The following is a 100,980-nucleotide window of genomic DNA, read 5'->3' as shown; positions in this document are numbered from 1 at the left end:
CCCCTAGAGATACCATTTCTAGATTGCCAGACGTCTCCGAACGCCCTAGGACTGTGTGGAACTACACGTTCAGCATTACTTAATTTCCTCATAAATCTCTCGCCTTTTAATCAGCTAAGTGGCTATCTGCTGAAGTTCCCTGATTTATGGATATCTTTTGAGGGCTGAGGATGCGTCCAGATACTAAGTGATTAAATGTGGATGAAAATGGCACATCACCATAATAATGACAGAAAAGAGAGTCGTGACTAGGCAGACAGAAGACCTCAGAGCCAATGCAGACGGCGTCGTAAAAGGGCAGGCTCCAGGGCTGCAGGGAAAACAGCACGATCAGGCTGGTTTTTACATGAAAATCTTCCCAGCTCCTCTCACTAGACACGCACCTGCTGGCTCAGCAGCTCCAGGGGAACCGTACCCCTCAGAATTCAGTGTTTCAAGAGCCATGGGGGCTGCAAGCTGCCAAGCTGAAAGAAATCTTGGCTTCTCTGTTCCCCCAAGCCACCAAACTCTGTGCCCTGCAAGAGAGGTTTCCACTTCTCTGAGAATTCTATCCTTCACCTGCTCATCAAAGCCAATCCCTGCTGATGGCAGTCATCAGAACACCCTCTTTTAAAACAAAACACTTCGATTTAATAGGATATTACAGAGGTACTATAAAATGACAATGGTTTATGTCACAGGTCTCTGTAAGGAACACCTGTTAAAGTGCCACCTGCTGGGCACACGACAGATAACACATACAAATTCTCCACGAGCCACTGGTCCCAGAAGGGTGAGAAATGTTCACCGCCTGTCGGCAAGAGAACCTACTTTCAAAGCGCAGTGAGAATGGCACCAGCAAAGACTGCTCTCCTTCCAGTGTAACCACAGTCCAACTGCACAATTTATCACTTCTGTACGACACTAGAGAACAACCTAGCAGCCCTATTGTAACATTCAGGAGGGTTTTTTTTAACGATAGGAGTATCTACAAAAAAAAGATCGAAACATCAATACTGTTCTAATAGGCTGGAAAAGTATTTACAAGAGGTTCTCGACGTAAGAACGTGTTGTGTTTCAAAAGCTTGTGTGTGAGCCGGATATTTGAGGACACATTTTCCATGGAAGTGTTATTATGGAGACCGGGGAAGTGACAGTCTTCACGAACTGAATATTGAAGCCGGGATGCACAGCTTTGCGGTACCATTATTTAATTGCTGAATGTCATTCACAGCCTTGCTTCTCTGGAAGACCGAATTCTAAGTTTTAATTCGGGATGCTAACATGGGAACTCCTTTGCCCCTGCCTCTCCAGAGGGAGCAGGAGACGAGAAAAAACACCAGGTTTAGGGGGATGGGTGGAAAGGGCAGGGCAGGGTAAGAGAATACTGCCTAAAAGTATCTGCATAAAAACCCTTACTTTAGGTCAGTCTCCCCTTAAATTCTCTGAACTGGGACCAAAGACAAAGTTCACTTAATAAATGCCCAAGAGGTGAGATGACCAAGGTCTAGAAAGATGAATAAAGGCCACAGTGGACCTGAAAGAGCTCAGCCCGTGGTGAGGAAGGGCAGGTAAACAGCAAGCGCTCAGTAAGTGCTACAAGGAAGATATGAACAAGGGCCCCGGTAGCCTACAGGAGCAGAGGCCCGGCCTGGATGGCCTGAAAAAGGCTTCAGAGAAAGAGATGACAGTTGAGTTAAACCTTAACAGACACGTGGGATGCTGTCACCTGAGATTCTCCATTTCACTGTCCCTACGTACAGGTTTATGCCAAAGCAAGATATTTTAAAAGTTTTTTTTTTATGTTTATTTACTTATTTTTTTAAAAAGTTTATTTATTTTTGACAGAGAAAGAGCGACAGACAGAGCATGAGTGGGGAAGGGGCAGAGAGAGGGAGACACAGAATCTGAAGCAGGCTCCAGGCTCTGAGCTGTTAGCACAGAGCCCGACACGGGGCTTGAACTCACAAACTGCGAGATCATGACCTGAGCTGAAGTCGGACGCTCAACCGACTGAGCCATGCAGGTGCCCCTGTTTATTTACTTATTTTGAGAGATAGAGAGAGAGAGACAGAGAGAATCCAAGCAGGCTCCATGCTGTCAGCGCTGAGTCTGATGCAGGGCTCGAACCCACAACCCGCGATATCGTAACGTGAGCCGAAATCAAGAGTCAGATGCTTGACCGACTGAGCCACCCAGGCACCTCCCAAAGAAGGATATTTTAAGAAATAATGTACTAATCAAACTGAAAGTCTTCCCCAAAGGGCCAAACACTGTAACCTAAACTTGTCCACTCATTGGTAGCTGTGAATGGTACCGAGCAAAAACCAACCATTAGTTTTAATCAGCTGCAGAGAATAAAAGTTTATTTCACTCAAAAAAGTAAAAAAAAAAAAAAAATTAGAGGTGCCTGGGTGGCTCAGGTCATGATCTTGAGGTTCACAGGTTCAAGCCCCATGTCAGGCTCTATGGTAGTGCTAGAGCTGGCTTGGGATTCTCTCTCCCTTCTCCATTTGCACTCGCTCTCTCAAAATAAATAAATAAATTTTAAAAATATATATTAAAAAAATTTTAATTAAGATAATTCAATTTTAAAAAGATTATTCTGGCAAATGATCTGTGGGTTCATTCTGAACTTCCCTCCATCCCAACACAGCCCCACATAGGTCTGCCACCTTACAGAAGACATGATCCTAAAATGTTGGATATGGAGAAATCTGGAATATATAAAGTTATTAAAAAAAATTTTTTTAACATTTACTCATTTTGGAGAGACACAGAGAACAGAGCGTGAGTGGGGGAGTGGCAGAGAGAGAGGGAGACAGAATCCGAAGCAGGCTCCAGGCTCTGAGCTGTCAGCACAGAGACCGACGTGGGGCTCAAACCCACTGACAGTGAGATCATGACCCGAGCCGAAGTCGGACGCTCAACAGACTGAGCCACCCAGGCGCCCCTAATAAAGTCATTTAAAATCCAGAAGGGGAACTGGTTAATCAAAGAAACCACACAGTGAATGTATTTCCATGAAATCAAAATCTTTTAATAACATGAACATTTACCCTCAATTTCTTTATTACATTAGAAAAAAGTTTACATACACAGTTTTTGTAAAGTGGCATAGTGATAGTTGATGTCTCATGGCACGTTACAAACACTTGGTGAGAAGTAGTGTGGCACCCTCTTTGAACAACGGAGACAGGGTTCCTCAGTCTACTGTATGGACCCTTCTTTCCTACATCTACGATACTCACACTTGTATCTCGGGATTTCTCAAGGGCTACCGACCCATGCCGCCATATGCAATCACCAGACCTCACTGTGGTATGAAGGCCACAAGGCTTGTGGACAACGAGTGTCTCAAGCGAGACAAAACCCAGAAGCCTCTCACTGTGGAAACCTACCCCAAACCACACCGACTCCCCCAACTTCTGACTGCCCAGCCCAGCTGGACAGCCCACTTTCAGGCCCTGTCCTGAGGCTGGATCGTGCCTGGTTGTCTCCCCCCAATGCTCTCCCACCTGTGTCTCCGAGACCCCAGTACGGGGGCACAGCTTGTCTCCCTGACGCTAACAGATATTGGTTCTCAAACACAGACACGATCCCAGCCACCCTGTCTTCTGTTCCATTTTCATATTTCTACTTTTGATACATTATTTTGTATTCCTTTGTAAAATTTAACCACCGGATCCAGTCCAATGCTACGGGGCTCACTCCCCACCTACCAATTTTCCAAGTGTCCCCTCGGTGCTCAGCGGGCTCTGCTTGCCCCCAGCGACGGCTCCTGGCTTCCCAGGAAGCCTCAGGCGTGTGCACCCCTTCTTGTCCAGCTACAAGGCGGCCGAGGGGGTCTCCTGCAGGTTCTCCTCGAGCTTCAGTCCTAGGTTGTCGATTCCGATGCTGGTGACGGGCGGCACGCTGCTCTCTGCTGGCTCGGCTGTGCGCGTGGGGGTGGAGCAGTAGAGGACGAACCCCACCATGATGACGGTGAAGGACAGGAGGTAGAGCCCCGAAAACTAGGAGGAGAACAGGCTATGGGTCGTGGTCTCCGACAAACACACGATGGCTGCTGCCCTTTGCCAACTGTGCTTTCAGGGTGACCCTCTCACAATCTTTTTCTCCTGAAAGTTGCCTAAGGAGACACTCGCTCATGCCCAAAACCCTCCAGTACGGATGCCGATGATCGTACGCACTCTGGCCACAGCAGATGGCGCCTCAGCCAAGGGGACCCTTGGATCTCTAGAGAATGGAAATTTTGCCTCGCTCTGTGATAACCCAGCTGTACTCCCACCTTGCAACCAATCCCACTCAGTGGAAAGAATCGAAAGTCAGCCTGGACACCACAAGAGAGTCAATTTCAGACCATAAGCACAATTTATAATACTGATGTGAAACAGAGGAAGATGGGACCTAAGATACAATGCGGATGTACAGATGTGACAAGTTCTCAACAACCCTTCATGTGTGAGAATGTGGTGAAATCCATTTTGGGGGCACCTTAGTCTGACTCTTGATTTCGGCTCAGGTCACGACCTCATGGTTTATGGGTTCAGGCCCCACATCGGGCTTTGTATTAATAGCTCAGAGCCTGGAGCCACAGCTTCCGATTCTGTGTCTCCCTAGCTCTCTGCCCCTCCCCTGCTCATTCTTTATCTCTCTCTCTCGAAAATAAATAAAAATAAACTTTAAAAAATGAAATAAAATCCACTTTGCTAAAATATAATAAATTATCTTGTCCCTGCAGGCAAGTGTTACATAATCAAATTTATGGTGGACTGAGCAGATTCAGATTTTTAGAGCTCGAAAGACCATTTCTCAGCAACGCCTCCAACCCAAAGAAGTCACTGCTGTAAAGTGCAGGTGGACAAGCACAGGGAAGGGAGCCCCTACAGGAGGAATCCCATACCCTCTCTGCTCCCAAAAGGACTGATTACAGCAAGAACCCGTTCTGACAGACACACCACCGAGACATGGAGTTCCTGGTGGCTTTCTCCAACCTGCTCCTCTCTGTTTAGGAAAACAACTACCCAGAGCAAAATGCAGTGAAGACACAACACTAATTCACCGTGTATTCTTACCAAAAACGGCCTGACATACCCCCAAAGTTTAAATAAATATGCACTCTGTATATTCGCTCTTATTGGAGTTGAGGATCCATACAAAACGTCAAGTATTGAGGAAATTAACACTTGTTTTTAACAGCACCAAAGATAAAACACAGAAAGAGAAAAGCTAAAGACTGACCAAGGATGGTGCAGTAAAACTTAGGGAAACTAGGCAGCACGATTAATGTGTAATTAAGTGCCTAGGACCATTTTTTTCCCTGGCAACAAGCGAACTCAACTTATGAATGGTCCTGCTAACCTGATTTTAAAGTTAAGAATGGGGTGTGCTATTTGTTCAAGCCAATAAATATTTTTAAACTAGCTGAGATTTCATAGTGTACCCCAAAGAGTTCTAATGTCTAAAAAGAGTTCTGATAAGGGGGTGACAAAGAAAAACAATCAGAAAACACAACAGGTTGGGAAAGGAGATGAGGAGAAAGAAGAACCTAGATACACTCCCAAAGGGGGAAGGAGGAACTAACCAGGGGTGTGAAATGAGCGTTAAGAGCATTGCTGCTCACCTCCAGCAGTGGGCTTCTGCCAGTCACCACTGGTTTCCACACGTTAATTTTTTAAAGGCTCTCGATTACTTCTTCCCCTTGAGCCTTTAGAACTCTTTAAGGAATGGAACAGCCACAGCCCTCCGCAAAGTGCGGAAGCCTTCAAAGTCAATGACAATGATGCAAAGTCAGTGTTGATGTCAAGCTGAACAGCAGAACCTGGCTTTAGTTCTGGGATCCAATACTCAGCACGGTCCTCAACACACAGCTGGTATTTAATAAATATTTGTTGGGGAGAAAATATTCAGAGTATATTAGGGAAAGTTAAAGCTATTTAGAGCACGCTAAACGTTTAAAGTCAGTGTTATAAAGCCAGTACTTATGTTCGCCTATAAAATGTTCACTGTTACTTGTGGGTAAATCTACATAACTTGGTCAAAACACGTCCTCTTTGGTTTGGTGGTTTTAAATGTTTAGAAGAAAAAGTAACTTTTCCTTTTAAGAAGCAGGTGATCAAATGGAGACACTTCTCTTAGAGGGGAGAGACTCTGAAGAAATGGGGTAAGTTTCCTGAATTAGAGGCTCTTACCTTCACCTTTTTTCTTACTTTGAATTCTACGCTTTGTATCTGGATCTATGCAGGAAGTTTCTTGTAGCTCCTCTGGTCGGTAAGTATTTACTCAAGATCAATTCCAGAGGAGGCAAAATTTTTAAACTTTTTCAACTCTCTGATTTTTTTAAAAATCAGAGCCAAAGTGGGGCACCTGGGGCTCAGCTGGTTAAGCATACAACCTCAGCTCAGATCGTGATCTCATGGTTTGTGGGTCTGGGCCCCGTGTCGAGCTCTGTGCTGACAGCTGAGAGCCTGGAGCCTGCTTGCTATTTTGTGTCTCCCTCTCTCTCTGCCCCTCCCCCACTCATGTTCTGTGTCTCTCTGCTGCCCTCTCTCAAAAATAAACATTAAAAAAATTTTTTAATAAAAAATCAGAGCCAACATTATTTCAGATACTACAATTTTTAAAAAGTGGTAGTATATTTGGCTTATAATCCAGTCTTTAAAAACTGGTTCTACAACACTAGGTATCTTCTTTAAGCTCTGAATGGTTTTCCACCTCTGTAATTTAGTCTGAAGATCACAGCAGATCTGCTCTTTGCTCTACATGCCTCAAAACAGCCTTTGACCAAAACAACCAAGTCTGATCTAAGAGTGAGCTGCTAGACATGCAGGGACAAAGAAACATACAGCAAAAGAAATGGGAAGGAATTTTAAAGTCTGCATGCTCCAATTTTGAGAATAATAATTTAAAGGTATGTGGTCAAAAAAATGGCTTTTTCATATAAAGTTAAGAGCAGTGAAAGAGGAAATATCTGCATGAAGGGGGCTTATAATAAGTAGTGGCAGGTGAATTTTCACTTCAAAGCTTTTATTTCTTTAACCTTACTTCTTCCTTCCCACTTGGGTATTATTTTACTTAGAAAATTCTACTTACTAAAAAGAAAAAAGTACAGGTGAGTGAAGTTGTATGTGACACATAACCTGCCAACTGCTAAGTTTAACTGCAAAACAGAAACACCATCACCTCCTAGTGGTAGCTATGTGAAATGCAAACAGCATCAATCTTTCTTGCCCCCCTCCCCAACAACTGACTCACTTTGAAGGCCTACTTTATAGCCCTTAGCAATTGCTCTCATTAAAAAAAAAAAAAAAAAAAAAAAAAATCCTAGGCTTGTTAGATCACTTCTCTGATTCATTTTGACATGTTATTTTTTAATGATGCTACCAAGAAGCTATAAATACCCTTTCAGTTTTAGTTCAGGAATACCTTAACCAACAAGTTTGTAAAGATAACAGCTAGCTCCTGTTACATGTAACGTTGCAGGGCAAAAATGGTTTATGCTTCTTTAAGCAGAAATTTCTGAGAACCCACGGAACTAGGCTTTGTGAGTTCACGGCCAATTCCTGGGAATAGTGTAAATCCGTGCCAAGCAATTTCTGCCTGGATACAAAATTCTACAAGGACAAAGGACTGTAGCTGTTGTTCCCAAATGAAACTAAAATTATCAAGCAACAGCCAACATTCTAACTATTTGTTCAAATCGCTTGCTGTGATGGCAAGCTCGTCAACGGGCATCTACTGAAGGTACAACTAAAGAAAGACGGGTTTCTGATGCAGCAGTTCTGAAGCTCCCAAGACCTTCGAGGGGACCCAAGACCCTTTCAGAAGTCTGTAACATCAAAAGTCTTCTTATAATACTAATAAGATGCTACTTGCCTGGAGTGCAGGGGGACTTTCCAGTGAAATTCTTTTTTTTTTTATGTTGATTCACTTTTTGCGAGAGAAACAGACCGAGCACAAGCAGGAGAGGGACAGAGAGAGAGGGAGACACAGAATCGGAAGCAGGTTCCAGGCCCTGAGCTGTCAGCACAGAGCCGGACGTGGGGCTCCAACTCATGAACGGTGAGATCATGACCTGAGCCGAAGTCGGACGCTTAACTGACTGAGCCACCCAGGCGCCCCTGTCAGTGAATTCTTGCCCCAAAAATGAGGTTTAATTTTGGATCTAAAATATTAAAGAAACCCATTACTTCTTTTAGACCAAGCAAGTGTTCCTATTTGCTTACCTTATAGCCAAACAGAAAGAGTCCAAAGAAAAGACTGTAGAGGTCGGCTGTCAGGATGCCCAAGTTCACAGAAGTGGCACTAGTGACCTGAATCACCAGCGGCATAAAGCTGTACAGGCAAAACATACAGAGGGCAAACGCCACAAACAGCAGGGCTGTGGGGGGGACACAAAAGTGGAATGTCGAATATCACAGGAAGAAATCAGAAGGCAAAGACACTTTGAAGGCTTGGCTGCCGTATAAAATTCCCTGTTTAACATACTATCTACAAAGTCTCTTGTTAACACTCAGCATTGCCAATGAGGCATAGAAAGCTCTCAGGAAAAATATAATAATAAGACATGACATAGAGGAAGGATTTCAAAACTGCAACAGGGTGTTGAGGGGGAAGGGCACAGAAACTTGCTCACGGTGGGACTGGTTCAACAGCTCCAGCCACCCCACGCAGAGAGATCTTGTGATAAAAGGTCAATAAAAGCAGAATAACGATCAAGAAGTATAACCCATAATCTTTTGTTCATCTCATTAAATTCAGTGCTCCCAGAAAGCACAGTATAACCATCCTCTATCGGACAGACACAGTGTGGGTGCTCACTATTTAGCTTTGCAACCGCCTCTTCAATCTCACCCCCATACCTGACACACACCCACACACAGCCACTCACACCCCGGCAATCGAAGTTATTTAACTGAACTAAATTATCCAAGCCCGGCAAATGAACACAGCATTTTACGTACTGCTTATAACTTCTTTCCACTCATCATTAAATAAGGTTGGAGTCTTTCCTGTTTCACCACTGTTTTCTTCTACATTATTGATTAGTGCAGGTGCCCAGGAATACCAGAGAGAAGCAATGGAAGGTGGTGGGTGATTACGCGCCATCAGATGATTCGGGTTAATGTTTCACAAATTACATCAAGCAGACAACCTTCACAAGAGCTTTGAGGACTCATGATACAGATCTAATTGACAGGGAGTGTGACCGAAGGTCAGTCTTGCTCAGAATTCCTAGGACAGCAAAACTATTCCTGAAGGTTAAGGTTAAGAATTAACTCCTGTGGAAGGTTCATTTACAAGTTCTCACGGAGAGCTCCCTGTAGACCACTGGAGCCCTCTGTGTACTGAATTACTCTGTGATTTTACAAAAATGACTAAATATTATGTAAATGAAGGTATTTATTTCTTGATTCGTGTTTTTGTCACTTAGAGGAAAAGGATACTGACCAAAAAAAGGATGAACATTTATGAACATACCGATTTTCCAGTCCCACTGAATGCTGGCAATATCCTTACATTCAACGATCGATCTAAGATTAAAACAAGAGGTCACAGTGAGATCTTACTCATTTTCACTTGTTTATAAGCATTTTAGTTGCTATACATCAGCTAAGGTGAAGAATTATGTTGATTCTTTTTTGAGGATTACATTGATTTTTAAATTTTGGTAAGTATGTTTAATAAAAATGACATAGAATAAAATCAAAGGGGCCCATAAACACGTTTGATGCCTGTAGAAGCAGTTTTCAAATAGTGGTCAGCTATAGAAGGAAAACATGACAGTGTGTCTTCCATTTGAAATGGGAGATAATAGTTTCTGGAAATCATTGAAAAACAGTCTTTCTTGGTAATGCCCCAACCACACTATAAGCAGAAATCCCAAGCATCATGCACACGTAAGAAAATAAGGCATAGGGGCGCCTGGGTGGCTCAGTCGGTTAAGCGTCCGACTTCGGCTCAGGTCATGATCTCGCAGTGTGTGAGTTCGAGCCCCACGTCGGGCTCTGTGCTGACAGCTCAAGGCCTGGAGCCTGCTTTAGATACTGTGTCTCCCCCACTCTCTTCCCCTCCTCTGCTCATGCTCTGTCTCTGTCTCAAAAATAATTAAAAACATCTAAAAAAAAGAAAGAAAATGAGGCATATTTTTTGCCATTTCTAGAATCTTCTAGGGGTGCTGGGTGGCTCAGTTGGTTAAACATCCAGCTCTTGGTTTCGGCTCAGGTCATGATCTCACAGTCTTGAGTTCAAGCCCCACATCGGCCTCTGCGCTGACAGTGCAGAACCTGCTTGGGATTCTCTCTCTCTCTCCCCCCACTCTCTCTGTCCCTCCCTACCTGCTCTCTCTCTCTCTCAAAACACATAAAAATAAACAAAAAACAAAACAAAACAAAAGAGTCTCCTCATAGATAGTTAGCAAGTCACCGATTTCAAATCGGAATCTGGGCCAAATCAACAATGAACAGTAGTAGCTGGAAAGTGATCATGTATGATAAATGTGCTTCTTTGGGTTTTTTTGTTTTTTTGTGTTTTTTTTTAGTTTATATTTGACAGAGACAGAGGGGGAACATGAGCTGGGGAGGGACAGAGAGAGAGGGAGACACAGAATCCGAAGCAGGCTCCAGGCTCCAAGCTGTCAGCACAGAACCTGATGCGGGGCTCGAACTCACGAAGCGTGAGATCATGACCTGGGCCGAAGTCGGACACTCAACTGACTGAGCCACCCAGGTGCCCCTACTTCTTTGGTTTTTAAGGGAAATCTTAGACTCTTACAGCTGTATGCCGCTGATAATGGTTCCGAATAGGCCCACCATTCCTAAAAACTCCTGCCTGCTCAGCTTCTTCACGATATACTCTTCACACACGTTAGAAACAGCATAGAGAGAAGCTCCAAGAAGGACCAAGATGTCACCAATCAGCACGTCACTACCTGCAGGAAGGCAAGGCACAAAACACAACACAGTGTCAATATAGGGGACCCTAGCTCGCTCGCTTCCAGCAGTTTATCTGGTTCACATTCGTTTAAGTAAGCCTTTATGGAAGGACAAACCCTGATTTCTAAAAGTTTAAGGACCCTTCTTCTCCTCAATTTCTGGCACAATTCTGCCATGATTTTTCTCACAGTACAACCCCTCAGGAGACTATAAGATCAGAAAATGGAGCCATAATGTAAGGCCTCAGGAAATGATTCTATGACAGAGAAATTGATGGAATTTATGGCAGGGGATTAACTGAAAACTACAGGGAAGGAAGCTACCCAGTCAAGGTTATCTTCTCTCAAAGGGCACAATAAAGTCACTCGGAGGTTGGGTGAATTCGACACCGTATTTAGATTTTATACCATCAATTGCCTGAACTTTGGCCCAAAGCATGTCCACGTCCACATGTTCTCATCCATGGAGCCAGTGAAAAAGAGGTCAGTCATCCAGTGGACATGAAACTTCCTTTTGATAAAAAAAACCAACAATCTACAGTAGCTTTTCCAGTAAACTAATCTCAACATATGGGCCCAAAGATTAATTGTAAATATATCAACAATTGTCTCTCTCATGAGATGAAACAAAACTATTTATTGTGACAAAAAGGCACGAGCACCGTGCAGAGGTAAGAACATAAAAAACTGCTTTGCAGGGGCACCTGGGTGGCTCAGTCGGTTAAGTGTCTGACTTGGCTCAGGTCATGATCTCAAGTTTATGGGTTTGAGCCCCACATCAGCTGACAGCTCAGCGCCTGGAGCCTGCTTCAGATTCTGTGTCTCCCTCTCTCTCTCTGCCCCTCCCCTGCTCGTGCTCACTCAGTCTCTCTCTTTCTCAAAAACAAATAAATTGGGGCGCCTGGGTGGCTCAGTTGGTTAAGCGGCCGACTTCGGCTCAGGTCATGATCTCGCAGTCCGTGAGTTCGAGCCCCGCGTCGGGCTCTGTGCTGACAGCTCGGAGCCTGGAGCCTGCTTCAGATTCTGTGTCTCCCTCTCTCTCTGCCCCTCCCCTGCTCGTGCTCACTCGCTCTCTCTCTCTCTCAAAAATAAATAAACATTAAAAAAAAAAAGCTGCTTTGTGGAAGTGGTTACAACAGCAGAAGCAAATAGATCTCAAAATAAAAAACTTAAAAGACAGTTTATAAGCAAGACACGTTTTCTATCTTTTACCATATATCTTTGCAATATAAAAGCAAAAACACGAGGCGCCTGGGTGGCTCAGTCAGTTTAGAGTCCGGCTCTTGATTTTGGCTCAGGTCATGATCCCAGGGCTGTGGGATCGAGCCCCGCGTTGGGCTCCTCACGGAGCATGGGGCCTGCGTGGGATTCTCTCTCCTCTCCCTCTGCCCCTGCCCCCTGCTCCCATTCTGTCTCTCAAAATAAATAAATTAAAACATTTTTTTAAAAAAAAGCAAAAGTACAAGCAAAACATTTTTCTGGGACGGAACCAGAAACAAAGTAGCACAGCCTCACCTGAATTGTCTTCTCTCCCTGCGAGTATGTCGGCACCGACCATCGTCCCCACGCCCAGCAGACAGACAGCTACAGCAATCAAGTGGATCACTCTGTATCTTGCATAGAGAACAAACCACGAGAGCGCCATCAACACAGGAATCCCAAAGCAGTCCAAAAGCTGCATGGAAGGAGAAACAAACAACTTAAACCATCTCTCCTCAGCTAAACGATGGAGTCAGCACCTAACTACTACCAGCTGTGTACATTTCGTGTGCATTTCACGGATTTACCCCATTGCCTGGACTCCCCAGTACCCGGGTTAGCTCATCTAACCTTCACGATTCTAGGAGACTGAAAATGCATTTCCCATTTCACAGAGCAGGAAAACCAAGGCGCAGAGAGGTCACGTGAGCTGCCCCAAATCCCACAGTCAGAAGCGGGAGAACCGGTTGCTGCCCCCAGGAATTCCTCCCAGCAGCCGGTGCTACCTCGACACTCCCGCCTGTGTTTACCCCTGTAAGTCCAGGAGGCAGAGCTGCGGGCCCTCGTGCACCCTTGACCCGAGTCAACAAATACTTTCGCCCCTCCCAGGTGGGAGACGCTACAAGAGAAGCTGGAGACGGAGGTGTGTGTGAGACACGGCCCTCAGGGGCACAAAGAAAGCCAGACACAGGTGGAATAAGTCGTCACACAACCAGATACTTCAGTGCCTTTGGGCCAAGAGCTGCAGAGAAGTAGCAGGGGTTGTCAGAAGGCCCCGAGACACCAGCGCCCTGAGCAAGTGTGCGGCCCCACCTCGTGGGACAACACCTGCTCCCGGCAAATCCTCTCGCTCATCTCCGTCGTCTACTCCTAAACACTTGCCACACCTCTGATACTGCCGGGCGGAAAGGCAGGGGAGTGAACAGTGGCAAAATCCCAGCAAATCCAAAATCGGTGGCAAGATAGAGAAAAAATGGGGGATTTTATTCACTCAATTCTCGAGGTCACAGATTTTGCAGAGTGCATTCAAGGATAAAATACATGCCATACGCTAATAATACTCCTGGAACTGTTTTATTGCTCACTCTGTTTTTTGTTTTGTTTTGTTTTTAACCTTGTCGCTGATTCGCTCTGTAGCTCTCTGGTTTGGGACAAGGCAGGCCCCTAAATCTCCAGCAGCCTGTTTCATGCTGTCCACCGCTGTTTAGTGATTGCCTTTCACTGCAATGTCATTACTGGAGGCGGACGTGCCGACATGGGAATGGGCACTGTGCCTTGTTATTTATTCCAGCTGCAGAACGCTAATCCCCTAAGTGCTTTACTGAGCCCGCCGGAACAACAAATCATTAAGCGATGCACATGGTAATAGCCCGTCCCAGAAGACACCAGCAGAATCCAGCCATGATGACTTAACAAAGTCTACACTAGAATTCCTTCAACAAAAAAAGTACAAAAGGTCACTCTCAAAAACTCTCACAGCAAACTCCCTATCCTGAAATCGTGTCTTCAAATCAAACTTATATTGGCTCTATTTTTTAACAATTTTGGGGGGCCATATAAGGGAGCTGCGCATGGGGTGCAGCCACTGACCAGCCGCGTGCTCCCCAGCCGGTCCCCCTCTGCGTCAAAGTATGAGAGGAAGAGAGCAGACCCAGATGATCTCACGGGTCCCTTCTTACCATAATGTTCCATGACTTCTCATCTGATATCTAGCACGTATGGCCTTCTAACTACATTGATTCTCCTTTTCACAATGTACTCTTGGTGATGGAAATCTTCTCTTTGATACTTTCAGTCCCAAGAGCCTCCCTATTTAATTTAATCTTTAAAAATTATTGGACAGCCACAGTAGACAAGGCACTATAAGTAAGACGCTGGGGGAAGCAGAGGCACAAAAATGAGTTAGATTTTATTAGAAATACCTTATTAAAGACGGAGCACAGAGGAGAACATGAGATTGAATTAGACCTTAGAGAACGGAGGACAGGGGCTTCAAAAAGCACTGTGTTCTAGAAAGAATAGAGCTGCACAATGCAGGAGAAGCTGGCTGAGGGTGGGGAACCAGCAGAGGTGGCTGTAAAGTGAGAGGAAGCACGAGTACCAAACTAGCCCGTGGGGTGTCAATGGCCACGTCTGTGAGCACCATATTACATTACTGGTAGTTACTACATTACTGGCCATAATTACAGAATCTTTTTAAATTTTTTTTAATGTTTATTTTTGAGAGAGAGAGAGACAGAGCACAAGCAGGGGAGAGCAGAGAGAGAGGGAGACACAGAATCTGAAGCAGGCGCCAGGCTCCCAGCTGTCAGAGCTTGTGGTGGGGCTCGAGTTCACGAACTGGGAGATCATGACCTGAGCCAAAGTCAGACACTTAACTGACAGAGCCACCCAGGCACCCCTGTAATTACAGAACCTTTGAAGGAATCCTTAGGGAGAGACATGTGGCCCAAACTCCCTTTCACCCAGGCCACAGATTTACTCAAGCAGAGACTTGGCTGGAAGGATCCCAGCGACACGGACCCTCCGCGGAGCTGGGAGCTGTAGCGGTCACATGCCCTTCTGGTACTGTACTCCTTGCGAGCACCGAAAAGCAAACACCTTTTGACAACCAAATGCTTACGTTTTCCTAAGAGGCTAGAAGTGAAAGAAATTTTTTTCAGTGGTAAAGGACATGAACTTCAGTCAAAAAGACCCAACTGTAAGAGTTCCACTTAGCTGTGTTTAGACCTTGTACCATTTCAAAACTTGTCATCGTCAGTCGTCAAGAGATCAGTTTCTGGGAGCTCTAATCAAGTAATTAAATTGTGCCTGAGATTATAAGGATAAACGTGACTAGAAAAATGCCATCTTCCACACTCTCATACCCTCATTACCCATAGCTGAAAGCACACATAATCCTATTCATGATGAATTTCATTCTTTCAGTAACTCCTGGTCTTAATTGTTACGAAATCCTGGGTTTTTTACATGCCTCCTGTGGTATCCGTCTTAACCCATATTTCCCCAAGCCAGTCAAAAGCCAAAAAGTCTGCTGAAGACAATCCTTAGCACAATTAGTACAATGTTACAGAACAGAAAACGCTTAATAAGATGCATTCAGCATTTAATGTATATTCACATGGGAAAAATACCGAATTTTCACCAATCCTTTTGTCTTCCAAGTGAAATAAGTCCAATTTCACTTCAATTTTTCCATGGTCCTAAAATGTGAAGACGAAATAAACACATCTCTGTATTTTAGGGGCACCTGGGTGGTTCAGTCAGCTAAGCTTCCGACTTGGACCCAGGTCATTATCTCACAGTTGGTGGGTTCGAGCCCCACATCAGGCTCTGTGCTGACAGCTCAGAACTTGGAGGCTGCTTCACATTCTGTGTCTCCCTCTCTCTGCCACTCCCCCACTCACGCTCTGTGTCTCTCTCTCAAAAATAAACATTAAAAAAAAAAAGAACATCTCTGTATTTTAAATAGTGAGAAAACTGATGCATCAGAAAGTTATAAATCTAGGGGCACCTGGCTGACTAAGTCAGTTGAGCATCTGGCTCAGGTCGTGATTTCACAGTCATGGCACCAAGCCCCACATCAGGCTCTGCAATGGGCGTGGAAGCCACTTGGGACTTTCTCTCTCTCTCTCTCTCTCTCTCTCTCTCTCTCTCTCTCTCTCTCTCTATATATATATATATATATATATACCTCTGCCCTTCCCCCACTTGCATGCACTCTCTCTCTCTCTCTCACTCTCTCTCAAAAAAAAAAAGTTACAAACCTATTAAACTGTGAAGTGTAAACCTGGCCCCGGAGTCTCCCTTTATAAAGTGTGTTGTTGTTCCCACTAGTGAGTGGGTGCCATCACACAGCCCGTAAGTCTGCTAACATTAAGACAACTGAATCAGTCTTCCTCAACCCCACCCACCAAGTGAAAAAGTACTGCTCTGCAGGAACACATTTCTTTCAGTCCATCAAGAATCAACCTAAAAAAGGAATAAGGAGATCGCTTTTGCCTTTGGCCACGCAGGACGCTGAGTCTCTACCCCATGTGTCTACGAGGATCCTTCCAACAAGTCCAATGGCCCCTTTGTCTTGAATATCTACTTTACTAGCAAACCTCCCAGTTTTCTGTGGCACACAAAAGTATACTCACTTTACGGGCCGTGTTCAAACAAACTTAAAACAACTCTTGGCAACATCACAGCATCAATTGCCAACTAAATATTTCTGCTTCCTTCGGTATCAACTGTTCTACTGGGGAGCAGCACTGGCAGGTTGGGAACTGATTAACTTGTATACGTTTTCACTGATTCCAGGAGATCTTACTCATTAGCACATATGCTCCACTGAAAAACAGATAGCATCCACCTGTGTTTAGATTTCCTGCAAGGGAACAGGTTTTCGATAAAGTTGGCTTAGAAAACATGGCTTCAGCTTCTTTCCTTGAACTGAAAACTCCAAACCGGTCAGAGACTCCCCCTTACCTGGACACTGGTTAGAGTCGTATACTGGTATGCTCTGACAATCAGGTAATTGGCTTCCACATCCGCTAGTCCAAGCAGGATGTACTTCCACCATTTTCTCTTCAAGATGTGCAGAAGGTTATCACTACCTGGTGGAAAGAAATCTGGGTTGGCACATGTTGCTTGAAAGCAATACCATGGGGATGCCTGGGTGGCTCAGTCGGTCAAGCGTCCGGCTCTCGACTTCGGCTCAGGTCATGATCTCGTGGCTCACGAGTTCGAGCCCCACAGTGGGGTCTGCACTGACCCCTGCTAGGGGTCTCAGTCTCCCGTCTGCACTGACAGTGTGGAGCCTGCTTGGGAGTCTCAGTCTCCCTCTCTCTCTCTGCCCTTCCCCTGTTTGTGTGCTCTGTTTCTCTCTGTCTCTCAAAATAAATAAATAATACTTTTTTAAAGAAAGAAAAGAGGGCCGCCTGGGTGGCTCAGTCGATTAAGCTTCCAACTTCTGCTCAGATCATGATTTCATGGTTCGTGAGTTCGAGCCCCACGTTGGGCTCTGTGCTGACAGCTCAGAGCCCGGAGCCTGCTTCAGATTCTGTGTCTCCCTCTCTCTGTCTCTGCTCCTCCCCCACTTGTGCTCCCTCTCTTTCTCTCTCTCAGAAATGAATAAACATTAGAAAAAGAAAAGAAAATATTACTATGCATGTTCAATTTAGATATTAAAGAGTCGAAGCAAATGTTCATTATGTATTATGAATGTGGTGCTTCCTAATTTCCATTATTCATAACCTAAATGCCTACAGTAACTCAGCAGAGTCAGTTAGATTTTTTTCTGTTAGGAGACCCAGCATAAGGTGTCATCATAGACAAGTGTTCAAAGAAAACACCAGAGAGAAAGTAAGTAGGAGAAAAGTGGTTAAATTTCCTTTCCTACTGTCACATAAATATAACATCCAGATATGGGCTTGGATGCTGCCATTGCTGATAAGCTACACATTATCCTAGAAATGAAAAGTTTTCTTATAAATCCATTTGCTCATTTAATCTCTGCACTTGGTCATTCTTTTGGAAGAGATGTGCTTTCAAGAGAAAATTAAGTCAGTGATAAGTCTGGAAAAAAGACTTACATCATCAAAGAAACACCTTTTATTGCCCAAATTCTACTTATTTAAGTTAACTGCAATTCACTTCTTTGGAGAATCTGGCAGGCAGGAGATACACAGTTAGCACACACAGGAGAAGGCTTTACGATAAGATAATCTATAAGTCAGAATCATAACCAAAGAATTATCATCAAAGTCCAATTCGCAGGAACATCCTGAAATCAAACAGTCAGTCCCACTCAACATGACATGGCTTGGAAGGTCCCTGCCATCACCCCTTGGGGGACCTCACTGACATATTTATGAATCATGCTAACTTCCTTCAAGAGTTCAGAACAGCTCACAGAGGAGTGGAGTCTGGGGCTAGTAACCACGTGTCCAATTCTGTTTCCAACTCCTAACATTCTTGCCAAACCTGGTGCTCTCCCCTTGAAATGTTTCCCCCCCTCCCACACTGGCTTCCATTTTCTTTCAAAAATAAGTCACCTATCCCAACACAGAAATACCACTGACCTATTAAGGTTCATATTGCAAGAGGATTAGCAAACATCAGTGATTTCACGATGTGGCTGGAAATACCAAAGATGGAAGGACAGCCCCCTCCTGGTCAGTCTGGGTTACCCCTCGATTTCACATTCCTGGATTCAATCTCTTTTTGTTTTTTAGGTTTACTTATTTATCTTCAGAGAGACAGACACAGCACAAGTCGGGAAGGGCACAGAGAGAGGGAGAGAGAGAGAATCCCAAGCAGGCTCCACACTGTCAGCACGGAGCATGATGCAGGGCTCGAACCCACAAAACTGAGAGATCGGGACCCGAGCCGATCATGACTAAGATGCTTAACCAACTGAGCCACCCAGACACCCCTCACGCTCTCCTCTTACGGGAAGGACGTCTGTTATGACTAACAGCCCCTCGTGCACAGCATGGGCTCAGGGGCAGGCTGCCCGGCTTGGAATCCGGCTCCACCAGTCACTACCTGTATGACTCACAACCGGCTATGGTGGGCTGTGTGACTCTGTTTCCTCATCTGCAAAGTAGGGATAACGGTAATATTCACTTTGCTTCCTTGGGAGGACTTAGTGACATAACATGTAACAAAATGAGTTAAACAATTCAAATGATATCCGGCACAAGAGGTCAATCAGAACCTTTCCCAATTTTTGCATAGCAGCTAGAAATCATAAATCTGTAACAATTCTAAAACAACGTAACCAAGGGCACCTGGGTGGTTCAGCTGGTTAAGTATCTGACTTCAGCTCAGGTCATGATCTCGTGGTTCATGGATTCGAGCCCTGCATTGGGCTCTGTGCTGACAGCTCAGAGCCTGCTTTGGATTCTGTGTCTCCCTCTCTCTACTCCTCCCCCTTGCACTTTATCTCTCTCTCAAAAATAAACATTAAAAAAAAAATTAAAACAACTTAACCAGCCAGTAATAAGGATGTTACTTCCTTCTCTCCCTCTCCCTCTCTGTCTGCCCCTCCCCACTTGTGCTGTCTCTTTTTTAATATTATTAAAAAATAAATATTTTTTAAAAGGGGGGGGGCACCTGAGTGGCTCAGGAGGTTAAGTGTCTGACTCCTGATTTTGGCTCAGGTCATGATTTCATGGCTCATGAGATCAAGCCCTACATCAGGCTGTCTGTCAGCACGGGATTCTCTCTCTCTCCCTCTCTCTGCCCCTGCCCTGCTCTACTCTCTCTCTCTCTCAAAATAAACAAACATTAAAACAAAAAAAGATGTTAACTCCTTGCCAATTCCTTTGTCTTTCTCACAACATAGATTTGATCTACACACAACCCGTGCACCGTCTAACATTCTCCACTTGGCTGGAAATGTGTATTTTGGAGAGTGAGTCTCTTTTTAAGGGTTTTTAATATTGTCTCTTAACTGTATCAACCACAGGGGAAAAAATAAAACCTGACTCTTAATGGAGCTTCCGCTTTTTTAATTTTATTCATTTTTTTAAAGTAATCTCTACCTCCAACGTGGGGCTCGAACTCACAACCCCGAGATCAAGAGTCCCATGCTTTACCAACTGAGCCAGTCAGATGTCCCAGCACTTTTTCAAATTCCTTGACAACTTCTACTGGTACCGTCTGGTGCTCCCTGTTCTTAACAATTTCACAGAGTTATACATAAATCTCCAATTGCTATTTGCATACCATTCAGAGGTGCCTTCCTTTTCTAATAACTTGGATGAAAAATAGTTTCCTGTTCTTGGTTTGACCTCGCATTTTATTTTTTAAGTAATCAGAAGCCCAACATTTTTATAAAGATAACTGGCTGCAAAGGCCACTCTCACGTTGTACCGACCTGACTGGAATGCCAGCATCACCGTATAAAACAGAAGCAGCAGGCAATAGTTGATAAAGCTCTGAAGCATGGGCGTGTTCACTCTGTATCTTTCTGCCAGGTACTGGCTGGTAATGGCCGTCCCGCATATACACAAGGACAACATCTGACCCAATGCAACTGTCTTCAAGATGTTCCTGGAAAATAAAGGAGAAACTCAGAACGACTTGCAAGTAAATTGTACCTTATGTGCGCGTGCCCGCACACACACACACTAAACACAAAGAAAAATGTGAATTATTCCAGGCGGTTCTTTATTTCACTGTTTTGCTTACTTCATGAACACAAAAACCAAAGTGTTGTATTTTAGGGGCGCCTGGGTGGCTCAGTCAGTTGAGCGCCTGACTTCAGCTCAGGTCATGATCTCACAGTCCGTGGGTTCGAGCCCCGTATCAGGCTCTGTGCTGATAGCTCAGAGCCTGGAGCCTGTTTTGGATTCTGTGTCTCCCTCTCTCTCTCCACCCCTCTCCTGCTTGTGCTTTTTCTCTCTCTCTCAAAAATAAATAAACATTAAAAAAAATTTTTTTTAATAATAAAGCATTGTATTTTAACAAACTACATCTTTCACTCTTTGACATTTCTGATTTCCCACATTTCTCATTCCCACAAAGGTACATATTCCCAAACTTCACTGATCATTTTAATGTTTTTTGTTTGCTTGTTTTTTAGAGAGAAACAGAGCACAAACAGGAGAGGGGCAGAGACACACACACAGCATCCGACGCAGGCTCCAGGCTCCAAACTGTTAGCACAGAGCCTGACGTGGGGCTCGAACTTGTGAACTGTGAGATGATAACCTGAGCTGAAGTCGGATACTTAACCTGCTGAGCTGCCCAGGAACCCCTTCACTGATCATTTTAGAGATCATTTTGATCACTTTGCTGTGTCACATTCTATCTGAAGGGTGTGTGATTTTTTTAATGCAACTTTAACTGTAGTTTTAAAATCTTCCTATTCATTAAATGTTTACCATTTTTTCCTCCTTTCATTCTCCCAGAGACTTGATTTCTTCAACTAAGGCTTTCACTGTTGCCTGCACGCTTGAATCACAGAGATTTAAAAAAAATTTTTTTTCAATGTTTATTATTTTTGAGAGACAGAGAGCAAGCAGGGAAGGGGCTGAGAGAGAGGGAGGCACAGAATCCCCGAAGCAGGCTCCAGGCTCTGAGCCGTCAGTCAGCACGGAGCCCGACACGGGGCTCGAACTCACGAACCGCGAGATCATGACCTGAGCCGAAGTCAGTCGCCTAACCAACTGAGCCACTCAGGCACCCCCCACAGAGATTTTTTAAATGCCAACGTCCAGCTGCACCTGGGACCCACTTTGCCATCACGTCTGGCGGTGGGTCCCAGGCACCAGTGACATTCCAAGCTCCCTGAGTGATTCCAGGGTGCGGCCAAGACTCAGAATCACTGCTCTCAAGGCTGGCACTTTGGATCCACAGAATAAGACCAGGTCTCCGCCTTTTGGTATTTAAAAAAACAAGAGGCATCGTAACAACCAACTAAAGCCAGGTCAGTGTCGATGGAAAGTACAGAATGACATGAAAGGCGCCCCAGGGGGAGAACGTACAGAACCCAGTGGCCCATTAAACCTCCGGAGGAAGCACTGAAAATGATCTCGGGGTTTCCTTTCCAGAGTAGATGACTGGACACATACAAGGCGGCTGACCAGGTCAGGGAATACAGGATGAGAAGCAGGTGTGGGCAAGGGAAGGGGAGTGAGTTCACTGGAAAAGCAGGAGAGATGGAGATGGCTGTACCATCCGAGGGAAAAACAGTAAAAGGTTTGTGACAGGGGGACTCTTAAGAAGGCCCCTAGTGGGTCTCTGCTTCCTGGCAGTTTTGTCCCATGTAATCTCGTCTTGAGCGTGGGCAGGATCTGTGACTTGCTTCTAACCATTAGAACACAGTAAAAGTAATGGGATATCACTTCCACCAACATATTCCACGAGGTCACAACTCCCACCTTGCAAGTCAACTCTTTGGCCCCTCCTCCTCACTAGCTCCGATGAAACAAGGTGCCACATACACAGACCCACGTGGCAAGGAGCTGAGGGTGCTGGGGCACCGAGGCCATCCGTCCACCGGTCTGCCATGAAAGGAATCCCGCCAACATGAACATGAGCCTGGAAGCGGACCCCTCCCCGCTGGAGGCTGCAGGGGGGTCCCCGGCCCCGGCCGACGCCGTGACTGCAGGCTCGTGAGAGACCCCGGAACACAGGGCAGAGGTAAGCCACGCCCAGATGCCCGATCCACAAAAACTGTGACAGTAAGTGTATCTTATTTTAAGTCGCTAAGTTTGTGGTAATTTGTTAAACAGTAATAGATAACAAACACCAAGTTTAAACTCTGGACTTCAGAAAGTTAGACCATAATCTGTTTTGTTCTCCACCACACATCCAGTGCCTGGCACTTCATTGTCACCCGATAAATATTTGTTGAACACACGTCAGTGGATAAAGATAGAATCACATGTGCCCAAATAGATGAACTGCAAGATCAGAGACAGACTAGAAATTGTAAGAGTACCGTGAGGGGTCCCGAGGTGGCTCAGGGGGTTAAGCATCTGACTCTTGATTTGGGCTCAGGTCATCATCTCACAGTCGTGGGACCGAGCCCTGTGTCTGGACACTGCAGAGTCTGCTTGGATTCTCTCTCTCTCTCCCTCTCTGCCCCTCCCCTGCTCATGTGCCCTCTCTAAATAAAAAACAAACAAAATTTTTAAAAAAGAGTACCATGATACAGAAGTGAAGAGTGGAAAACATTTTTAAGAGGAAGAGATCATCAATACCATAGTATCAAAAACTACAGGGAGAAGAAGCGGCATCATAGTTAAAGAGACACAGCTGGATTGGCAAGCTGGAAGTCGCTTACACCTTTGAAAGAAAGCTTTTCCTCGTGGTAATGCCTAACGTCAGATTCCAGGGAGCAGAGTGAACAGAACATGAGCAAGTAAATGTACCAAGCATAAATAGCTGGTTTTTTTTTTTAGTGATAAAAAGAGAATAGGAATAAGAAAAGAGTTTGAAGAATAAGCAGCAATGTTGAAGAGATGGGTTTATCATCATCATCACCACCACCATCATCATCATCATCATCATCATCATCATCACCATCATCATCTTGCTAAAAGGACTGAGGAAGCTTAAATATGTCTGGCAGATGAGCAGAAGGCACTACGAGTAAAAACCTGAAGACTGACAAAAAAGAAACTGAAGACAGATCACGAAGATAGCTCCTGGAAAGGTCAGGAAGCAGGACGGAGAACACTGAAACTTTTGTTTAAAATGCACTCTATATACATACTTCCTCCCAGAGTTGCTCTAAGTGAGGTAGCAAATACCAAAACTGCAGAAGATAGAATATCTGTTCTAAGAGTTTACAGTTACAATGTATTTTTTTCCTGTGGAATGTTTGTTTCAGTAATTTGCAACTCATCTCCCACAATCCTAGTACAGGGCAGAAAGAGAAAGGGGACGTTTGCTGGGAGAGTTGACCCTAAACACACTAGCAGAGCCTTGGCAGTGTATCAGGACAAGAAGGTAAAAAGTGAGTGGGCTCTCTCTGTGCCTCAGAGGTTCAGAGTCTGCCGGGGATAAGCAGGCATGTAAACTAGGAATTAGGGCCCAGCAAGACCAGGGCTATCACGGGCTAGTTTTATAGACTTTAAGAATTCACCAGACAAGCATGGTCAGAAAACGCATTCCAATTCTAAGCAGAAAGAGTGGTATATGTACCAAGGCACCGAGCCCTAAAACAATATGGCACATTCAAGTGGGTTGATTGCAAAGAGTGTTGGGACAGAAAAATAGCAGCAAATGAGGATGAAAAGTCAATAGCAGCCAGATCCAGAAGGGCCTTAGATGTAATAATGCTCTGAAGTTGGCATCGTATCTTGCTGGTGGTGAGGTCACTGAAATCTTCTGACGAGGAGGGCAGTAAAGTGACTAGAAAGGCAGGAATTGAGCATTCTTGGGTCCCTAAACATGTCACAGCACAGAGCACCCAAGCCTTACCCTTAATCCCTAACATGAAACCCTGTTACAGAGGGAAGATGACAGAGAGAGGAGTCTGGAATCAGACCCGGTTTTCTAGATCAGACAACGGGATAGATCATAGTACGGTCAATCAAGACCCCAAACACAGCAGGAAAAGGCACATGTGGAAAGGAGAATAACTCCATTTCAAACATGCTGGATTCTGTTTCAACTATGAGACAGTCAAGGAAAAATATCCAGTAGGCAGTTTGGAGCTGGGAAAAAGGATGGGGTTGCAGAAATAAATGTGAGAACCAAGAGCATGGAGATGGTAACTGAAGGTGGGATATGAGTCATATTACTAAGACATGTCCCTAAAAAATGAAAACAGGGTGGAAAAAAAAAAAAACACTCTGGGAAACAACAACACTAAGGGGCCAGAGGAGGAAGAGGAATTAGAGATGGGGATAAAAGGGCATGGCCAGAGAAGAGGGAGAGAAAAAGGAAGAACATTCTGGAAGCAGAAGATGGCATTTCAAGGAGGAGGTTCTCTACCACTGGGGCCACGGCAAATTTCTCTTAACTGCTCCACTCTCCACAAATCCAGTCCCTACTGGGTAGCAGGAGTTAATGTTCCAGCTGCTAACCTGACGGGATCCCTCCCACGCTTCCTGACACCTTTCTGTGGGTCCCCTTTGCCCTTAGACGAAAGCCAAACTTGTAAATGGCCCACAGAGACACCCACCATCTGACCCCTGGCTTGCTTGCCTGTCTCATCTTGGACTCCTCTCTCACAGCTTTCATTCGCTCTATAGGGAAATCTCCATAGGAGAGTTAACATAGAACAAAGTATACTGTAGAGCCAACATGTATTTATGGATCTACCAGGGAGCTTAAAAACTAAAATACTGGCAACGTCAACATAGTCCCCTTGGGTTCTCCCCAGTGTCAGCTCTCTGGGGTAACTTCTTATTCCAGAACTTGGTATTTATCATTCCCTGCATTTACATATATTTTAATATTTCTGTAAATATCCCTAAGCAATAAAGTGTTGTTTTGCTTGTTTTTAAATTTTATAGAGACAGCATGATACGTATGTATACTTTTGCAACCCGCTATTTTGATCAACACTGTCTGAGCGTCATCCAAGTTGGTACGTTAGTTCTGGTTCAGTCCTTTCTACATGATCATATCACTTTATCCGTTCCCTTCCTGATATTTAGGTTGTATCCCTGTGTGTGTGTGTGTGTGTGTGCGCGCGCGCATGAATTTTTATTTAAAAAAAGCCTCCTCAAACATTCCTGTATATGCCTCCTGACGTACATATCTAAGGGTTTTCCTGGCATTCAGCAAATTGGTGCAAATGGCTTGTTGACGTGCCAAGACAGAATCTCCTCAGGATCGGGGTGCCTGGGGGGCTCAGTCGGTTATGCATCAGACTCTTGATCTCGGCTCAGGTCATGATTCCAGGGTCGTGGGAAGGAGCACTGCGTGCCGGGCTCTGTGCTGACAGTGTGGAGCCTGCTTGGGATTCAATCTCTCCCTCTCTCTGCTCCTCCCCCACTCTCGTTCATATGCTCTCACTCTCTCTCTCAAAATAAAGAAATAAACATTAAAAAAAAAAAGTCTCCTCAGGGACACCTGGGTGGCTCAGTCGGTTAAGCGTCCGACTTCGGTTCAGGTCATGACCTCACGGTCTGTGAGTTCGAGCCCCACGTCTGTGCTGACAGCTCAGAGCCTGGAGCCTGCTTGGGATTCTGTCTCTCCCCCTCTCTCTGCCCCTCCCCCACTCGCACTCTGCCTCCGTCTCAAAAATAAACAAACAAAAAAAAAATCTCCTCAGGATGGCCCGATAGGAACTACTCAGAGTACCCTACAAATAGAATGACCTCCTATGTTTCAGGAAGTTTAAAGGAATCATTTGCTCTGGAGAAATACCTAACAGTGGAATTGTTGCTCTTAGGGCAGAAGCATCTTCAGTTTTACTTGTTTTGCTTGAAGGTTCTTCAAAGGATTCTATTACTTCATGCAGAAATGTTGTTTACTCAGTTACTTTTCAGGTTAGGAACTGAAGGCACCCTCACCCTTTGAAGGGAAGAGTAAGATCAGTAACTGGCTAGAGGGAAAGGCATCTTTTTTTTTTTTTTAACGTTTTTATTTATTTTTGAGAGAGAGAGACAGAGCATGAGCAGGGGAGGGGCAGAGAGAGAGAGGGAAACACAGAATCTGAAGCAGGCTCCAGGCTCTGAGCTGTCGGCACAGAGCCCGACGTGGGGCTCGAACTCACGGACTGTGAGATCGTGACCTGAGCCGAAGTTGGACACTTAACCGATGGAGCCACCCAGGTGCCCCTGGAAAGGCATCTTTTTAAGGCTACTGAAGGACATTTTCATCCAGGTGAGTTCAGGACTTGCTCCCACAAGGGCAGCATTCTTTCTAGGAAGACTATTCCTATCACAGGCACATGAGGCGAAATGGGTCCAGGGGTTCTGACCTCTTCCTCTTGGGCTCACTTCTTTCTGAAGGAGACGCTGATTCTACATTTGAGGCCGCTCTATCCAAGACAAAAGAAATTTGCCACTTGGTCCGTATAGAACATTAGGAGTCTACAGAAGTTAAGGGGCCAAAGCCAAAATGAGGAAAAGTGTATGCATTTCGTGTCACTGTCCCCAGCCTCATACCTCCCCCTCTGGAATCATGAGAGGAAGGGTAGGTCAACAAAGAAATGGTTCCACTTTTCCTGCGTTTCAGTGTTCAACTGGTATCACTATAGCACACATTCTCAGCATAATCCTTACAACCCCGAGAAGAGGGACTACCCTCCTGTTCCAAACGAGGAAAATGACACGAATTCACCCACAGTCATACAGGGAGTAGAAGGCAGAGGAAGTCAGGGCTCTCAGCTTTTAAAAGATCAGGGGTGCAAATGTGCTTAAAGAAAAAGACCCAGGGAAACCTCTCCTCCCCTCCCCTCCCTGGGAGAAAGTCTCGGGAAGACAGGACTTTGGTGCTAATCCCTACTTTTTCTTACAGGGAAGAGACTGTGACCCAGAAGAAGGAAGTGTTTTGCCCCAGATGATACAGAAGCAGAATGGATGCCCAACTTTTCTGGTCATTAAATATCTGCTGTTCCCCCTGCAGCACACAGGTCTTGGGATAATACGTGAGATCATCCCTCATAGTTGGTATCTTCTTATTTTCTGTATCTCTCTCTCCTCACTCTCCTTCCCCCACATCCCTCTCTTCACCCTCCTTCACATCTCCATTATGATTTCAGAACAGAGCTTTTATTAGGAAACCCCGTCTCTGAAGGATCCCTGCACCCACCTTGCTGTCGGGAAAGGAGTCTAGCCCGATCTCTCTCCTACCAGTATGAACCTTCCTTCCCTGCACATCAGCGGGGAGCCGGGTGTCCAAAGTACAGGGCGCCAGAAAGCCAGTAAGTGGCCCATAACCTAACCAAAGCCAGAACATTTTTCACGTCCCACAATGGACTCAAAAGCAATTATAAATTTGAAATAAGTGAGAATAAGAAGTCTGGAAGCACTAAGCCCTGTTCACAAATTGACAGAATTCCTCCAGGAAGCTCACATCTGCAATCTAAAATAGCACAATTAAGCAAGCTGTCCTCCAACTAAAAAGTATCACCATTTTCTAAAAAAAAAAAAAAAAAAAGAAAGAAAAAGTCACAAATTGAGTACAGAGATTTAATGTTACAGGAATGCACTCCTCTTGGCTCCAAATCATAATGACCTCATCTATAATGGGAAAGCAAGAGAACAAGAGAGAGACAAGGAGGGAGAGGGAGAGAGATAGAGAGACAGGCTGAAATGGGTGGAGGTTGAACAAAGGGGGAAAGAAGAGAAAAATACTCTGACTTGCAGAGAGATACCAAAGGCCCCAAGACAAGTGCTGCTATGCCTTCACGCTGAATTGTCTGCGTTTCCCCACAAGGTCCTCGTTCATATGAATTCTGAACTGAGCACAGGGACTCTCCAACCCGTATCAAAACCTGTTCCATTCTGAGGGAAGCTGCCAGAAGCAACGTGCCTCTAACCATGGGATATGTCCTGTCACGAGTTTTCAAACGGAACCCCTCCTGTGGTGAACGTCAATGGCAGGATATGGTCCAACTCTAAGACATGTTTCCCGAGGTGGCTTCCGCGGTGGGAGCCAGGCTTCCAGAAAGTGGAGCAAACACGGGCTCTCGACCCTTGGGGCGCAGGCGCGGGAAAGTGGGTGGAAAATTGACTGAATATGGTCCCTGCTGACCACATTACCATTTGAATGCATTGTGTGAGTTTAAGAATATAAGGATTGAAAGAAAAGAAGAGTTTTAAAGTATTTTATTTCCCCTCTTCCTTCTTGCAGAAGACATAAGAATGCTTATCTTTATATTCCTCCCATTCCAAAATACAGACTCACGCACACACTGGTTACTGACACTGTACCTTCTGTCTCCTCTTATTCATTTATTCAGTCAGTAAGCTCGTCAGTCACGGATTCACCAAAGTCTGTTGGGTGCCTAACACCTGTCGAGCAAAAGGGATTTAGAATTGAAAGGGCCAAGTGTTTCCTGGTCCCAGACCCTATCCTATCTTGACCAGGTCAGGGGGCTCACGCTCTGTGCCCTGAACAGACACCACATCCCTCTATTGTAGCACCTGCCACACTGTTTCTGATTCTTCTCCAACCAACACTATACTCCGACAGAACACGGACAGCACATCCTCCATGGTTAACACAGTGCTTAATGGACATCCGCCATTTTTAAACATGCTAAGGAGCTTTTTGTCTGGTCTAGGAGCTAGACCTCCCAACACAACAACATGAGGAAGCGTCAGTGCCGAGCTGGGTGTGTGGCCAATGGGAAGAAAGGGTCCAGACTGCCCAGAGAAGGTTCACAGGGGATGAACCACTCGATTACGGACCAGAAAAGTGAGCAATTTCCAGGAAGATTCAGAAATGAAGAAAAAGCTATACGAGTTCTTGCCTACTTCAAACACCAGTTTTACATCAAATATACATGAGATGCAATGATTGGATTGATTCATTTCTTTAGCTTCTTGACTTGCAAAGTCAGACCAGTAGTCCTCCACTTGTGTGTATTAAAAAAAAAAAAAAAAAATCATTGGAGGATTAAAAACAAAACAAACAAAACAAGAAACACAACAAAACCCTGACCTCAAACCAGCTGAATCAGATTCTCAGGAGGTGGGGTCCAGATATCCTCCTTGCAGAGCCCCCTCGGTGAGTCTAACATGCAAGGAGGATTACAAACCGCTGAGTTAGTCTCTCCCTTTTATTTGAAGAAAAAGAAGAATCCTTGGGGCGCCTGGGTGGCTCAGTCGGTTGAGTATCCGACTTCGGCTCAGGTCATGCATGGTCTCACAGCTCGTGAGAGTGAGCCCTGGGTCGGGCTCTGTGCTGACAGCTCAGAGCCTGGAGCCTGCTTCAGATTCTGTGTCTCCTTCTCTCTCTGCCCCTCACCCACTCGCATTCTCTGTCTCTCTCAAAAATAAATAAACATTTAAAAACATTTTTTTAATAAAATAAAATTTAATTTAATTTAATTTAAAAAAAGAAGGGGCGCCTGGGTGGCGCAGTCGGTTAGCGTCCGACTTCAGCCAGGTCACGATCTCGCGGTCCGTGAGTTCGAGCCCCACGTCGGGCTCTGGGCTGATGGCTCAGAGCCTGGAGCCTGTTTCCGATTCTGTGTCTCCCTCTCTCTCTGCCCCTCCCCCGTTCATGCTCTGTCTCTCTCTGTCCCAAAAATAAATAAACATTGAAAAAAAAAATTAAAAAAAAAAAAGAAGAGTTCCAAACGACTCATAAAATGCATCGTTGGAATGCAAATGTCACGTTTTCCTTCACTTTATGTCTCAATCAATCTCTGCTGCTGCACTGCACATTGTCAGCTAAAGGCCAGATTCCATGAACAGGGCTAAAAGACTTGCACAGAGCACAGCTTCCTTGGGGAGATTTTAAAACCCACCCCTCTGTATTTACCTGCCACCTTGTACCATTTTTACCTGGTACAGAACAGTAACTTCCAGCCCTTCTATAAAAATCCTGTTACACATCTGAAAAGAAATACTCGTTCAGACCAAATCTTCTCATTTAGCATCTAGATTAGCCAGTGTCTATTACGAGAGCATTTTAAAGTATACTGCAGCAGGCTAGAAAATTAGTAAGTAGTCGTTATTACCCAGTGAGAAGCAGCCTCAATGACAGGTTATATTCTTCCTATGTCTACATTTCTATGATTCAAAAATTTAGCCATTTGTGTATCGTCTAATTCTAATTAAGGCACAAGGAGCCAGCGCTTTGGAAGAACCCCCGTTCTCGTGCGAAAAGGCATCACCAAGATCACAAAAGCCAAATTTCAAAGACTGGAAAGTGTACTAGTACACATCATTACCTCGAAGGCAAGCAAGGAACCACTAGATTACGTCCTATTTCAGGTAGCAGAGCTCTAGAATGGTGGATGCTTCCCATTCTGAGGTCTCTCAGCTCTAGGAATCCATGGAACGAATGGCAGTCGTCTGGTCGGAATCTGGTTTTGACACTTCAAAAGACTGAACGGTACTTCTGACCATTGCTGGCAAGAATGCAAAATGAATCGGTCGTTACTGGGGGCATGACAGGGAGGGCGTTTCTAGCAGTTTCACTTCTAGGGGTCTGTCGCAAAGATACTCTGGCAAAAACACAAAAGGCGTGCATACAGGCTCTTCACTGTGGCGCTATCTGTAACGGTAAAAGACTAACGAAAAACCCTAAATGTCTGACAACAGGGAGCCAGCCAATAAACACAAAGGAGTGGTGTATTGCTATAAAAAGTGAGGCAAGCATCTCTGTAAACTGTCATACAGTGACCACCAGGACCGCCTTTAAAAAGAAGCAAATGTGGACGACAAAGGGTATGGAGTGCTAACGTTTACCTCTATCTGTTATTTTTAAGTGTAAAGATAAAACACAAACTGTTTTCAAAGCTATCTATAGGTCAGGAAAGACAGCAAACTAAAATATAATGTCTAATACACCTTGCTTTATAGATTTGTCTTAGGAGCCTTGTAAATGTTTTAGATTATAATCACAGAGCAAAAATTGAAGTTTCAAAAAGCCATACCTAAAATAAAAACCAAAATGTTACATGACTTAAGGATGTTTTAAGTTGATAGCAAAACCAAGTAGAGAGGAATTATTTCAAGTGATTTAAAAAAAAAATTTTTTTTTTTTAAGTTTATATATTTTTGAGAGAGAAAGAGTGGGTGGAGGCAGAGAGAAAGAGGGAAAGAGAGAATCTCAGGCAGGCTCTGCACTTGTCAGCAAGGAGCCCGACGCGGGGCTCAAACCCAAAAACTGTGAGATCGCGACCTGAGCTGAAATCAAGAGTTGGACGCTTAACCTACTGAGGCACCCAGGTGCCCCTCAAGTGACTTTAAAACACACTGATTTGACAGTACATTCCTAATGGAATCTACCAAAGAAACAACAAGAACTGTAAAATCTCTCAAACTGTTTGGAGGTACTACTGACATTAATTTGAGGTTGCGTGTATATACTATGAAATAAAGCAGGAAAAAATTATGCTGGTGTTATCGATTTATAGTATAGGAAAAAGGAGATGAAGATATAAGACTAAATAGGGTACACTAAAAACCCTTATAGTTCTGAACTTTACTGAACGCCAGAATTAACTCATAAGGCATTTTATATGTTTTAAAAATGTGTAATGCTATCCCTATCCCCGGAAAAGCCAGTCAAAAACAATGACCGACCAGCAATCATGAAAACTCTTAGAGCCCGGATATGGCAACTAGATAACTATTTCCCAGAAAAAAGAACTAGGAATCCCTGGAGAATGGTTGATTTCTGACCTGGGGCTAGAAATGTACAAAATCAGTCTGGAATACCTTGTCACACCAGATGTCAAGGTGGTGATCAAAAGACTACTGGAGTCATGACAAAAAGACAATCTGTACATCAAGAAGAACAACTGCAAAGGATTGAGATGCCTCAAATATGTTTCAATCCATGAGTTAGTAAGCAATGATTAAAATTTTTAAAAACAAAACTCACTGGTCATCTTTGAAGGATGCTAGGGAATCAACAGCCCATTATTTTGAAAACTGATACAGACAGAGGAAGCAAACATTCACCCCGCCCTTTGTACACAAATGATGCCTCAGGGTAATGAGTGGATGACAGTTTGGTTTTTTTGAAATATGTGGATAATTAAAAACAGAATGACAGAAATACAATGGCTTACAACTCCTAATAAAATAATGAATCGAGGCAATAAACATCAATAGCTCCTCCCGATGGCAAGCTACAATACCTATGAAATATCCCTGCCAGAAAAAAACAGGACCACAAGGTGTTTAATGAGATCTGGGGACCAGGTCAATGAAAATATTATGGAGAATCTATGGATTTGGATGGGAAAAAAAATACATCCTGATTTTCAGTAACATTTAACTGAAGGTTAACATTCCCTCCAATTATAAACACAGGCAACAAACTATAGTAGTATCTAAGACTGGGCCACCAACGCATCATAAGCATTCACTGATCGTTTGACCACTGTTGCTGAAATTCAAAATATCACTTACATTCATCACTACTCCAAAATTATTATAGTTAGATACCCATTGTGAGATCTCTTATTTAATGTGTTCTTTTCATTTTTTTATTTTATTTTACTTTTTTAAAGAGAACCCGAGCAGGGGATGGTAAAGAGAGAGAGAAAGAAAGGATCCCAAACAGATTCTGCACTGAGCGTGGAGCTCGATCCCACGACCCTGGGATCATGACCTGAGCCAAAATCAAGACTCAGCCACTCAACCAATGAGCCACCCAGGAACCCCTAATGTGTTATTTAAAAGAAACATATAGAGGCACCTGGGTGGCTCAGTGGGTTAAGCGACCAACTTTGGTTCAGGTCATGATCTAACCATCTATGGGTTCGAGCCCCATGTTGGGCTCTGTGCTGACAGTTCAATGCCTGGAACCTGCTTCAGATTCTGTGTCTCCCTCTCTCTGCCCCTCCCCTGCTGGCGCGCGCTCTCTCTCTCTCTCTCCCAAAAATAAATAAACATTTAAAAAAGTCTTTAAAAGAAATATATTTTTTTAATATATGAAATTTATTGTCAAATTGGTTTCCATACAACACCCAGTGCTCATCCCAAAAGATGCCCTCTTCAATACCCATCAACTACCCTACCCTCCCTCCCACCCCCCCATCAACCCTCAGTTTGTTCTCAATTTTTAAGAGTCTCTTATGCTTTGGCTCTCTCCCACTCTAACCTCTTTTTTTTTTTTCCTTCCCTCCCCCATGGGTTTCTGTTAAGTTTCTCAGGATCCACATAAGAGTGAAAACATATAGTATCTGTCTTTCTCTCTATGACTTATTTCACTTAGCATAAAAAAAAATTTTTTAAAGAAACATTAACATATATCACAATGTTTTTATTTTTAATTTTTTAATGCTTTTATTTATTTTTGAGGAGAGAGCGAGCGAGAGAGAGCAAGCACAAGTGTAACAAGGGCAGAGAGAGGGGGAGACACAGAATCCAAAGCAGGCTCCAGGCTCTGAGCTGTCAGCACATAGCCTGATGTGGGGCTCGAACCCAAGAACTCTGAGATCATGACCTGAGCCAAAGTTGGATGCTCAACCGACTGAGCCACCCAGGTGCTCCTCATGACGTGTTTTTAATAGTTAATACCCAAATAGATGTAACTGGTTTCCATTATAATCCTACATATGTTATTTTATGCATTTAAAAACATTTTTGTTTATTTACTTTAAATTTTTTTAATATTTATTTATTTTTGAAAAAGAGAGAGAGCATACAAACGCACACAACAGGTGAGTAGGGGAGGGACAGAGAGAGGCAGGGGAACAGAAGATCCCAGGCAGGATCTGTGCTGACAGCAGAAAGCCCGACACAGGGCTCAAACTCACAAACTGTGAGATCATGACCCGGACCGAAGTGGGATGTTCAACCAACCAAGCCACTCAGGAGTCCCTAAAAACATATTGAGAAGGAAATATTGTAAACCCACCAGAAAGATACAGTCAGCAAAACCCAGGATGTGGTCACCTCTACATGACAAACTGTTTCTTCAGAAATAAAGTGCAAGAAAAAAAGAGCGAGACGAAGCCTACAGAAGAAAGAGATGTCAACAAAGCAACCTGTTGAAATGGATGGACTTGCACGCATTTTGATGTGAAGAAACTATTTTAAAAATTATGTGATAGTTGGGGAAACTTGAACATGGACTAGATATTGGATATTAAGGAGTTATTGCTAACTTTTAGGTGGAACAATATATGACTATGCTTTTTAAGCCCTTATCTTTTAGAGAGTAATACTGAAATATTTATGCATGAAGTTGTATGATGCCTGAGATTTACTTTCAGATAACCTAGAAGGGAGGAAGTGGAGAGGTATAAGTGAAAACAAGATGAGCTGATAAGTATCACAAATGGGTGACAGGCAAAAATAAACTCAAAATGGATAAAAGATCTAAATGGAAGACCTGAAACCATAAAAATCCTAGAGGAGGACATAGGCAATAAGCTCTCTGACACCAGCCTCAGCAACATTTTTCTAAATAGGCCTATATGTCTCTTCACGCAAAGGAAATAAAAGCAAAAATAAACTGTTGGTACTACAAAATAAAAGACTTCTACACAGCACAGGAAACAATCAACAAAACTAAAAGGTAACTTAATGAGAGAAAATATTTGCAAATGACATATCTGATAAAGGGTTAGTGTCCAAAACATATAAAGAACTTATACCATTCAACACCAAACAAACAAACAAAACAAATAATCTAATTTAAAAATGGGCAGAAGTGGGGTGCCTGGGTGGCTGAGTCAGTGGAGTGTCCGACTGGCTCAGGTCATGATCTCACAGTTCATGGGTTCGAGCCCCATGTTGGGCTCTGTGATGACAGCTCTGAGCCTGGAGCCTGCTTCAGATCTGTGTCTCCTTCTCTCTCTACCCCTCCCCGGCTCATGCTCTATCCCTCAAAAATAAATAAAACATTAAAGAAAAAATGGGCAGAAGACATGAACAGTTATTTCTCCAGAGAAGACATCCAGATGGCCAAGAGACACATGAAAAGATGCTCCACATCACTCATCACCAGGGAAATACAAATCAAAACCACAATGAGATACCACCTCACACCTGTCAGAATGGCTACAATCAAAAACACAAGAAATAACAAGTGTTATGGAGAGAAAGGAACCCTCTTGCACTGTTGCTGGGAATGCAAACTGGTGCAGCCACTCTGGAAAACAGTATGGATGGTCCTCAAAAAGTTAAAAGTAGAACTACCCTACGATCCAGTAATTGCACTACTGGGTTATTTGCCCAAGAAATAAAAAAACACAAATTCAAAGGGATACATGCACCCTTATGTTTATAGCAGCATTATTCATAATAGCCAGGTTATGGAAGCAGCCCAAGTGTCCATCAATTGCTGAATGGATAAAGAAATTATACATATATATATACACACACACACACACACACACATATATATATAATATTAGCCATAAAACAGAATGAAATCTTGCCATATGTAACAACACAGATGGAGCTAGAGAGTATAATACCAAGCGAAATAAAACACAGAAAAACAAATACTATACGATTTCACTCATATGTGGCATTTAAGACACAAAACAAATGAGCAAACGGGAAAAGAGAGAGAGAAAAACCAAAAAACAGACTCTCGACTATAGAGAACAAACTGATGGTTACCAGAAGGGCGGTAAGTCAGGGGATGGGTGAAGGAGGTGATAGGGATTAAGGAGAGCACTTGTCACGATGAGCACCAGGTGATACAACACTGTGTGTTAACCGTACTGGAATTAAAAAGTAATTTAAAAAGGGGTGGCTCAGTGGATTAAATATCTGACTTCGGCTCAGGTCATGATCTCGCGGTTCATGGGTTTGAGCCCCATGTCGGGCTCTTGGCTGACAGTTCAGAGCCTGGAGCCTGCTTTGGATTCTTGTCTCCCTCTCTCTCTCTCTGCCCCTCTCTGCTCCCACTCTCTCTCTCTCTCAAAAATAAACATTTAAAAAATTTTTAAGAAGTAATTACAAAAAAGAAAATAGGTAACAGGTACATCACAGCAGGCAACCATCTCTACTTCTATTTCAATGTTCCCATAATGAAGTTTTTTCTAAGCATAACAGAAACCCTACATTATCCATGATAAGGCTGTGCAGACTCACCAAAACATCACATGTATTTGCTTACAGCTATAATTACTCCAACCAAGGGTGCTAACACTCATTCTCTCTTGCTAACAGAAGCTTTGGTGTCTGATTAAAAGGGAAAGATAATAAATAAATTCATTATTACTTTTAAACGTGCAGAGTAAAGGAGTTTCAAAAATCTTTCAAAATATAGAATTCGGGAAAAATAATAAGTTTATAATGGAGAAAAACCCTGAAGATTGCTGACCTAATAAAAAATATCTTATACTATATTCTATTTAGTATATGTGTTTGGCTCCCCGGGTAGGTTGTAGGCTCCTAAAAGGCAGAAACGATGATGTTTTCATTTTTATCGAGTATGTGAATCACTATGGGCTGGCTGAACTGTTACAGAGGTGAAAAAGGCCACCAGAGGAAGAGTCCTTTCTGAAGCCTCTCTCAGGCTCTCTGCAGCAGGGGGTGGGTGGGGAGGTGGGGACTATAATGGATTACAAAAAAAAAAAAAGCAATCATTCTGCGATGTAACTTGGAAATGCATCAACCCAAGTGTGAGCGGAAAGCATTCAACTTTAAAACGAAAATGTAAAATGAGCTGCAATGCATGCTGAAACGGATGGAGTGATAGTGCTCGGTGCTGCTGGACGATATAAATTCTAGAAAAAGCAAACGTGGCAAGTTATCCATTTCTCCAGTCCTGCAGAGGAGCAAGAGTGCCCTGATCTTTTAACAAGTCACTCATGGGGTGCCTGAGTGGCTCAGTCAGTTAAGCATCCGACTTTGGCTCAGGTCATGATCTCACAGTTCATGGGTTTCAGCCCCGCATCGGGCTCTGTGCTGACAGCTCAGAGCCTGGAGCCTGCTTCGGATTCTGTGTCTCCCTCTCTCTCTCTGCCCCTCCCCTGGTCATGCTCTGTCTCCCTTTCTCTCAGAAATAAAAGAACATTAAAAAAATTATTAACAAGTTGTTCATAATTGGAAGGCAGATACCAAGAGTGTAAACAGAAGCATGGGTGTCACGAAGGTGGAGGGCGGTGGTTTGGCAGACAAGTAATTTCTTTTGTCGTTGTTCAAGATTCACCAAGCAACTTCAGACCTCCCATTTCCTAAGTAGACTTTTCTGTTGGGAGAGTCCTCCCGGCAGCAGCTATCCAAATGACAGCAACAATTCTCATGATAAATTTAATACATTTATTTTCAGGCATAAATGTGAGTTTGAACAGCAAGAATCATTTTAGGTAGAGCATGGTGACCACCCCTCCCCCCCAGTGATTTTCCAGACATAGAAAACTGGAATATTCCACCAAGGGACAGAGGTTCAGATGTCAGCTTTCTGATCTACAGTGCCAGAAGCATGTGCCAAAACCACAGTCTGGTACTTAATGAAGTAAAGAAGCAAGCTCTTCCAAAAATTGCCCCATAAATTATTGTAACACCCATCACATTTCTTATATTTATGATTATTATACAGAACAATGGAACAGGACACTTCTGAAATTACCAAAACATTTTCCCTCTACTTATCTTCACAGTATGTCCTATGGAACGTCTTAGACTAGAGGGGAGGCGGGGCTAACTGATTCTCCAGTGTTCTGTAACAATACAACAGAAGTTGAGAGAAGAACAAACCTAGTGTGGGTCTAAATGCAGCAAGGCACCCATCCAATTACACCCAGTCACTTTATAATTCAGGACAGGGCGCCTGGGTGGCTCAGTCGATCAAGCGTCCTACTTCGGCCCAGGTCATGAGCTCACGGTTTGTGAGTTCGAGCTCTGTGTCGGGCTCTGTGCTGACTCTCTGTGCTTCAGAGTCTATGTCTCCCTCTCTGGCTGCCCCACCCTTGCTCATACTCTGTGTCTCACTCTCTCAAAAAATGAATAAATGTTAAAAAAAAATTTAATTGTAATTCATGATGTTGTCACCCAGTATGAACTTCAACCTCTGGACCTCCCAATGCTGCTCATTCCCAGAACTGTTTCATTTTATTCTGACTCTGTGGGAACAAGGGCGGGGTACTAGTGGAAGGGGTAAGAAGTCAGTGACTAGAATGATTGATGGGTCAAACTGCTTGGTTGAGCCTTAAAATTAACAGAGAATTTAGGTAGGACTATGGGACATTTTTTTGTTTTTTTCTTCTTTACCCCTTTTGTATGTATCGAATTTTCTAACAAGGAGAAATCTATTTTTTCAAATCTGTGTTCCTTCTTAAAAGAACCAGGAAAGTGAAGGGACCAGAAGCAAGCACAAAGAATAACATTAGAACACTTCTTGGGGACACCTGAGTGGCTGAGTCAGTTAAGCATCTGACTTCAGCTCAGATCATGATCTCCAGGTTCGTAAGGTCAAGCCCCACGTCGAGCTCTTTGCTGACAGATCGGAACCTGGAGTCTACTTCAGATTCTGTATTTCCCTCTCTCTCTGCCCCTCCCTGCTTGTGCTCTGTCTCTCTCCCTCTCTCAAACATAAACATTAAAAAAGGTGTTTTTTTTAATTTGGAAAAAAAAAAAAAAAGGCTTCCTGACTCCTCATTTTGAATCCTTGTGCTAATCTGGACCCAGAGCTCACCTTTTCTCTTTTGTTTCTCCCCCAACCTCCTCATGACCTGTGATTCTTTGTTGACAATTCAGGGTTTCCAAACTGCTGACTTAATGCTCCCTGGATTTGCCAACGGGGCATCCATCATTATCAAATATTATTTATTTATTACATTCATGCTAATGGACAGCATCCGAATACCTGACTGTATGCCTTCCACGGTGCCTCGCAATTTACAAACCTTTTCTGTACCCTATCGTATTTAATTGTTGATCCACCGGAAAGTGCTGTTGGGTTACAGATGAAGAAATGGAGGCTGGGAGAGGTGAAATGGGTCACCCAACAGATGTTGTCCAAAAGGGGCAGAATCAGGTACAAAATACAAACCCCCAGCATAAGTAAAGTGCATTTGCTAAGCCGACTATGTCCCCTTCTACATGATTCTGTTACAGTAACTTCAAAACAGAGGGCCCATTCCTTTTTTTTCCTCTCTCTAACCAATTTGATGAAAATGAGTGAAGCTGAAAAAATACAGGATCGTGTGACTGCCATCTCTGTTGTAAATGTCTGGCCTTTTATCTGATCGTTGAACATGACTCCAATATTATATTTTCCTATATATATTTAAAATGGATAATACATTCCTTAATAACTGCAGACTGGTTATCACAGAACTAAGTCAGTTACTATAGAATTATAATTATTTTGTATTTTACTTGGAATTTTGCGTGCAAATATATCCTAACACATTCTGATCACTTATTTTTTTACATTTATTTCTTTTTGAGAGACAGAGAGAGAGAGAGAGAGACAGAGCACTAGTATGGGAGGGGCAGAGAGAGAGAGACAGAGAATCCAAAGCAGGCTCCAGGCTCCAAGCCATCAGCACAGAGCTGGATGCAGGGCTCAAACTCCCAAAATGTGAGGTCATGAGCTGAGCCAAAGTCAGATGCCCAACTGGCTGAGCCATCCAGGCGCCCCTTGACTTTTGTTTTTTAAATGTCTATTTTTGAGAGAGAGAAAAAGCACAAGAGAGGGAGGGATTCAAGGGGGGGGGGGGGGATCCTCACTGATAGCAGCAAGCCTGACATGGGGCTTGAATTCACAAACCTCGAGATCATGACCTGAGCTGAAGTCAGATGCTCAACCGAGAGCCACCCAGGCGTCCCTGCAATACCTGTGAACTTTAATCATCACGATATCATTCCACAGCCAATAAGAGAAAGCTACCAATATCAAATCCTCTGGAAAATTAGAGTTTGGCAGAAAATCAAACAGATGCTAGTTGAAGGGGCCAGCACTCATTGCCCTGATTGGTTACTGAACCTTAAAACACACACACACACACACACACACACACACACACACACACACACACACAGAAGGAAGTATGCAGAGAGAGAGAGAGACAGAGAACAGCCACTTCAAGTATTTGAAGGTAACCACACCTATGGACTGGACAGAGCACACCCGGAAAACCGCAGCCTGGTCTAAGGGAGCTGGTCTGTGTCAAAGATGATCAAGTCAAGTTTCTCTCTGTGTCCGTCCTGACGAGAGGGGACAGCCCTTGCAGTGGTATACCACCCCGGGACTTCTACCTACACACCAGAGAATTCTGGGAGAAGTCTGGTCTACTCGATGGAAACACTCCAACCTGGCAGGCAACCTCAACAACCCACAGTGATCTACTTTTATGACCGCCTTCTTAATGGCATCCAGTTCAATTCAACAAATATCTGTCACCACCTAGCAGGTTCCTGATACTGCCAGCCTCCGGGAGGACAGAAATTACCGGCCCTGCCTTCATCAAATTCACAATACAGCAGGGAAGACAAACACCAAAGAAGCAGTCTGATTTATTTCCTTTAGCATAATACCCTCTAGGTCCACCCATTTTGTCAAAAATGGTACGATGGATGGGACCTAACCTAATCTGAGATTTCTTGGGAGGCTTTACTCATGAAGTGATATTTCATCTGAGACCTGATGAATAAAGACAAGCTGTTTGGGTCAAGAGAAAGGCTTTAATAGGAATGCTGAGCCAGCAGAGGGAACGACTCACTTTGTCAATAACCCACCTTAACTGGAGCTCCTAGACGGAGCTCATCCAAAGGAATGAGCAGCTACCTAATCTCTTTCAAACAGATCCCGCAAGTTAAAAAGGGTCTAGCAATTCTTGGTTGATTATTTCAAACACCACGTGCAAAAGTTGTGGGTTAGGAGCTGAGAAAAGATTTCCTTGACGTTTTATGAATTATTGTTTACATTTTCACCAGCATCTAGGTGGTCTTTGAGCTCTAATTTCTTTTGTTGTTGTTATTGTAGTTAAAGGTTTATTTATTTATTTTTGGAAGAGACAGAGAGAGAGGGAGAGAGAAAGCAGAGGAGGGGCAGACAGAGATGGAGACAGAGAATCCCAAGCAGGCTCCGGGCCATCAGCACAGAGCTTGACGTGGGGCTCGATCTCATGAACCGCGCGCAAGATCATGACCTGAGCGGAAATCAAGAGTCAGACGCTTAACTGACGGAGCCTCTCATGTGTCTCTGTGCTCTACTTTCTCACTGGAACCACTTTTAGATTCTACACCAATGTGTGACATTGGTGTAGAAGAGAGTAGGGAGAACAGTGGCTCCTCAAAAGTGCCCACGCCCTAGGTTCCTGGAGCCTGTGAATGGGTCACCTTACATGCTGCGATATAATAAGAAATATATGCTTTAATCTTGGCTCCCCACCAAAGCTCTTTCCTCAGTGATAAGAAAGAAGCACCTTCTGTCTTCAGAACCAGCCCGTTTCAATCACACCCCAGTTTACGTTAATGAGGTGACTTTTGGAAAGCTCTTAAGGGGGTGGGGAGCTGGTTACCAAGGGAACCAATTTATGATTAAAGGTGTGTAACCTTGAGCCCCACCGGAGGGAGAGAGGGGGCTTGAGGTTGAGTTAATCACGAATGACCAACGATTTAATCACCTGTGCCTATACGATGACGTCTTCCATAAAAATCCTAACCGAAGGACTGAGACCTCCCAGGTTGGTGGACATAGTGACGTGCTGGGAGGGTGAAGTTCCACGCCCTTTCCCCTCGCACATTCCCTGCCCTACGCATCTCTTCCATCTGGCTGTTCGTGAGTTGTATCTTTTCATGATAAACTGGTAGTTTAATAAATAAGCTGTTTTCCTGAGTTCTGTGAGCCAATCCAGCAAATTATTGAACCTGAGGCGGGGGGTCATGAGAACCCCCTGTACAAGGCGACAGCCTGGGACTCACAACTGGTGTCTAAAAAGCGGGGTCCATGGGGCACCTGGGTGGCTCAGTCAGTTAAGCGTCCGACTTCGGCTCAGGTCATGATCTCGCAGTTTGTGAGTTTGAGCCCCGTGTGGGGCTCTGTGCTGACAGCTCAGAGTCTGGATCCTGCTTCGGAGTCTGTGTCTCCCTCTCTCTCTGCCCCTCCCCCTCTCTCACTCTATCTCCTTCTCTCAAAAATAAAACGTTAATTAGAAAGTTAAAAATAAATAAATAATAAAAAACGGGGGGTCGGGAGCCGGGAGAGGGCAGTCTTGAGGGACTGAGCCCTTAACCTGTGGGGTCTGTGCTAACTCCAGGTAGTTAGTGTCATAACTGAATGGTGAGACACCCAGTTTCGGTCTGGAGAATTGGAGAATTGGTGGATGTAGGGAAAACCCGCATACATTTGTGGTCAGAAGAAGTGAGTGTAGGAAAACACAGGTTTTTCCTTTTACGTGGTGAAAGGGCCTTTGCAATTGTGACGACCGTTTGAGGGGGGCGGGGGGAGACTTCATCCTGGAGTATCTGGCGAGGCCCCATCCGATCACAGAAGTCCTTAAAGGGAGAACCTTGCCCAGCTGCAGTCAGGAGACATGACCACAGAAGCAAAGTCAGCCGGTCAGAGACACAGGCAGCACTGCCGGCTTTGACGATGGAGCGGGCGCCAGGAGGCACAGAGTGCAGGCCACCTCCAGAAGCAGAAAAGGACAACAATCCATTCTCTCCAGAACTCCCAAAAGAGAATGCAAGGTCCCTGCCAAATGCCTCGATTTTAGCCCAGTGAGACCCGCGTCAGATGTGTGTCCTACAGAACTGTCAGACAATAAACATATTGTTTAAAACCACTAAGTTTGTCAGGTCACGATCTCACGGTCCGTGAGTTCGAGCCCCGCGTCGGGCTCTGGGCTGATGGCTCAGAGCCTGGAGCCTGTTTCCGATTCTGTGTCTCCCTCTCTCTCTGCCCCTCGCCCGTTCATGCTCTGTCTCTCTCTGTCCCAAAAATAAATAAACGTTGAAAAAAAAATTTTTTAATAAATAAATAAATAAAACCACTAAGTTTGAGGGGCGCCCGGGTGGCTCAGGCGGTTAAGCATCGGACTTCAGCTCGGGTCATGATCTCGCGGTTTGTGTGTGTGAGCCCCATGTCGGGTTCTCGGCTGACAGCTCAGAGCCTGGAGCCTGCTTCGGATTCTGTGTCTCCCTCTCTCTCTCTCTCTCTGTCCCTCCTCAACTCATGCTCTGTCTCTCTCTCTCTCAAAAATAAATAAACATTTAAAAAAATTTAAACCACTAACTTTGTGGTGATTTGACAGCAATAGAAGAGTAATACACTAGGTCAGCAATGGGTATGATACCCTAAAATAACACATGAATCATAATGTTCTAACTATTTATATTCATCTCAATGAATTCCCTTTGTAACAAGATAGTTACAGCAAATAAACAGGAATCTCTTAAACAACTGCAGACAAAGCTGATCAGGAGCCTTCCTGGATTAAACCACTTTCATCATTTGCCAGGGAGAAAATAAATCCATGTCACCAAGCCACAAACTACTGAACTAGTTTTATGCAAACCAGCAAAAGTAAAAATTGTAAACTAAGTGATCCCTTCTTGAACATTGTCCTACATGACTCTTAAACAGTCAAGAACACAGGGGAAACATTAATACCGTCTATGCCATAAAAGGACGGGAAACTAGTGGGTAACAGTCACTGTATTAAGATCTAACATATATTTATATTTTTTAATGTTTATTTATTTTTGAGAGAGGGAGAGAGAGAGAGCGCTAGTGGGGGAGGGGTAGGGACAGGGGGCGACAGAGGATCCAAAGCAGGTTCTGAGCTGACAGCAGAAAGAGTCCAATTCAGGGCTCAAACTCACTAAGCTCTTGTGTATATTAACTTACTGGATTTTCATAAACCCTAAAATGCAGGTGTCATTTTGCCAAAATTCCAGGGTCTTTTAACAAGGTTCATAGGATAAACAAATAACAGCAGTGGATTAACATCCAAATAAGATTCTTGGGGCCCCTGGGTGGCTCAGTTGGCTGGGCCTCTGACTTCAGCTCAGGTCATGATCTCGCAGTTTGTGAGCTTGAGCCCCGTGTCAGGCTCTGTGCAGACAGCTCGGAGCCTGGAGCCTGCTTTGGATTCTGTGTCTCCCTCTCTCTGTCCCTCCCCCGATGACACTCTGTCTCTCTCTCTCTCTCAAAAGTAAACAAACGTTAAATAAAAATTAAAGATTCTAAAGCCTGTGTTCTTTCTATTCTGTTACGCCAAGAAAATAACTGTGGGAAGAAAGTAAGAAATGTGCTCAGTTCCAGAATGCCGACCTCTCAAACCCTATGGCATTTGGGTTGTAGCCGTCTTTCCCCCACTTTCCATACTCTGTCTGGAGTGTTTTATATGTGTGTTGCATTTGCTTCACTAGATTATAAATGCAGAAACTATGTCAGGGATATTTTTGTGCCCCCATGCATATATGTATCTATACAATATCTAACAATGTTACTATTACTGTTCTTGTTACTATTGTAACTATTATTATTGTTACCATTGTTACTATCAACAGTGAAAATAGAGGCCAGAGTGGCTCAGTCCGTTAAGCATCCAACTTCAGCTCAGGTCATAATCTCACAGCTCGTGAGTTTGAGCCCTGCATCCGGCTCTATGCCGACAGCTCAGAGCCCGGAGCCTGCTTTGGATTCTGTGTCTCCCTCTCTCTCTGCCCCTCCCTCACTAACGTTTTTTTTTCTCTCTCTCTCAAAAATAAATAATTATAAAAAAATTTTTTTAAGCAGTGAAAATAGTATCTACCACATTGAGCGTGCCCTATCCATGTACCAAGCACGGGCCCAACAATTTCACATTTCACTGTCCTAATTCATGCAACCCTGCCAACAATCCTATGAGGTAGATGCTATGATTAGTGCCATTTGTAAAGAAACTGAGGCCCGGAGATCGCACAACGTGCCCCATGTCACACAGCTAGCAAATCGTAGAAGCTGGGGAGCAATCCAGGCAGTGTGTCACTGTCCCCCAGGAAGAACACTGCTCACGACTATTAGGGCCTCAAACACCTTTCCCACGATCCTAACAAAGGTGAGGCAGCTTCATAAAAATAAGCGTGTGTCACGTGGCACAGTAAGTGCTTATGCATGTTACTCCACTTAAATCTCACAAAACCTCTCCTGAGATAGGGATTGTGTGGACAGCTGTCCCAGTGAGAAACTCGCCCAAGGTCAGAAACTCAGTAATCTGTACTTTTCCCATCCTATGCACGGCCTCCCTGAGAATAAAATAAGTCCTGTAATATTGAATAGTCTGACACCATGCAAGGAGATCAAGTGACACCAATTAACCCTGCATCTCTGACAGTAGGCACTGATGAGCACAACCCACTTGACGTCATGTTCAACGATTATTTGAATAAGGGGTGTTCTAATGAAAACGAGAGAGGGCAGGGGCAGCGGGGTGGCTCAGTCGGTTAGGCGTCTGACTTTGGCTCAGGTCACGATCTCGCCGTCTGGGAGTTCGAGCCCCACGTCGGGCTCTGCGCTGACAGCTCAGAGCCTGGAGCCTGCTTCAGCCTGCTCCCCACTTCATACTCTGTGTCCGTCTCTCTCTCTCTCTCTGCCTTTCCCCCACTCGTGCTCTCTCTCCCTCTCTGTCTCCCCAACTCTCTTTCTCAAAAATAAATAAACATTAAAAAAACTTAAAAAAAAGGGGCGCCTGGGTGGCCCAGTTGGTTGAACATCCAACTTCAGCTCAGGTTCGTGAGTTCAAGCCCCATGTCAGGCTCTGTGCTGACAGCTCAGAGCCTGGAGCCTGCTTCGGATTCTGTGTCTTCCTCTCTCTCTGCCCCCCACTTAATACTCTGTGTCCGTCTCTCTCTCTCTGTCCTTCCCCCACTTGTGCTCTCTCTCCCTCTCTGTCTCCCCCACTCTCTTTCTCAAAAATAAATAAACATTAGAAAAATTTTTAAAAAGGGGCACCTGGGTGGCTCAGTCGGTTGAGCATCCGACTTCAGCTCAGGTCATGATCTCTCGGTTCATGAGTTCAAGCCCCATGTCAGGCTCTGTGCTGACAGCTCAGAGCCAGGAGACTGCTTCGGATTCTCTCTCTCTCTTTCTCTCTCTCCCTCTCTCTCTCTCTCTCTCTCTCTGCCCCTCCCCAGCTCACTCTCTCTCTGTCTCTCTCAAAAATAAATAAACTTTAAAAAAAATTTTTTTTAAAAGAAAATGAGAGACGACATAATACCACTCTATTCAACAGCGTCCCTCTGTTCTCCGATCTGTGATTGGTTGAAATGAGAAAAGTGTGAAACACGTCTATAAATCACCTAGTTTTCCGATACATGTCTGAAGAGGACCATGAGTCCTGCAGCCTAGATGCGGGGAGGGGGCGGCGTTAAACTGTGGTCAACATGGGGCAGACTGGCCTCTTTGCTCCAGGACCCTCCCCACCCCCAGACGCCTCTGAGAATTCTACGAGGGACACTAATGGGAACACACTCCAGAGGTGAGGAACGGGAGTTGAGAAGGGCCAGCACGGTGGGTGCAGGGAGGGGTAGAGTAGGTTCTGAAGGACAAGATGAGCGTGGGGTCGTAAGTGCGCCATGTTTCAAAAGTCTGGATGATGAGAGTTTAGCACACGCCGCCCTCTCCCCACCCACCCCAGTCTGGCACAGGCACGGAAGAAAACAAACCCTGTTCTCAACAAGCAGCCAAGAAGTCACAGCCCATAAAACTTGAAATTCCTACTGCTTCCTGCCCACGGAGGCCAAATCCCAAATTTCGAAGGGCTGTTTTTTCAACTGCTGTAAATAAAATCTAAATGAGCCTTCCTGTGGATCACCAAAACAGAAATACCGTTTTCAAAAGCGAAGGGTTTTATTTGCTTATTTCTGTGTGTGGTTTAAACTGTCAAATGTGATCCCGAGGTCAAGACAATCAAGCAGTCTGCAGTTCAAAGCAGGAAATCAACAGCCAGTCAAAGCGCAGACAGAAAATCCCGGTGTGGCTGGCTTCCCGACTCCAGCTGTGTCCCTGCCCTCCGTGGTTTGGCACTTTAACCTCCTCCAGTTCCGTAAAGTAATAAATCCTGTTTTACCCACACCCGTGGTGAGCCGGGTTTCTCACGAATACACTCATCCAGCACCAACTGGGCACCAGAAAACAGCAGCCTAAGCCTGATCTAAGAAAGTTCCTGGCACTTGCCCTGCAGGGAAGGAGAGGCGGGGGCGGCAGGGAGATTTCCTGTGAGCCCGTCAGCAGTCCTCGGGGCTCACACCAGAAAAACTCACTCGCCTCCTTCCTCAGCTCCTACTGCTCCTGATGAAACCCAACCAACTCTCAAGCTTTTCAACAGAATTGCCTCTTAATATTAAGCAAGGAGAAGTAAATAACCATTAGCAGGAAACCCGATACAAGCTCCAACTTCTTCAGCTCTCAAGGGGGATCCTTCAAAGCCATGTAAACTGCACTGTGAACAGGGCCAACGGGTTAGTACAAAAGCAACGTGCAAAACATCATTCTTCCAAAGACAACATGGGTATCTCTTCCAAGTGGAAACACGTGAGGCCAGCAGACAGCGACCCACCTGCATTAGCGATCAGGAATATGCAAATCAGAGATAGTCTTTCCATTCACCTGACTGTCAAAACTTTAGAAGTCTAATAATACCAGGTGTTAGAAAGGATGCCATGTTTCACAGGATTTCTCCTACTCGGCGGGAGGGAGTATAAGTGATACCACTACCCTTGTTTGTTTGTTTAAGTTTACTTATTTTGAGAGAGAGCGCACATGTGAGTGGGGGGGGGGGGGCAGAGAGAGAGGGGAGAGAGAATCCCAAGCAGGCTCTGCACTGTCAGTGCAGAGCCCAATGTGGGGCTTGAACTCACAAACCGTGAGATGGTGACCAGAGTCAAAACCAAGAGTCAGATGCTTAATGGACTGAGCCACCCAGGCACCCCAGTACCACCACTTTGGAAAAACAGTCTGGCATTCTGTGAAGTTGAACAGTTAGTTACATACCCCAAATCTAGCTATTCCCCACCAAGAGGCTCCATAGTGCACCAAGTGTGTGTATAAAAGAAATGCTTATCTGTGATTGATACGGGACCTGAAGAAAAATGTTCCTGGAAGTCCTGTTCACTACAGGAAAAAACTTGGGAAAAACACAAATGTCCATTAACTGAATTAATAAAGTACGGCATATTCACAGCAAAAAATATTATAGAGAGTCAAAGGGAGGGTTTTTGCGGCATTAGGCGATAGCATGCGTGAATCTTGGCAGTGTGATACAGAAGGGGAAATAAATCCCAACAGGTTAGCTATAGCATGATATCCTTTTAATAAAGTAAAAAGAAATGATAATGAACACATACTTTTTAGAAACACACAGAGGTACAAAACTGTAAAGAAGAGAGAGAGAGAGAGCAAGGGAATGGTGAGATTATCTCTGGCTGGGGAAGGAGAGTGGGAGAGGTGTGACCAGGTAAGTTACCATCACAGATTCTGGTTTTAGGGCTGCTGATGGGTTTGCAGAACTTACTGCACAAAAATAGTAGTTTGGCCATTCCTGGGTCCACCGTGAACGTGTGTCATGAGCCAGGGATTATGATTACTCTGCCTCCATGCAGCTGGAGTCTAAAATATAAACTAAATGAGGGGCGCCTGGCTGGCTCAGTGGGTGGAGCATGCGACTCTTGATCTCAGGGTCATGAGTTTAAGCCCCACGGTGGGTATAGAGGCTACTTAAAAAAATAAAATAGGGGCGCCTGGGTGGTTCAGTCAGTTTAGCGTCCGCCTCCGGCTTTCAGCTCAGGTCATGATCTCAGGGTTGTGGGTTTGAGCCCTACATCAGGCTCTGTGCTGACAACATGGAGCCTGCTTGGGATTCTCTGTCCCATTCTCTCTCTCTCTGCCCACGCCCCACGCATTCTCTCTGTCTCTCTCTCTCAAAGTAAATAAATAAGTAAATAAATAAATAACTTTTAAACTTTTAAAAATTTTTAGTAAAATACAATAAAACAAAAAATAAATTAAGTGGGGTGCCTGGATGGCTCAGTTAAGTATCTGACTCATGGTCAGATATATATATAATTATACATATATGTATATGTATTATAATACATGTTTATAATACATATACATATGTACATATGTATACATTATGTACATATACATAATTATAAATATATGTATAATTAATTACATGATGCTTCAGGAAGACATATTATATTATATATCCTGTGACTTTATGTACTCTCTGGCACCCCTGGGGATATAAAGAGCAACAAGCTTGAGGGGGTGGGGGAACCGTGCTAACTGTCCAAGGTCTTTTTTTTGTTTGTTTGCTCCCCAACTGACAAGAGGCAGGGTAGTTCAGTGGTTAGGAGCACGGGCTCTGGGGCCAGACTGCCTTGTGGGGGAGGAGGTGCAAGCTAGTTGCAGTCCTTACTACTATGTGACTATGACTGTTGGGGAAAATACTTGACCTCTCTGTGAATCCTCTCCCACGTGTGTCAAAGGGGGCTGGCAATGACAGCATTATAATGCTCACCATAGAAAATTACTGTACGGATTACACGAGTTAATCCACCCTGAGATTCTGGAAGACTGAGGTTGCTGTAAGTGCACCAACTAAGCTTTACTCAACCAAGTCTGGCTTTTATTATTATTTAAAAAAAAATTTTTTTTTAACATTTAGTCATTTTTGAAAGACAGAGGCAGAGCACGAGCACGGAAGGGGCAGAGGGGGAGACACAGAATCTGAAGCAGGCTCCAGGCTCTGAGCTGTCTGCGCAAAGCTGGGTGTGGGGCTCGAACTCACAGACCTCGAGATCATGACCTGAGCCGAAGTTGGATGCTTAACTGACTAAGCTACCCAGACACCCCTCTTATATACACAAGCAATTACTTTGGGAGGCAATTTGCTTTTTCCACAGATGTGACTACCATTCAAAGCATCTCTGAAAACTCCTCTTCAAAAATAGCCTAATTTAATTTCTTCATCGGATTTACCAAATCTTGTTGAAAAAAGGTTATTACTGCTCCTAGAAATCAACTGCTACCATTTCAGTTCAAAGCCAGGCACAAAGTAAGTAGCAGAGGTACTTCAAAGATGAACTAACATCTAGGGGTGCCTGCGCAGCTCAGTCGGTTAAGCATCGGACTCTTGATCTTGGCTCAGGTCATGATCTCACGGTTTGTGAGTTCAAGTTCGAGCACCATGTCACTCTGTGCTGACATCTCAGACCTGCTTGGGATTCTCACTTCCTCCCTCTCTGTTCCTCCCTACTCGCACACTCTCTCTCAAAATAAACAAACATTAAAAAAAAAAAAAAAAAAAAAAACAGGGGCACCTGGATGGCTCAGTTGGTTAAGCGTTGGACTTTGGCTCAAGTCATAATCTCGAGTTTCTTTGGGAATTCAAGCCCTGCATCAGGCTCTCTGCTGCCATCGCAGAGCCTGGAGCCTGCTTCGGATCCTCTGTCCCCCTCTCTCTGCCCCTCCCTCGCCCATGCTCTGTCTGTCTGTCTGTCTCTCTCTCTCAAAAATAAACATTAAAAAATTTTTTTTTAAGAATTCTTAAATATTTTGTTTAAATTTTTTTCAAGGCATTGTCCCAGGCTGGTGATGATTACCTATTATGTCATGATATGGTAAATGCAAGGAGTTAGGACAGAAGGCACCTAAGCCAAGATGTGTGTGAAGAGAGACAAAGGAAAAGGACCATCTGACTCAATGTCCACACTCTGGAAGCAGCCATAAGAGGTCGGACAGGGAAAGCATCCACCAGGGAAGCTACAGGTAAAGGTGCAGACTAAGGTGTGTGCAGGGGAAGCAGAGGCTTGTTGCTGTCCCCGGAACACAGGGAGGTGATGTTCTGGGAGGTGGCCCAGTACGGGGAGCCTTGGAGTTCACCTCAAGAAGCCTGGACCTCACAAAAGGACCAATATCGCATGACTGCACTTACATGCGGGATCTAGAACAGTCATGTTCACAGAGACAGAAAGGACAATGGTGCTTACGGGGGGCTGAGGGACAGGGGGGCGCAGAGCTAGTGTTCAAGACATACAGAGTTTCTGGATGGGATGATGACTAAATTCTGGAACTGGACAGCGGTGATGGCTGCCCAATATCGTGAATGCACTTGACATCACTGAATTGTACACTTAACATGATTCAATTGGTAAATTTCATGTTACATATATTTTACCACAATGAAAACGACTAAAAATATAATAGTTGTGTTCAGGTAAAGGAGGACGGCAGGCAGGGAAGATGAGGAGGGATGGGACAAACGGCCACAGCTAGAGCTCCACCCAGTCACCCGTAGCACTCAGACCTCCCGTAGCTCCAGAACCCTGTCCTCAAGCATCTGGCTTAAAAGTCCGACTACAAGGCAGGCAGACCGACACACCCGGCGGGTGCCAGAGACCGGCCCAGAAGCCCACAGTTCCTATTTCCCAACTTGCCCCCATAATGGACCCTGAGGAACCTCCAGGGAACCCCAAGAGCGTCCCCGTGTTTGCAGACCTGGTGCAGGTCCAAAGCTTCAGCCTGAACACAACACAGAGGGATTTCTGAAACGGTAAAGCAGGTCTGGTCGTCAGAGGCCAATGACACTGCCACGGCCCACCTCTCACCAGCCATGAGCACTTGGGCAAGTTACTCGCCTGCCATCAAAAGGACCAAAAATACCTGTAGAGGACCGCCTACGACCTGACCGACGAAGGTGAGGAAGACGTCCGATAAGGGGTGAGTTCTTCTGTGCCGGCAGCTCCCAACAGTCTCTGGTTTTATCTGACGTCATCTGGCTCCTGCACGGGGATGGGACTGCGGCACGAAGAGGCACAAACGGAAGCTACAGGGCACGGTGACAACAGGGACTGAAGGGGAGAGGGGGACTCCAGGAATGTTCTGCAAGTGCTGTCGAGATGGGGAGTAAGCCCTGGCAGTCAGCTCATATTTCCCCCAAGCAACCCGGAGAAAGGAGCAGAGACAAGAGGAACACAAACATTGTCTGCAAGTGGTCTGCCAGGGGAGAGGGCTACAGCCCGGGGCGGAGAACAGGCGGAGGCCGCTCAGGGCGCCTGGGAGAGAAGCTGGCAAAGTCCACCCAGACCTCTGTCCCACGCTGCATGCGGACAATTACTGCCTGTCCCTTGCCCAACGCCCTGCACTATTGAGAGGTTCATAAAAAGGCTCAGGCTGTCCAGCCAAAACTCATTCCTCCACCCACCCCCCCCAACTCTCAGGGCGAATGGGCCACAACCTCAAGAGGCCACCTCCTTCTTCCCCCAGAGCAGCTGCTGATGAAGCCGAGGTCACAGAACAGCCTGCAGGGCATGAGAGAATCGCAGCCAGCAGGATTCCGTGAGGCCCATGGAGTCTCCATCCTGGGGCTCATCCCCTCTTCTACTTAAAGTCACCTGGAGGGACTCACACCTTGAGCCTGGCCTCTAGCTCTTCCCCAGGACACAAGGGGACACGTAGGGGCACACTCACCACAGTTTGTGGAGGCCAGGAGCGGAAAACTACTTGGGTGGGGCCACCACTGGAGGACCTCGCAGTCACAGAATACTCTACGGCAATTAGTTAGAAACAATACGGCTAAATCAGAGGTTCCCATCCAAGGGGGATTCTGTCCCCCCAGGAGACATCTGACAATGTCTGGGAAGATTATTGATCGTCACAACTCAGAGGTGGGGTGGGGGGAGGCTATGCTGGCCTCTAGCGGGTAGAGACCACAGGATGCTGCTACACCCTACAGCGTACAGGACGGTCCCCCCAACAAAGAATTATTCCACCTAAAATGTCAATAAGGCTGATTGAGAAACAACGAAACAGATGAACACAACATGACTACGTTATAAACATACAGCCCTGAACGGAAATGTATCTTATTTTACTTTATTTTATTTTATTTTATTTTATTTTATTTGAGACAGAGAGAAAGAGTGCGTGTGTGAGCAAGGGGAGAGGGGCAGAGAGAGACAGAATCCCAAGCAGGCTGTGTGCTGTCAACGAGGAGCCCGAAGTGGGGCTTGATCCCACAACCCTGGGATCATGACCTGAGCTGAAATCGAGAGCCAGCCAGCCGGTCAACTGACTGAGCTGTCCAGGCGCCCCAGGAATGTGTGTGTGTGTGTGTGTGTGTGTGTGTTTGTTTTAAAGAGATGTGATTATAATGAAATTCCTACTGGGAATTAGGGATTCACTCAATCATCTGATGTTCACTGTGCATCTATTATAAGGTAGGTGCTGTGCTCGGCAGAGTATGCAACAGTGACAAAAAGTAAGTAGGATCCCTCACGTCCTGCGGTCAGAAGAGGCAGATGTCAATTAAATAATCTCACAGATGAAAGTGCAAAGGGAGGAGATATTTTGGAGACTGGTATGATCTAGAGTTTCCTAATCCCACACTTGCACAGGCCACAAAAAGCCCCTTGACTTACACCTCTGCTTAATTAACACCACAGAACAATACCCTCCGGCAGAGCGGCAGACCAGCTTAACACTGTGCCGTGCACGCAGTGAGCACTCAGTAGATGTCTGTTGAGTGAATACACGAAGGAGGTGCGGTTCAACACCACTAAATGACTGACTCGTTCAAAAATTCCCGGGCCTGGGGCACCTGGGTGGCTCTGTCATTTCAGCATCCGACTCAGGTCATGATTTCACGGTTGTGGGATCGAGCCCCGAGCTAGGCTCCTTGCTGAGCATGGAGCCTGCTTGAGATTCTCTCTCCCTCTTCCTCTGCCCCTCCCCACCTTGCACGCGCACACACACACTATCTCTCTCTCTCTCTCTGAGATTAAAAAAAAAAAAAAAAATTCTGGGCCTTAACCTTTGAAACAGAGAACGTGAACAGAGAGGAGGAGCCACAGGGCCAAGCCCTTGGCTGCACAATCAGAGGTGTGCTCGTGTTCACTGACCGACCTGCCTTTCCTTACATTCTCTGGGACCTCCAAGCCTGGACTGCCCTTCCTCCCCTCGTTCACCTGGAAAACGCTTATTCCCGTTTCACATTCCTGATCACCTTCCCTGCCAAGCTTCCCAGCCCCACCTCACCCTGGTGAGCTCTATTTCCCCCTCCTTTGTGCCATCTGTACTATGTGCTCGCCTCTACCACACGGATCATAACCTCTTACCAGAACTCGATTTCTCTTGGAAACACACACTAAATCCCATTCAAGTCTGCGGGCCACAGAGTAGTCTAGAACCTGGAACATCACAGACGCTCTAGGATGGGCAAAGGAAAGAACACATGAACACATGTCCTGCACTGTGCTACAAAAACAATGGGATAAAGACTGTGCCCTCGAAAACCTTACCAACTTCGACAATAAATAAATGAAAAGATGTAGAAAAATTAGTAAGAATTAAAAACTAGAATTCTAACGGTGCCTGGGGTGGCTCAGAGGGTTCAGTGTCCGACTTCAGCTCAGGTCATGATCTCACAGTTCTGTGAGTTAGCGCCCCGCATCGGGCTCTGGGCTGTCAGCGTGGAGCCTGCTTGGGATTCTCACTCTCCCTTTCCCCCACGCATTCTCTCTCTCAAACATATTTTAAAAAAAAGAAAAGAAAACTATAATTCTACATCAACATGATACTTAAAAATAACAGATTACTGTACCAAAAAGTCTCTTAGTATAATCCATCAGACATCCTCACAAAATTCAAAAATAAAAGACTAGAAATAAACACAAAATATAAAGATATAGTTAGTGGAGTGTAAATGTTTCTGATCTTTTTATTTTTTTTAATTTTTTGAATTTTTAAATCTATTTTTGAGAGAGACAGCATGCGTGCAAGCACACAGGTGGGGGAGGGGTGTAGGGGGAGAGAGAGAGAGAGACAGAGAGAAGGAGAGAGAATCTCAAGCAGGCTCCATGTTCAGTGTGGAACCAGACGTGGGGCTTGATCCTACAACCCTGGGATCATGACCCGAGCCGAAATCAAGAGTCAGACATTCAACCATCTAAGGCACCCAAGTGCCCCCTGGTCTTCTTTTTATATGTGTCTGCATATTGTATTTAAAATGAATGTAAACTCACTTTTCATCAGAATAAAATTCTGAAAATAAATATAACCCAAAAAAAAGCTTACCATCTATTTAATGGGAAAAGGATAAGTAAGTGAAATAATATTTCACGGTTTTTGCTACAGATGCAAACTTGATAGTCATTATAAAAACCATGCTTTTTTTTTCATACATGAATTAGACTGTAGGTGTTAGGGTGTAAGTTGCTAAACATATACAATTAAATAAATATCCTCAGGTACTCCTGGAAACCCATATCCCATCACACTATTTGCCTTTGAGTTAACAGCAATAAATGACAAAAGCTTAAATTACAAGCAGAGTCCACTTGGAAACGTACAGTGCTTCTCATCATGAATGCCTGGCACATAGTAAGTCCTCAATAAACTGTTATCAAATGAGTGATCTGACATTCTTAACCAAAGGAAAAAAAGTATCTATTAGTGAGGCAAGTATATCAGGAGTTGGGGTTACCTAGAATACATGCCTCTCATAATGATAACAGGCCCCAAATGTTTCTCCTGTGTTCAGTACCCAGTTGCTAAAAAGGCTATTCTTTCCCCTTGTTTGTAAAAGGAGTAGAAAAGAATCGTGTCCCTCTACATACAAACTCTCTCTCCTTGTGCTATCCACCCACTCACCAGCCTCTGCCCATCCCCATGGTTCCGTGGCCAAGGTTAGGGATCTGCGAAGCCAAACTCAAATTTGGGAGGTGAGTTTTAATACTGAGAGTTTAAAATACTGAGTATAAGGAATACTGGATATCTGGTAAACTGCACTTTTTTTTTTTTTAGTTTTTTTTTAACGTTTATTTATTTTTGAGACAGAGAGAGATGGAGCATGAACGGGGGAGGGGCAGAGAGAGAGGGAGACACAGAATCGGAAACAGGCTCCAGGCTCTGAGCTGTCAGCACAGAGCCCGATGCGGGGCTCGAATTCACGGACTGCGAGATCATGACCTGAGCCGAAGTCGGCCGCTCACCCGACTGAGCCACCGAGGTGCCCCTAAACTGCACTTTTCTGATTGCTGGATCAGACAAGGAAAAACTACAAACCAGAATCCAAGGTGTGTGGACAGTTGCCAGAGGTAGGAATGAAAACCTTCATGAACAAGAGTTCTGCCAACGGAAAAAAAGCTTCCAGCCCAATATCCTCGGAATAAAGACGGATAAAGGGGAGAGTGCAGCGACTGTGGCAGAACGGAAGGGAAGCCTCTAGAACCCTGTCATCCTTCTTCCATTCACTCACTGATATGGTAGGGTTGTGGGAGATAGAAAAAGGGAAAAGACTTAATTCCTCCTAAGGATTGCGTCCATCAGGAATATGAGATGGCCACAAACAGCTTTCACACAAGGAAGAAAGTAAAAATCCATAAAGGAGACACAAAAAAGTGTGTTCAGAGATAGAAAAAAATCTCATCTTTCTATCTAAAGATGAGATTTCTTCTATTTCTTCTAAATATGAGAGGGGAGGATGCACTCTCCCGTTTATCCGTCTTTATTCCAAGGATCTTGGGCTGGAACCTTTTTTTTTTTTTTTGGTTGGCAGAACTCTTTTGTTCATGAAGGTTTTCATTCCTACCTCTGGCAACCGTCCAGACACCTTGGATTCTGGTTTGCAATGTTTCCTAGTCTGATCCAGTGCATTAGATACTCCTGACTACAACATACCAGGATTTTGAAAATATTAGAATCCTTGCTAAAGGATTAGAACATTTGGAGAAAAAAAAAAAAAAGAAATCATCGCGAAGCCTTGTCATCTAAGCCTTGACATCTCGCTCAATGGGTATCCATCTGGCGTACTGTCTGCCCATCCCCCGGGCCTCTGGCACCTCGGGGTAGCCACCCCACTTCCCAGCCCCCAGGAACGGAGGGCGAATGGTGGCTAACGACTGACGGATACAGAGCAGTACCACGAGCCAGGCCGTGGGCCCAGCCACGTAATCCTCACATTCTCCCTACAAGGTGGGAACTGTTATTATCCCCATTTTACAAACAGGAAAACGGGACAGAGACAGGTTAAGCGACTTCCCCAAAGTCACCCGGCTGGGAAGCGGCAGGCGGCACCGACGGTATCAGAGTGCAGAAGAACCGGGCCCTGAGCCATTGCCCTACCCTGCCTCCCAGCTGAGAGCCTGTGGACGTGCGTCCGGACATACACAGCTGGACGATCCAAGGCGATTTGGGCCCGACTTTGCACAGGCATCTATTGCGAACTACACTCATTTCCACGACGAAAATGCACACACCATTCTCGACCCGGTTTTGAAAACGAGTTTTCACAATCTTCAACGGGAAATGTGCTTTGTTCATCTGAAGACAAGTAAATAAATAAAGGCAAAAGCCTGTTTCACGAGGAGCCGGGGGCCAGAAGTTGTTACGGCCCAGTCTGGCCGGGGCTTGCGGGCACCACCCTTTCCTGGCCATCCCATGGCCTCCGGCAAACGGCTTAGCCTCCTTTGTCCACCAGCAGAGTGGCTGTGGGAGAGTGCCACCTCATAAAGTGGTCGAGGTGACATGACAGCGTCCACAGAAACGGCTGAGCCCAGCACCCCAACCCAGCGGCCACTCAGTGAACGTGCGAGTCCAGAAGGCACGGCCTCCCTCCAGTAACCCCATCCCAGGCGCTGCCGGTCCCTAAGCACATTCCTGCTTCCCGCAGAGCACGGCGACCCCGGCGGCGGCTCGGGGGGGCTCCCCCCCAGCCGGGAGGGCCGTGCACCCCGCTCAGGCCCAGGAAGGAGGCAGGCTGCGCACGACCTCGCGGCGGCACCGCGAAACTTAGCCCTGACTCCTCACTTGGGTGAACTCCCCGGTCAGGGGAGAGGATCGCGGGCCGGGTCCGACGCGCTCGGGCGGCCGAAAGAACGCGGGCTCGCCCACCTGCCGCGCCGGAGGCCGGACACCCCCTCGTTCGCAACATCCCCGGGGCGTCCAGCCCCGGCCCGCCGCGCAGGGGAGGGGGCTGGGCACCGGGGAGCGACCCAGCCGCGCCCACGCGGCCGACTTCCCCCAAATCGTCTCACACGCAAGCCCACGATTTCCAAGAGGGCGCCGAGGGAGGAGCGCGCGGCGCTTCACAAAGCCAGGTGGGCGGCCGCGTCCCGGCCGCACGTGCCGAGCCGCCGGGACCCGGACGGGCCCCGGAGTCCGCGCGGCCGCCGCCTCCGCGCCGCCGCCCCCCCGGCCCCCGCCCCCCCGCCACCCCGGCCCCCGCCACCCCGGCCGCTTGTGCCGCGCAGCCACGTGCGCGCAGGGGCCCCGGCCGCCCGCGGCAGCCCCACCCCTGCCCCCGGCAGCCCCACCCCTGCCCCGGCTGCCCCCGTCCCCCCCCCTGCCCCACGCACCAGGTGAAAAGCTGGCTTTTGAGCCAGCTCAGCAGGCGGCACAGCACCCCCGCTGCCCCGCCCCCGCCCCCGGCACACCCCACCGCCCCCCGGGCACCCCCGCACTCACCAGATAAAAAGCTGGCTTTTGAGCCCGTGCAGCAGGCTACCCAGCCCACCCCCCCACTGCCCGCGGGCACCCTCGCCCCTGCCCCCGTTACAACCCCCTCCCCCCCCGCGCCCCGCACTCACCAGGTGAAGAGCTGGCCTTTGAGCCCGCGCAGCAAGCTGCCCAGCCCCCCCGCTGCCCCCGGGGCGCGCGGCTGCGGGGCAGCGGGTTCCGCCGGCGAGGCCGCCTCCATGCGGTCCCCTGCAGTCTGGGCGCCCGGAACCCCCCGACGTGCCGGGGCGGGGAAAACCGGCGGGGGCGGTGCCTGGGCGGCCGGCGGGATCCGACCCAGTGCCCGCGCGCGCGCGAGCGAGCTCGCGTGCCTCCCTCGTCGGGCTGGCTGGGCGCCTCCCCTGTCAGGCCCGCGCGGCCGGACCGAACATTTGCAGGTCAGCGCCTGGCGCCCCCGGGGGAGCTGCGGGTCGCGGGGCGCTGTCTTTCCCCGCCCCGGCAGAGGAGCCACGGCGACGGGTGGCCCCTAATATGCATGTCAGGGTCTTACGGTTCCCTGTCGCGAACCGGCACGTGAGGCGGTGCAAGGCTGTGCCCCCGCGCCCCGACTCGGGGGCCGTGACTTCGCAGCCGCCTGAACTTTGCCAACTGGAAAGGAGCGGCTGGCTCCACCCCCTGACCGCCCGGCCTCCTCCCTCTGCCTAATTTATGAAAGATCCTTCCTGTCCAATCTAAAAGAACTGAGGACGCTTTAGTGCTGTTCTGGGTGAAAACCTGGGAGAAATCCCAGAGGGATCGGGGCGACGCGTCCCTTCGGCGCGCCTCCTTCCTCTCGGGTGGGTTGGGCGCGCTGACCTGTCCCGCAGGTGCCACCCGCTGGCGCGCACTCTGGGCGCCCGCGCTTGGACCACGCCTTGCGAGGCCTCTGTGGACCCAGGAGGACCGAGCTTCTGCGCTGGGGAAGCTCGTGACACCCGCCCCCACCCTCCCCCCAGCTCCCCCTACACACACACACACACACACCACCCCCACCCCCGGCAGGAGGGGCCCGCGGGTCCAGCAGAAAGGGGAAGATAGGGAGACGAGAGAAAAGGTGTCTTTATAGACGGGTGTTTCCTAACCACCTCCCTCCCTGGGCGACGGGGCAGCGGGGGAGGAGGGTCTGAAGAAGGAGCAAGAGAGAGGTAAATTCAAACGAGCTGGCGGTTCTGTAAGAAAGTTCTAAGAAAGAACATAGATTTTGAAAACTGAAATGTAGCTTTAGGAATCCCAAGTTTAGCATCTTTACAGGAACCCCAAAGTTGAAACGAACTTATTTTTTAATTGTTGAAGAACATGGTCATCCGTAGAGGGATGACCGCGCATCACGGTACAACAGCATATGGAAAAGAGGACTTGGGAGTCCTCCCAGGACTTGGGAGGATGTTCCGTAGCTAATTTTGAGCGGAAAAAAGCAAGGTATAGAGAAGTACGTTTAATGTGATCTCATTTTTGTAAAGCGAACAACCCATTACACCTCATACATTGACAGGGTTTAATTTTACTTGATCCGTGTACTCCTGGAATATAGTAAGAAATGCCCCCACACTTTTGTATTCTCAGAAGTGGCATATTGCAAAGAAACACACTTCCCATTCGACTTAGGCAAGACCCAAAAATGCTCTCTCCTTCCCCTAGGACAAAGCCAGACGCAGAACCTACCAACTGGCTAAATTCCTCTTCTTCCTCCAGGCCTAGGAACTTTAACCCACTTTAACCCACTGAGCCAGCTTGTAACCCACATTAAAGGGTCCCCCCCTCGCGCCCCCCACCCTGCCCAGTTCCCAATATGGTTGCCTCAGGGTAAAAAGTCCTCAGATCTGCTATTCAATCGAGCCACCTTTTCATTGCGCTTTCTTCCAGGGCAAGAGTCCCCTTCCCACTCCAATAATTCTTTCAAGTAAAGTCTCTTATCTAAATCAGATTTGGTTGTGGTTTGTTTGTTTTTTAAATGTTTATTTTAAAGAGAGAGAGAGAGAGAGAGCGCGCGCGCGCGCACGAGGTGGGGGGAGAGACAGAGAGATGGGGAGAAAGGAGCTGAAGTGGGCTCTGTGCTGACAGCAGAGAGCCTGACTCTGGGGCTTAAACCCACAAACCGTGAGATCATGACCTGAGCTGAAGTCGGATGCTCACCGACTGAGCCACCCAGGTGCTCCGTTTCTGTTTTTGTTTTTTTAAGATTTTATTTTCAAGTAATCTCCGCACCCAATGTGGGGCTCAAACTCACAACCCTGAGATCAAGTCCCATGCTCCACTGACTGAGCCAGCCAGGTGCCCCAGATTTGTTTTTTTATTTGACAATATATACACGTAGTTATGTGAGCATGGAGAAAAGTGTAGGACACATGTCAACACAAGTAACCTTAGAAAAGTTAAGGGATACAGAAAAAAAAATTTTTTTAAGCCTGTGCTTTAAAAAAATACTCCAGCATGTAGGACATAGTCCCTTTTATTTTCTTTTTCAATTTTTTAAAACTATATTTATTTATTTTGAGAAAGAGACAGCGCAAGCAGGGGAGGGGCAGAGAGAGAAGGATACAGAGAATCCCGAGTAGGCTCTGGGCGGTCAACACAGAGCCTGATGTGGGGCTTGAACTCATAAAACCATGAGATCATGATCTGAGCTGAAACCAAGGGTCAGGCATTTAACTGACTGAGCTGCCCAAGGACACTGATATAGTCCCTTTTATATATGTGTTGTGTCTAAATATATGAGATTAAAAGGTAGATTTAGATGTTGTGGCAGGCTGAATAATATCCCCCTCCCAAAATAACCAGTTCCTAATCCCTAGAAGCTGAGAATGTTGCTTTGTATATGTGGTGTCTCTCCTGATCAGATGGGGGCTCCCAAATGTGAGATGACCCGATTGAGTAGGAGCCAGTGTGGTAGGCCAGTGAAAAGATTCACCCAAAGTAAAACAAGGGAGATAGAAGTTTAGTGTATACTCTACAAGGGAACTTTGGGCCAGGACAACACAGGAGACCCTGTCTGCCACAGGCAGTGGGGTAAGGGCTGTATTTAAAGGGAGAAGATGAAGAAGTATGGGGAGGTATGAATTTTCCTTTTTCAGTACCTGTGTCTAGGTGTAAGTAACCCATTGGTCAGTAGGGCTTACAGATATTTTGAGGTGGGTCGTCTAATGGGCCGTTTGTATTTGGCCAGGGGGTTGATAAGTTGATACGGGCCCTTTCCACATTCCATGGCTCCAGCCTGTGGCCTAAACCTCGCCTCTACAATATGGTAAAAAAAAAAAAAAAAAAAATTGCAGATGTGATTCAATGCTGTATCTCGAGATGTGGAAATTACCCTGAATTATCTGGTGAGTTTTAATTAATCACGGGCATCCTTATGAAACAGAAGCAGATGGAGGTTTACAGAAGAGAAACTGACACTGTGATACAGGCGGAGATTGGGAAACTGCACTTTGAGAACCCACAAACCAAGAAGTCAAGGCAGCCACTGTGAGCTCAGAGCCTCAAGAAGGAAGTAGCCTTATCGGTAGCCCAATAAAACAGATTTCGAACTTCTGGCCTCTAGAGATGGCAGAGAATAACCTTGTGTAGTTTCAAGCCACTGCATCGGTGGCGATTCATTACGGCTGCCATAGGAAACAAATGCAGATTGTACACCCGCTAACTTGTAGGGATCATGATACACTGTCAAGCGAAAAAAGCAAGTTGCAGATTTGCAGAATAATTGTATAATATGATTCTGTTTTAGTAAACACCACCAATGAAGTAACTAAATATCTTCACATATACATATACATTTATATGCATGTATATATGCTTGCTTGTATCTATATGAGCAAGAAGGTGTGGGAGAATATACACCAGGCCATTGATTTAAGTCATGGGAGTTATGAGGGGGGAGGGTGGGGGGAGAGGTGGAGAAGGGGGATAAGGGAGTTGAAATGGCATTATATGTCTTCATTTTGTGTTCTTACTGTGGGCCTATGCTACTTCTGCAACTTGAAAAATATTCAAAGAAGATGTTTTGTCCACAGGTCATGTCAATCCTAATTAACATATTAGGCTCAATGTATCACCCCCACAGAAAAATGAGGTCAGGAAATACAGTCAACCATTGATGTGGATTCTGAAGTTATGAACAAAGTTATGGGGCACCTGGCTAGCTCAGCCGGTTGAGTGTCTGACTCTTGATTTCAGCTCAGGTCATGATCCCAGGGTTGTGTGGGATCAAGCCCTGGGTCAGACTCTGAGCTAAGCGTGAAACCTGCTTAAGATCCTCTCTCCCTCTCTCTCTCTCTCTCTCTCTCTCCCCCCTCCCCCCTCCCCCTCTGCCCTTCTCCCCAACTCATGCTCTTTCCCTCAAAAATAAAATAAATAAATAATGAAGTTATGGACAAAGTTCTATTTATTTTCTAAACAAAAAACCTTCCTCAAAAAGTAGCAATAGTAGTTGCTGGGGCGCCTGGGGGGCTCAGTCGGTTAAGCGTCCGGCTTCCGCTCAGGTCATGATCTCGCAGTTTGTGAGTTTGAGCCCCACATCGGGCTCTGTGCTGACAGCTCGGAGCCTGGAGCCTGCTTTGGATTCTACGTCTCCCTCTCTGTGCCCCTCCTCCTCTCACACACTCTCTCTCTCTCTCTCAAATATAAATAAACATTTTTAAAAATTTACAAAAAAAAACTATGTGAAAAAATAGTAGTATTGCTCTCAAATGAGCTCATCCCCTGACTGAAGATTATTGATCAGACGACATTATTTTGGTTTCAGGATTAAAATATATTGAGCGGATCTGTGGGCATCAATCCACAAGGTTTTGTCAAAGGAAATTTACTGGAAAAAAAATTATTTAGTGGTTGGGAAATTCTGCACACGATAGCCCTTGCTTCCTACAAGCACCAAAAAGCAACTACCTCTTATTGAGTACCTACGGTGTGCCAGACCCTTCGTACACATTTTCAGTTCTGTTCCAATTATCTATTGGAAATATCAGTGGCTTTAGACCATAATCATTCTGTTATCCCTTGTGGCTTCTGTGGGTCAGACGTTTAAGAAGTTCGGGGCCAGGCGGCTCTTGCTTTCGGCCTTTCATGCAGTTGCAGTCAGAAGGCAGCTGAAGCAGGGAGGTGGGGGTGTCGAGGGGTGGTGGGGCTGCAGCATCCAGCGACGGACCAGACTCACTCTTCACGGAGTTCTGCGTCGTGTCCTGTCGTGGGCTAAAATTGGGCTGCCTCACAACCTGGCAACTTTGAGGTAGTTAGTCTGCGTGTATGGCAGGTGGTTCCTCCCACCTCTAAGCTAGTGTCCCCAGAGAAAGAAAAAGCCAAAACGTTGTTAATGTCCTCCAGCCAAAGGCCACCAAGAATATACACATAGTTAAACAAGCTGCGCTTATTGCTCCTTGCAGCGAGGGAGAAAGGCCTCTGGGAGAACCACTGGCTGTCTCTGTAAGAGGATGTTAGAACGAATAGGCTTGGGGCTTTGGTTGAATGATTTGAGGAAGGATGGAAGGAAGGAAGGATTTATTCTGGGTTGAGTGCTGTCAGACTGGATGCAATTCTGATTGGTATCTCAATCAATAAATGTTGGGGCACCTGGATGGCTCAGTCGGTTAAGCATCCACCTCTTGATTTTGGCTCAGGTCATGATCTCACGGTTTGTGAGATCGAACCCCACGTCAGGCTCTGTATTGGGCTCTGTGCTGGTATGTGGAGCCTGCTTAAGATTCTCTCTCTCTGCCCCTTCCCCACTCAAAGGCAGCTGTTCATGCACTCATGCACACACACAGACTCTCTCTCTCTCTCTCAAAATAAATACACATTAAAAAAACTACATCTTACGTATAAAGTGGGCACAACAGGGTGGGGACAAAACTAGTTGGTGAAGAGGCAGCAGCCATTCATTTTGACCAAGAGAGAAGGGAGTTGGTGTTTTGTGGGTGGCACAGTGATCCTGTTTTTTGCTTAGATAAAATTATGAACTGGCATTGCTCTGTCTCATTTTATCATGGTCTCAGAATAATCTTATCTTTGGATGATACTCTATGAGATTGTTTATGTTCAATAACAGAAAAAAATGGCCTAGCTATGAGTGCCAGGCCAGCTTCAAATGTTAAAGACTGCCTTTTTCTTTTCTTTTCTTTTTTCTTTTTTCTTTTCTTTTCTTTTCTTTTCTTTTCTTTTCTTTTCTTTTCTTTTCTTTTCTTTTCTTTTCTCTTCTCTTCTCTTCTCTTCTCTTCTCTTCTCTTCTCTTCTCTTCTCTTCTCTTCTCTCTTCTCTTCTCTTCTCTTCTCTTTTCTTTTCTTTTCTTCGTATCTCCTTTTATGGCCAAGCATCAAAAGTCACATGGGATCACCTTCATTATAATCACAAGGCCATCTAGGGGCACCTGAGTGGCTCAGTCAGTTAAGCATCAAACTTCAGTTCAGGTCATGATCTCACAGTTCATGAGTTCAAGTCCTACACTGGGCTCTGCACTCACAGTGTGGAGCCTGTTTGGGATTCTCTCTCTCTCTCTCTCTCATTCCCTCTCTCTCTCTCTCTCTCTCTCTCTCTCTGCCACTGTCCCACTCTCTCTCTCAAAATAAATATACTTTAAAACAAAATTTAAAAAAAAATCACAAGGCCATCTAGATGCAAGGGGAGGGAACACAGACCTGTTCTGGATTGAATGCTTGTGTCCCTCCAAAATTCGTATGTTGAAATCCAGTCCCCAGTGTGATGGTATTTGGAGATGGGGTCCTTGGGAGGTAACTTAGGTCATGAGAGTGGAGCCCTCGTAAACAGAGGCCATGCAGCTGGCTCCCTTTTTCTCTGCCACGTGAGGATACAGTGAGAAGTGAGCACCTATAGCCCAGAAGAGGGCTCTCACCGGAACCTGACATGTTGGCACCTGGGTCTCAGGCTAGCAGCTTACCAGCTTCCAGAACAGAGAAATAAGTGTTTGCTGTTTAAGGCACATGGTCTATGGTAATTTGTTAAAGCAGCTCGAATAGACTGAGACAACCCCCACCTCTCCACGGGAGATGTGTCATGGGGAAGCCTGAGGAGAGAGAGCTTGTGGGATGGGAGATTTTGCTGCAAACATCTTTGGAAAGTAGACTCAGCCACAAATCCTTTCCAAAATGCTAGGTTTATTAGCTCTTATTAGCTTATTAGCACTATTTTTTCAGAATAGTAACCGACCCTGACATCAAGGTCACCAGGCTGCTTCTCCAATTTAACTGACAAGCACCGATGAGCCTCTTTCTCAATATCTTTTTCTCCTTCTTTGTAAAAATAACTATAAATAAACATATTTTTAATTCTCACCACATACAACATACTGAATAATAAAAGCTGTTATGTTCATATCCATATTATGATTCTCATCAATCAAAAACCATAAGACTGTAATTCTCAGTATATTACCCAAAGCAATCTACACATTTCATGCAATCCCTATCAAAATAACACCAGCATTTTTCACAGAACTAGAACAAACAATCCCAGAATTTGTATGGAACCACAAAGACCCTGAATAGCCAAAGAAATCCTGAAAAAGACAAGTTGGAGGCATCACAATTCCCCAGACTTCAAGCTATATTACAAAGCTGTGGTCATCAAGACAGTAGGGTACTGACACAAAAACAGACACATATATCAATGGAACAGAATAGAAAACCCAGAAATGGACCCACAGACATATGGCCAACTAATCTTTGACAAAGCAGGAAAGAAAATCCAAAGGAAAAAAGACAGTCTCTTCAACAAAAGATGTTGGGAAAACTGGACAGCAGCATGCAGAAGAATGAAGCTGGACCACTTTCTTACACCAACACAAAAATAAATTCAAAATGGATGAAAGACCTAAATGTGAGTAAGGAAACCATCAAAATCCTACAGGAGAACACAGGCAGCAAGCTCTTTGACCTCGGCCACAGCAACTTCTTACTAGACACATCTCCAAAGGCAAGGGAAACATAAGCAAAACATGAACTATTGGGACCCCATCAAGATAAAAAGCTTCTGCACAGTGATGGCAAAAAATCAACAAAACTGAAAGGCAGCCTATGGAATGGGTAGAGATATTTGCAAATGACATATCTGATGAATGGCTAGTATCCAAAACCTATAAAGGGCTCATCAAACTCAACACCCAAAAAACAAATGATCCAGGTAGGAAATAGGCAGAAGACATGAATAGACACTTGCAAAGAAGACATCCAGATGGCCAACAGGCACATGAAAACATGCTCATCACTCATCATCAGGGAAATGCAAATCAAAACCACAATGAGATACCACCTCACACCTGTCAGAATGACTAAAATTAGCAACTCGGGCAACAACAGGTGTTGGCGAGGATGCATAGAAAGTGCAACCCTCTTACACTGTTGGTGGGAATGCAAACTGATGCAGCCACTCTGGAAAACAGTATGGAGGTTCCTCAAAAAGTTAAAAACAGAACCACCCTATGACCCAGCAATTGCACTACTAGATATTTACCTGAAGGATATAAAAACAAAAATTTGAAGGGGCACAGGCACCTCGATGTTTAAACCAGCATTATCAACAATAGCCAAGAGGTGCCTGGGTGGCTCAGGTGGTTAAGTGTCCAGCTCTTGATTGAACAGGATCTCACAGTTAGTGAGACTGAGCCCTGAATCGGGCTCCACACTAACACCTTGGGATTCTCTCTCCCTCTCTCTCTGCCCCTCCCCCGTGCTCGCTCGCTCTCTCCATCTCAAAATAAATAAATAAACTTTTAAAAACAAACAAACAAAAGTAATAGCCAAACTACGGAAAGAGCCCAAATGTCCATTGGTTGATGAATGGATAAAAAGGATATATATCACATAATACTCAGGCATCAAAAAGAATGAAATCTTGACATTTGCAATGACGAGGATCGAACTAGAGTGCATTATGCTAAGCAAAATAAGTCCAGCAGAGAAAGGCAAATACCGTATGATTTCACTCATATGTGGAAATTAAGAAACAAATCAGATGGACCACCTGGGTGGCTCAGTGGTAAAATGCCCAGCTCTTGATTTCAGCTCAGGTCATGATACTGAGATTCACGAGATTGAACCCCAAACTCAATAGATTCTCTCTCTCTCTGCCCCTCCTCACCTGTAAACAAACAAACAAATACACATTTCTTACAAATCTTTGAATCAAGGAGCACCTGGATGGCTCAGTCAGTTAAGTGTCCGACTTTGGCTCAGGTCATGATCTCACAGCTCGTGAGTTCAAGCCCCACGTCAGGCTCTGTGCTGACAGCTCGGAGCCTGCAGCCTGCTTCTGATTCAGTGTCTCCCTCACTCTCTTCCCCTCCCCTGCTCACACTCTGTCTCTCATTCTCAAAAATACAAAATAAACAACAACAAAAAATCTTTGAATCCTTGGGGTGCCTGACTGGCTCAGTTGGTGGAGCGTGCAACTCTTGATCTCAGGGTTTGTGGGTTCGAGCCCCACATTGGGTGTAGAGATTACTTAAAAAAACAAAAAGAAAAATAAATAAAAATCTTTGAATCCAGAACCAATGTTTAAGGTAAAGTCATTTAATAAAATGTAAATGGGAACTTTTCAAATGTAATCTGTATTTAACTTCCTCTTAAAGCCCTTATATAAAAAAGCTTATTTTAATACAATGGAATATTATTCATCTATAACAAAGGAAATCCTGCCATTTGCAACAATATGGATGAACCTTGAGGGCATTGTGCTAAGTGAAATAAGTCAGAAAAAGACAGATATTGCGTACCTCACTTGTATGTGGAATCTAAAAAAGGTGAACTCCTAAGAAACAGAGTAGAATGGTGGTTACCAGGGGCTTCAGGGTTAGGGAAACGGGGAGATGTTGGCCAGACTACAACTTTTTTTTTTGGTTTTTAAAAATTTTTTAACATTTATTTATTTTTGAGAGACACAGAGACAGAGCATGAGCGGGGGAGGGGCAGAGAGAGAGGGAGACACAGAATCTGAAGCAGGCTCCAGGCTCCTGGCTCCAGGCTCTGAGCTGCCAGCACAGGGCCCGATGTGGGGCTCGAACTCATGAACTGTAAGATCAGAAACCTGAGCCAAAGTTGGACGCTTAACCGACTGAGCCACCCAGGTGCCCATCAGACTACTAACTTTCACTTATGAGATGAATAAGTTCTGGGGACCTGATGTACAGCATGGTGACAGCAGTTAACCATACTGAATTGTCAACTTGAAATCTGCTAAGACAACAGATCTTAAATGTTCTCACTCCCCCCCCCACACACACAAAACAAAAAAAGGAAATAACTATGCCAAGTGATGGATATGTTAACTAACCTTAATGTCATAATCACTTTACTATGTATGTGGATGTCAAATCATCATATCACACACCTTAAACTTACACAGTGTTATTTGTCAATTATACCTCAATAAAGCTGCAGGGGGAAAAACCCTTAAAGATCCTGTTGGGGCACTTGGGTGGCTCAGCCGGTTAAGCATCTGACTTCAGCTCAGGTCATGATCTCACAGTCCGTGAGTTCGAACCCCTCTGTGCTGACAGCTCAGAGCCTGGAGCCTGCTTCGGATTCTGTGTCTCCCTCTCGCTCTGCCCCTCCCCTGCTCATGCTCTGTCTCTCTCTGTCTCAAAAATAAATAAATAAATAAATTTTTAAAAAAGATCCCGTTTCTAGCATCCTATTAAATATGTCTGTTGCCACTATACTTGAGGCCCACAAAGACAAAGTGTCTTATTCGAGCTAAGCCTCCTTTATTTTCTCTTTCACAGGTGTTCTAAGAAGATTGCTGTCAAGCTATCTTCGATTTGAATGGCCGGGAGTACACAAGCTGCCCGAAACGAAAATGTCAGAATTATTTATCATTAAACAGAGTGAATCAATAATGCTGTGTGCTTAGACGGCAAGTTTGAAGAATTCACATTAAAACCATTAACTTATTATAGAGAATATTGTAAATCAATCAACCAGGTATTGGTTGAATGCAAATTATGTGCACACCACAGTTCTTGATATGATCAGCATTATTCGAGACATGAAAACTACTTTTACCTTTTCTTCTGTGTTTCCTTCTTTCCCTCCACAAACATTTTTAGAACATCTGCTATAATCAGGGAGCCAGGTAGGAGGCAAGGGAAATGTAATAATAAATGACACTTGGTCTTGCCCTCAAATTGTCTAAAATTCAATACAGAAGATCTGTACGCAACAGAGGAATTTATCATCTAGGCAAGGAGAGGAGGCTTTGAAATAGCAGCATCTTTTCAGGATTATTTCTAAGTGTCAGCCAGCCCCTACATCATGCCCTCTTTTCTACTCCATACCAAAAGATTTCTCTTCCCCTCACCTCTTCCAGGTGCTACTGCCCTTTTTCCTGAGATCACCCAACCTCTGAAATAAGGAGTTAAGGATTAACGAAAAGGAAAGAGACGTGGAGTTGAACAACAGCAACAAAATCAAAAAAAGAAAGGGAAAATCATCTGGAGAAACTGAAAGTTTGTAATTACCCCTCGCTATTTCTTACTGTCTAGTTCCATGGTTTCAAATACAACCCATAGGCTGATGACTCCCAAACTCTTTATCTCCAGTGTGGGATTCCCCCGAGGTGCAATTCATACATACGACTATGTACCTGAGATTGCCACTAGGAAAGCTTAAAGACGTCTAGAACACGGCCCAGACAAAACCCTTCTTTCCCCATTTCCTGTTTTCTTTGCCATTCACTCCAATCCCAGTATTTAGCACCTCAATGTATCAGTTCTCAAGCTGAGAAATTGAGGGGTCATACTTGATTCCTCCTTTTCTCTCATCCTCCCCATGCAATCCAAGAGCAAATCTTTTACTTCCACTTCCAAAAAACATCTTGAACCCACTCACTCTTCTCTGTCTCCACCACCGTAGGATGGACTACCAAAATCTCCAGCCTAGACCACGGCGCTAGACTCCTCTATCATTTTACATATTCTGTTCTTGTCTCGGTACAATCGTTACTCAAAATGCCTATGAAATTAGGTCACTGTCCTGCTTACAAGCCTTCACTGCTGCCTGTTTTATTCAGAATAAAATTTAGGTTTCGTGCTCTGGTTCACAATGCACCTGCACACGTCTTCAATTTGCACCAGACTGTGCTTTCTATTCCTCTAACTCCAAATTGGTCTCGTTTCCTCCGCCTAGAATAATCTGCCTCTAGATTATTAGACCATAATCTCAGCGTGGTGTCAGGTCCAGTGTGACCTATTTAGAGAAGAATTCCCTGAGGTAAATTAACCCACTGTCTCCCAGTCTCTTATCAAATTTAACGGGTACATTTTTTTAAAGTTTATTTATTTATTGTGAGAGAGTCAGAGACAGCACGAGTGAGGGAGGGGCAAAGAGAGGGAGCGAGAGAGAATCTCAAACAGGCTCCAAGCTGTCAGCGCAGAACCTGATGCAAGGCTCCATCCCATGAAACTGTGAGATCATGACCTGAGTTGAAACCAAGAGTTGGACACTTAACGGACTGAGCCACCAGGCGCCCTGGGGTACTTTTTTTTTTTTTTTTTATCATAGAAATGTTTATGACTAAATTGTGTTCTCCAATGTATCCTGTCAAGCAGAACCAAGGGTGCAGGGCCACCACCCTGGTAAACCAGAAGGCAAGACCATCCTGGTTGGAACCAATGACAGAGCCTCAAGTCAAAGAGCATGATTCTCGAGGCTTAAAATCGGACGGATTTGCCATGCTAGTGTTCTGACTTACTTGGGACCAGTGACCCCTTTCTTATTTCTGATTTCTCCCTTTTGGAATGGGTATGTCTGTCCTATGCCTGTCCCACCACTGTATTTGGGAAGTAGATAATTTATCTCATCGCACAGATTCACAGCTGAAGAGGAATTTTGCCTCAGGGTGAGCCATACCCTGAATCTCACCCATTCTTGAGTAAGATGAAATTTAGATGAGATTGTAGACTCAAAATTCAGGCTGGAAAGGGTTAAGACTTCTGAAGCTAGGGTAAATATACATTGCATGTGAGCAGGAATGCCAGAGGGCAGGGTGTTTTGGGCTGAATTGTCTCCCACCAAAACGCATGTGCTAAAGTCCTAACTCCCTAAACCCCAGGACATGACAGTATTTGGAGGTCAGATCATTCAAAACGAAATTAAATAAAATGATGTCATTAGGATAGGCTAATCCAGTACAACTGGTGTCTTTAAAGAAGAGATTAGGACACAGACAGTTACAGAGGGAAGACCATGTGAGGATACAGGGAGAAGACGGCCATCTACAAGCCAAGTAGAGATGCCTAAGAAACCAAACCTGCTGAGGTCTTGATCCTGGACTGCTGGCCTCTAAAACTAAGAAAACGCATTTCTGTTGTTTATGCCCCCTAGTGTGTGGTACTTTGTTATGGCAGCCCTAGCAAACTAATTCAGAAAGTATCTGAAATAGGCTTGTTTATTTAATTACTAATTAAAGAATGCCCCAAAGAATGCCCTGCTCTTCTAGTAGGAACAGCCCCAAGTGCCTCAATAATCAGGGTAGAGCTCAACAAATGAGGCTAACCCATAAGGCATTCAAGTAAGTTTCTCCAAAAAGATTTCTTTTTATTTTGTCATATACATCTTCCCCAAACCTTATTTATTTAAAAAAAAATTTTAATGCTTATTTACTTTGAGAAAGAGAGACAGAAAGGGAAGAGGGGAGAGGCAGAGAGAGAGGGAGATACAGAATCTGAAGCAGGCTCCAGGCTCCGAGCTGTCAGCACAGAGCCCGACTCGGGGCTCAAACTCACAAACTGTGAGATTGACTGAGCCACCCAGGCACCCTCATCTTCCACAAATTTTAATGTATTAATCTCAGTGCCCCTCCCACTACCTATTTCATTTGATTTCTACTTCACTAATTTTTGTTTCAATCTATATCATTTCCTTCCTTCTACATTATTTGGGGTTTTCCTTCATTTTTCCTAACTCCTTAAATTGTATGCTAAAGTGCATTAATGTTGAGCTGCATCTCACAACTTGATGATAGTTTTGCTATCATTCACTTGGATTTTCCAATTTCCATTATGATTTCTTCTTTGACTATGAGTTTAAGACATCCCATCATTTCCAAGCATAAGACATTTCAGTTCTTTTCCTGTAGTTTATTTCAAACTTAATTGCATAACGTACCCTATATGAAACCAATACTTTGAAATTTGCCAAAACTAACTTTGAGACCTAGTAAACAGTCAATTTTCATTAATGTTTCATGTGTGTTTAATGTTTTATTTTTTTCATTTTTGAGAGAGAGAGAGACAGAGCATGAGCAGGGGAGGGGCCGAGAGAGGGGAGACACAGAATCTGAAGCAGGCTCCAGGCTCTGAGTTGTCAGCACAGAGCCCGACGCAGGGCTCAAACTCACGGAGTGTGAGATCATGACCTGAGCCGAAATCAGACACCCAACCGACTGAGGCACCCAGGCACCCCTGTTTCATGTGTGTTTAAAATGTGTATTCTCTAATGTTCTAACCTGTCTGTTAGATCAAGCTTAATAATGGTGCTCTTCAAATATTCCATCTCCTGCTAATTTTTTGTCGGTTTGATATATCAATCATTGAAACTTGCTAAATTTGCTAAACCAGTGATTCTCAAAATATGGTTCCCAAACCAGAAACAGCAGCAGCATGTGAGAACTTATTAGAGGTGGAAATTCTCAGATTCTATGCCCAACCTATTGAATCAGAAGCCCCGGAGATGGGCCCAGCAATCTGCTTTAACAAGACTTCCACAGGTTCTGAGGCATACTAAAGTTTGAGAACCAATGCGTTAAATGATGCCTCTTGAATGGGGGCTTTGTCAGTTTCTCCTTGCAGATTTGTCAATATTTGATTCATATGTTTTCAATTGTTGTTAATAGGCATGTAGTAGCATTAAATTGTTATATATCTCTAGTGAATCAAAGGTTTTATCATTATGAAAGAACACTAGTTATCTGTAGTAAACAGATAACTTTTTGTGTTAAAGTCAATTTTTCCTGCTACTAATATGGCTTTTCCAAGTTCCTTTCAGTTAGTGTTGTCCTAGGGTATTTTGTTTTCCCACTTTGTCTTTCAATAATATGTCCGTATAACAATGATTTGTATACATCTCTTGAAATAGCATATAGCTGGATTTCGTTTTGTTTTTCAATCTGATCATCTTTGTCTTTTCATCAGAGTTTAATATATTTACACAAGGAATGATTAATGGAATATTCAGATTTATTTATACCAAATTACTATGTGTTTTCAACTTGTCTCACTCAATGGTACTTTCTTTCCCTCTTTCTTGCCTCCTTTTGTAAATTATAGAACTATGTCTATTCTTTTATGGTTGCCCTAGCTATTCTAACGTGCAAACTTAACAAAGTTTGAAATTATCAGTGTTAATCCTGTTTCTAAACAATACAAGAATCTTAGAATACTTCAATAATTTCTCCAACTTATATGCTATTGTCTAGTAATTTAATTCTAACTTGCTTTTTCTTCCCTACAAGGTAGATAAATTTATTAATGTTTTATACAGTCATTGATTGTTTAGACATACTTAGGACCAGATTAATGGGTGTGTGGCCTGTGAAGTACCATACTGGTCCCTGCTCTGAAGGGCCCCATGCTTGACTTAATACTCTGCTGACGCCATTTGAATTCTTAATAATTTGTTAACAAGGGGCCCTGCATTTTCAGGGCTCTGCACTGAGACCCAAAAACTATGTACCCAAATCTTCCATCAAGAAATTCTTTTAGAGGGTGACTTATTTTTCTTGTATTTATTTATTTTGAGTGAGTGTGTGTGTGTGTGTGTGTGTGTGTGTGCAAATGGGAGAGGGGTAGACAGAGGGGGAGACAGACTCCCAAGCAGGCTCTGCACTGTCAGCACAGAGCCCAATGCGGGGCTGGAACTCACAAACCACGAGATCATGACCTGAGCTGAAGTCAGACACTTAACCAAGTGAGGCACTGGGGTGCCCCTAGATAGTGCCTTTTGATGGTAAAGTCTCTCTTTTTTGATTGTGTAAAAATATCTTAATTGTACCTTCTTTGCTTTTAAATTGGTTTTGAGGGTATAGAACTTTAGATTGACTAATACCTTATCTTGCCACTTTGAATGTATTTTTCCTGTTTACGCTGTTGCAACTGAAAGTCAACCAACTATCCAATTACCTTTTCTTTCTAGGTGACCTGACTCTTTCTCTGTGACTTTTTACTGCCTTCTCTTTTTTGGGGTTGTATATTTCACTAAGATGTGTCTCGATGTTGATATGTTGCTTGGGATTTGTTTGGCTTTGTTGGGCTTCCCAGACTTTAAGATATCTTTTAATAATTAGGGAGATATTCAGCCATTAGATTCATATTGCCCTTTCCCTGGTCTCTCTACTATCTTCTTCAGGGACTCCTTTTAGACATAGATCAGACACCCTTATTCTCTCCTCCACATTCCTCAGTTCCTTTCATATTTTCCATTATTTTTCTCTCGGAATTTGTTCTGGATAATGATTTCAAGTCTACCTTCAATAATGTTAATTCTTTTTTTAATTGTGTCTAATGGTGATTAAACCAATTTTGAGATTTTCTTTTCAGTTATTTCTAGAGGTTATTTTGCAAATCTACTTGTTTTGTACTCATATTTTTAAGCTTTACTTTTATTTTTTTTTTCACTTTTATTTCTTTAAACAAAGTTATTTTATATTCTGTGTTAAAAATTCCAGGGGCGCCTGGGTGGCGCAGTCGGTTAAGCGTCCGACTTCAGCCAGGTCACGATCTCGCGGTCCGTGAGATCAAGCCCCGCATCAGGCTCTGGGCTGATGGCTCGGAGCCTGGAGCCTGTTTCCGATTCTGTGTCTCCCTCTCTCTCTGCTCCTCCCCCGTTCATGCTCTGTCTCTCTCTGTCCCAAAAATAAATAAACGTTGAAAAAAAAAAATTCCAAAAGCTGAAAATTTTATAGGCCTATTTATGCTGTTCATTAATTATCTTTTCTCACTGAGGAGGCATTATTTCTCTTGAACTGTTCTCTTTTTTTTTAAGTTTTTTGATGTTTATTTATTTTTGAGAGATAGAGACAGCAGACAGACAGAGTGTGAGCGGAGAAGGGGCAGAAAGAGAGGGAGACACAGAATCTTAAGCAGGCTCCAGGCTTTGAGCTGTCAGCACAGACCCCAACTTGGGGCTTGAACTCATGAACCATGAGATCATGACCTGAGCCAAAGTCGGATGCTCAACTGACTGAGCTACCCAGGCACCCCTGAACTGTTCTTTTCTTTGAAATATTACCTACGAATATGTTGACATCTAGATTGGAGCTGACTTCTCTCAAAGATGAGTTAATTCTATCCGGGGGAGCTACCACACTGGGACCACTTTATTTGTTTGTTTGTTTTTAAGTAGGCTCCAGGCTCAGTGCAGAGCCCAATGCTAGACCTGAACTCACGACCCTGAGTTCAAGACCTGAGCTGAGATCAAGAGTCGGACACTTAACCAACTGAGCCACCCAGGTACCCCCAAATTGGGACTACTTTATTTTTTTAATGTTTATGTATTTATTTTGAGAGAGAGAGAGAGAGTGTGTGTGAGCAGACGAGGGGCAGAGAGGAGGGAGTGGAGAGAGAGAGAATCCCAAGCAGGCTCCACGTTGTCAGGAGAGGCCCAACTCAGGGCTCGAGCTCACAACCATGAGCCAAGTTCCAGTTGGACACTTAACTAAATGAGCCCCTCAGGCACCCCTGGGACTATGTTAATTATATCCTATAGTGGAGGGAATTTTTTGAAACACACAGCATGAGTTAGAACCACATAACTCATAAGGGCCAGCTTGTTCAAAGAATATTTTCTCAACTTCAGAACAGAACAGTCTTCTCTGATCTCTTCTGCAGAATGGAGTTTATTTTTCATTTACCCTTATACTTCAAGTATAGTTCTCTGAGCCTCCAGCTTCATTGAGAAGGTTTATTACTAGGTCCCTCACCTTAAGCATGCCTTGAACTTTAATATTTATACTTAAATCTTCAGGGTTTAGCAGGAACCTTCCAGGCAAAAATGGACCTTAGCATATTCCTAGTTCCCAGGATCTCTGCGTCTCCCTCAAAACTACCAGTCCTGCAATGGATTTTAAATGAGTTTATATTCTTTATGTTTTATCTGTTTAGTTTATAGGGTCATTCAGAGTATCTAATTGACAAAACTGCCTGAAATGGAACTCTGCATCTACTTAATCTATAACATAAAATTTTGAACCATGAAGATATTTTAAGAAGAAGAAGAAAATACACAAACTAGCAACAGACTTGGAGAAGATATTTACAATCCATATATCTGACAAAGAACTCATACCCACAATACATAACTACAAATGAAGAAAAAGACAACCTAAGTAAAAAATAGGCAAAATATATTTACATGCACTTCACAAGATAGGATATCCAAATGGTCACCAAGGAAATGCAATAACATTCCACTACATAACAGAAGGGCTACTTTTGGGGGGCACCTGGGTGGCTCGGTCAATTAAGTGTCAGACTTTGGCTCAGGTCACGATCTCACGGTTCACGAGTTTGAGCCCCACATTGGGCTCTGTGCTAACAGCTCAGAGTCTGGAGCCTGCTTGAGATTCTGTGTCTTTCTCTCTGCCCCTCCCCTACTCACGCTCTGACTCTATCTCAAAAGGAAGTGAACATTTAAAAAAAAAGAAGTGCTAATTTTTTTAAATGACAATACCAAATATTGATGAGGATGCAGAATTTCTGTTCCTGTTATAGACTTCTGGTGAGAACGTAAAAAATACAATCACTTCATTAAACTGTAGACCTGCTAAGGCTGCACATATGCTTCCCCAAGACCCTGCAATCCCGCTCTGGGTGTATACCAGAAAGAAAATACGTATTTGCATAAACAAGATATACAAGAATGCTCATAGCATCTTTATCAATATTACCCCCGTGATGTTGTGACATAATAAGAAATACATATTTGGTCCCTGCTCCTGGCATAGAGCTCCTAAAACCCTTGGGATTTCCTGAGGGAGAGGGGTAAGAGAAGCATCTTCTGTTATGCATAATAAGCCCCTTTGAACCATATCTGAGTTTATGCCAATGTGATGAGTCTTCGAGATTGGGGTCTGGTCACCGAAAAAACCAGCCATGTGATTAGGACGGTGGGACTTTTAGCTCCACCCCCTGACCTCCAGGAAGGAGAGAGGATTCTCTCTCTCTCTGAGCTAGAATTCAGTTCATTGTGAACCACCGGTGATTTAATCAACTGCACCTCCATAATGGAACCTCCATAAAAACATTAACCGATACGGTTCAGAGAGCTCTGGGTTGATGAACACAGGAAGTGCTGGAGGGTAGTGTTCCCAGAGAGAGCATGGAGGCTCTGTTACCTACTTACCCCCCACATCTTGTCTATGCATCTCCTCCTTTGGACTGTTCCTGAGTCTTATCCTGTAAAATAAGTAGATAAGTAGGTAACAATATAAATAAATAAATAAATAAATAAATAAATAAATAGGTAAGTAACCTATTTTCCTGAGCTCTGTGAGTCCTTTAAGCAAATTATCAAACCTGAGAAGGAGGTCAGGGGAGCCCTCTGACTTGCTAGCTGGCTGGTCAGAAGCACGGGGGGCCCAGGTTTGCAACTGGCATCTCAAGTAGAGGCAGTCATGTAAGGCTGAGCCTTTAACCTGTGGGGTCTGTAGTAATAATGCCAGGTACTTAGTTACAGAATTGAGTTGAGTTGTAGGACACCCAGTTGGCACCCAGAGGGTGGGAGAATTGGTTGTTGGTGTGAAAAATCTGCACACTTGGTGTCAGAAGAGTTCTGTGGGCAAAATCAGGTTTTAGTGAGCCCCAAACTCAAAAGTACCTGAATGTTTATCGGCAGTAGGGCAGATAAATTTCCACAATGGAATACTATAATGTGTTGGGAAAAACACCAAGTACTGATATGTGAAACATGGGATGGTGACTCTACAGACATATATTGAGTGAAAAAAGTCAGAACTACTCTGTGCTTCCATTTATATGAGTTTCAAGAAGCTCAAGAAGGTAAAACTAATCTATTATGTTTACTTATTTATTTTGAGAGAGAGAGAGAGAGAGCATGAGTGAGGGAGTGGGCAGAGCAAGAGGGAGAGAGAGAATCCCAAGCAGGCTCTGCACCAACGCAGGGTCCACTCACGACCTGTGAGATCATGACCTGAGCTAAAATCAAGAGTTGGATGCTTCATGGACGGAGCCACCCAGCTGCCCAAAACTAATCCATTACGATAGGAATCAGAATAGTGGTTACTTTTGGTGTTAAGGTTTGAATTGTGTTTCCCAAAAAGGTATATGGAAGTCCTAATTCCTGTACCTGTGAATGTGACCTTACTGGAAATGGGATCTTTGAAGATGTGATAAGTAGGTTGAAGTCATACAGAATTAGGCTGGGTCCTAACTCAATGACCAACATCCCTTATGAGGGCAATGTGGACACAGAGACAGAGGGATATAGATGGAGAAGGCCGTGTGATGAGGAAGGCGAGATCAGAGTAACAGCTGCAGAACAAGGAGCTCCAGGATTGCTGGAAACCACCAGAAGCAAGAGAGAGTCTAGAACAGATTCCCCCCAAGGGGCACCTGGGTGGCTCTGTCAGTTGAGCATCCGACATCTGCTCAGGTCATGATCCCATGGTTTGTGGGTTCGAGCCCCATATTGGATTCTGGGCAGATAGCTCAGAGCCTGCAGCCTGCTTCAGATTCTGGGTCTCTCTTTCTCTCTGCCCCTCCCTGGCTTGAGCTCTGTCTCTCTCTTAAAAATAAATAAACATTAAAAAAAAATGCCTTATAAACATAAAAGGATATAAATCAGGGAATTGGAATCAGGTGCTTACAAAAAATGTTTGGAATGCCTGGAGAAGCAGACTCTAGCCTGATGTCCAGGGGTGACTTCTAGGAAGAACACAGAAGTAGCCCAGCAGAGGAGCCACACCTTGGCTACAGCCAGGGAAGTGGAAACACAGGCTGCCTCTAGAACATACTATGGGTCAGGAAGTCACTGGTGCTGCACATGGTCCTTGTGAGCTCTTGCGTGCCTGTCAGAGACCCCACGCCTGGCCTCCTGCTATCTGCACAGCTAGAAATTGGACACTGAGAAAAAAACACCCCTGTGACTCTAGGAGCTGGTAGAAAATACTGGAAGTGACAGGCAGATGGCCTTGGCCTCACTTCCACCTTTAATTCATAACAAATGTATCTAACTTGTGGAAAGTATCCCAACAGTTGGTAACTTTTCAGACTCTGCAGTATAGGAAGGCAGAGTAGGGAGACTTGGGAATGGAGGCTAAATTATGAATTATGTCCCCCATAATTCAGACCTTTGGCTACTCAACCTTTATGGACATTTGTACCCATACTTAAACTTTTTTTTTTAATTTTTTAATTTTTAATGTTTGTTTATTTTTGAGAGAGAGACAATGAGCAGGGGAGGGGCAGAGAGGGAGACATAATCCAAAGCGGGCTCCAGGCTTTGAGCTGTCAGCACAGATTCCTACATGGGGCTTGAACCCACGAACTGCAAGATCATCACCTGAGCTGAGGATGCTCAACTGACTGAGCCACCCAGGCACCTCCATATTTAAAGTTCTAAACAATGGCGAGAGCAAAACACCCTGTTCCTGCCTCATGCGATGTAGTTACCTTCAGACATGCACGGTCTCTCACAAGAAGGGTAAATGCAAATTCCAAAGAATCATTGCCTCCACCTCTGGGTAGTGTTCGCTCCTCTTCTCATTCAGTCCAGAGAACCATGTTCTATAACAGGTGGACTAAACTATCAAGTTAACCACCAACACACCCATACAAATACAAGGGAAAAGGAAGAGGAAAAACATAAAGGAAATTGGTTCAAGTATATGCATATTAGCCCAAGACGAGGGCTTGATGCACCTGTTTGTTTGGGAGGTGACCTCCCAGAGGAAGAGTGAAGATTGGGATGAGATAGGAAAGCGGAACTGGTTGTGGGACCGGTTATCACGTGGGCAACGGCTGACGATCCCACTGGGACTTCTGTGAGCAACAGATTCAATGCAACTCCGAGTTGTCCCCTCTCAAGGACAGAGGTGGGAATCTATCCACCTCCAATCCCTGATGGCAGAGAGTTGCCCCTGGGCACTAACTCCTCTCCATGTAGGGAACCCCATGCATGGCTTGAGCAAACTTTCCTGATGTCAGAGAAAGCCCTGAGCAGGAAAACAGAAACACTAAAGGACACATTTATTTATTGTTGTTTATTTCCTGAGGAGTCCTGCCTGCATTGGGAAGCTAGTTTTCCATGAACTTTTCTGGCTTGGCACGTAAGAGGCAAACCAAAAGGTTCCCAAGATTCCAGAAAAACTCTTTGTCCTCTTGTATAGCAAGAGACCTATTTCTCCCGGATGGTCAAGATCAATCATCCCAATGAGTATAGTGACCCTCTATTTGCCAATAGTGAGCACCTGGACACTGGACTGTTGTTGCAGAAAGAACCCCACGTCATCACTACCCATGCTGAACAGCAGAAGAAACAGATGGCTTCTGCCTCACCTCTACCTCTCAAATCTTGACCGCAGACATCTTGTAACAGCCTAGCTACTGTCAATTCTTTTAATGTACTTACCAGTTAGAGATGCTTTCTGAAATATTTACAAAGATATGATTCCATCTCACTAGTAAGTGGAATATTTATATCTGTGACATACAATGTCTCTCTATCTTGGATAGTGCGGAAGGTTGTAAGTTTCTGGGTAATTTACAAGCACTGGGATTATAAACACTAAGCTCAGTGTTTATTAGCAATACAAGTCTTAAAGTGGATACTCCTGTGGGTGGTACCCACTGCAGGAGTTACATAATTAATGCACTGATTCTTCCTGGTCTTGCTTTCAAAGCCAACAAATTTGGGGGATGCCCTCTTTACACTAATCTCATTCTAAGTGATTTTATTGAAAATGTCAAAGGAAAATAATTAAGGGGCAAAATGAATAGGTCCATTACATGGAGTTACTCCACATAAAATCTACACTGTAGATTATTGCATTATTATTCAAATACTGATGTGCTTTTGAAAAATTTCCAAGCAGAAGTAGAAAGAGAAGAGGTTGCGACATTTAGGATGTAATGGAACATCACTGAAAAGTGCTGCTGTTAAAAAGTAAGTAGGTAAGCACTTGAGAAATTTGGGCATATACCATTGAGCACATAAAAATGATATTTTAAGCTCAAGAATGAACTAAAAGTCTTACTGAACTGCTGACAGTTTTTGAAAAGTATTGAAAAACTATATAGCAGCACAAAGAATTGAAAGGGTAAGTATAGTGCCATCCTGTATTAGTTGCAGAAACAGTGTCCCCTAATGTCTCTTAAAATTATCCTCATAGGTCCAACCCACTTGCCAGCAAAAATTAAATGGCAGGGTTATTGTGATATTTACTGAGATGCTGCCTACTTTTACAAAACACTCTTCAAAACATTTACTAATGTGTTGTTATAAATAATTAAAATCAAATGAATTCAGAATTGCTAAATAATTTAAACACTTGTCAAAATAAATCACCTAAGAATATTCTGAGGTTTGATATATTTGATTTTCATGCTTTGATTTACTTGTTTCCCCATTAAATCAGATAAAATAAAACAAAGAAGAGCTAAACTTTCAACTCATATATGCCAAATAACAGTGCCTGTACCGTCCTGAAAAACGCGTTTGTTGGAAAAGAAACTTAAATGCATTAACAAAAGAAACTGATAAAATTTGAAATTTGGGTGGATTTTCCGCAAGTCACACGTGCTCTAAATTCAAATCACAGTACTGTCTTCCCACAAGTACTGTCGTATTTTCATAGACTATAGGTCCCCGTTTTGGGTTTAATGTATATGGTCCTTGGGCTCAAAACATTAATATATATATTAATATGTATATGTGTCCTTGGAATCAAGAAATTAGCAATATATAGGGGAAAGAAAGCATGTACAATAAAAATTGACAAAGTAAAGTACTATATGTCAAATACCATAAATTCTAAAGGGATTCAAAATTAGATTAGACAGCACCAGGCTCAATCAGAAACAACTTCAAAAAAACCAACACCTTTTTTTTCCTGGGCTTTAAATTATGCCTAGGACCTAGGATAGGTGATGAGTAAGACAGCATTTGGAATCAAGGTAAAAAGTAGAGTATTGCGTCTCAGCATGGAAGAACGAGCAAACAGCCTGGCTGAAAGAGGGGACTTCATGATATGAAATAGAAGACAAGGAAAGAGATGTAGGTTAGGGTTCAACTAGAAAGGGCCTCGAACTGAGGTCAAGCAGTTTCAGTTCCACTGTATAGACAGTCCTTAAGAGGCTTTTTGAGCAGTCCAGTACTAAGAAGGCTGCTCCTGTAGAACACATTAGAAATAAAGGGTTGAATGCGGGGAGAGCCATTAGCAGGTCATTACGGCAGCGTGGATTCTGTAGCTGGGTCCAGTGGATCATGAATCGTGGTAATAGGAATAAAGAAGAAGGAACCAGAACAAAGGAGGCGTCCTTAGAACCCAGAGAAGTTGGTGATTGCTTAGCAAGAAGAGACAAAAGACCAGACTAAGAAAGGAAGAAGAGAACGGGCTTGATTTTCAAGCTTCAAGGAATAGCTATGTTTTCAGGGGGTCATGTCTGGGCCTGTTTAAAATACATGCAGAAGACTGCTAGAGGGGTGCCTGAGTGGCTCAGTCATTTGAGCGACTGACTTCAGTTCAGGTCATGATCTCATAGTTCATGGGTTCGAGCCCCACATAGGGCTCTGTGATGACAGCTCGGAGCCTAGAGCCTGCTTCCGATTCTGTGTCTCCCTCTCTCTCTGCCCCTCTGCTGCTCATGCTCTGTCTCTCTCTGTCTCAAAAATAAATAAACATTAAAAAAATTTTAAATAAATGAAAATAAACATCAAAAAAGTAAAAAATAAAAGACTGATCACAAGCTACTCAAAAGTAAAAAAAAAATTTTTAGAAATGGAAAATACTGTTAGAACAAGAGATCTGGAACTCTGGCCTAGCAGTGGCAGCTGGACAAGGAAATGAAACTAAATATCCTGAGGAAGAGAATGCAGGTAGAAAAAAACAGAACCAACCTAGCAAATGCCCTCACTTAGAGGGCCACCTTTTGTGGAAGCCAAAACATTTAATGGATGTCAGTGCAAGAAACAGACATATGTAATAGGAGTGATGACAATGATTATTATTTGGTAAGTTTATCTCTCAATATTACTCAGGCAAATAATAAGATACAGAAATTTCACTAAAGAATAATGAAAAAGCAAGAATGATACCAACCAAAACTCTTTTTCATGAATTATGCCAAGAGAAATTGTGACAGATCAAGAGGGATAAATGTTGGAATGTTTTCAAATTAAATGCATATTGCTCACTTATGCAAGATGAAGGCTGATGGAGTGTTTGTCTACAAATATGTAAGTGGATGTATGCACATAAGAAGTGCTTAGTTAATGTTGCTTAATAATTAGTTAAGGACATTCTGACTTCAGATGCTTGTGGGCAATGCAGGAAACCAGACATATAAATCACCAATTAAAATAAAGTAAAATGAAGCAATAATAATAATGCTTATTATTATTATCATTATGTGTTTACCATGTTTTTATTATCCCCACTTTATAGAACAAGAAACCGAGGTCAAGAGAGGTTATACAAATTGCTCAAAGTCACACAGTTAACAGATAATACATTCAAACCCAGATTTGCTGATTCCACAGTCTGGGCCCTTAAACAGATACATCAAGTCTCCAGAGAGGGTTCAATAGTGGTTTCCATGGAAGGTAGAACGGAGGAGGTTCTTGATGCAAAAGGCAAGAGACAGCACTGAGAGGGTAATGAGATCAGGAATAGTTTCATTGAGATGAATAAGGCAGCTTCGTAAAAAGTAGAGGTTTGGTAGACAAAGAAACGGAACATGGCAGGCAAAAGGAAGAAGAATTACAAACACAAGGTGTGACTGGCTCACCGAGGGCACATGAAGATGTGGTAAAAGGCAAGGTCAGAAAGGTCAGCAGGAACATGCCTTCAAGAGCTCGATGCCTCCTGAAGCCTTGTGACACCAGGAAGCTTAGGAATGTCCTGACTGTTGAGACATTAATGTGTGTGATGGATAGGACAGGGCAGAAATGCTAGTAAGGAGGTAAGTGTAATAGTCCAGGCAAAGCTAATAGGGAGCCTCAACTAGGGATGGAAAGGAGGGAACAGAGCGTGAACATATTTAGAAAGTAGAGTCTACAAAGTTGAGTGCTGATAGGACTTCCGTGTAAAGGGGAAGGGGGACTCGAGGCTAACTTCCGGCTTCTGACTATTGCAAGGCACAAAAGATTTTTTTTTTCCTCTTGAAGACTCTAGGGGGAGGAGCAAGTCTGACATGGGAAATAATGAAATAATGAATTTCACGTTGGACTTTTGTGTTCGGAATGCCTCTAAGACATCCAGATGGAGATGTATAGAGAATATACAGTAAAAATTTGTGTCTGTCACTCGGAAGTGATTTGTTACTACCCACTGATATCAAACTGATGTAGCCCTTCCAAATGTACAATATTCTTTTGTTAATTCAGAAAGCAACCTTTTATGTATGGAAATACAAAGGTATGGGTTTAATAACACACACCAGTGAGCATAATCCTACTACTGGTCAACAACAGATCCCGGATGTGAAAGCAGGTCGGTCAACTTTGGATCTGTCCATTAGACTGTACTGCCTCCATGTGTATCCAAGTTGCAATAGCAGAAGGAAAGTATATCACTTACTTCATTGTTTTAGGAAAGATTATACACATTCAAATACTTGGAAGGCAAAAGTAATCCAATGAGACAGATTCTTAGTCTATGTAACCTTTTGGGAAACCTGTTGGGAGCTCTGCCATAGTCTGGTATTTCCCAGAATAAAGCCTTAACACAATAATAATTTCTATATGACCTACAAAAGAATTCTTCAGTAATCTGAAAGGATTTTTATTCTTAGCTTTATTAAGTTACCAAGAAGTAATGGACCAATTAGAAATAAGGGCTAGAAGTAAAATGTAATTACTTGCTATACTATCTTCCTGTGATCTTCAGCCAAAAGCACTAAAGGTCAGAATGTATGTCAAGTATTAATAAAAAACCAAAACATTGTTAAGCACGATAGTGAGCATACTCTGAAGATTTAGGAAAAGACAATAAAAAATGATTTTTCTAGCCTGGGGGTGGGGAGTAGATTCACACAAGTTCTATAAAATATGGTTAGCACTTACCCATGCAAACAAAGGAAGAAATTCCTCTTTCTTCAAAAACAGATACCATAGAACTCCAAAAGAGCAGAACAATTATGGCGAGTGGGGGGGGGGGGGGAGAAGAAATTAAAAGAATACAATGATCTGGGGATTTAAAACTCAGATTTACTTATGTGCTGAGACTTTTGAAAAGGAGGAAGAGGCTATGCACGTTTTAAGTGAGGTAGTAGTAGAATTTGAACTCAAGACTGAAACCTACCTCTGTCTTCAAATTCCATGCTGCCAATCACCCTGTCTTCTGCCTTTTAAGAGAGAAGGTTAGATATTATTTTCCCAAACCCCAAGTCAACACGTCTGAAATCCTTTCATCAACCATCACCTGGAGAAGAGTTTGTCTTCCTTAAAAGCATAATCCTAAGGGAGAGGAAATCTACTGTATGGGTCACCCACCTTGTCATTATTAATTGAATAATTAAATATTGAGTGTTTAATCTGTGCTGGGCAAGATTCTAGCAATTGCATATAGACAGTATGGAAGATGGGTTGGGGAAGGACATGAATGGATAAATGAATGAATGAATAATACAGGAAGAGTATCAGAGAGTTGCAAGTGCTAGTGATAGGAGGGAAGGAATGGTAGAACAGAAATAGGTAATAACCTTAAATTTAAATCAGAAGAACTAAGGACTAGCTTAGCTTTGCCACAAACTAGTGTTTGGACCTTGGGCAGAGCACCTCACTCCCCTGGATCTTCATGCCTCACACATCAAATGAAAGTCATTTTAAAATACAGTGTATTGAACGTGTGTGTTTATCTTTGTTCCTTTCCAAAACCCCAGGGAGTGATATAGTAAACAGATGAACTAAAAACAAAACAAAACAAAAAAGGAAGACATAAACCCACAAGGACAAAAGAGAAGGAAAGTCAACAGCAGTCAGCAGACAAGAGTGTCAACCAAATTTCCGAAGATGAAAATAGTGGAACAATTGGTAGCTGACTTAGCAGAATTAAGGAAGCTGAATCCTAGTGTGGGAAGTCAGAAGCCAAAACAAGCCACTAAACAGAATAAAATGAAGTCAGAGAAAGAAAGACCAAGCTGGGACTGAAATAAAGCTTTCAAGATAATAATATCACCAGAGAGATAATACAATGATGAATCTACAAAACAAGAACAGTATGCTATAAGAAGAAAATAATCAGAAAGCATCAAAAACCACAAAAACTTTTTGGAAATTAAAGGCTGGTAGGAAAAATTTTAAATTCATCAGAAAGATTGAAAGATAAAGTTGAGGGAATCTACTAAGAAGTGAAACCAAGATACAAAAAGATGGGGAAAGGGAGATAATAAGAAAATCAGAAGATATATCCAAAATCAGAAGATACGTCCAACTTTTGAGGCATTTCGGGAAGAGGATGAAGGCATTTTAGGAAGAGAATCAAGGAATGAAGAAAAGGAAATTCTCGAATTGAAAACAAATACCAAAAATATCCTGTTATGGAAAAGCAAGAGTATCCATATGAAGGAATCCACAGCAAAGGAGAAAGTCACATCACTGTAACATTTTATAAAACCACACATAAAGAAAGGATCTGAAAAGTGGATCAGAGGGGGAAAAAGCCAGTCGTTTCCACACAAACATGTAGGAGTCAAGATCTCAATGGACTTCTTAACCACAACCCTGGAACCCAGGAGAAAATACCAAAGTGTCTTCAAAATTCTAATGGAAAATGATTTCCAACCATTAAACACTAGGGCAAACTGTTACGTAAATAGGAAGATAAAGACATTTGAGACATGAAATTTCTCAAAAAATTCCTGGCTATGCATCCTTTTTTGGGAAGCTGCTGGCGCATGTAATCCACCAAGTCAAAACGTGTATCAAGTGAGAAAGAGCCATGGTCGAGCAGGTGCAGTGGATTGGCTCACTGAGTATCCCAATCTCATGTGCCTCTCTGGTTGTGTAGCGGATGGAAAGCTAAAATCACATTCACCCATGTCTCTGGAAGACTTCAGTTTCATCAATCACATGCATGTTCAGACACGTGAATTCAGGACTGAGTCAAGGAGACACTGAGTATGTAACACACATGGCCTCTGGGGCGCCTGGGTGGCTCGGTCGGTTGAGCGTCCGACTTCGGCTCGGGTCATGATCTCACAGTTTGTGAGTTCGAGCCCCGAGTCCGGCTCTGTGCTGACAGCTCGGAGCCTGGAGCCTGCTTCGGATTCACGGTCTCCCCCTCTCTGCCCCTCCCCCGCTCACACTCAGTCTCTCTCAAAAATAAATAAACTTTTAAAAAATATATAACACATATGGCACCTTTTTTTGCTGCTGTGGATATATCGAGTGTAAAATGGCTCTGGAGCCAGCAGATTAGCGGCAGCCACCCTGGTCCCTGTATCCAAGCTGGGAGGGGATGGTCCTGGAGTCAATCGCTGATTCCTCCTCCCTCCCCCAGCATCTTGATTAGAGCAGACATGGCAGCTCCAGGAGCCAGTGCTATTCTAGGAGTCGTCGCTGGCGTCCCCACCTACAGCCCTGTCCGCAGTTTCCACCACTGAATTCCTGCACTAAATACTTTTCTACTTAAAACAGCTCGGCTGGTTTTTGTTATCTATCTGTACCTGAAAGGATTGTACGCAATAAATATTCAAGGATAGGAGTCTGGGATTATGTGGCCTGGATTTTCGGGAAGGAGTGGGGAGCTGTGACAGTTAGAAGGTGAGATGTTGATAGACCATGACACCCAGTAGCGTGTTACTTGAATTAGCACCTGTGTGCGGTGAAGCGTGCCTTCTGTAGGCTTTGGTGGGATGCGTAGCGAAGGCCACAGCACAGGGTGCTGCACAATACAAGGGCTGAGAGGCCCGGGTGAATTTTTGCTCCCTTGGGTCCCTTACAGCCACTCTGGGGCACCCTTTGTCTCCCAGCTCCAGGTAAAAAGTCACACCAGTTAGTTTCAGGGCGTCCTTAGATAATAAAACGTCCCCTTATTCTCTTCAGGCCACACAACACACAGTCAATTCAAGGATAGTCTCCAATCCCTGACCCCCAACTCTGGCCTGTTGCAGCCAGAAGCCTGCTCTTGGGGAGGAGGAGGAAGGCAGCGACCGCTCTCCACCCCACCTAGTGCTTCCCCTCCCTCATGTTGCCAACCCTGGGTTTTGGCCGTTCCAGGGTCAGAGGACATGGAAAAGAAAGGAAAGGAAAGCAGAAGAATTCATACCTAACAGGCACTGTGGTGGCGATGTGGCCATCACACTCTCCGGTCTCAGAAGATTTTAAACCAGCTTTTTTTTTTTTTTTTAAATCCTGGGCAGCTTGGCAGACTTCGTGCAGTCTTCACAAATCCCACATCACAAGAAAGTTTTCGGCTGCGGGTCCCTTGACGTGGGCGCAAGCCTCTGTCTTCTGACCGGTGCTGGCTGCCCCTTCCGCAGTCCGCAGGCATCCAGTGGTGCGCCCGCAGCAGGGGACACGGGGACATTTCCACGCTGGCTTCTCACAGGCACGATTCCTTGTGGTCCACAGAAGACACTCACTCATCCTTCCCCCCAACAAAGTAGAGAAGTGAAGGTTAGTTCCAACACATCGCGACCTCTGCTTTGATCCTCCAGCCCCTCCCTCTTTAGACTTCTCAGGTGTAGTTAAAACACGTTCCCCGACTGGGGTGCCTGGGTGGCTTAGTCGGTTAAGCTTCCGACTTGGGCTCAGGTCATAGTCTCATGGCTTGTGAGTTGAGCCCCACATCGGGCTCTGTGCTGACAGCTCGCAGCCTGGATCCTGCTTTGGATGCTGTCTCCCTCTCTCTCTGCCCCTCCCTCACTCACACTCTGTCTCTGTCTCTCAAAAATGAATAAGCATTAATTAAACACACACACACACACACACACACACACACACACACACACACATTCCCCAACTGCTGGGAGCACATATTGAACTCTGTGAGTGGTCCTGTTGAGGCTCTTTCCCTGGACTGGAGGTGAGGCAGGCATCCTTGGGGAGGGGAGGAGAAGCTCATAGCACCTCACCAGCTCTCTGCAAAACCCCTGTCTCATCACCCACAACCCGTGACTTTACACTCTCCACATAGGGCTATAGGAGTTTTGGGGGGGGGGGGGGTCTCTTGAAATTTTTGCACCTTGGCCTGAAGATGCTTTGGAAGCTGTTCTCTGTTGCATAGGGGATTTAGCTGAAACTGCCACTATATATTGTTACACTCTGACAAAAATTAAACTTAAGACGATGGGCTTTCACTAGACTGGATAACCTTTCAGGTCTCTTCCAGCTCTAACGAGGGCATGTGTGGGGGTGGTGGGAAGTGTATTTGAAGAGCAGAGCCCAATGCTGGTGGTCATGGATGGAGATGAAGAAGAAAAGCGTGCACGTGTGTATGGCAGGATGTGCTTGGGGGCACAGGTAGCAGGTGGCCACATAATATTTAGTCCCTATTGCCCCCCCCGCCCTGAAACCTTGGAAAACAAGGCTGAAATCATGACCATCCACGCTGTCAAAGAACTACTGGCCAGACACCATCATCTGAAGAGAACCGTAGACGGTGGTTTAGGAAATGAAAAACCTTTTTTCTCTTTCTTCTTGAGATCTTTAGGATGCTAAGGAAATTCCGTTCAATATATTTAACTAAGGGAGGATCATAACAATGACTCTTACACCGCATTAGGTCTCAGGGCACCTAGCTGGCTCAGTCGGTGGAGTGTGTGACCCTTGATCTCAGGGCTGTAAGTTCGAGCCCTACACCGGGTGTAGAGATTACTTAAAAATAAAATCCTAAACACACACACACAAAATTCACTAGGTCTCTGTGTATTTAACAAAAATAAATGGGCACTCTTTTGCAGCAACTCCGTGGAAGCATAATTGAAGAATGCAGGCTACATTTCAGGCTGCCTATTCTAATGAAATGTTGCCTCACAGAAAATGTAGTAAAAGCTACATCCTTTCTTAAGGAATAAGAAGAGCCCAAGCATTTGGCTCTGATCAGGTGAATAGGTCCCAAACACTCTTTGGTGGACTTCCAATGAGGAAAAAATGGCATCTGAGAAGGTTTAGAATTGGAAGAGAGCCAATTCTTTCTTTTTGCTCTGCCTCAATAATATTGATTTCTGAGCATTTGTGTAGAGAAAATTTTCTAAATGCTTTAGGTCTGGAATTAGAGGAAAATCTGCTTCTACATTCTCAGTTTAGAGATTCCAACAACATTGCTTTCTTTAATGATCTTGAAGTTCACTGTGATGATTTATACCCTAATGTTTGAGTCATTTAATTTCCAGTGATGGGAAAAGTGAGGTAAGGGAAAACTAAAGTGATCGATCATCAGGTTAGTCACCCTCAGCAAAACTGTCAATTTGATAGGTAAAAACTGCATATCATTGATTTAATTTTCATCTCTTTGATTACTAGTGAAGTTGGGCATTTTTTTCAGTGCTTAATGGCCATTTATATTTCTTCATTTGTGAATAACCTGTTCACTGGTAGAAATGGCCTTTTGATAAAACAGATAGCAATTTCCACTGGAATAAAGATAAACTATGTTCCAGCCCCTCTGTTTTTTAATTTGTACCTTATGATACTGCTCTTCGGCCAGTAGATTACAAGTCCCTAGCCATAAGACAAAACAAACAAAAAACTAACCATCTTAAATGTGAATCACTTTTAAATGTTTCTATTATAACTACTCCGCTCTCTATTTTCAGACAAGAAATGCTTCTAAAAAGTCAACTGTTTTAACAATAAATTGTTACCCGTGAAAGACAGATACCAATGTTTAACTTGCTTGTCAATTATAAACTTTTAAAACTCATTGAGTTGCTGACATGTATTTTCATTGTGAATGGTTGAGACAGATGTGTAGTTTCATCTGATGTAAAAATTTTCCAGGTTAAGTCCCTAAAGTCATGCTTCCTTATATCGAACTTTGGGGTCCTAAAGACCCTTGCATCTTTGTGCTAGAATGAATTCCAAACTGCTGCCTGAGGAGAATCTAGGCCATACCCAAAAGTATTGACCTAACTCCACCCCCTTCCAGACTTTTCTGCCCTCAAAAGAAGCTGTCAATCCTATCCCCAGCCCAGATCACTATTAATATTTATGACTCTACCTTGAACTACACCCCAGGTACCTGGCATTAAGAATGACCTTGAACTCACAATACTTATCCAAAGTCAGACAAATAATATTTCTGGAAGAATGACTGAATGGGCTATTCCCCGAGCTCATACTAAGATCTATCCCTAGGAAAGACTGAACCAGAAGAGAAGTGGACCTCAGCTTCCGACAATCCTGTTATTGCTAACTTAAACTCTGACATGATGTCGTTGGCCTATGCCAAGGGGCATTTATATGAAGCCATCAAACTCACCGGCCTCTCACTTTCTTGACTGCCTCCTCTTTATGGACAGTTTTTATCTATACCACCTGAGGTGCCTACTCTCCAGAGTCGCATCATAAATATCATCACCAGAAATGGTTCTGCTTACTTCCTAACTCACAAATCTCATACCTCAATCTCTCTGCTGCCCATCCAGGTTCTGTACCCAAGTAGTGCACTGCCACATGCATCACCTCATTAAGAGCACCTACCCATGGGGCGCCTGGGTTGCTCAGTCGGTTAAGCGTCCGACTTCGGCTCAGGTCATGATCTCATGGTCCATGAGTTCGAGCCCCGCATCAGGCTCTGTGCTGACAGCTCAGAGCCTGGAGCCTGCTCCAGATTCTGCGTCTCCCTCTCTCTCTGACCCTCTCCCATTCATGCTCTGTCTCTTTCTGTCTCAAAAATAATCAAACATAAAAAAAAAATTTAAAAAAAAAAAAAAGAGCACCTACCCATGGACTCAGTCTATCAAAGTTTTCTCGTCCTCATTTTCTTCCTTATTCACCTTAGGTACCGTGGCCTGAAGTTACAAGCACATGTGCAATTTAAAAATCCAAGGGTATAACTTGCTTTAGCTACAGCTTGATGCTAGGGATCAAACGACGTCAAAAGAACTCAGTTTCTCTTCTGGGTTTAAGAGCTGTGCTTCCTCTTTGTTGGTAGAGCCTGGGTCCCTACCTTTGTAAAGCCGCCCTGTTGACCCTAGACAGTGCAACTTCATGCTTCTCTTACACGAAGGAGAAACAAATTTCCCTCATATGTAAGTCATCATTATTTTGTTGTTTCTGTCACTCACGGCCTAATCTAATGCTAACGCTACAGATGCAAAGTATATGGTGTTGAGCTAGACCGTGGCATTTCAGGAGCCACATATAGCATAATAATGTAAAAGCGAACAGAAAATAGAAGATGAAGGAAAACCCCATGGTACCAAAGCATATCTTTTATGCCATCCTAATAAGTTTAGACGTTATTCTTTAAGCGTTGTGTATATGTATATACATGGGATATTTGAAATAGTTTTAGCTAGGTGTAATATGATTATTCTAATCATTAGAAAGATTCTTGAAGATCTTTGGGAGTTGGACAAAACCAGAGGAATTGAGCTTATGACAATTCTGGTAAGAGATGTTAAGTGTCAAAATCAGGGCAACAGTACCGGGAAAGACAAAGTATAGACAGATTTGAAAGATATATACAAAATGGAATTGACCAGAATTTAGTCAACCTGAATGACTTCTGAAGCAAGAGAGACAGACAGGCACTATTACAAGACTGCAACCAACTGATATAAGAAGTCCACCATGGGCATTCCAGAGGGACGACGTGACAAATTCAGCTACGCATTCTGGGAGATTTTTCATTCACCACTCACATATGTATTTCTCACAAAAGTCCTGAGACTCAGATGCATGTTGTGTCCGAAAGGATATGCATACTTTCCTGGAGTACACACGTATTTGAATCACTCTTATATGCCAGCTATCATTTGGATCAGTTCTTCCTCTTTTAGCGGGCAAGTATTTTCAGCCTACTGCTTCGAGCATGCAAATGAACTATAACTTTATCTTCCTACAATTCAGCTTCGTCTGAGTCTCCATTCTATTGAATGACCTAATGTAGTTATTTTTCCCCCCAACCACTGCAGGTTTAAACTCTGTCGATTCAGGCTTTTTTCTCCCTCCCCATGTTTATTGAGGTCATTTAAATTCCTGAATGTTTATATAAGCTCACTGTATCAGAGATGGGGAGTGGAATTGGACATTGGTCCAACTGAGAAATGGCAAAAGCCTTCACAATGCAATGGCTATAGAGTTGTATCTTCTAAGTACAGAGGGGTATACAGAGGAAATTCTACCATCCACATGCCTCTTGTGGGGCAAACATAACAAAATAAAAACAATGCCTACACAAGTTAGAAAATTTTTGTTTGTTTGTTTGTTTAGAGACAAAGAGAGAGTGCGCACAAGAGGCAGAGAGAGAGAGAGAGGGAGAGAGAGAATCTCAAGCAGGCTCTATGCTCAGCACAGAGCCCAATGTGGGGCTCAATCCCATGACCCTGGGATCATGACCCAAGCTGAAATCAAGAGTCAGACGCTCAACCGACTGAACCACCCAGGCATCCTGAAAATTAGTATATTTTTAAAGTGTAAATTGACTTCTGATTCACTTTGGATGAACCACCCTATTCAGAAAAGAATTGTGGAGATCATAGTTTTTTAGAGTATTGAGAATGGCATGCATACACATTTCAAACTGACTTCTAATTTTATGCAATTATTTCAGTCCACATTATTCATACACTGGAAAACTCTATTTGTCTCAAAAGGTCCTATAAGACGGTTAAATGAGGCTAGCTCATCAGTACAAATGAGAACTTTAGTTCCAGTGTAATCAGCTCCTGATTTTGAGGATCAGGTATTGAGGGTAGTGAGGATATTAATCACTTCATATGGAGCCCTCAGTCATCCATCTCACGACTCCCCGTAGAACCACTTGGGGAACAGCTAGTTTCAACACCAAATTTATTATCAAAATCAATCATTGGTAGGAAAAGATCACAAAACACTCCATTTACAAATACAAAATTCTAACTGATAAAACTCTTTCTCTATTCTCCATACCCAGAAACATTTTTCTTTAATTCCCATCCAAAGTCTTCAGTCTTCGTATCTGAAATTAAATGTCACTACCTTTTCAATTTAAAGATCCCTTATCGGGAAACCTGGCTGGCTCAGTCCGGTAGAGCATGCAACTCTTGATCTTGGGGTTGTAAGTTCAAAGCCCATGTTGGGTGTACAGATTACTAAACATAAAATCTTGGGGGGAAAAAAAAAACCCTTATCAGTTACCCTGATTTTGTCTTCTGGAGGGAAACTTGTGGAAACTTTAAATGTATTCAACAAATATTTGTTTACTGCCTGTGATAATCCAGGTGATGTGGTAGGCACTGGAGTACCACTGTGAATAAAACAGACCAAAACACAAATCCTTGTCTTGATGCAGCTTACATTCTCTTGGGGGGTGCAAACAATAAATGAAATGAATAAGTAAAATGCATATTATGTTATATGGTAGTAAGTGCTAAGGAGAAAGATAAAGCAGACAAGGGGGTAGAGGGGCAGTTTTAAATATAGTCAAATGAAGACACTCGAGTGGAGCTTGGATGAGGTGAGAGAGCAGGCTATGCAAAGACAGAAGGAAAGAGCTCTTCCAGAGGGAAAGGCAAGTACAAAGGCTCTGAGGTGGCAGCCTGCCTCTCCTGTTTGAGGAACATCAAGGAAGCCAGTCTGGGGCACCTGGCTGGCTCAGTCAGTAGGGCATGCAACTCTGGATCTCAGGGTTGTGAGTCCGAACCTCACACCAGGTGTAGAGATTACTTAAAAATAAAATCCTAAAAAAAAAAAAAAAAAAAAAAAAAAGGAAGCCAGTATGTTGTGAAGGTATTAAAGAGGAAGGTGAAGACGAGAAGATGAGGCCCAAGAGGTAATGAGAGACCAAGGCAAGGAATTTGACTTCTGCAGTGATACCAGAACCCATTAGAAGTTCTGGAGCATAGCAGTGACCAGATCTGACTTACATCTTGCAGGGTGGTAGCTTCCAGGTTGAAAATAGCAATAGTAACGGCAGGGCAAGACCTAATTAGATACTATTCCAGTAATCCAGACTACAGATGACGGCAACTTGGAACATGGCGGCAGAGGTGGAAGTGCCGAGAAATGACTAGAATCTAGACTTATTTTGAATACACACCCTATAGAATTCGCTGAGGGGATACTTACGGAGAGATGAGAAAGAGTGGAATCAAGAACGAGATGTCTGTCCAAAGAAGACACACAGATGGCTAACGGACCCATGAAAAGATGCTCAATATCACTCATCGTCGGCGAAATGCAAATCAGAACCACAATGAGACACCACCTCACACCTTTCAGAAGGGCTGAGACTAACAACACAGGAAAGAACAGATGTTGGCGCGGATGTGGAGAAAGGGGAACGCGCTTGCACTGTCGGTGGGAGTGCAAACTGGTGGAGCCACTGTGGAAAACAGCATGAGGTTCCTCAAAAAGTTAAAAATAGAACTACCCTAAGATTCAGCAATTGCACTACGAGGTATTTACCTAAAGGATACAATAATACTGATTCAAAGGGATACAGGCACCCTGATGTTTATAGCAGCATTATCAACAATAGCCAAACTATGGATTCAGCCCAAGGGTCCACTGACTGATGAATGGATAAGGAAGATGTGATACACACACATAGACATTCACACAGACACACACACGCACGCTGGAATATTACTCAGCCATAAAAAAAAGAATGAAATCTTGCCATTTGCAATGACATGGATGGAGCTAGAAAGTATTATGCTAAGTGAAGTAAGGCAGTCAGAGAAAGACAAATACCATATGGTTTCGCTCATACATGGAATTATAGCTCAGCTGGTTGAGCATCCGACTTTGGTTCAGGTCATGATCTCATGGTTTGCGAGTTGGAGCCCCACATGGGGCTTCTGCTGTTACCACAAAGCCTGCTTTGGATCCTCTGTTACCCTCTCTTCTCTCCACTTCCACTGCTTGTGCTCTCTCTCTCTAAAATAAATAAACATTAAAAAAAATTTTTTTAATCTGTCCTATGTGCCTTTTCTTTTTTATTTTTATTTTATTTTTTTAACGTTTATTTATTTTTGAGAGAGAGACAGAGCATGAACGGGGGGGGGTGGGGGGGGTCAGAGACAGAGGGAGACACAGAATCCGAAACAGGCTCCAGGCTCTGAGCGGTCAGCACAGAGCCCGACGCGGGGCTCAAACTCACGGACCGCGAGATCATGACCCAAGCCAAAGTCGGCCGCCCAACCGACTGAGCCACCCAGGCGCCCCTATGTGCCTTATTTTCTAAGCTTAAACTTCCAGAAATATAAATACAACATTTCTAATTAAAATATTAAATTATTTGTACCAGCATGCATAATCCAAATATACTTAAAATTATTCATGGATTATTCAAAGGCAGATACTAAAGTTTGCCTTTGAATAATTATTAATCTATATTATATCTATATATTATATTAATATATAATATTAATCTATACTAATCATAGTATTAATCATAAACTTAATTTTAGTTCATTATGAAGCTCATCAGGTTATGTGCAGACTGCATATATATAGAAGTTCAGGGACATAGAGAATTTTGCTTAACAGTTCATTTCCACTCAGTGAGCATTTATAGAGCACCACCATGCACTAGCTGTGTGTGTGCTGGGGAAATAACAATGAGTTAATCATTGCATCTGGCCTTGAGGAACTTACAGTCTACCAGACGGTCAAACCAATAGCCATAATTCAAAATGAAATACATTATAGAAGATATGAGATATCACAGAAGTACAGAGTACTCTTTGCTTAACTGTTGTAGAAACACAGAGAGTGAAAAATAAGTTCTCCTTGGGGATATAAATGGTTTAGAAAGATTACAAAGCAGAGATAATATTTGTTCTGGGCCTTGAAAGAGAAATAGAAATTTGCTGACCAGTTGGAGGGTGAAAGGGATATAATGAAAGGACGCAATGGCATGGGGGAAAAAAGTGTAGCATGAATAGCATGTCATGTAGAGAAGTCACTGACTAGATCACAGATGCCACATTATGATTGGAGGTATATCACACAATCAGGTATTCAGACTTCATCCTAGGGTGAATGAGTCATCAAAAGTGTCCAATGCCATAATTCTAGATGCAATGCAGAACTAAATGGGAGTCTGTCATGGACTGAATTATATCCCTCAAAAGAGACACAAAGAAGTCCTAACCTCCAGGACTTCAGAACGTGCCTTATTTGGAAATAGTCTTGGCCCATGATCAAGTTAAAATGAAGTCATTATGGTGGGCCCTAATCCACTGTGACTGGTGTCCTCATAAAAAGGGGTAAATATGGACACAGACACACACGTACACAGAGGGAAGGCTATGTGAAGAGATACAGGAAAAATGTCATGTTACAACGGAGGATTGGAATGGGACACCTACATGCCAAAGAATGCCAAAGATTGCCAGCAAAGCACTTAGGAGCGAGGCAAGAGGCCTGGAACAGATTCTCCCTCACAGCCCAAAGAAGGAAGAAACCAGGCAACACCTTGTACTTGTAGCCCCCAGAACTATGAGACAATGTTACTTTAAGCCATTCTGTTAGTGGTACTTCGTTACAACAGACCTAGGAAACCAATGCCTAGGAAACCAATGCCTACTGTTCCTGAGCAGTACAGTCCAAAATGATAAGAGACTCAACAAAGACAGCGACGGCGGGGAGTTCAGAAAAGGTCATAAATCTGAAAGATACCACTGATGTAAACATAACAAGGTTTAATGATTGGCTGAGTATGCCAAAGGAGAGAAGGGAGTCTGGCATGGATGAAGTTTTTATTCTATCTTAATCACCTGAATGCTGTGTCTAAACTACCTTACCTTAGATCCTTGTTAGATCTCTCCTGAGGCTGGGGACCTTATAAAAAGTCCCATGCCTTTTCTTCTGGCTAACGGTGTCTAATTAAGCTATGCTTCTGACCTCTCATTGAAGCCTTTCTTTGGGCTGGTTTCCCGTTTCCATCCTCTTGGCTTGTAGCTATGTTCTGCTCCATCTACCTAGTTTCTTTAAGATGCTTCACTTGAGCTGCCTATCTTGCTTTCCATTTTAGTTTTGTCCAGGATGCTACGTATTAGGTTATCCTTAGCTCTACATTCTGCTGCCTTTAGACCAATTCCATCTCTTCCTTATGCAAACACAAACCCCTAGCCCCTAGATTCAGGGGCACAAGCTCTCACTTGTCCAGGGAGCTAGAACAGACACTACATACACTAACCTGTAAAATACAGGAAAAGGAAACATGACAAGAAACCTACATTCACTTTTGGACACTATAGAGGCTATATTTTTGACACAAAGGGAAGCCACTGACCAATCCTTCTTCCAGAACTGCTAATATGCCATATACCCCATCCAAAGGGATTGGCTTGTGACATCTTCCTGTCTCACTGGCCTTCTCACTCTCACGGGTGACGTAAACACCCGTTCCAAACTGGGCCAACTGGATTGTCTCTGGAGAAAAATGGAAATTGGTCTCTGGATGTGTCTAGATATCTAACATGGAACTTGCAGCAACCATAGTCTTCCAAATGGACTAAGGAGGAGACAGAGCTGGTTCACAGACAGGTAAGAATTAAGCAGATGTTAGAAGGAAGTAAATATGAGAGAGGCAGACACACATGCTGCCTGTGTTCCTTACAGCTTTCTCTTTCCTAGTTCCAATCCCTTTATGACACCATCTACATTCCTGCTTGTGGATTGTATAAAAATACCTCTGTATCTTTAGGATAAGTGCATTTATCTTTTTATATCACCCTGACTGGAGTTTGTTTCAAAGAATCCTAACTAACACAGATGTGTTGAATCTGAAATGTGTATCCAACACTTAAGGACAGAGGTATTCTGGAAATGTGGGTCTCAAGACAGAGTAGCGGTTAAGGAAAGGACATGTGGTTTGGGTATGGGAGTAACGGAAGTCACCGGAGTTGATAAGGTCACCAGAGGTAGTTCAAAGTGATAGAAAAAGGAAGGAGAGGGTAAAGAGAGGAAAAGTGGGTCTCTTAGGAACTTCAATATTTAAGAAATGAATGACAGAAAGAGAAGTCAGTGAATAAGGTTAAAAAATACAGATTAGGAAAGAATGCTTATGTAGAAACCAAGAAACAAAAGTATCTAGATTGAATTTATAGAAAATCCAACCATCGGTGGCTTAAACAGGGATTAATTGGTCTGTCTCAAACAAGATGTCCAGAGCTGGCACAAGAGATCAACAACTCCACGGAGGACTCATGCTCCTCCTCTCTCTTCCACTAACATCTTTAGCATCTAACCTTCATCTCTCTGGTCACAAGATGATTGTTTAATCTTCCAGGTAGGAAGGAAAAGCAAAAGAGAAAGAGTGAAGGGCAGTATGGGTGTCAGTCCCTTGTTGGAAAAGCAAAAGGTTTACCAAAAGCCCTACTTAAGTCTCATTGCTCAGATCTCTGTTGTCACCGGGCCATCCCTACCTGGAGGAAGACTAGAAGAGAACTATGGAAAAGAGCTGGGTCAGCCAATCAGCTTTTAACAACAGCTTATAGTCCACAACAGCTACGGGGAGGTCAAGAAGAATGATACCTAAAGACAGATGATGAGGAGAGGGTAGAGGATTTGATAGTCAGAAAATCCCTGGCAACCTATCAAAAGCAATTTTAGAGGGGCATCCAGTTGACTCAGTCAGGGGAGCATGTGACTCTTGACCTACAGGTTGCCATTTGAGCCGCACATTGGTGTAGAGATTACTTAAGAATAAAATCTTTAAAAAAAATAATTTCACAGGTATATTAGGTATGGAGAAGGCTGCTGAAGACTCACTGGTGGGTAGGAAATGAGTATAGGTAGTTCTTTCCTAATGTTTGAAAA

The 100,980-nt window shown here is 44.1% G+C and overlaps 1 protein-coding gene across 6 annotated transcripts; it reads right to left on the bottom strand.

Moving 5' to 3' along the window:
* Positions 1–2,995: 2,995 nt before the first annotated feature.
* Positions 2,996–89,574, bottom strand: SLC35F2 (solute carrier family 35 member F2). 6 transcript variants are annotated; one of them, XM_053204160.1, is made up of 10 exons: positions 89,327–89,574; positions 78,223–78,275; positions 20,262–20,437; positions 16,865–16,992; positions 12,428–12,587; positions 10,753–10,909; positions 9,460–9,512; positions 8,205–8,359; positions 5,603–5,849; positions 3,856–3,992 (listed from the first exon to the last, which is right to left on the bottom strand). In XM_053204160.1, exons 3-9 carry the CDS (start codon positions 20,404–20,406, stop codon positions 5,646–5,648), a joined length of 1,002 nt encoding a protein of 333 aa, XP_053060135.1. In that variant the 5' UTR covers positions 20,407–20,437; positions 78,223–78,275; positions 89,327–89,574; the 3' UTR covers positions 3,856–3,992; positions 5,603–5,645. The 6 variants fall into 6 exon arrangements, with proteins under 6 accessions (XP_026892227.1, XP_053060135.1, XP_053060133.1 ...); XM_053204158.1 differs by lacking the exons at positions 78,223–78,275; positions 89,327–89,574 and adding an exon at positions 58,978–59,492; XM_053204161.1 differs by lacking the exons at positions 78,223–78,275; positions 89,327–89,574 and adding an exon at positions 58,199–58,552.
* Between the last annotated feature and the right edge of the window lie 11,406 nt (positions 89,575–100,980).

This window comes from Acinonyx jubatus, chromosome D1 (assembly GCF_027475565.1).
Source record: "Acinonyx jubatus isolate Ajub_Pintada_27869175 chromosome D1, VMU_Ajub_asm_v1.0, whole genome shotgun sequence".
Lineage (NCBI taxonomy): Eukaryota > Metazoa > Chordata > Mammalia > Carnivora > Felidae > Acinonyx > Acinonyx jubatus.
The sequence above is the reverse complement of the archived record's forward strand: the minus strand, read 5'-3'. Positions and strand labels throughout refer to the sequence as shown.

Bases quoted from the DNA above. Each gene is read 5' to 3' on its own strand.
- SLC35F2 (XM_053204158.1), bottom strand. From the start codon at position 59,087: ATGGAGGCGGCCTCGCCGGCGGAACCCGCTGCCCCGCAGCCGCGCGCC. The intron at 20,438-58,977 runs GTGAGTGCGGGG...TTTATTTTCCAG, and splicing joins AAAGGCCAGCTCTTCACCTG to GAACATCTTGAAGACAGTTG. The intron at 10,910-12,427 runs GTGAGGCTGTGC...GCCTTCCTGCAG, and splicing joins AGGGAGAGAAGACAATTCAG to GTAGTGACGTGCTGATTGGT.